The 144,179-nt window shown below is 43.7% G+C and overlaps 2 protein-coding genes and 2 pseudogenes across 3 annotated transcripts; 1 reads left to right on the top strand and 3 right to left on the bottom strand.

Moving 5' to 3' along the window:
* Positions 1 to 34,830: 34,830 nt before the first annotated feature.
* LOC142596466 (secretory carrier-associated membrane protein 1-like) lies at positions 34,831 to 93,094 on the top strand. 2 transcript variants are annotated; one of them, XM_075725586.1, is made up of 9 exons: positions 34,831 to 34,887; positions 56,259 to 56,336; positions 66,467 to 66,565; positions 66,840 to 66,951; positions 72,926 to 73,054; positions 83,607 to 83,766; positions 88,661 to 88,762; positions 91,788 to 91,905; positions 92,930 to 93,094. In XM_075725586.1, exons 1-9 carry the CDS (start codon positions 34,831 to 34,833, stop codon positions 93,092 to 93,094), a joined length of 1,020 nt encoding a protein of 339 aa, XP_075581701.1. The 2 variants fall into 2 exon arrangements, with proteins under 2 accessions (XP_075581701.1, XP_075581702.1); XM_075725587.1 differs by lacking the exon at positions 56,259 to 56,336.
* A 10,155-nt stretch (positions 93,095 to 103,249) lies between these two features.
* On the bottom strand, positions 103,250 to 103,871 carry LOC142596565 (uncharacterized; annotated as a pseudogene).
* Positions 103,872 to 104,087: 216 nt separating this feature from the next.
* Positions 104,088 to 105,491, bottom strand: LOC142596564 (uncharacterized; annotated as a pseudogene).
* A 50-nt stretch (positions 105,492 to 105,541) lies between these two features.
* LOC142596541 (LHFPL tetraspan subfamily member 2 protein-like) lies at positions 105,542 to 124,708 on the bottom strand. The gene is given in 3 exon segments (XM_075725697.1): positions 105,542 to 105,798; positions 124,278 to 124,569; positions 124,571 to 124,708. Coding segments are annotated over 3 exon segments (687 nt in total).
* Between the last annotated feature and the right edge of the window lie 19,471 nt (positions 124,709 to 144,179).

Here is a 144,179-nt window from a genome sequence, read left to right as displayed (position 1 = left end):
ATACATACTCCTGTAGAACTAGAAAATTTCTTGTATCTCAGAGGATTTATCTTAACTAGGAGAAGAAATTCAGGGTGTAGTGGGTTCACTCAAATATCCCAGACAACCACAACTTTCTAATGCAGTTGGAAGTTACAGATTCTCTCTTGATCTACCTTGTTCATGTCAATTCTAGGTTTCCCCCTAGATCTATTGGCATATCAACTGTAGGCATGGGTTTGCCAACTTATCTTCTGCTTTTCTTAATCTAGACAAATACAGGGTCTAGCTAAGTTAGAAGAAAATATTTTATGTAGCTGTTTTAAGTAATGCAGATTAAATAACTTTTTAAAACCTTGTACCTATATAAACAATTTATACTGTAACATATCTGGCTGGATAAGGTTACTGGGTTGAGGTCAGCTCCAGACTTCTTTAGGGGTTTGCCTTAATTGACAGATTAAAACAGAGGGTTTCCTGCCTTTATTATTATTTCAGAGTTTGCTAGTTAAAGTTTGTAAGCTAGCAAATTTACTTAAAGACTTTTTTAAGCTAGTTTGGAATAAAGGCTTTAAGAAGGAGGTACATGTACATGATTTGTGTGTTTATTATGTTTCTCCTTCTTTATTGTGCTGTCTCCTAGCCATTATCTAGAAACTCCACTGAGTTACGCTGCCTTTGAAATACATGCCTTGACAGTTGGAAATAGGTCTTACTGGGTTCTGAGTTTGAAAAAAAAATCAAGTTGCACTTACTAAGGACTTCAACCTTCACGTTTTTTGTATACCTGGACATCCTCCATGTTTTATCTTCAAACTGTACTAGAACATCTAATCCACATTTGTGTTTGTGTTTGCTTTCTACTAGTACTGCAAGTGAGTTGTTTGGCAGAAATAAATGGATGAATAATCATAGAAGGAATGGCAGGACAATTAGAACTTCTTGGAGTGTGCTCCAGTCAGAATCCAGAAATATACATCTGTCCTAAAGAACTTTCTATTCAGTTCTTGAGTTTTGAATTCATTTTACTTCTAAGTAAACAACAATTACAATACGTGCAACAATAAAAAGAGAAATTAGGCAATTTTGAGCAACTGGTCCAAAAGCAGGGAGAAGGCTAGATGTAAGCACATTGTGATTTAACCTAACATTACCAAGTCCACCACTAAACCAATTAAGGGTAGAGTAGCAATTTCATGTTTCCTGGCTTGGTGGCTGGATTATTTTTTAATGAAAGAAAAACTAGGGATCATTAAGATTGGAAAGGACCTCTAAGATCATCAGTCCAAGCATCAACCCAACACCACCATGCCCACTAAACCATGTCCCCGAGTGCCACGTCTACCCATTTTTTGAACACTTCCAGGGATGGTGACTCCACCACCTCTCTGGGCAGCCTGTTCCAATTCTTGACCACCCTTTCCGTGAAGAAATTCTTCTTAATATCCAATCTAAACCTCCCCTGACGCAGCTTGAGCCCATACTTTCCACTGTCTGCATAGCTGGAGCACTATTTCCTTCAAACATACCACCTTCTTACTTCTGTGGCATTCAGGATGTATCTGGTCCCATGGGGTAAGAAAAGATAGCATACTACAAAAAGTTCCTGTCCAGGGACATTCAACTTCTTTTCTAGTATTTTTGTGCAATTTGAGTACCCAAACTAATCAGACTGTAGTAGAATCAGAACCATAATGTAAAAATAAAATATAAAGTGGAGCCTGGAATTAAATAACAGAGAAAAGGAGAAAGTCCTTTTTAGAAGTGAGAATGAGCAAAAATGAGAAATGAAGGCTCAGAAAAACACCATGGCTCTTTCAGGTGGTAGTGATTACAGAAGATAAAATTCTTCAAGAGAATGTAATATGATTTGGGGGAGTCTTTTACTGAAGGAGTAACAAAGTGAGAAAAGAAAGGCACGATGCCAAGAAACAGTTACTCCTCACATTTTCCTAAGGGTGAAACGCATTACTTATCCTGCTGGATTTTTTTAATGTATGATAATTTATAAATGGTTTCTGGAAAAACATGAACTGGCTGGGAATCAGGTCTGTAAGCTATTGCTATGCTCAAGTGCACTTGTATATGAAAGGGGTGAAAAGGCCAATAAATTATTTTCCTGGCAGATCAAGAATGAGGAATTTTAAAGATTTATCTTGGAAATAACACTGGGTAGACAGAAGGTAGTTTCAGACAAGGAAAGAAAAAACGGACTTTTTTTGTCACAATCTCTGTATTTAGTGTTGGTGCAGCCTCACCTTGAGTACTGTGTGCAGTTCTGGGCCCCACGCACCTTGAATGGATCCAGAGGAGGGCAACAAAGCTGGTGAAAGGGCTGGAAGGCAAGTCCTGTGAGGATGAGTGGCTAAGGACTCTGGGGTTGTCTAGTTTGGAGAAAAGGAGGCTGAGGGGCGACCTCATTGCTCTCTCCAGCTTCCTGAGGGGATGGGAAGTGGAGAGGGAGGGGCTGACCTCTTCTCCCTGGTATCCAGTGACAGGATGCATGGGAATGGTTCAAGGCTGCACCAGGGGAGGTTTGGACTGGACATTAGGAAGCATTTCTTTACCGAGAGGGTGGTCAAACAGTGGAACAGGCTTCCTAGAGAGGTGGTCGATGCCCCAAGCCTGTCAGTGTTTAAGAGGCATTTGGACAATGCCCTTAACAACAGGCTTTAACTTTTGGTCATCCCTGAAGTGGTCAGGCAGTTGGACTAGATGATCGTTGTAGGTCCCTTCCAACTGAAAATATTCTATTCTGTTCTATTCTATTCTATTTAATATAAAAATGTGATAAAATTTACAATTATGATAATATAATTATATTAAAATTAAAATTATGAATTTATAAATTTAAAATTTGAAAAAAAGAAATGTACATTAATTTTTTGTGAAAATATCAGTGTGTCTGATATTATTCTTTTTACTGATTAGGCACCTTATACGGCTTATTCAGTGCTACTGGATCATTGTAATATATGACATTTTTTCACACGGCTAAGAAGGAACATTCTTAAAAGTTAATGTGAAGAAAAGTAGATTTCTCACATTTATAATTTTAAAGACTAAAATAAAGGAAATATAGTGCATATTTATAAACTCTTACTGTTAAAGCTATTTTGCATGTGAATTCACAACCCTTTTTTATAATGTAGGCTGCATTTAAATACAGAAGTTTTGTAGTCAGTCCTGGTCAGTACATATGATGTGCATAACAAAATTTGAAATGATACAGAGAGATCGAGATAAAGAATGACTTACAAATGAGAGAAAATAACTAAATAGACTTGAACTCTGCAGCCTGGAAAAGAGACATTTGATAGAGATCTATCTGTTTTATGTTAGAGATCTATAAAATCATGAATCACACAGAGAACATGACTCATTTTCTCATCTGCTAGGAGGACTAGGAGGCATCAAATGAAACTGGTAGATTGTAGGTCCAAAACAAAAGGATTTTTTTTTCATACAACACAACTGAAATGTGGATTTTAATAGTTGCCATGGGATATTGCTGATGCCAAAAGTTTTTATGAGTTCAAAGACAAATTCATGGAAGAAAAGGTTATTAAATACAAAGATAACATATCTGGCTCAGGAAGTTCCTGAACCACAGGTTTATTACAGAGAAGTATCATTATGTACTCTCCTTGTTCTGATACTGTTCCATAAGAACCCAGCATTAGTCAAACTTATATTTAAGTATTTGGGGCTAGATGGACCTTTGCAGGTGCAACTGTTTTTATGTGATATATTTCAGTTCACTATTTCTATTGCAGCTATGTAAATGTGTGGATATCCCACTGTCTTATAACACAGTTCAGCAGCTGAAAAATGAGAAAATGCAAGTGATAAGCCAAGTTTGTACAAATCACTCAGAAGTCCTCTATGGAGCACCAACAGCCCATACACCATAACTAGGAATTTCAATGCAATGTGAAAGAAATAATAAGAATAATGAAATAAATTAGCACATATTATCTAATGGCATGGTTCAACTACTACCAAAGACTTGTAGTCCATTAGAATGGGAACTGAAGTCATGCTACCTTTCTGTTTCTCAGTTTCCTCTTCTAAGAAATGGGAACATACCATTCTACCACATCTGTAGCTGAAGAATGCCACATATGAGGCAAGTCAGGCTACACATCCCATTCTGATCACAAAAGCTGAAACTTTAGTGAGGCTTCCTGTTTTATTTGAGAGGAAAAGAGAAACATCCTTTGTTTTCAGTCTTATTTATCCCCTCAGGTCTTGTTTGCCATTTTGCCTTTGAAGTCATGAAAGAAAATTTGTGTTCACCCCTACCAAACCACTGTGATAGGTCTTATTAAATGTTAAATGTTTATAGGGCTATTATGACTATCTTTAAAATGTACTTGAGATGTTACATCTAGGATGACCCATCTGTTCTGCTCTCAGGGACACCAAGTCCCAGCTTGCTGGTTGTCTACTCCTTCAATTGTAAGGCTTTGGTGCTGCACGGTTATTAGATCCAGCGCTCCATGAAGGAGTTCACTCCTCATCACTTCAGTCAAAACAGCCAATGAGACTTACACAGAAATTCTTTTTTCTCTGTAGCAGTAAACTATGATCTAGATTTTTGTTTCTAGATTCCAGGCTACTTTAGTCATTCATTTTCCTATGAAAGAAATATGAAATAAGCTGGTGATGTTGAAGAGGCAAAATCCTATTTTGCCTTTTATACCTCTTTGTTCCATAATTGAACTCAAAAGAGAAAAGCTTTCTCACAAAAGTTCATTGGAAATGAAACAGTATCTTTGGAGATATTACTCGAACATCAGACAAGCAGCTAGCAGCTAAGAAAAGCAGAGGTCCTAGACATAATGTACTTCCTTTCAAACCTTGATAAAGTGTTTAAACATTTGCCAATATGTCATGCAAACCTTCTGACACCATTCTCATCAGAAAATTTTGCTTCTATAGCCTTTGATGTCTGCATATGCATTTCTTCCTTCTTTTGATCATTAGTGACTGGTTCATGAAATGCTAATGAAAGAAGACAGCTGCATTTCTATTACCTCTTTTTACTGGGTGTTCATCAGGGAAAGATAGTTGCTTGTTACTGGTCTGAGTTGCTACCCAATAATCAAGGCTTTTCATGCTTATTTTTTTTAGAAGAAGAAATTGATGGGATAAGCAAAGTCAAAGTAATGGCCAGTGTTGTACAAAAGGAGCAGCTCTACAGGGACACACAGAAGGAGCGTCAGCTATTCTGAAACTGCAAAACTGAGCATGCAGCATAGATGAACCTGGCACACTAGTTCGCATAGTGGCAGTATGGGAGTGGGATGAGGAATTGAGTTGGGACAACAGGGAATACAACACCTACAAAATGGCCAGGGTGGTCTGCATCTGGTTCTCCTCAGCAGAGCTTTGTGCACTGGGCTTTGCTTCTGGGGCAGAAGATAACACAGAGCATTGGAGAGCACTACTCCACCCATGCACATGTTCACTTAGATGTGAGGTTGGGGGAGCAGGGAAGAAGATGAAAGCACCAGAGGTTTCACCCTTGATACCAAACAGCCTTCTTTCTGCCTTGAGAAAAGCATTTCTTTGATGCAGCTTTGTATACAATGTCCTATTCCCTGAAAATAGAAAGACAAAGACCAAACAGCAGTTTCCTTCTGCACAGTTTCCAAGCCACTTTTTCAGCAAATCTGGGGCCCTAGAAGTCCTCTTTCTATATTCACTCAGGCTCCCATTCACACTTGCTTCTTCTGATGGTTGATGGCTTTCTGCCTCTTATCCACATTTTACCAATCTAGTTAAGTGGTTGATTTTCAAAAAAGAGGAGGATCTTTTTCAGCAAAAATTAATTTAAGCAGAATTAGTACCTTTATAAGCAGGCTACTTTTACACAACCATTTGCTAATTAATCATAGAATCATATAACCATAGAATGCTTTGGGTTGGAAGGGACCTTTAAAGATCATCTAGTCCAACCCCCCCTGCAGTGACCAGGGACATCTTCAACTAGATCAGGTTGCTCAGAACCCTGTCCAACCTAACCTTGAATGTTTCCACGGATGGGGCATCTACAACCTCTCTGGGCCACCTGTTCCAGTATTTCACCATCCTCATCGTAAAAATTTTTTTCCTTATATCTAGTCTGAATCTACCCTCTTTTAGTTTAAAACCATTACCCCTTGTCCTATTGCTACAGGCCCTGATAAAAAGTCTGTCCCCATCTTTCTTATAAGCCCCCTTTAAGTATTGAAAGGAATCATAGCATCGTTTAGGTTGGAAAAGACCTTTAAGATCATCCAGTCCAACCATTAACCTACACTACCAAGTCCACACTAAAACAATCAAGGGTAGACTAGACTAAACCATGTCCCGGAGTGCCACATCTACCCGTTTTTTGAACACTTCCAGGGATGGTGACTCCACCACCTCTCTGGGCAGCCTGTTCCAATGCTTGACCACCCTTTCCATTAAGAAATTTCTCCTAATATCCAACCTAAACCTCCCCAGCGCAGCTTGAGCCCATTTCCTCTCATCCTATCGCTAACTACTTGGGAGAAGAGACCAACACCCACCTCACTACAACCTCCTTTCAGGTAGTTGTAGAGAGCGATAAGGTCTCCCCTGAGCCTCCTCTTCTCCAGGCTAAACAACCCCAGTTCCCTCAGCCGCTCCCCGTCAGCCCTGTGCTCCAGACCCTTCACCAGCTTCGTTGCCCTTCTCTGGACACGCTCCAGCACCTCAATGTCTTTCTTGTACTGAGGGGCCCAAAACTAGACACAGGATTCCAGGTGTGGCCTCACCAGCGCCGAGTACAGGGGGACAATCACCTCCCTGCTCCTGCTGGCCACACTATTCCTGATACAGGCCAGGATGCTGTTGGCCTTCTTGGCCACCTGGGCACACTGCTGGCTCATGTTCAGCCGGCTGTCAACCAACACCCCCAGGTCCTTTTCAGCCAGGCAGCTTCCCAGCCACTCTTCCCCAAGCCTGGAGCGTTGCATGGGGTTGTTGTGACCCAAGTGCAGGACCCGGCACTTGGCCTTGTTGAACCTCATACAGTTGGCCTCGGCCCATCAGTCCAGCCTGTGCAGGTCCTGCTGTAGAGCCTTTCTACCCTCGAGCAGATCAACACTCCCACCCAGTTTGGTGTCATCTGCAAACTTACTGAGGGTGCACTCAATCCCCTCATCCAGATCATCGATAAAGATAATAAACAAGGCTGGCCCCAAAACAGAGCCCTGGGGAACACCGCTCGTGACCGGCCACCAACTGGACCTAACTCCATTCACCACTACTCTCTGGGCTCGGCCACCCAGCCAGTTTTTTACCCAGCGAAGACTACGCCCGTCGAAGCCATGAGCTGCCAGCTTCCCAAGGAGAATATTTTGGGAGACGGTGTCAAAATGAAATGAAATGAATGAAAATGAAAGTGTCTAAATTCAGGTACTGTCATTTTAAGGAGTAGGCAGTTACAAACACCAGAACAGAGTATACTAGCAAAGCACTTCTAAGTAGAGAAGAACTTTCAGGCTTCCTGAAACAGCAATAGGTTTAAACTTTAAGCTACATAGAAACTTAATAGTTTGGCTGCCTGAAGGACATCCCTTCTCCCATACTTTAGCCTTTCATCAATACGGTTCTTAACTTATTTCTATTAAATGTTTGCTCTTTTTTAGTCTCTCTCAGTGGCACTCAACTTCCCATATGACAGAAATGCAGAGAAAATTTGTCACCAAACACTGGGAAAGTCTGGGAGAGCTCTCAAAAGTATTATATATTTTTGCTCTACTTTTACTCTCCTTTGGAGAAAGGAGACTAGGAGATGACCTCTTGTTCTGACCCACTATGGCCTTTCTTATGTTTTCGTAATTGAGCCCGTGACATAGAAGTAGTACATGAAAATCTCTTCTACAGCAGTAAGGGGGAAAAGTGTATGAATTTTGCATGGAACAGAAAATGGGAAGTCAGAAATAATAGGCTTTAAACATAGACATACTTTTTCACAGATCTGTGTTACACAGACTCACAGTATCCAATGTAAAAGCTAATCTTTTTCTTTCTACATCTTGGGAGCAATTGGCTAGGGAGCTGAGATGATAAATATAGTGGGGTCTGGCTTTGTGTGTATGTTCATTAGCAGACCCATTAACTTCAATGTAGTTATTTATGTGAGTGAGAACTGCTTGCGCAAATAAAAGTTTCAGAAGGGGAACTTACTTTATCATATGTTGTGGCCTGGAAAACTTTTGCAGGAACTGCAGTCAATGACAGACTTCACATTTTTTCAAGTCTCCATTTCTACATGTTATCTGAAGGTTATATTTCTGTTGTCAGTAAGAAAATTATTGTATGGAGGATAATATTTACTTCAAAGGAGTCTGAAATTTTAAGTAATTACCTGTCATTAATTTTCTGAAATCCTATAGAGAAGTTCCTTTGTTCTGTTTCATTTATGTGACAAACCTAACTTTCCTGTGATGGACACTTCCAATATTTAGAGCATCAGCTTATGCAGTTATTTTGTGATAATCTGTGTTCACTGTGAAAATTGATCAATGCAGATTCCTGTATCCACTATACTGACTTTTTCAGGTGTCTTGGTACTGAATTGTATCAGTTCAGTTTTGCTCACAGGTTTGATGCTGTGTGTAATCCCTGCCACAGCAAATGATCTGTAATTGCAGTCTCACACAGTGCAAAATACCAAACAAAATAAAATTAGCCTTTTGTTGGTCCTTGTACCATTCATTGGCTCGTCAGCCATTCACTGTATTCCAACAGGTGTTCAGGTCGTTATAGCTGAAAGTGAAGAAGCATTGATTTGAAGTAGTGTATTTGACAATACTCTCAGAAATCTCTGAGATTTTATCCTACTATTTCACATCAGTAAGAGCATTAAGACAGTACGTAATAAAAGTGCAAATTCTGCATGAGGAAGATAGCATTAGTTCAGGTTTTATATTTGGATTTGCTTGAAAATTTTCACTGCATACATTACAACACTAGGTATTTAGGTTATGTTAATTTAATAACTTTCTTCACACTCATATAGCACTTTCCATATAAAAGATTCACATTTTCTCATAAATATTAAATCATTTGTGGAACAATAACTGAAGAAAAACCCAGCTAATGCAGTTTTGTACTTCCAAATTCACTTCTTTCTTAAGAAAACCCTTAAGATGAACAATATAGATAGATTCTATTAATACAATTTTAATAATTCAGGAATTCAAACAGAAAGAAGAGAATGAGACAGGCTTGGGCAGTTAAGCGCTGTCACTGATTTCCTTGGGGTGAGTTTCTAGAAACTTCAGTCAGCACAGACTGATTACAGACTTGGTAGGTAAAGAGTCTGTACTAAGGAAAACCAGTCCAGCCTGCAGGAGCTGAATGTGACTTCAAATGAACTGCCTTTTTTATCAGCCAAAAATGGCTGTTTCATGCAGAGAGACCACAGATATACCCTATCCTGTCACCCAGGCAGAGAGAAGCCACAAGCAGTGGGTCTGCAGTGCTACAGTGATACGTATTTCAGGTCACAGGCTTCTTCTGTGAGCACAGATCAGCTACCACAAACCAGTTTTGCAGCAGTTCCTTTTTTTTGGCTTTGCATCCTGACTGACCCACTTGACACATTTTTAGTAACAAGGTTCTGAGCTCAGCTTGCATCTCAGTTCTTTACTACATAGAGCAAGAGCAGCCTAAAGGAAGGCTGAGTCATATTGCATAATACAGTAGTACATAGAGCAATACATAAACTACAGCTTATGAATATATGTTTGCCTATGATGTGTGATTAGTTTTTGTGAAGCAAATAATCGCAATATACTTATGCAATAAATGCAAAATATGAGTTACAGCAGGAAACTGAAGCACAAAGAAGTTACAAAACCAGGTGAGTTTGGACTTCTGAGTTGGATTTGGTTTCCTGTTTGAGTACCCAAAATGTACCAGACAAGAAGGTAAATGAAGCTTGCAGAATCAGTGGGAAATAATGGGATGATGAATTGTGATTGCTACTTCAAACTCAACATCTGCTACCTTAAAATAAGGTGCATGATATTTAATGCTATGCACTTTATAGTTTTTAATGCCTTAGAATAACAATGTATGAAAAAAGCTAAACATAGCAGAACTTATTTGAGGCATTGGGCATTGTTTGACAAATATTACAGAACAGTGCTAACCTTGAAAAATAAATCCAACTATAGTAAAATGTGAATTTTTTCCAAACTTACTTTTGAACTATATTCTTTATATTTTTCAGAAATTTAATCTCATTAAGTGAGGGTTTAAAATAGGACATTAGCAGTGAAAATATAATTTAATACTGGAGTACTGCTAACAGTAGCTCTCCAGTGACTATCTAGACAGCTGTGAAAACTTAATAAAACTGTATTTCCTCATATATATATTGCTATTTTAGCACCATGTAGACTCAGATGTTTAATTAAGATAGTTGCTTATATGGCCCCAGTTAGTCTTTTTACCATGAAATGGAGATTTGATATGGCCTTCTATCTACTCCTTATTTTAGTTAAGCTGAGCTGTAAATCTCTTTTTTTTTTTTTCATTGTTGGCTCCATTTAAGCTATTCTCCTTTCTCCCCTCCACAGTAATTGATCCCCTTCATAGACCAAGTTATAGAATATACATTGACTCCTATTTCAAATGAAAACTATTCTGTACTGTGACTATTATTTAGAACATTGTATCTTCACTGTATTGACAAACAATCCATTAATTTGAAACAGTATCTGATTACTCTTGTTAAAATTCAGTGTATTTGAACCTGAATTCATACCAATTCAGCCTTAGTCTCCATTTTTCTATCTTTATTTGATACATTTAGCAATCGTGTTCCCTGTGCATGTATTATTAAGGATAGGTTTAGGACTAGAGTTTGTCATAGTTTTTCAATTTTCTTAAAGAAGCCTATGTAGGCAGCATGGAATAAGTAACATTTTATGCCTCATAAATACATCTGGATATATACATCTTTATTTGAATTTTGTACTTTCCAAGATTTTCAAGAGAAGTACTAGTAACAGGATGGTCTACTCCACTGAGAGGCAGAGGGCCTGAAAACCTGGTTTTGTTCTTATCAGATCCAACTGGGAAGTGCCCAAGGCTTTCTATATAGAACTGGAGGGTATTAATTAAACTGGAGCTTTAATTTGAGGAAAGGTGATGGATACTGGGATACAGGAAAAATACCAATAGAATAATTTAGGCCATTTTGCACAGGGAGAGTCAAACTGTGGTCAAAATAGGGATTGTAAAGATTTTTGGTCAACAACCCCAACTGCTAATAGTGTGGGTAATTCTGTGCAGTCCTAAGCTTCCAGAAATTTCTTATAAATTATTGGACACCTCTTTTGGATATTAAAATGGTAACTAAATAGAAATTATAACTAATGAACCTACAGTGAAAAGAAACCTCTTCTCTCGGCTAATAGCACAGATTTAGATTATCCCAGAAACATGATTATGAAAGTGTGGAATAAACTAGCTAAACTATTTTAGCAGCTTTAGCTGGAAGAGTAAAAATCACTCAGAAGTTTTGGTTATTGATTTTAATGCCCAGCCTCCAACCATATGACTGAAATGAACATTTGTTCTCTTTGCTGTCACAAAATGTGAAATTCAAGGAGGTTATATTTTGCAAGAACTTAAGTGGCCCATATGCCACATATTTAAATTTGCCTGTCTCTTCCATCCTACCATGTGACTTGCACTAATGTAAAATTTTCTGATGTGTTTCCTGGAGGATGAAGCTCATTGCTGCTCTTCCAGTACTGCCCTTCTGCAATTCACTTCTGCCAAATTATGTTTAAGCAGAATTTTGTCCTACTTAAAAAAAGGTGAAAGTTAAATCCTGTTGTCCAAGCTTTTACAACTAATTATACACGTTATACAAGGTTCAATAACTGGCAGGATCCCATTTAGGCTGTTGCCTAAAAGGAGCAATAGGAGGATATTTTGATCTTCTTACTTAATTGAATAATTCTGTTGTGCAGATTCTGTAGTAAATTGTTTCTTCGTTTCTTGTTTTAATTTATCTTAAAATTACCAGAGATACTGTAGTGATTTGCTTCATATAAATGCATGTAATAACAATGACTAATCTTTTTATAAACAAAAGTTAGCTTTGGAAAAATAAATTTCTATTTAATAAGGAGAATATTGATACTTCTACCACCCTAACTTAATATCTCCCTATTGCAAGACCTGAAAAACAGGAGGCACTATATAATTCAGAAATTAAAAATCCATGAATGCTTTCACTGATTAGACTATATGAACATAATTTTCATATTTGTATTTGAATAGCAAGGGACTAAACAAACAGATATTCTTTGCTCAGCCTGGTTAAACTTTTGGAAATATACTACCTAATTGGAAAATACCCTCCAGAAAGATGCTCAATGCACAGAAGTGTGTGCCAAATGATGATGCTTTTGAGAAACCATTTTCATGAGTTTTGCTGAAAATCATACAGCTACCAAATAACAAAATATTAAAAAGAAAAGCTATTTCTGAGACAGTAGTAATTTTGGGTTTAGTGGTTATGGAACAGACCTCAGCACCAGCAAAAGGACACAAAAATTGGAGAGCGATATTATTCTTAAAATTAAGGCAGATTTTCAGATTTCCATTGTTACTACTGTTCTAGAAAAACCCTAGCAATCATAATCAATTATTTCTTATTAGGAAGAATGGCAGAGAAAGCAAAGGTATCAATGACCATTGAACAAAAATGCAAGGAATAGGATTTATTACTGGAGACCAAAGAATTTCATTCTAAAGTAGACATCTATGCTTTGTCAGATGTATCACACCCTATTTCTATTTCTATTTCTTGCTATTAACTATAAATGGTGTTTTGGATAAGTAGTTCAGATGTGCAGGGATAAATTGCAGACAGGTTCATTTAGTCAAATGAATCACATCCAAAAAGGAATTAAAAATTGGGCAAGGTTTTGGAGCTATAAGGCAAGTTTCTGCTTATGATATGTATTTGACCATCTGTCTGAGGACCTGTTGGAATATGCAAGTCATTGTAGACTTCAGGAACCCTGAAAAGAAGAGAAAGAAAGGCATGTAAATTTACTGGAAAGCATTCTAGTCCCATGATCAAGGGAAAACAGAGAATAGAGAAGGCAAACGATTTGTTACATAACTAGAATGAAATTGAAAACTTCTGTGGAGCCCTAGGCCACTTTCCAAGAAAGTAGTTAAAAGAAGTGATAGTAGTTACGGGACTACAATGTTCAGTATCATTATAAAAAAATATTGATTAACAAGAAAGGGCATGAAAGAGACCCAAAAAACATTTTTTTTTTAGAACTTGAAAAACAGAAAGCCTTACAGAAAAAAACTTTATCAGTTCAGTTTGACTGGTTTATCAAAAGAAAGATGAAAAATGTACTTGCATCTCATAGGGGGAAAATAAAAATTAACAAAGAATGAAGTCATCCAAGAAAAGCACAATAGCAATGACTTGAAATTAAAAACATAAAAATAGAAAATATGCTACTTATCCATAAAAATTAACGTGGCTAGTCATTGGAACAACCAAGTATATTCAGATGAGGACTAAATGTTTATTTCCTTCAACAGACTCAACTTGTTTGGCTCAAACTTCGGTTAAACAGATAAAACTTTACAGCCCATGTTACATGGGAGATCTAAATCAATGATCTCATGATTATACATGACCTTTAACATCTGCGATTCTGTGATTTTCAGTTTTTAGAAAACCCACATTTAGTATAAGTGACATAGAATAATTTGAAGAAACCATCATATGCTTTTTGTCCTATTCTCCCTGTTCTCCGTCCCAAAACAAACACTGCAAAATAAAATTAATCTGAATCTAACTTAAATCTGAAGCTGAATATGGATCTTGTAGACCTATATCCAAGATGAGTAAAGCAGTTGTATATGTAAATCTCCATTGTAATAACCTAACATTTTATTACTGTACCAGCCAAGTAACTACCTTTGTCCTTCATAACACTGAAAGTTACCTACCCTGGGATTTTTGAGTACAGTTATCACTATCCTCTCCCTCCTACCCAGCATCAGCAGCTACTGTATGTAAAGGACTCAACCCTAGTCCTGGAAAGGAGTCACTCTATGGTGTGCCTGAGCAATTAATGCGGGTGGTTAATATGTAATAATGAAAATACTGAAAGACAATTTAGTAAGCTGATGAGTCTGATGGACAGCTACTTAATTGCACAGGAGAAAGTTAATTCACTACTGAAGCGTCATTATTTAAGTAATGCTTGTCTGTTCAACAGGCATCTACTTAATAGAGATGTTATTAAAGCTAAATTACAACAAAGCTGTGAGACATCCATCTAAACAAGACAGGCAAGTCAAAATGAGTGATGAGATATTAATTTTAGTAATTTTCAATTTAGCCATTTATTGTAATTACTGTTGGATGCCATATCTTTCATTGCTTCATCTGTCACTTCATGTTTGGAGCCACCTCATTTGTATTTTTGTTGTTCTAAGTACATGAGTAATATAGAACTTTTTTATTATTATTATTATTTAAACAGTTATTCAGTTGCAGAAGTGATATGAAAACAGGATGAGATATGAAGCAACTGAAATTAGGTTTTAATATGAACTAAAATAACCTCAACTGCTAGATGAACATGGGCATGTGGGAATCTCAACTAAATTTTCAGTCTCTTGTGGTTGCAACAGAAAAGCTTTAAAATGTAATAAAAGTGTTACCTGCAAGATATAAAATTAGAATAGATATTTTTAAAGCTCTGTTGCTATTATTTAAATCTGATTGGTTTTAAAACAAGCTTTTGTTCTGGACCAGAGAGAGGAGTTAAATATTAATATAAATAATAGACTGCAGTAATATAGATCTTGATTATTAAAGTTATATCAAAACAATACCTAATCCACCCAAAGCACTAAAAACATGGACCAAAGAAATTTAGGGGAAAGACAATTCCTCTAATGCACTCTTGTGCATTTCTTTCTATCTTCATATTTTTAATATCCTCCAAAATATCAATAACACAATTTAATGTTCCCAAAGGTTTTCATTGCCAATCAGCAACAGAAACTAAATGCAACATGTACCCACATTTCCACAATATGAGGTGGGTGTTGGTCTCTTCTCCCAAGTAGTTAGCGATAGGACAAGAGGAAACGGCCAGGGAAGGTTTAGATTGGATATTAGGAAAAATTTCTTCACGGAAAGGGTAGTCAAGCATTGGAACAGGCTGCCCAGAGAGGTGGGGGAGTCACCATCCCTGGAAGTGTTCAAAAAATGGGTAGACGTGGCACTCGGGGACATGGTTTAGTGGGCATGGTGGTGTTGGGTTGATGATTGGACTGATGATCTTAGAGGTCCTTTCCAACCTTAATGATTCCTAGTTTTTCTTTCATTATAAATAATCCAGCCACCAAGCCAGGAAACATGAAATTGCTACTCTACCCTTAACTGGTTTAGTGGTGGACTTGGTAGTGTTAGGTTAATGGTTGGACTGGATGATCTTAAAGGTCTTTTCCAACCTAAACGATTCTATGATTCTATGATTCTATATTTGGATGGTAATACAAAATTGAAACTCCTTTCTTTCCTACTTTTATGTCCATTATATCAAGAGATCAATATATGGGGGCAGCCTCACAAATTTTGTTATTGTCAGAATTTATCCTGCACTAACATAGATGAGGATACAATCCAAGAATAGACTCTTCAAATTTCATAAAGGGATAATAAGCTCGGCCACCCAGCCAGTTTTTTACCCAGCGAAGACTATGCCCGTCCAAGCCATGAGCTGCCAGCTTCCTAAGGAGAATTCTGTGGGAGACGGTGTCAAAGGCTTTGCTGAAGTCCAGGTAGATGACATCAACAGCCTTTCCCTCATCCACCAGGCGGGTCACCAGGTCATAGAAGGAGATCAGGTTGGTCAAGCAGGACCTACCTTTCATGAACCCATGCTGGCTGGGCCTGATCCCCTGGTTGACCTGCACATGCCTGTTGAGCGTACTCAAGATGAACCACTCCATAATCTTTCCCAGCACCGAGGTCAGGCTGACAGGCCTGTTGTTCCCCGGGTCCTCTTTCTGGCCCTTCTTGTAGATGGGCGCCACATTGGCAAGCCTCCAGTCATCAGGGACCTCCCCTGTTAACCAGGACTGCTGACAGATGATGGAAAGTGGCTTGGTGAGCTCCTCTGCCAGCTCCCTCAGTACTCTCGGGTGGATCCCATCCGGCCCCATAGACTTGTGAGCGTCCAGGTGCCGTAGCAGGTCATTAACTGCTTCCTCCTGGATTATGGGGGCTCCATTCTGCTCCCCGTCCCTGTCTTCCAGCTCAGGGGGCTGAAAACCCTGGGGATGACTGGTCTGGCTATTAAAGACAGAGGCAAAGAAGGCATTAAGTACCTCAGCCTTTTCCTCAGCCTTGGTGGCAATGTTCCCCTCCGCATCCAGCAAAGGATGGAGATTCTCCTTGGCTCTCTTCTTGTTGTTGATGTACTTGTAAAAACATTTTTTATTATCTCTTACAACAGTGGCCAGATTGAGTTCTAGCTGGGCTTTTGCCTTTCTAGTTTCCTCCCTGCATGACCTAACAAGATCCCTGTACTCTTCCTGAGTTGCCTGCCCCTTCTTCCAAAGGTGGTAGACTCTCCTTTTTTCCCTGAGTCCCCTCAAAAGCTCCCTATCCAGCCAGGCCGGTCGTCTTCCCCGACGGTTCCTCTTACGGCACATGGGGACAGCCCGCTCCGGCACCCTTAAGACTTCCTTCTTGAAGAAGGCCCAGCCTTCCTGGACCCTTTTGCCCTTCAGGACTGCCTCCCAAGGGACTTTCCCAACCAGCGTACTGAACAGGCCAAAGTCTGCCCTCTGGAAGTCCATGGTAACAGTTTTGCTGCCCCTCCTCTTTACGTCACCAAGAATCAAAAACTGTACCATATCATGGTCGCTAAGCCCAAGATGGCCTCCGACCATGACATCTCCCACGAGTCCTTCTCTGTTTGTAAACAGCAGGTCAAGCAAGGCACCTCCCCTGGTAGGCTCACTTACCAGCTGCGTCAGGAAGTTATCCTACACACAGTCCAGGAACTTCCGAGACTGTTTCCTCTCTGCTGTGTTTATTTCCAGCAGATGTCTGGCAAGTTCAAGTCCCCCACGAGAACAAGGGCTAGCGATTGCGAGACTTCTGCCAGCCGCTTACAGAAGGCTTCATCTATCTCTACATCCTGGTTGGGTGGTCTATAGCAGAGTCCCAGCAGGACGTCTGCCTTGTTGGCCTTCCCCCTCATCCTTACCCAGAAGCACTCGACCTTGTCATCACCACTGTCGAGCTCTATACAGTCAAAACACTCCCTGACATACAGAGCCACCCCACCACCTCTCCTTCCATGCCTATCCCTTCTGAAGAGCTTATAGCCATCCAGTGCAGCACTCCAGTCATGAGAGTCGTCCCACCACGTTTCTGTGATGGCGACTATGTCATAGCCATCCTGCTGCACAAGGGCTTCCAGCTCCTCCTGTTTGTTGCCCATGCTGCGTGCATTGGTGTAGATGCACTTGAGCTGGGCTATCAATTTCACCCCCAATGTTGCCATGCGGCCCTTGGGTTCCTCACTAGCGAGCCTGGTTATATCCCCTTCCCCCCTTCAAACCTAGTTTAAAGCCCTCTCAATGAGTCCCGCCAACTCATGGGCGAGAATCCTTTTCCCCTTTGGAGATAGCTGAACTCCATCTGCTGCCTGCAGGCCCGGTGCCGTGTAAACCTCCCCATGATTAAAAAAACCAGAATTCCACTGGCAGTACCAGCCTCTGAGCCACTTGTTAATCAGGTGAGTTTTCCTGTTCCTTTCAGCATTCTTCCCTGCCACTGACGGGATAGAGGAAAACACTACCTGTGCTCCCGATCCTGCAACCAATCATCCCAGTCCGCTGAAGTCCCTTTTGATGGCTTTAGGACTTCTCTCTGTAATCTCATCACTGCCAACCTGTACAACCAGCAGCGGGTAATAATCGGAGGGCCTTACCAGATCAGGGAGTTTCTTAGTAATGTCCCTAACCGGGCCCCAGGGAGGCAGCAGACTTCCCTGTGGGATGGGTCCGGATGGCAGATTGGGCCCTCTGTTCCCTGCAGGAGGGAATCGCCTACCACAATTACCCTCCTTTTTTTCTTAACAGGGGCAGTCGTAATCTATGGGATTGACTGACTGGCCCTCAGCAACCCCCTGGCTGGACCTTCGCCTGCACCTCCCTCCCCGCTTGCCTGGCCCTCAACTTCCAGAGCCCCGTATCTGTTGTGTAGGGGCAGCTGGGAAGGTGAGGGAGGCTGAGAGGGGATTCGCCTGCCACCCCGGGCAGGGACCTGTTTCCATTCCCCCCTGTCTCTTAGGTCCCCTCCTTCTGCTTGCCGGCAAGAGGGCAGGGGATCCTCCGCTCCTTGTGGGGCCTCCGCCTGCTGCCTTGGCCCCAGGGACGGTAGGGTGCGGCGCCACCAATCTATCTCCCTCTCACACTCCCTGATACTCCTCAGCCTTTCCACCTCCTCCTTCAGCTCTGCCACCAGGCTGAGCAGATCATCTACCTGGTCTCACCGAAGACATTTGCTTTCTGGGCTGCCCTCTGGTATGAGTGACAGGCTCAGGCACTCCCTGCAGCCAGACCTGGATGGCTGCATGTTTGTGCGGGAGCTCCGACTGGGTCGCCGCATTCCTTCTGGCGGCGGCTTTCGGGCAAGTGGTAACCATAGCTGGCAGGTATTCTCCTGGGAGGACGATGACCACTGCCTGACTTTCCCTTTGGAGCTAGGAGGGGGACTTCGCCTTCCCCGCATGCCCTGCTCGCGCAAACTGCTGCGCCACGCTCTCCTGACATGCCACTCCCTGTTTGCCCGTCCTGTTTGCCGCGTTTCTGGTCACTCGTGCTCCCTGGGGGCTGCTTTTATAGGTGGGGGTTTGGCCGCCGTCACTCCGGGCCCCACCCACGCTGCGTCAGAGCTGCCCCACGTCAGCAGCTCGCCCTTTCCTGCTCTTTCCCACTCTAGGCAGGGGGCTGGGGTGCCCTCTCTCTCCCTGCGCTTTTGCCGCCTTAGCAAGGGTGCCCCGGCACCAGCATCCGCTCCGGAGCCCTTTGCCTCGGTGACTGCGCTCAAGTGGCAGTTACACGGGGTTTTAAACTGCCGTCGTCACTCCTGTTCCTGCCCACGCTGTGTCAGAGCCGGCGCACGTCAGCAGCTTGCCCTTTCCCGCTTTTTCCCACTCTAGGCAGGGGGCTGGGGTGCCCTCTCTCTCCCTGCCCTTTTGCCGCCTTAGCAAGGGTACCCTGGCATGAGCGTCTGCTCCGGAGCCCTTCGCCTCGGTGACTGCAGTAACTTCTCCAGCAGTTATTAACAATAAAGACCACTTGTGGCAACCGTATATCCCAGTTGTGGTGTGAGACGTCAGCATGTCTTTTAATCAAGCCATTGGTTCGTTCAACTATGCTGCTGGCCTGAGGGTAATATGGTGTGTGGAACACCTATTTAATGCCTTCCCCTCATGCCCAGTCCTGTACCACTGTGGCCATAAAATGAGACCCATTATCACTTTGGATATATTCAGGAATGGGTAAAACACCAAACCACCCTTGCAATGCTTGGACCGTCTGATCTCTGGTGGCAGTGCTAACAGCTGTAGCCGTTGACAGTCCTGATACTACCTCTACTCCTACTAAAATATATCTCTTCCCATGGGATGGCCTCAAGGGCCCGACATAGTCAATCTGCCAGGTGCTCCAAAGAGCCTTGCCTTGTCTAATATGCTGGGCCGGAGCTTGATTCGGGTGATCAGCCTTGAGCCTTATTTGGCATTGTGGGCAAGTGGTGAGGATTGCCTCACGGGTTTTCATAGGCACTGGCCAACCTCTAAATTGGCATTCATAATAGAGATCTGCTTTCCCTGAGTGGCTTCGCTTAATGTGCAGCCATTCAGCTAGTTGATCTCAATCTTCCTTTTCACTAGTGACCGCCCTGATCCAAGCTAGATGGTCTACTCGGTGGTTCTATTTTGCAGCGGGTGTTCCATCCCGCGCATGGCCTTTTACCCATCCCACCTTCAAAGGTCAGGATCTCCCTATTGCCAGAAGACGTTGCCAGTCCTCTGTTCTCCACACCTTCATGTGACCCATTTCCCATTTACTAGATACCCATTGACATATCCATTCCATAGCGCCCTTGTAGGTCACGTAGGAATCAGTGTAAATGACGGTAGCGCCATTTTCTGTGGCCAATAGGAGAGCTTGCAATTCTCCCACTTGTGCGCTGCCTTCACCCTCTTCTTTGACTGTCTTCCCGGTGCCAGTTTCTAACACTACTGCCTTATATTGCCACCTGGATCCCACTCAACGAGCAGATGCATCAGCAAACCATACTCCCTGCACGTCTAAGTTTGCCACGAACTCGGGCACTTCTTTAATTGGAGAGGGCTTATAAGGTTGACCTAACAAGGTTGGGTCTGAGTTTACAGGTTATTGTAACTTGGAAGCCTTGGTCAGGCCTTCCTTCAATGGAAGCAATTGGCTAACCCCTTCTATGCATACCATTTCCGAACTGTGGCCTTCTGAGCTACTCTCTTGGGAAGGTGTGATCCATTAAGGATCGAGTTTAAGAGGGGAAAAGGGCCCTGTACTATGACATCTTGTAGGGTGCGCAACTTCTCAGTCTTTTTAACTGCTCTAGTGAGGAAAAGGACCCCCTTTTCCCAAACTGAGTACCATTGTTCAGTCTCCTTGAATGAGGTGGAGGAGAACAACAAAGGCCTTGCCAGTCCCTGTGGTCCCTTTTGGAACACACCACAGTATGAGGCATGGGTGGCAAATCCCCACTCCACTCTTAATGGATCTCGTGGGTGCAGTGGGCCTAGCCTCTGGTAGGCCTTGAGTTCATCCTTCAGGATATTAAGGGCTTCTGTGTGTTGCGGAGTCCAATCCCATTCCCTATTCTTTTGAAGCAAGTCATATAGAGGGTGGGGCACACCCACCAACACTAGTGAGAATCTTAATTCTTTCCTTTGCTATTTATTTCTGTGGATGGAATTGGAAGGAAGAGGGGGAATAAATACTCGCTGAGAAAAGTGTTGAAGACAGATTTCTAAGGCTAAGTAGCATTTGACGGGCATGTTGGAATAACTACTTGGATAAAAACTGAAAGAACATTTGCTTACTTACAAAAAATACACAGAACTACTCCATGTGTGAAACTGCTTATTAACCAGTTCTTCTTTAACATAACATATGCAAAGGCCATTTTTCTCAGTGAAAGGAAGCTATTATGAAATGAGTCTCATCTATACTGTTAAATTACTGTCCAGCATATAACCATACTTTTTCCTTGGAGTCAAGGTGTTAGGAATTCAGCTCTCACCTGCTATTTTTTAAACAATATTTCCTTTCAGGCATTTGATGAACCCCTAAGGGGTTTGTTGCTTACATATTTAGGTCTTAATTCCATAATATTTCCCAACAGTAGTTTCCAGCTGATGATTAATATCTTCTTTCTCTGATTCCTACAGTTATTGTACTATGAAAACCAGAAAAATGAGGGTCTTTTTGAGGAAAAAAAAACACACACAAAAACTGCTTGGGGGAACTAAGGAAATTCAATAAATAGAGATTACAATTATTAAACTGTGAAAACCAGGTGTCAAGGTTGTCTGCTATCAGGCTTCCTTTCCTAAAACATTCCTGAGCCCAAGATAGCTCAAAACATACTGCTACAAGACCTGATGTCTATTCTGGGTCCTATTTGCTCCTTCTTTGGAAGATATTTCAACAATTTTAAATGTGCCTCAAATGACCTGACAAGTTCTAGCTGTGCTGACAGTATGACACCAATACCTTATACTGGAAGCAAAGATGCCAGGCCACCTGGGATAGTGCTGGAAGCCAGGGCTACGCGAAGGCTGATCAACTACTGAACTGCCCCCGAGTTTTATCAGGGGGGCTGGGGACAGGGACAGCTAGTTATTCCACTCCAGAGGGGATCCTGGTGCTCAGGCAGCATGTAGGACCCTGGGGTGGAAAAAGGATGACCCAAAGCAACAGTAATAGGTGTCCCCATTGTCATTTGAATAGAATAGAATAGAATAGAATAGAATAGAATAGAATAGAATAGAATAGAATAGAATAGAATAGAATAGAATAGAATAGGCTATATCAGTTGGAAGGGACCTACAACGATCATCTAGTCCAACTGCCTGACCACTTCAGGGATGACCAAAAGTTAAAGCCTGTTGTTAAGGGCATTGTCCAAATGCCTCTTAAACACTGACAGGCTTGGGGCATCGACCACCTCTCTAGGAAGCCTGTTCCACTGTTTGACCACCTTCTCAGTAAAGAAATGCTTCCTAATGTCCAGTCCAAACCTCCCCTGGTGCAGCCTTGAACCATTCCCATGCATCCTGTCACTGGATACCAGGGAGAAGAGGTCAGCCCCTCCCTCTCCACTTCCCATCCCCTCAGGAAGCTGGAGAGAGCAATGAGGTCGCCCCTCAGCCTCCTTTTCTCCAAACTAGACAACCCCAGAGTCCTTAGCCACTCATCCTCACAGGACTTGCCTTCCAGCCCTTTCACCAGCTTTGTTGCCCTCCTCTGGATCCATTCAAGGACCTTCACATCCTCCTTTAAATTGTGGGGCCCAGAACTGCACAAAATACTCAAGGTGAGGCCGCACCAACGCTGAATACAGCGGGATAATGACCTCTCTTGACTGGCTGGTTATACTGTGTTTGATGCACCCCAGGATGCACTTTGCCCTCCTGGCTGCCAGGGCACACTGCTGACTCCTGTTGAGCCTGCTGTTGACCAGCACCCCCAGATCCCTTTCTGCAGGGCTGCTCTCCAGCCACTCCTCTCCCAATTTATACTTGTGCCCGGCACTATTCTGTCCCAGGTGCAGATTCTGGCATTTGGACTTGTTAAATTTCATGCCAATGACGATTGCCCAGTGCTCCAATGTATCTAGATCCCTCTGCAAGGCCTTCTGTACCTCAAGGGTGTCAACAGCACCTCCTAGTTTAGTATCGTCAGCAACTTGCCAATGGTGCATGAAACTCGTGCATACAGATCACTGATAAATATATTTGTCCTGGTTTTGGCTGGGACAGAGTTAATTTTCTTCCCAGTAGCAGGCATAGTGCTGTGGTTTGGATTTAGGATGAGAAGAATGTTGATAACACGCTGATGGTTTAGTTGTTGCTAAGTACTGCTTATGCTAGTCAAGGACTTTTCAGCTTCCCATGCTCTGCCAGGCGCACAAGAAACTGGGAGGGGGCACAGCCAGAACAGTTGATCCAAACTGACCAAAGGGCTATTCCATACCATATGACGTCATGCTCAGTATATAAACTGGGGGGGGCTTGGCCGGGGAGCAGCGACCACTGCTCGGGAGCTGTCTGGGTATCGGTCAGTGTGTGGTGAGCAATAGCATTGTGCATCACTTCCTTTGTATATTATTATTTTGTTGTTGTTGTTATTATGATTACTATTTTACTTTATTTCAATTATTAAACTGTTCTTATCTCAACCCAGGAGTGTTTCTCACTCTTACTCCTCCGATTCTCTCCCCCATCCCATCGGGGCAGGGGGAGTGAGCGAGCGGCTGCGTGGTGCTTAGTTGCTGGCTGGGGCTAAACCACGACAGTCCTTTCTGGCACCCAATGTGGGGCACGAAGGGTTTGAGATAATAACAGATTAACAAGAGTGTATTAAGGAGTCTGTTAGCAGTTACCGGTCATGATATTAGTTCATCTGATCTGCTCCATGTTCTTTTCTTTGCAGTACATGTTAAAGCTTGGTGTTGGTTTGTGCAGTGTGCTATGCACTGCAGTGATTCATGACCTTTTGCTTGGGAGTTTCCTTATCAAAACCCTGACCTTAAGCATTGTTTGGTATCTCGGTTTCATACACAAATCATTACTGTACTTCGGGTACCACCTCATGGAGAGAGTTAGTAATTATACCTCTTCCTCGGAGAGGTTTGTTGTGGAGGAAATACAGAATGGCACCTTCACTACCTTCTTCTATAATGCTTCCTCCCTCATTACAATAACTCTTCAGTATCTTGAACATCCCTGGGCAGTTAACATACTTCTATTGATACTTCTTGGGAATATTGTTTCTGTTTTGACAAAGGTTAATAAGCAATTTAAGAATATCATCCAGAGATCTGCCCCAAGGCTGGAGAGTTATGAGTGGCAGGGTGTGTGGGATCGTATGCGCAAGTACCTAGGGCAGTGGGCACCTCCAGTGTTTTGGAACTTCACCCCTGAAGAAGTGCAGAATCCTGAAGAATTAGTAAAGTATTTGGAAAAAGTATGCTGTCACCCTGGCAACTCCAGAGAGACACAAATCTTTGCAACATGCTGGGGACTGGCCCATGCTTATAGAGCCCTGTTCAACACTATTCAGAACCCTCAAGGGAAAGAGAAGGTCTCTGGATCTGATGACAAAACGACAGGCACTGTGACTACTCCAACCACATCCACAAGCACTGTGGCTACTCCAACCACAGCTACAGGCACTGTGGCTACTCCAACACCCACCACAGGTACTGCAGCGACTCCAACCCCGGTCACAGGCACCGTGGCTAAACCAGAGAACCAACCCGTGCCAGTATCAGTTGCCCCTATACAGAAGAAAAAATACACAAGAAAATCAGCTCGTTTAGTAAGGGATGAAGATGAACCAGGGCCATCACGAGAACCAGAGGAGGAAGAACCCATAAATGAGATGGTAACCACTCGATCCCTATCCCTGGGTGAGCTGCCAGATATGCGAAAAGATTTCAGTCATCATCCAGGTGAGCACATCATCACCTGGCTGCTCCGATGCTGGAATAATGGGGCCAGTAGCCTGCATTTAGAGGGTAAGGAAGCCAAGCAGCTAGGAACCGTTTCTAGGGAAGGGGGCATTGACACAGTGATTGGAAAAGGGGCAAAAACCCTCAGCCTCTGGAGGTGACTTCTGTCAAGTGTGAAGGAAAGGTATCCCTTCAAGGAGGATGTTATATACCAGCCAGGCAAATGGACCACCGCAGAGAAGGGTATCCAGTACCTGAGGGAATTAGGGGTGCTGGAGGTGATTTATAGTGACCTGAATGATGAGCAGCAACCCAAAGATCCAGATGAAGTCAGGTGCACACAATCCATGTGGCGGAAGGTGGTACAGAACGCACCAGCATCGTATGCCAAGTCGTTGGCAATAATGGCCTGGAAAGATGAAGAGGCATGAAAGGTGGACGAAGTGGCTGGCCGACTCCGGGAATACGAAGAAAGTGTCTCTTCCTCCCTATGGGCCTGCGTCTTGGCTGTGGAAAAACTGTCCCGAGAGTTGCAGCAACTCAGACGGGATATGTCCTAGTCCCCACCTGTACGGAGCAGTATCTCAGATATTAGGAGTCAACGTCCTTATGCTCAAGAGAGAGGATGGAGAGGATACACACCACAGGGCACCCAGTGGTTTTTCCTGCGTGACCACGGAGAGGACATGAGGAAGTGGGATGGAAAACCCACCTCGACCCTAGAGGCACGGGGGCATGAGTTGCAAGGAAGAACTAATACAAAAGGCGGTTCTCCCAGGAAAATTGCAGCTCCAGTTTCCAGTGTTGCAGTTTCCCAGACAAAGAGGGCTAATTTCACTTCCGATCTTAATCAAGGGACTTTTGATTAACATTTACAAGAAGTGAACAATGAAAACTATGACCAGGATTAGAGGGGCCCTGCCTCCAGCCAGGTGGAGGAAAGGGACAATCGGGTTTCCTGGACTGTGTGGATTCGATGGCCTGGAACGTCAGACCCACAGGAGTAGAAGGCTCTAGTGGACACTGGTGCACAGTGTACCCTAATGCCATCAAGCTATAGAGGGGCAGAACCCATCTGTATTTCTGGAGTGACAGGGGGATCCCAACAGCTCACTGTACTGGAGGCTGAAGTGAGCCTAACTGGGAATGAGTGGCAGAAGCACCCCATTGTGACTGGCCCAGATGCTCCGTGCATCCTTGGCATAGACTACCTCAGGAGAGGGTATTTCAAGGACCCAAAAGGGTACCGGTGGGCTTTTGGTATAGCTGCCTTGGAGACGGAGGAAATTAAAAAGCTGTCCACCTTGCCCAGTCTCTCGGAGGACCCTTCTGTTGTGGGGTTGCTGAGGGTTAAGGAACAACAGGTGCCAATCGCTACCCCAACAGCGCACCGGCGGCAATATCGCACCAACCAAGACTCCGTGATTCCCATCCATAACCTGATTCGTCGACTGGAGAGCCAGGGAGTGATCAGCAAGACTCGCTCACCCTTTAACAGTCCCATATGGCCAGTGCGAAAGTCTAATGGGGAGCAGAGACTAACAGTGGACTATCGTGGCCTGAACAAAGTCACACCGCCACTGAGTGCTGCCGTGCCAGACATGCTAGAACTTCAATACGAACTGGAGTCAAAGGCAGCCAAGTGGTGTGCCACAATTGACATTGCTAAAGCGTTTTTCTCCATCCCTTTGGCAGCAGAGTGCAGGCCCCAGTTTGCTTTTACCTGGAGGGGTGTTCAGTACAACTGGAACCGACTGCCCCAGGGGTGGAAGCACAGCCCCACCATTTGCCATGGACTGATCCAGACAGCACTGGAACAGGGTGAAGCTCCAGAACATCTGCAGTACATTGATGACATCATTGTGTGGGGCAATACAGCAGAAGAAGTTTTTGAGAAGGGAAAGAAAATAGTCCAAACCCTTCTGAAGGCTGGTTTTGCCATTAAACAAAGTAAGGTCAAGGGACCTGCACAGGAGTCCCAATTTTTAGGAATAAAATGGCAAGATGGACGTCATCAGATCCCAATGGATGTGATCAACAAAATAACAGCTATGTCCCCACCAACTAGCAAAAAGGAAACACAAGCTTTCTTAGGCGTTGTGGGTTTTTGTAGAATGCATATTCCAAATTACAGCCAGATCGTAAGCCCTCTCTACCAAGTGACCCGGAAGAAGAACGATTTCAAATGGGGCCCTGAGCAACAACAAGCCTTTGAACAAATTAAATGGGAGATAGTTCATGCAGTAGCCCTTGGGCCAGTCCAAACAGGAAAAGATATGAAAAACATGCTTTATAGCTCTGCCAGGGAGAATGGTTTTGGAGTCGGGGATACAGAGGATCCGAAGCCCGCTATACTCCAACTGAGAAAGAGATATTGGCAGCATATGAAGGGGTTCGAGCTGCTTCGGAAGTGGTTGGTACTGAAGCCCAGCTCCTGCTGGCACCCCGACTGCCGGTGCTGGGCTGGATGTTCAAAGGGAGGGTCCCCTCTACACATCATGCAACTGATGCTACGTGGAGTAAGTGGGTTGCACTGATTACACAGTGGACTCGAACAGGAAACCCCAGTCACCCAGGAATCTTGGAAGTGATCATGGACTGGCCAGAAGGCAAAGATGTTGGAATATCACCAGAGGAGGCAGGGACACGTGCTGAAGAGGCCCCACTGTATAATAAATTGCCAGAAAATGAAAAGCAATATGCCCTGTTCACTGATGGGTCCTGTCATCTTGTGGGAAAGCATCGGAGGTGGAAAGCTGCTGTATGGAGTCCTATACGACAAGTCGCAGAAACTGCTGAAGGAGAAGGGGAGTCGAGTCAGTTTGCAGAGGTGAAGGCCATCCAGCTGGCTTTAGATATTGCTGAACGAGAAAAGTGGCCAGTCCTTTATCTCTGTACTGACTCATGGATGGTGGCAAATGCCCTGTGGGGGCGGTTGCAGCAATGGAAGCAGAGCAACTGGCAGCGCGGAGGCAAACCCATCTGGGCTGCCGCATTGTGGCAAGATATTGCTGCCCGGTGAACCTGGTGGTAAAAGTTCTTCAAGTAGATGCTCATGTACCCAGGAGTTGGGCCACTGAAGAACATCCAAACAACCAGCAGGTGGATCAGGCTGCTAAGATGGAAGTGGCTCAGGTAGATCTGGACTGGCAACATAAGGGTGAATTATTTATAGCCTGGTGGGCCCATGACGCCTCAGGCCATCAAGGAAGAGATGCAACATATAGATGGGCTCGTGATCGAGGGGCGGACTTGCCCATGGACAGTATTGCACAGGTTATTCATGAATGTGAAACATGCGCTGCAATCCAGCAAGCCAAGCGGTTTAAGCCCCTCGGGTATAGTGAACGATGGCTGAAATATAAATATGGGGAGGCCTGGCAGATTGATTACATCACACTCCCACACACCCGCCAAGGCAAGCGCTATGTGCTCACCATGGTGGAAGCAACCACCGGATGGCTGGAAACATATCCCGTGCCCCATGCCACTGCCCGGAACACCATCCTGGGCCTTGAAAAGCAAGTCCTGTGGCGACATGGCACCCCAGAAAGAATCGAGTCAGACAACGGGACTCATTTCTGAAACAACCTCATAGACACCTGGGCCAAAGAGCACGGCATTGAGTGGGTATATCACATCCCTTACCATGCACCAGCCTCGGGGAAAATCGAACGATACAATGGACTGCTAAAACTACCCTGAGAGCAATGGGTGGTGGGACATTCAAACATTGGGATACACATTTAGCAAAAGCCACCTGGTTAGTCAACACCAGGGGATCTGCCAATCGAGCTGGCCCTGCCCAATCAAAACTTTTACGTACTGTAGAAGGAGATAAAGTCCCTGTCAGGCACAGGAAAAATATGCTGGGGAAGACAGTCTGGGTTACTTCCCCCTCTGGCAAAGGCAGGCCCATTTGTGGGATTGCTTTTGCTCAAGGACCTGGGTGCACTTGGTGGGTGATGTGAAAGGATGGGGAAGTCCGATGTGTACCTCAAGGGGATTTGATTTTGGGTGAAAATAGCCAATGAAATGTCCTGTATGATGTTAGTTTCTATATAATACTGTATGTTATCTCTTTTAAGGTTGCTATATGCCACATCAGTGGTATTACAGTAAGAATCACCCAGCTTAATGAAGAATGAACTTTGATGAAACTGAGCAAAGTGCAGTAGTGTTGGAACGAGAACTGGCTTCAGCATGCAACAATCCAACACCACAAAGCATCTCTCCTGCCCTGAAATGTCATCTGTGATGACAGATGGAATGATGTCATCTGTGATGACATATGGAACCCAAAGTCATGGACTAAATGAACTCAATGGACATTTTAGAGGGAGGGCCCACAGACAAAGGGAATGATATCTGTGTGCATATATCAAGACAAGGAAAGTGGTGGTGTTTAATTGGAATGCATTGGAAAAGGTAGGACCTGGGCATGACGTAGATGGTATAGAATAAGGGGTGGATACTGTCCTTGTTTTGACTAGGATAGAGTTAATTTTCTTCCTAGTAGCAGGCACAGTGCTGTGGTTTGGATTTAGGATGAGAAGAATGTTGATAACACACTGATGGTTTAGTTGTTGCTAAGTACTGCTCATGCTAGTCAAGGACTTTTCAGCTTCCCATGCTCTGCCAGGGGCACAAGAAACTGGGAGGGGGCACAGCCAGAATAGTTGATCCAAACTGCCCAAAGGGCTATTCCACACCATATGACGTCATGCTCAGTATATAAACTGGGGGGGGGGTTGGCCGGGGAGCAGCAATCGCTGCTCGGGAACTGTCTGGGTATCGGTCGGCGGGTGGTGAGCAATTGCATTGTGCATCACTTACTTTGTATATTATTATTACTATTACTATTATATTGTTATTATTACTAGTTCTATTTTACTTTATTTCAATTATTAAACTGTTCTTATCTCAACCCAGGAGTGTTTCTCACTCTTACTCCTCTGATTCTCTCCACCATCCCACCAGGGCAGGGGGAGTGAGCGAGCAGCTCACTCCACAGGTGTCACAACTCTTTAGACAAGAGTGGGAAATTGCTACTGTTCTGTCTCCAGCTAGACACATAAATAAGTCTTTTTTCAGCAGGAATAACTCTTCTTCCATGATTACATCCTGCTGTCTTGGCCAGTGCTTTGTAACTGTGCTCATGCTTATCTCTGCTGCCTGTGGGATGGGAAACAGGCAGACAAGTTCAGCCTGGGAAAAAAATGAATACGGCTTGCTGGTGATAGCTATGCTGTGCCTGCACATTCCTAAGATACAGGCATCCCCTGCTGTGGGAGAAATAAGGGCTCTACTCCTTGGATGAGGACTCGCAACTGGTCCACAGGGAAAAGAAGCAGAGGGAAGGATGGTTTGCTGATGATCTGCTCTACAGAGTGTCCCAGAACAGATGGAGCAGAATAGGACTAAGGGAAATATGAAGAGCAGCAGAGACTGACTCCACACGGGTCAGCTTTTACTTTTCATATGTAACCTTCATTTTGAATGACATGACATTGAGTAATGTCATTCTAGGTCAGCAAAAATGATTCTTTGCTCAAGCCAAGAATGACTCAATTTTGTTATTACACAGCATACCCTTAGAGCACCTGGACAATAGTGAAATCAGTTACTCAAAGTAACAAGTATGAGATTTTGTTTCTCTGTTATGAACTAAAGTTCAGTTCTGATGCCCCTGAGGCACTGCGTGAGAAACAGTGGCTGGATGCACATGTCCTTGTCAGTGCAGGTCTGGGGTATAACATACAGGGCATGTTCAGTCAGAGCAACAGAGTGGGACAGAGCGTGGAAATGCAGGGCATGAGATCACTAGCAGTATTAGACTGATCTTTGGCAAAATGACCACAACCTGGCTATGTATCAGTTACCCGTTCCCTGCTACAAATCAGCTATTGCCCCGGGAATCCTTCTCCTACCTCTGAAAAGGTGAACTGTCCACAGAGAAGAATTCCAAATATCCTGCTACGGTTCTGGAACACAATGGGAAAATCTAAGTGTGCAGCTTCAGAAAGTGATCAGGGTTTGCATAAAAAGGGCAAGACACTCACCAGCCTGTGAGTATTGACTGTTGCACTTGTTAGGTGACCCCAGATGTTTGGCTTGGTCACGTACCACCCCCTGTGAGCTGGCTAAGCCAGTTCTACTCAGAAAAGGGTGCAAGTGCGCTACAGCAGAACTGGCAAAGCTGCCTTGCTCCCAGAAAAAGACTAAATCTACCTCTTCACGCTATTTTAAACAAGTTTACAGTGGCTCAACACTTTGCATAATGGAAACACAGAGATTTTGATTCAGCAATCAGCACACTGAAACTGGATTTATTATCCTGCAGAACCAGGGCTTCATTGATTGTAAGAAAGAGAGAGGTTAAATGGGAGTCCGCATGTAGCAGATTTTGAGAGTTCTGAATGCTGCTGTTATTTCTGCCATTTCTCCTCTTTTCTCCACACTTTTTTCTTTTAAACTGAGGCAAAAGATTTTGGGGAATATTGCAGCTCATGACCTTCAAGTATTATATTGAAATGCCCGCTTATCACACTTCTCTTTTTTCTCTCCTAAGCTAAAATCTTTCCAGCATTTTCTAAGTAAATCTTTCTGCTGTAAAACCTAGAAAAATGTTCTCGCTATTTTAAATTCTTCCAAGAGCTGTTATCAAATAACTCTTCAGGTAAAGTTTTAGACTAGGTGTCTTCTCCCTAAACTTTCAGCAAGACTTTAAAACTAGTATCTGCATATGATCTAATTTGAAGCTGTACTTTGCACTTATACTACCACAGAGTTCTCTTGCTTGTTTCTTCTACATGAGTTTCTAGCAGTCGGTCAATCTTCCATGCCAGTCATTTTGCCTAACTTCTATAGCAGAGCCTTAGCTAAATGCTCATGTAGCACACTGACATTCTCCATCCCTGTTTTTTTTCTAACAATTATGCTTGCATTTGATGCTGCATAGACTTCTCCATTCTATGAAAGGAAACACTTCTTTAGAAGTGTTACTAGGGCTTACTTGTTACAGCTTGGTTTTATTTTTTGAAGGTCCATCCTCCGTAAAACTGATCTACTTTATTGGGACAGAGAGCTGATCAAGACACATCACTTGGTTGCCTACTCAGCATTCAAGCATTTTGGATTGAGAAAAACCTGATGGATTTTCTTCTCAGCTGATCCAAGCACTCCTCACCACCATTTGAGGTTGGCATAAACATTGTAAATTCCACAAGTGATAGAAAATTGAGAGAACCAGGACTTGAAGAAATAATATCAAGTCAGTTTCCTTACACAAGATTTCTTAAATGCAAGTATACAAGTACCGTACTCACACAAGCACTTCAAATCTACTGTTTGTTGAAGTTTAAACTCTTCTTTCTGAGAAAATGGCCAATTCAGATTAAGATAATTTTGTTTGCTAAGAAGGCAACTATTTTAGAATTATTGAAAACCACTGAATGAAACCAGTTCTGTGAGGCTGGGGAATTTTTAGTTGAGAGAAATTTTTATCTAATGTCACCCATTCTCTACTAGAACTTATTTTTCAATGAACTTACTTATTAGCATATTAAAAATCAGATTGATGTATTTATGAGCTATATCTTGTACCAGAAATAGAAACAGGTAATTCCTACCTAGCACAAAAAAATAAATTCTACTATTTGGAAAGCAAGGTGTAGAGAGGACTTGGCCATTTATATTGCCCATGTTGTATATGTATAGTATAAACTACTCGATTAGCTGGAAGCATATATTAATTCTCATTTTCTATTAGCTGGCAGTCAGTTGGTATCTCCCAAAGTTAACATTTTTAGTAGCAAGCAATGATGCACTGTCAAAGTTCTATCATTTAATTGTAAAATACTTATCCTTTCCAAAAATGCCCTAATGCAGTTTCATTATTGCCTTGAAAGTCATAAGATGACAGATTATTCCCCTTTAACTGTGCACAAACAAAATATTATCAAAGAAATGTTGCAATGGCCATGATTTGAAGCACCAGCAGCCACACAGGAAAAAATATTCTTTTCAGCCAAACATTCATTCATTCATGCATGCATTCATTTATACATGTTTAGTTGAAAAAAGAGCAAATATAGTTGCCAATGCACACAGCTTTTGAACTATCAACACGTATAATTGAGCTATGATATATTGAGCCATGGGCGAATATTGAAAAACAACATGATTTAATTTGCTGTCACCGTGAGCTATATGAATGACTGTGACTAATACTGTAACGTACTTTTGTTGATCGTACAACAGCTGCCTTTGTGTTTTTTGAAGTATGAAGTACTTTACACTTCATAGCAACAAAAAAGCTGAAAGTGTTTTGTTCTTTAGAAGCTATGCTTTTATGATTTGTTTCATTTGCATACCAACTTATATCTGACAGTCTTTCACAAATAATTGAGAAACTTCTGCATAAATTAGAGCAAGCCTTGAGGCAATTATTGCTTTCTTTACTGATCCATGCAAAATCAATTCTCTTGTACATGTAGGATTTTTCCTGACTTGATGGAACACCACCATCGCAATGACTGCCAGCGTCAGGATCAGAGTAATGATTTATGTAGAACCATTAAAATACATAAAAGTGTTAACATTCTGAGTCAGCCTTCAATAAACCCTAGATAGTGTGCCTCAAAGTTAGTCTATGAGTATTACATGGGAAAAAAAAATCACATTTGAATACCAAAAAGTTAAAAGGCCAATTTTACTCTCATAGCAATTTCTTTTAGGTAGACTACAGGCTAACCTGTCTCAAACCTCTCTTTTTGCATTTAAATAAAAGTTTAAATAATTTCTTTAGAAAGCATGTAAAAAAAAATCCAGAATTCACTGGTTTTAAAAGTGTTGCATCAATGTAGACTGTTACTGTTTGATATCAAATATACAGGATTTCAGATTTCAATGATAGCTCTGAACCAAAGGTTCTTCAGTGCTTCAAACAGCTGTTCCCATTTATTTGTATCATTCAGACCAGGTTCTTCAAACTGCAGTGTCAGCATTTCTGAGGAAGTATTTGAAAAGTCTTTTGAACAGTTCAAAATGATTGAACATTTCCAAGAAGCCCTTTCAATGTGTCCACCCAATTAAGCAGGATTTTGTGACCATGGTTCAAAGCCATACCCCACCTACAGCCCTCGATGAACCTTTGTACAAGACATATGAGAAGTCATACGTTTGGCACGCTATTTATCATGCCAACAGGAGAAGGGAATAAGGGAGTAAATTTGTGTTTTACCAAGTAAGCCTCAAATATGAAGTCTTTCTCTTTACCTTCGCATGTGCATTTCACTTTCCAGACAAGACAGGTTGTCCTGACCCATTCTGAAGGGCAGCGATGGAAGAAAGGAGAGGCCCCCCACCTCCTCCCTTTGTGTACCATCTGCACGGTACCGAGTAGCCCCGAGAGAGGGTTACCAAATGGGGGCTACCCTGGCCGAGCCGGCAGCTCGGAGCTGCCCGGCCGGGTGCCGCTCTCTGAGGGGAGGCACCCTGCTCCTGCCATAGCCGTTGGCAACGTACACACGCGCTTCCCCAGCTGCCGCACTGGGCCTGCCATAGGCGGGAAGCCCCAGGCCTCCTTCTCCCCCGGCTCCGGGGCGGTGCTGACAAGCGAGGGCGGCGAGACAGAGCCCCCCGTTACCCCCCATCAACTCAGGCGGAGCGGCGACGAGCGCCCAACAGCCCTCACCACAGCAGATCTCCAACCCTCACAGCCCACTCCCCCGGGAATGGGCTCTTCCAGCTCTCCTCCCTGCCCGCCCCAGGAATGGGCTCTTCCTAAACCCTGCTCCCTCCCTGCCCGCCCCGGGAGCGGGTGCTTCCTCTCCCTTCTAGGGCCGTTCCGCTTCGCAAGCTCACTTCCGGGGCAGCCATTTTGGGAGGTCGGTGCTCTGTGGCTGGTTGGGTTTGGGCTGCGGCTGCTAGTAGCCGGTGAGTGTGGGAGGTGCTGCAGGGGAAAAGTCGGTGCCCAGTGATCGTAGTGCCCGCCTGCTCCTGTTATGTCGGACTTTGACAGTAACCCCTTCGCCGACCCGGACCTCAGCAACCCCTTCAAGGTGAGGCTGCGGGCGGCAGCCGGTGGGGGGCCGCGAGCCTTCCTCGGTGCTGCCGGGGAGGGGGGGGGGGCAGAGCGGGCTGCGTGGAGCCGCGGGCGTCCCGTGAGGGGAGGGAGGGGCACTGGCCTCGCTGCGTGCGGGGGGGGGCCTCTCCTAGCTGCGGGAGGGGGGGAAGGGCCAGCGCTGTGGGGTAGCGCTGGCCTTGGGGGGGATGGTGGGCTGGGGGGCGCCGATCGGCAGTGCTGGAGGCGCCTGCCTTCCGCGGGGCTTGGGGCACGACTGCTCTGAGGGGCTTGTAGGATAAGCAGCGCTTTTGGAAGCCCTAGAAACGGGCACAGCTGTTTCACAAGTTCAGGTTTCTGTGTTTCGTCTTGCCTTCTGTTGTTAAAATAACACATGGCATTTCGGGTGCATTATTTTGAAGCAAAGAAAGTTTCTTGATTTTGGCAGTAACTTAGTGTGTGTGTGCGCGCATAATGCTGCAACATTTTTTCTTCCATTTGACTGACCTAGATAGTTAAGTTTAGTGAGTTTACCCCCTTTTTCCTTTCTTGCATCATCCCAGCTCCCGTCAAGGTTACCTGCTGCTTTACATTATTTCTGAAGCACGCAGGATACTGATGGTTAGGCATAAGTTCTATCCTGCACCTCAAAATGCTGTGTTGTAATGTATTCTAAAGCTTTTAGTCTTTGCACTACTGGCCTGTCATGCAGCTGACACTTGTTTCTTTATCTGCTGTTCTGGCTTCAGCTGTCAAGATGAGCTGACCTCCTTGGATGCTTCCCCTCCTTATCTGTTCTTTCTTTGCTATTTGAATCCAGTTCAACTAATTTCTTGAGCTACTTACTTTAATAATCTTACCAAACTTTTTTGTGCCTCGCTTTTATTTCATGCTGACACTTTAAAACACACACGTACTATATGGCAGTGAGTTTAGGATGTCAGCTGGAATAACTAAGCCTTTTAAAAATTGAGCTGTCACATTTCAAGTATACTTTTGTGCAGGTAGCTGTTGGAAGCATAGTGTTACTAACATTCATTGGAGTCTGAATCATTAGTTTTTATGGTCATAAAATTTAGTAAAGTGTATTCTTTAGGCTAGTCACTGTGTTTTTTCTTCATGTTTTCTTCATTGCATACACAGTGCAATGACCTTCTAAGATGAACAGCAGCCCTGGCGTTGAGGTTGCCACCAACAATAGTTTGGACTGGCACCAATGGCAGTGAGCACTGTTCTTTTAAATACCTTTTGGCACCAAGTACTGAAAAGGTGTCATTGTTCTAGAATATGTCTTCAGCAACAAAAGTATGTGATGCTTTTCTTTGCTTTTTGTGATAATGATGAAAATAACATATAGCAAAATTTATTGTGTATGGATACCCAGAGTGGTTGGGGTACTGGAAGCAGTATAGTTGCCCCTGCATGGCTCATCAGTCCAAGTAACTTGTCCTATGTAGTGTTTCTGTGACCTAAGCTAGGGACCTACCTCAACCATACTTACAGTTTGAAGACGTTGCTTAAAGTGCAATAGTTTATTCCAATTTCTCATCAGGGAAAGACTTCTGTTGTACCTGTCAGGCCAAATCCATGCTCTGCTTCTCATCTGCAATGCATCATGATAAAAGGACTCTATAACAACTCTTCTGTAACTTGAAGCTCAGTTAGACATGGTTCTGGATTTCTTTTACTTGTAGAAGTTGTTTTAGGGAAGTTGTTTTAGGAAAGCTGTATGCTTTTCCTTTTTTTGGAGGCCTTTTTTTGCTTCTTTCAATCTCTGCTGACTTCTGTCTCATCCCACTGCCCACAAAAGGTAATCTTGCATGCCTTTACTAATCCGCATATTTACTTGAAGGGGCAGAAGGCCTAGTGTATAAGCCAAACCTTGATTGTCATGCTGTTGGCATAACAACTTTGAAATTAGTGGGTATTAACGTGTGTCTGCATTTCAGTTTTGTTTGACTATGTGTTATAAAATACTTTATACATAGAACCAGTATTTCCAGATGGACCCTGATAACCTAAGTCATGTTGTCTGAACACCTTATTCAAATGTATTCATATTTTAATTTGTGCTTGATAATTCTGCGTACAATGAGATTAGTTATTTTCCTTACCTTTGATGCCACTTCCTGTGTTTGTGTAAAATCACAAACTAGTATGGCAGAGAAAGGAGAGGGGGGCATCATGTGGAAGAGTTATTGCTAAGGTCTAAAGATAGATCCTGCTTTTTCTTAAATGTTTTGGTTTTACTGATTGTTTGATCTACTTGTGAGGTTTCCTGTGACTATTCTCATGCCTTTTAATAAAAAGACTACAGCAGAGATTCTTACTTGATGATGAATCAAAAATATGTTTTCTGGGAAGATAAAGTTAAAGCAGAAACATCTAGTTTGCTCAGTATTTTGGGTAGTTATTTAATTTTAGGTTTCTAAAAGTATTTATATTTCTGTTTTGCTATCTCCTGGAAGTAAAGGAATTTAGTTTGTAAAATAGGATTTCTTTTTTCAAGTATTTGCTTGCTTGGATTGATCATAAAACGTTGTTGATTTCGAGACAGTGGCTATTTAACCTCTGCTTTTTTTATGTGGTACTCCTTTTTTTCTTTATTATTATTAAGAAAAAAAAAAAACACCAAACAAACACCAAAAAAACCCCAACAAACCACCCTGAACTGAACCCAAAGGCTGATATGCTTTTGAAGTCATAGTATTCCTCTGTAAATAGCTGTCCTCTGGATGGTGTACCAACCAAACCAAGATGTGTTTTGGTTTGAAAGACAAGGTAATGAAATAAACGGGTAAGTAAAGTTAAAAAGCTTTTGATCACATTAAAGTTGTGCAGAAGAAAATGCATCTATGTACCATTCAAATGAAGACGTGATAATCCTACTATAATTTGATGTAGTAGCATTGTGAGGAAATACACATTTGGTGTAACCTCAAGTATCATAGATGGAAGTGGGCTAATAATGAAAGTTTTTTTTTTTATTCCTTTCACTGAGAAACACTTGTCATAGCTTGTGAGCATGAATTCTCACTTGGTAAAGTTCTCACTTCCCACAGCACTCAAGCAGGATTAGCAGAGCAGGTCCAGTGATGGTAACTGCATTTGGCCAAGAGTCCAGAGTATTAGACAAGTCCATAGTGAGGAGGCAGATCCAAGCCCAAGTTAGAAAGTCAAGTGGGGGTCAGGATTAGGCCTAGCAAAAGTAACCAGGGTCGGCCAACAGTCCCATGATGACCAGGCAAGTCCTTAGTGATGAAGTGGATCTGACCACCTAGGAGGGGTTTGAGCATCCTTAAGGCCCTGACAGTTTATTCTTGAATAGACTAAAACAGTATGAAATAAATTTACAAAGCTGAATTTCTAAAATCAGCTTAAACCTTTTCTTATGTAGCTGTCTCCTTGGTGTGTTTGTGGTGGTGTGGGTGGTTTTTGTTTGGTTTTTCTTCTTTAAGTCATAGGACGGGATAGTTGTAGTCTTCCATCTTGGGAGATGATACAGATACAAAGGTTCTGAAACTGCAGTCTCTTGAAATCCAATGTAAGTTTCACTTACTCTGAAACAATTCAGCAATTCATCTACTCTAAAAATGTGTTGGTTTTTTTTCTAAGTGAATGATACTACTACTAAGAGAAGAAATTATTCTTTTAAGTAGAGTTATGAATTTCACAGGCCTTTGTGGCTTGGCTGACAAGACTGTAAAAGTTTTGGAAGGCTGGTTGTTACAGTCATCCAAACATATGAAATGGTTGCTTCTGAGTGACTGTGGAATCGGGACTTTAAAAAGTGGGCTCTGTGATGAATTCTGTTGGGTCAGTTCCTCTGATGTGATTAGAGCTCTGAGAAGGTGCAGGTATCTGATACTATAGAAATTATGGTAGGACTGAAAATTAAATAGACTTGTGTTTAAATGTGAATGGTGACCTTCAAGTAAAAAACAAACCACTAAGTGATATAACTGAAGATTTGAACAGAATGCCCTATGTCTGTCTTGTTCAGTTACAGTGTGGAAGGACACGATCATGGAAACCCTCAAATGTATGTAATGTTAATTATATGAGTAGTTTCTTTGGGTGGGATTAGGTATCCAAACAGTGGTTAGCTTCAAGTTGTTGCTCCAAAAAAGACATTGGTCTTCTGTAGTTCTGTTATGACTGCCATTCTTGTGTGAATGTCTGAGATGCTTGTAAGATATCTAAAAATGGCATTAGGCACCTGAATTACTCACACTGAGGTCACAGGATTACTTGAGTCACTAGAGCTAAGTATATGTGTCCTGGTTTCGGCTGGGATAGAGTTAATTTTCTTCCTAGCAGCAGGCATAGTGCTGTGTTTTGGATTTAGTAGGAGAAGAATGTTGATAACATGCTGATGTTTTTAGTTGTTGCTGAGTACTGCTTATGCTAGTCAAGGACTTTTTCAGCTTCCCATGCTCTGCCAGGCGCACAAGGAACTGGGAGGGGGCACAGCCAGAATAGTTGATCCAAACTGACCAAAGGGCTATTCCATACCATATGATGTCATGCTCAGTATATAAACTGGGTGGGGGGGGTGGCCAGGGAGCAGCGATCGCTGCTTGGGAACTGTCTGGGTATCGGTCGGCGGGTGGTGAGCAATTGCATTGTGCATCACTTGCTTCGTGTATCATTATTGTTATTATCATTATTATACTGTTACTATTAGCATTACTATTTTACTTTATTTCAATTATTAAACTGTTCTTATCTCAACCCAGGAGTGTTTCTCACTCTTACTCCTCCGATTCTCTCCCCCATCCCATCGGGGTAGGGGGAGTGAGCGAGCGGCTGCGTGGTGCTTAGTTGCTGCCTGGGGCTAAACCACGACAGTCCTTTTTGGCGACCGTGGCAGGACACGAAGGGTTTGAGATAACAACAGATTAACCAGAGTGTATTAAGGAGTCTGTTAGCAGTTGCCGGTCACGATATTAGTTCATCTGATCTGCACCATGTTCTTTTTTTTGCAGCACGCGTTAAAGCTTGTTGTCAGTTTGTGTAGTGTGCTATGCTCTGCAGTGATTCATGATCTTTTGCTTGGGAGGCTCCTTATCAAAGCCCTGACCTTGAGCATTCTTTGGTATTTGGGTTTCATACAGAAGTCACTACTGTACTTCGGGTACTACCTCATAGAGAGAGTTAGCAATTATAAATCTTACTCTGAGAGGCTTGTTGTGGAGGAAATACAGAATGGCACCTTTGCTGCTTTCTTCTATGATGTTTCCTCCTTCATTACAACAACTTTCCTGTACCTTGAACACCCCTGGGCAGTTAAGATACTTCTATTGATAATTCTTGGGAATGTAGTTTCCGTTTTGATAAAGGTCAGTAAGCAATTTAAGAATATCATCCAGAGATCTGCCCCAAGGCTGGATAGTTATGAGTGGCAGGGTGTGTGGGATCGTATGCGCAAGTACCTAGGGCAGTGGGCACCTCCCATGTTTTGGAACTTCACCCCTGAACAAGTGCAGAATCCTGAAGAATTAGTAAAGTATTTGGAAAAAGTATGTTCTCACCCTGGCAACTCCAGAGAAACACAAATCATTGCAACCTCCTGGGGACTGGCCCATGCCTATCGAGCCCTGTTCAACACTATTCAGAACCCTCAAGGGAAAGAGAAGGTCTCTGGATCTGATGACAAAACAACAAGCACTGTGGCTACTCAAACCCCCACTACAGGCCCTGCGGCTACTCCAACCCCCACTACAGGCCTTGCAGCTACTCAAACCCCAGTGACAGACACTGTGGCTACTCCAGCCACAGCCATGGGCACTGCGGCTACTCAAACCCCAGTGACAGACACTGTGGCTAAACCAGAGAACCAACCTGCGCCGGTATCAGTTGCCCCTATACAGAAGAAAAAATACACGAGGAAATCAGTTCGTTTAGTAAGGGATGAAGATGAACCAGGGCCATCACGAGAACCAGAGGAGGAAGAACCCATAAATGAGATGGTGACCACCCGATCCCTATCCCTGAGTGAGCTGCGAGATATGCGAAAAGATTTCAGTCATCATCCAGGTGAGCACATCATCACCTGGCTGCTCCGATGCTGGGATAATGGGGCCAGTAGCCTGGATTTAGTGGGTAAGGAAGCCAAGCAGCTGGGATCCCTTTCCAACGAAGGGGGCATTGACAAAGCAATTGGAAAAGGGGCAAAACCGCTCAGCCTCTGGAGGCGACTTCTGTCAAGCGTGAAGGAAAGGTATCCCTTCAAGGAGGATGTTTTATACCGCCCAAGCAAATGGACCACCGTAGAGAAGGGTATCCAGTACCTGAGGGAATTAGGCATGCTGGAGGTGATTTATAGTGACCTGAACAATGAGCAGTAACCCAAAGACCCAGATGAAGTCAGGTGCACACAATCCATGTGGCGGAAGGTGGTACGGAGCGCACCAGCATCGTATGCCAACTTGTTGGCAATAATGGCCTGGAAAGACGACGAGGCACCAACGGTGGACGAAGTGGCTAGACGACTCCGCGAATACGAAGAAAGTCTCTCTTCCTCCCTATGGGCCTGTGTCTCAGCTGTGGAAAAACTGTTTGAAAAAATATGCCCGAGAGTTCCAACAACTCAGAGAGGGTCTGTCCTACTCCCCACCTGCACGGACCAGTGTCTCAGCCATTAGGAGTCAACGTCCCTATGCTCAAGAGAGGATATAGAGGATACACACCACGGGGCACCCTGTGGTTTTACCTGTGTGATTATGGAGAGGACATGAGAAAGTGGGATGGAAAACCCACCTCAACCCTAGAGGCACGGGTGCGTGAGTTGCAAGGAAAAACTATTAGAAAAGGCGGCTCTCCCAGGAAAATTGCAGCTCCAGTTTCCAGTGAGCAGTTCCCCAGACAGAGTAAGAGGGCTAATTTTACTTCTGACCTTGATCAGGGGACTTTTGATTCACATTTACAGGAAGTGAACAGCGAATACTGTGACCAGTGTTAGAGGGGCCCTGCCTCCAGCCAGGTGGAGGAAAGGGACAACCAGGTTTCCTGGACTTTGTGGATTCGATGGCCTGGAACGTCAGACCCACAGGAGTAGAAGGCTCTAGTGGACACTGGTGCACAGTGCACGCTAATGCCATCAAACTATAGAGGGGCAGAACCCATCTGTATTTCTGGAGTGACAGGGGGATCCCAACAGCTCACTGTACTGGAGGCCGAAGTGAGCCTAACTGGGAATGAGTGGCAGAAGCACCCCATTGTGACTGGCCCAGATGCTCCGTGCATCCTTGGCATAGACTACCTCAGGAGAGGGCATTTCAAGGACCCAAAAGGGTACCGGTGGGCTTTTGGTATAGCTGCTTTGGAGACGGAGGAAATTAAAAAGCTGTCCACCTTGCCCAGTCTCTCAGAGGACCCTTCGATTGTAGGGTTGCTGAAGGTTGAGGAACAACAGGTGCCGATCGCTACCACAACTGTGCACAGGCGGCAATATCGCACCAACCGAGACTCCCTGATTCCCATCCATAACCTGATTCGTCGCCTGGAGAGCCAGGGAGTGATCAGCAAGACTCGCTCACCCTTTAACAGTCCCATATGGCCAGTGCGAAAGTCTAATGGGGAGTGGAGACTAACAGTGGACTATCGTGGCCTGAACGAAGTTACACCGCCGCTGAGTGCTGCCGTGCCAGACATGCTAGAACTTCAATACGAACTGGAGTCAAAGGCAGCCAAGTGGTGTGCCACAATTGATATTGCTAATGCGTTTTTCTCCATCCCTTTGGCAGCAGAGTGCAGGCCCCAGTTTTCTTTTACCTGGAGGGGTGTTCAGTACACCTGGAACCACTGCCCCAGGGGTGGAAGCACAGCCCCACCATTTGCCATGGACTGATCCAGACAGCACTGGAACAGGGTGAAGCTCCAGAACATCTGCAGTACATTGATGACATCATTGTGTGGGGCAACACAGCAGAAGTTTTTGAGAAGGGAAAGAAAATAGTCCAAATCCTTCTGAAGGCTGGTTTTGCCATAAAACAGAGTAAGGTCAAGGGACCTGCACAGGAGATCCAATTTTTAGGAATAAAATGGCAAGATGGATGTCGTCAGATCCCAATGGATGTGATCAACAAAATAACAGCTATGTCCCCACCAACTAGCAAAAAGGAAACACAAGCTTTCTTAGGCGTTGTGGGGTTTTGTAGAATGCATATTCCAAATTACAGCCAGATCGTAAGCCCTCTCTATCCAGTGACCCGGAAGAAGAACGAATTCAAATGGGGCCCTGAGCAACAACAAGCCTTTGAACAAATTAAACGGGAGATAGTTCATGCAGTACCCCTTGGGCCAGTCCAGGCAGGACAACATGTAAAAAATGTGCTCTACACTGCAGCCGGGGGGAATGGCCCTACCTGGAGCCTCTGGCAGAAAGCACCAGGGGAGACTCGAGGTCGACCCCTAGGGTTTTGGAGTCGGGGATACAGAGGATCCAAAGCCCGCTATCCTCCAACTGAGAAAGAGATACTGGCAGCATATGAAGGGGTTCGAGCTGCTTCAGAAGTGGTTGGTACTGAAACACAGCTCCTGCTGGCACCCCGACTGCCGGTGTTGGGCTGGATGTTCAAAGGGAGGGTCCCCTCTACACATCATGCAACTGATGCTACATGGAGTAAGTGGGTTGCACTGATCACACAACGGGCTCGAATAGGAAACCCCAGTCGCCCAGGAATCTTGGAAGTGATCATGGACTGGCCAGAAGGAAAAAACCTTAGAATATCACCAGAGGAGGAGGTGACACGTGCTGAAGAGGCCCCAATGTATAATAAATTGCCAGAAAATGAAAAGCAATATGCCCTGTTCACTGATGGGTCCTGTCATCTTGTGGGAAAGCATCGGAGGTGGAAAGCTGCTGTATGGAGTCCTATACGACAAGTCGCAGAAACTGCTGAAGGAGAAGGGGAGTCGAGTCAGTTTGCAGAGGTGAAAGCCATCCAGCTGGCTTTAGATATTGCTGAAAGAGAAAAGTGGCCAGGCCTTTATCTCTGTACTGACTCATGGATGGTGGCAAATGCCCTGTGGGGGTGGCTGCAGCAATGGAAGCAGAGCAACTGGCAGCGCAAAGGGAAACCCATCTGGGCTGCCGCACTGTGGCAAGATATTGCTGCCCGGGTAGAGAACCTGGTTGTAAAAGTTCATCATGTAGATGCTCACGTACCCAGGAGTTGGGCCACTGAAGAACATCCAAACAACCAGCAGGTGGATCAGGCTGCTAAGATGGAAGTGGCTTAGGTGGATTTGGACTGGCAACATAAGGGTGAATTATTTATAGCCTGGTGGGCCCATGACACCTCAGGCCATCAAGGAAGGGATGCAACCTATAGATGGGCTCGTGATCGAGGGGTGGACTTAACTATGGACAGTATTGCACAGGTTATTTATGAATGTGAAAAATGCGCTGCAATGCAGCAAGCCAAGCGTTTCAAGCCCCTCTGGTATAGTGAACGATGGCTGAAATATAAATATGGGGAGGCCTGGCAGATTGATTACATCACACTCCCACAGACCCGCCAAGGCAAGTGCTATGTGCTCACCATTGTGGAAGCAACCACTGGATGGCTGGAAACATATCCCGTGCCCCATGCCACCGCCCGGAACACCATCCTGGGCCTTGAAAAGCAAGTCCTGTGGCGACATGGCACCCCAGAAAGAATCGAGTCAGACAACGGGACTCATTTCTGAAACAACCTCATAGATACCTGGGCCAAAGAGCACGGCATTGAGTGGGTATATCACATCCCTTACCATGCACCAGCCTCCGGGAAAATTGAGCGATCCAATGGACTGTTAAAGACTACCCTGAGAGCAATGGGTGCTGGGACATTCAAACATTGGGATACACATTTAGCAAAAGCCACCTGGTTAGTCAACACCAGGGGATCTGCCAATCGAGCTGGCCCTGCCCAATCAACACTTTTACGTACTGTAGAAGGAGATAAAGTTCCTGTAGTGCACATAAAAAATATGCTGGGGAAGACAGTCTGGGTTACTTCCCCCTCGGGCAAAGGCAAACCCATTCGTGGGATTGCTTTTGCTCAAGGACCTGGGTGCACTTGGTGGGTGATGCGAAAGGATGGGGAAGCCCAATGTGTACCTCAAGGGAATTTGATTTTGGGTGAAAATAGCCAATGAACTGAACTGTATGATATTAATTGCTTTATAATACTGTATGTTATCTCTTAACTGCATGTTAATATAATAATATAGTAGGTTAATATTAAGTATATAATACTGTATGTTATGATTGCTATATGCCACATCAATGGTATTACAGTAAGAATTGCCCAGCTTAATGAAAATGAACTTTGATGAAACCATGTTGGAATGAGAACTGACTTCAGCATGCAACAGTCCAACACTGCACACCACCTCTCCTGTTCTGAAAGACTGTGATGACAGATGGAACTCAAAGTCATGGGCTAGATGAACTCAATGGACATTTTAGAGGGATGGGCCATAGACAAAGGGAATGATATCTGTGTGTATATCAAGATAGGGAAAGCGGTGGTGATTAATTGGAACACATTGGAAAGGGGAGGGCCTGTGCATGACGTAGATGGTATAGAATAAGGGGTGGATACTGTCCTGGTTTCGGCTGGGATAGAGTTAATTTTCTTCCTAGCAGCAGGCACAGTGCTGTGGTTTGGATTTAGTAGGAGAAGAATGTTGATAATACACTGATGGTTTAGTTGTTGCTCAGTACTGCTTATGCTAGTCAAGGACTTTTTCAGCTTCCCATGCTCTGCCAGGCGCACAAGAAACTGGGAGGGGGCACAGCCAGAATAGTTGATCCAAACTGCCCAAAGGGCTATTCCATACCATATGACGTCATGCTCAGTATATAAATGGGGGGGGGGTTGGCCAGGGAGCAGCGATCGCTGCTCGGGAACTGTCTGGGTATCGGTCGGCGGGTGGTGAGCAATTGCATTGGGCATCACTTGCTTCGTGTATCATTATTGTTATTATCATTATTATACTGTTACTATTAGCATTACTATTTTACTTTATTTCAATTATTAAACTGTTCTTATCTCAACCCAGGAGTGTTTCTCACTCTTACTCCTCCGATTCTCTCCCCCATCCCATCGGGGTAGGGGGAGTGAGCGAGCGGCTGCGTGGTGCTTAGTTGCTGGCTGGGGCTAAACCACGACAGGCATGAACAAGGAGGAAGTCTTTGGGGAGTTTAGCTGTTTGATTTATACTAAATGTTTACTGAACATGTGTAAAATGCAATCTCAGAGGCTTAATCTGGCTGAATGTAGACAGTGTTATGGGACTGCAGGCTATCTTTTCTAAGTGTCAGGTCCTAATTTAAAAGCTGAGACCCAACAGTTAACACAGGAGGGAAAAAAAGCTTTGATGTCCATTGCTGGTCAAATAGGGGTTTTTCTACCAATTTTGTTCTCGAAAGCTAAACTTTGTCAGAAATCTATCTCCAAAAATGTTCATGAGGACATATTGAAAGCAAAGTATATCATATGGAGAGTTTCAACTGAAATAGCAATAGCTTTTACTCTCCAGAACTCATTCCTTTTGTGAAGAGTGGGATGGATAGTGTTCTCCTTGATCAAGAAAAAAAACCTCAGGCCAACAAACATAGTTTCAGGCATTTTTTTTGTTGCATTTTTGCTTGATTTTCCGAGTCAGCCATGTTATCTTGGGAAGTACAACTGTTACCATCAAATAACACCCGGGATGAATTCTTACCAGAAAGTGTACAATTAGTATTATTCACATTTAGAAAAGGGCAATATGAAGTGAGAGACAATTGGAAGAGTAAGAGTGAGAAAATTCCTGGGTTGAGATAAGAACAGTTTTTATTACTATTATTATTATTTTAAGTTATTAAAATTGTAATGAAAACAAAAAATGAGAGAGGAACAAAACCCAGGAAAAAACAAGTGATGCAACTGCTCATCGACCGATGCCCAGCCTGTCCCCGAGCAGCGATTGCCGCCCCCCGGCCAACTCCCTGCAGCTTTATATGCTGAGCATGATGTCATATGGTATAGAATAGCCCTTTGGCCAATTTGGCTAAGCTGTCCTGGCTGTGCCCCCTCCCAGTTTCTTGTGCCCCTGGCAGAGCATGGGAAGCTGAGAAGTCCTTGACTGGCATAAGCAGTACTTAGCAACAACTAAAACATCAGTGTGTTATCACATTATTCTCATACTAAATCCAAAACACAGCACTGTGCCAGCTACTAGGAAGAAAATTAACTCTATCCCAGCCAAAACCAGGACAGCATTTTTCCCTGTTTTTGTTTCCTGCAATTTTTTTGTTCTACTTAAGTTATGCAATTTTTATTTGAAATTCTTGTTTTCAATTGCTGATGTGTTGTAAAACCATTATAATCCCTGTCCAAATCAGTGTTTAAAATGAGTGTTTATAAACCCTGTTTCTTGACCTCTGCAATAAGATGTTGCTTTTACTTCCTTGCTAGTCCTTGGAAGCAAACCATACTGAACTAAATTAACTGTTCTGTGCAGAGCACTGTTTCTTAACATCATTGATATCAGTTATTTAGTTCCATTTGGGGGTGGGGGGGAAGGCAACGCAAGCACATATTATCATTGTTATATTTTTAGCCTGTGTTTTGTGTGTGTGTGTGTGTGGTGGGGGTTTTTTGGTTTGTTTTTTTTTTATGTGAAATTATTTGTGTTTATATGCTTTGGCCTTTTTTGGTAGAAGAATGTGTGTACTTCAAAAGTGAAAACTTTTTTTAACAATCTGAAGGACAGTTTGGAGGGGAGGATACATATTTTTGTGTTATGTATGCTATCAAAGCATCTTACTCATGGTGGAACAATGCTGGAACCATTCCCAGTGAACAGTAATACAAAGAATCATTATAGATGTATCTACTTCTTCTGTCTTTAATTTGTTAGTCTGTTTTGCATTAATGAAACCTGGTAGCTGATGACTAGTTTTGGCCTCCTAGACAAGAGAGGTCTCTGTTCCCTTTGATTTTTTTTTTTTTTAAAGCTGTAAAAATTGCATAGAATGGATTATTCTGCTCCATTTTAAACATTCTCACTTGTAATTATTTGAGCTTGTACACCCTCCAGTCTCCTGAACTAATTCAGATCTTTAAAATGTCATCTGAAATGACTGCGTGTGACTTCAGTGCACCAATTGTTACAGTGTCTGGATATGAAAAATGGCCTATTCTTAAATTCTATTCCCTAGTTGGTATGACTAATAGTTAAATAAAAAGACCAGAAACTCAAGGTGCTGAACTGGCAGGAGCTTGGGTGAGATAAGGCTGGAGAAGGAAGTGTGAACTGGAAAGAGGGAACAAGGAGTTGGGTGAGCAATATGAGAATTACTGAGATCAGCACTCTGAGGAGCAGGGACTGGGACTGGCTGGGTGGCTGAAGACAATCAGGTTGTGGCAAGGAGTTAGTGCAAGGGCAGGTCCATTTCGGGCAGAAGTACTGGTCCACCAGGGCATAGCCTTCTCAGTCTGAGATTGGACCAGGCATTTTACAGTTGCTGCGTTCAGCAGCTGACATCAGATCACAGAATGGTTGGGGTTGGAAGGGACCTCTGGAGATCATCTAGTCCAACCCCCCTGATAAAGCAGGTTCACCTAGAGCAGGTTGCACAGGATCGCGTCCAGGCAGGTTTTGAATATTTCCAGAGAAGGAGACTCTACAACCTCTCAGGGCAGCCTATTCCAGTGCTCTGTCACCCTCAAAGTAAAGAAGTTTTTCCTCATATTCAGGTGGAACTTCCTGTGTTTCAGTTTGTGCCCCTTGTCCCTTATCCTGTTGCTGGACACCACTGAAAAGAGTCTGGCCCCATCCTTGACACCTGCCCTTAAGATATTTGTAAGTGTTGATAAGATCCTCTCTCAGTCTCCTCCAGGCTAAACAGAACCCAGCTCTCAGCCTTTCCTCATAAGAGAGATGCTCCAGTCCCCTAATCATCTTCGTAGCCCTCCACTGGACTCTCCAGTAGTTCCTTGTCTTTCTTGAACCAGGGAGCCCAGAACTGGATACAGTACTCCAGATGTGATCTCACCAGGGCAGAGTAGAAGGGGAGGATAACCTCCCTTGAACTGTTGCCCGCACTCTTCCTAAGGATACCATTGGCCATACACCCCAGGATACCATTGGCCTTATTGGCTGCAAGGGCACATTGCTGGCTCATGGTTAACTTGTCCACCAGGACTCCCAGGTCCTTCTTTGCAGGGCTGCTTTCCAGCAGCTCAACCCCTAACCTGTACTGGTGCATGGGGTTATTCCTCTCTAGGTGCAGGACCCTACACTTGCCTTTGTTGAACTTCATTAGGTTCCTCTCTGCCCAACTCTCTAGCCTGTCCAGGTCTCGCTGAATGGCAGCACAGCCTTCTGGTGTACCAGCCACTTCTCCCAGTTTTGTATCATCAGCAAACTTGCTGAGGGTATACTCTGTCCATACATCCAGGTCATTGATGAATAAGTTGAAGAAGACTGGACCCAGCACTGACCCCTGGGGAACACCGCTAGCTACAGGCCTCCAACTAGACTCTGTACTGCTGATTGCAACCCTCTGAGCTCTGCCATTCAGCCAGTTCTCAATCCATCTCACTGTCTGCTCATGTAACCCACACTTCCTGAGCTTACCTATGAGGATGTTATGGGGGAGGGTGTCAAAAACCTTGCTGAAGTCAAGGTAGACAATATCCACTGCTCTCCCCTCATCTACCCAGCCAGTCATGCCATCATAGAAGGCTATCAGATTGGTCAAGCGTGATTTCCCCTTGGTGAATCCATATTGACTACTCCTGACAACCTTCTTTTCCTCCACATGCTTAGAGATGACATCCAGAATGAGCTGTTCCATCACCTTTCCAGGGATGGAGGTGAGGCTGACTGGCCTGTAGTTTCCTAGGTCCTCCTTCTTGCCCTTTTTGAAGACTGGAGTGACATTGGCTTTCCTCCAGTCCTCAGGCACCTCTCCTGTTCTCCATGACCTTTCAAAGATGATGGAGAGTGGCTTAGCAATAACATCTGCCAGCTCCCTCAGCACTCGTGGGTGCATCCCATTGTGACCCATGGATTTGTGGGTGTCCAGTTTGCCTAAATGTTCTCTAACCTGATCCTCCTCGACCAAGGGAAAGTCTTCCTTTCTCCAGACTTTCTCTCCTACCTCCAGGGTCTGGGATTCCTGAGGGCCAGCCTTAGCAGTAAAGACTGAAGCAAAGAAGGCATTCAGTAACTCTGCCTTTTCTGTATCCTCTGTCACCAGGGCACCCACCTTGTTCAGCATTGGGCCCACGTTTTCCCTAGTCTTCCTTTTGCTACTGATGTACTTGAAGCCCTTCTTGTTGTCCTTGACATCCCTTGCCAGATTTAATTCCAAGTGGACCTTAGCCTTCCTCACCGCATCCCTGCATACTCTGACAACCTTCCCATATTCCTCCCAAGTGGCCTGTCCCTTTTTCCGCATTCTGTAAACTTCCTTCTTTCATTTGAGTTTTGCCAGAAGCTCCTTGCTCATCCATGCAGGTCTCCTGCCCCCTTTGCTTGATTTCTTACTCATAGGGATGCATCGATCTTGAGCTTGGAGGAAGTGATGCTTGAATATTAACCAGCTCTCTTGGACCCCCCTGCCTTCCAGAGCCCTAACCCATGGGATTCCTCCAAGTAGGTCCTTGAAGAGGCCAAAGTTAGCTCTCTTGAAGTCTGGGGTTGTAATCCTACTTACTGCCCTGCTTCCTCCATGCAGGATCCTGAACTCCACCATCTCATGGTCACTGCAGCCACGGCTGCCCCCAGCCAGTCCTCCTTTGTTTGTTAGTACAAGGTCCAGTAGCACACCTCTCCTCATTGGCTTCTCCACCATCTGTGTAAAAAAAGTTATCAGTGCTCTGCACGAACCTCCTGGACTCTGTGTGCCTAGCTGTGTTCTCTTTCCAGCAGATATCAGGGTGGTTGAAGGCCCCCCATGAGAACCAGGGCCTGTGATCGTGAGGCTACTTTCAGCTGTCTGTAGAAGGCCTCATCTACTTCCTCTTCCTGATCATGTGGCCTGTAGTAAACGCCCACAACAGTGTCACCCATATTAGTCTGCCCCTTAATTCTTACCCATAAGCTCTTGACTTCTTCATCCACCCCTAGGCAGAGCTCGATACGTTCCAGTTGCTCTCTCACATAAACAGCAACTCCATGACCTTGCCTTGCTGGCCTGTCTTTCTGTCCTGGTTTTGGCTGGGATAGAGTTAATTTTCTTCCTAGTAGCAGGCATAGTGCTGTGGTTTGGATTTAGGATGAGAAGAATGCTGATAACACGCTGATGTTTTAGTTGTTGCTAAGTACTGCTTATGCCAGTCAAGGACTTTTCAGCTTCCCATGCTCTGCCAGGGGCACAAGAAACTGGGAGGGGCACAGCCAGAATAGATGATCCAAACTGCCCCAAGGGCTATTCCATACCATATGATGTCATGCTCAGTATATAAACTGGGGGGGGTTGGCTGGGGGGCAGTGATCACTGCTTGGGGACCGTCTGGTTATCAGTCAGTGGGTGGTGAGCAGTTGCATCACTTGTTTTTTTTTTCCTGGGTTTTGTTTCTATCTCTCTCATTGTTCTCCTTTTCATTACAATTGTTATTACTATTGTTATTTCAGTTATTAAACTGTTCTTAACTCAACCTACAAGTTGTCTTACTTGTGCCCTTCCGATTCTCTCCCCCATCCTACTGGGGGGGGGGAGGATGAGCGACTGGCTGTGTGGTGCTTAGTTGCCAACAGGGGCTTAATCCATGACAGTCCTTTTCGGTGCCAAACATAGGGCATGAAGGGTCTGAGATAATAACAGATTAACCAGAGCTTATTGAGGAATTTCTCTCTGTTAATAGTTGCAGTTAATAGCGATCAGCTGCGTGGTGCTTAGTTGCTGGCTGGGGTTAAACTATGACAGTCCTTCTTGTTTGCCCAACATGGGGCTCGAAGGGTTTGAGATAATAACAGATTAACAAGAGTGTATTAAGGGGTCTGTTAGCAGTTGCCGGTCATGATATTAGTTCATCTGATCTGCGCCATGTTCTTTTTTTTGCTGTACATGTTAAAGCTTGGTGTTGGTTTGTGCAGTGTGCTATGCTGTGCAGTGTGCTATGCACTGCAGTGATTCATGACCTTTTGCTTGGGAGGCTCCTATTCAAAACCCTGACCTTGAGCATTGTTTGGTATCTGGGTTTCATACACAAGTCATTAATGTACTTTGGGTACCACCTCATGGAGAGAGTTAGCAATTATACCTCTTCCTCGGAGAGGTTTGTTGTGGAGGAAATACAGAATGGCACCTTCACGACCTTCTTCTATGATGTTTCTTCCTTCATTACAATAACTTTCCAGTATCTTGAACATCCCTGGGCAGTTAAGATACTTCTATTGATACTTCTTGGGAATATTGTTTCTGTTTTGACAAAGGTTAATAAGCAATTTAAGAATATCATCCAGAGATCTGCCCCAAGGCTGGAGAGTTATGAGTGGCAGGGTGTGTGGGATAGTATGGGCACGTACCTAGGGCAGTGGGGACCTCCAGTGTTTTGGAACTTCACCCCTGAACAAGTGCAGAATCCTGAAGAACTAGTAAAGTATTTGGAAAAAGTATGTTGTCACCCTGGCAACTCCAGAGAGACACAAATCATTGCAACATGCTGGGGACTGGCCCATGCCTATCGAGCCGTGGTCAGCACTATTCAGAACCCTCAAAAGAAAGAGAAGGTCTCTGGATCTGATGACAAAATGACAGGCACTGCAGCCTCTTCAACCCCAGTGACAGGCACTGTGGCTAAACCAGAGAACCAACCTGTGTGTCCTGGTTTCGGCTGGGATAGAGTTAATTTTCTTCCTAGTAGCAGGCACAGTGCTGTGTTTTGGATTTAGTAGAAGAATGCTGATGTTTTAGTTGTTGCTAAGTACTGCTTATGCCAGTCAAGGACTTTTCAGCTTCCCATGCTCTGCCAGGGGCACAAGAAACTGGGAGGGGGCACAGCCAGAATAGTTGATCCAAACTGCCCAAAGGGCTATTCCATACCATATGACGTCATGCTCGGTATATAAACTGGGGGGGGTTGGCCGGGGAGCAGCAATCGCTGCTTGGGGACTGTCTGGGTATCGGTTGGCAGGTGGTGAGCAATTGCATTGTGCATCACTTGCTTTGGATATTATTATTACTATTATTATTATATTGTTATTATCATCATTACTATTTTACTTTATTTCAATTATTAAACTGTTCTTATCTCAACCCAGGAGTGTTTCTCACTCTTACTCCTCTGATTCTCTCCCCCATCCCATTGGGGTAGGGGGAGTGAGCGAGCGGCTGCGTGGTGCTTAGTTGCTGGCTGGGGCTAAACCACAACAGCACTTTCCCTTATTTTTACTGTTCATCTGCACAATATTTTGTGCTAGTCATTTAATGAAAGGACATAGAATCCTAGAATCGTTTAGGTTGGAAAAGACCTTTAAGATCATCCAGTCCAACCATTAACCTAACATTACCATGTCCACCACTAAAACAATTAGGGTAAAGTAGCAATTTCATGTTTCCTGGCTTGGTGGCTGGATTATTTATAATGAAAGTAAAAACTAGGAATCATTAAGATTCGAAAAGATCTCTAAGATCATCAGTCCAACCATCAACCCAACACCACCATGCCCACTAAACCTTGTCCCCAAGTGCCACGTCTACCCGTTTTTTGAACACTTCCAGGGATGGGGACTCCACCACCTCTCTGGGCAGCCTGTTCCAATGCTTGACTACCCTTTCTGTGAAGAAATTTCTCCTAATATCCAACCTAAACCTCCCCTGGCGCAGCTTGAGCCCATTTCCTCTCGTCCTATCGCTAACTACATGGGAGAAGAGACCAACACCCACCTCACTACAACCTCCTTTCAGGTAGTTGTGGAGAGCGATAAGGTCTCCCCTCAGCCTCCTCTTCTCCAGGCTAAACAACCCCAGTTCCCTCAGCCGCTCCCCATCAGCCCTGTGCTCCAGACCCTTCACCAGCCTTGTTGCCCTTCTCTGGACACGCTCCAGCACCTCAATGTCCTTCTTGTACTGAGGGGCCCAAAACTGGACACAGCATTCCAGGTGCGGCCTCACCAGCGCCGAGTACAGGGGGACAATCACCTCCCTGCTCCTGCTGGCCACACTATTCCTGACACAAGCCAGGATGCTGTTGGCCTTCTTGGCCACCTGGGCACACTGCTGGCTCATGTTCAGCTGGCTGTCGACCAACACCCCCAGGTCCTTTTCGGCCATGCAGCTTCCCAGCCACTCTTCCCCAAGCCTGGAGCGCTGCATGGGGTTGTTGTGACCCAAGTGCAGGACCCGGCACTTGGCCTTGTTGAACCTCACACAGTTGGCCTCAGCCCATCAGTCCAGCCTGTGCAGGTCCCTCTGCAGGGCCATCCTACCCTCGAGCAGATCGACACTCCCACCCAGCTTGGTGTCATCTGCAAACTTACTGAGGGCGCACTCGATCCCCTCATCCAGATCATTGATAAAGGCTGGCCCCAAAACGGAGCCCTGGGAAACACCGCTGATGACCGGCTGCCAACTGGACAAGTTGTTAGTTACAAGAAGTTAGTCTGTCAATTTATGCAAGACCTGATGAGATTTTAGTTGGAACAGTGCTTTGAAGTCTAGGATGGTAACTAAAAATATGGCACACTTGTGGGGGAGCCTGTCATCAGGATGGCTTTATTGTAATCACTAAGTATGGTGTAAGTCAAATGCAGGAAAGCTGATTTTTAAATTGTAACATATTGTATTCATTTAGAGAAAGGTTGTTTCTTGTTCAGTCACCGTTAAAATAGTGCTTTGTAGCTAAATGTGTGCTTTAGCCAAAAGTGGTAGCATTTTATGTGAAGTATTGTTTTTATGTACATGTATGCACATGAATTTGATTAAAATATGCAACATATTGCTTCAAAAATTATGCTTTTCTTGTCTTAAACTTTTTTTAGGGCCAAAGTTCTTTTAATTTCCTCATTTTAATACATTTGTGACTATAGCTAGTGAAAGAACACTTGTTCTCGTTTGCTGTATCCTTCAGGATTTTAGAGTGGATAGACGTTCCCTATTTTTTTTCTCTAGCTATAAACAAGTTGACTGCAGCCATTAAGAAAAATAGTATTCCTGCACTTGTAGATTAAGCTACTGCTCTCAAGACTAAGATAATGCTGTAATAGATGCTGATTCTAAGAATCTAGATTTTATTTTTCAGTAGCTTAATAGTTTTTGTATTTATTTAAGTGTAGATTAAGTCACTTGCTGGTTTTTAAATTAGACAAATACTGAGTTTTTAAATTTATCAGTTTTAAGAAGAAATGTAAATGTATATAAATGTAAATACTTATCTTTGTCCCAGTCTTCATCAGCTCTAGTTTGTTTTCTAATGTTGAACTAGACTGTTGAAATTAAGAAAATATGTGTGTATATATATACATAAGTTATAAATGAATAGTATATTTATAGCTATTTTGTATGTTTGATATACATATGGAATATTGTGCACTTGTTTTGTGTATTTATGTAAATATAAATGTAACTAACCATATCAAATAAGTGGATTTCTTAATTGTCAAGAAAACCCTCCTTTCATCCATTCTTATGTTCTGAAGATGCAAAAACCTTTAATTAAGCCACAGAAAGAACATAGTGGAACCAGGCATCATACCAAATATGTACAATTTTTTTTCATATGAAGTTAGTGTGGTCTATGATAGCGGGCACTTCTGCTCTTCTGCAGAATCAAGCCTGCCTGCCTCTAGCACGGAGAAATGTTTCATTCCTGAAGTCGCTTTCTCAAGCTAAACCTTAAGCAGTCTTTTTTTACTGTGGAGTTCATTGGAGGAAAAAAATTATACCTTTTTCTTAATTTTACCAGTTCAGGTAGAAGCTGAACCAGAGGTGCTTTTGGCATTATGGGACACTGTTTCCTCAGCTTTGTTTTTCTGAAATGCTTTTCCTATTCCTGAAGGTGTTGGAGGTACTTCTGGGTAGGGAAAACCAAGAGTTTACAGAAAGCTCTTTTCTTCTGTCATGCTCTTTGGGTGTATAGTTGTGGAGTCCAGTGGTCAACATAGCAGGATACAGTTTTCTTCCCTATTGAGAGCTTTTTCCCCTTACGAATCAAACGCATGACAGATGGAGTTTCTTTTAGACTGTGTTAATCTAGTTTTGTAAGAAGCTCAGGATGGAATAATGTCACTTTGGGGACAGAGAAAGAGGTGGATATTTACAGGCTTTTTTAGTGAAAAAAACCTTTTTTTTTTTGAGTTTTACATGATAAAATTATAAGTGTTGACTCATTGCTTGTATACATATGCATACATTTACAGAACTGTTTTCTCTTCTAGGATCCTTCTGTTACACAAGTGACAAGAAATGTTCCTCCAGGGCTAGATGAGTACAATCCTTTCTCTGATTCAAGAACAGTAAGCACATTTATTTATTAATAATGCTGTTAATCTTTTTAGGTAAGATTTGTGGGGTATTGTTTTCAGAGTTTGGGACTGATGTAAAACACACAAATTGGGGGATGAGAGGCTGGATAGCAGCCCTGCGGAAAGAGATCTGGGGGTTTGGGTTAATGACAAGTTGAATATGAGTCAACAGTGTGCCCTGGCAGCCAAAAGGGCCAACCGGGTCCTGGGGTGCATCAAGCACAGCATAGCTAGCTGGTCGAGGGAGGTGATTGTCCCCCTCTACACTGCACTGGTGTGGCCCCACCTCGAGCACTGTGTGCAGTTTTGGGTGCCTCAATATAAGAGGGACATCAAACTATTAGAGTGTGTGCAGAGGAGGGTGACCAAGGTGGTGAAAGGTCTCGAGGGCAAGACTTATGAGGAGCAGCTGAGGTCACTTGGTTTGTTCAGCTTGGAGAAGAGAAGGCTGAGGGGTGACCTCATCGCAGTCTACAGCTTCCTCTAGGGGGGCAGCAGAGGGGGAGGTGCTGATCTCCTCTCTCTGGTGACCAGCGATAGGACACGAGGAAATGGAATGAAGCTGCGTCAGGGGAAGTTCAGATTGGACCTTAGGAAAAGGTTCTTCACTGAGAGGGTGGTCGGTCACTGGAACAGGCTCCCCAGGGAAGTGGTCATGGCACCAAGCCTGTCAGAGTTCAAGGAGTGTCTGGATGATGCTCTTAGTCATATGGTTTAGTGTTAGGTAGTCCTGCAAGGAGCAGGGAGTTGGACTCAATAATCCTTATGGGTTCCTTCCAACTTGAGATATTCTATGTTAAGGGCTAGCTAGAGGTAATGGAAGGTGTGTAAGGATAGATAGTCCCATAAAGTATTTGGAGGATTTAGTGGGTAGGTTGACTTAAGTGAGATTTGACCCCTTAAGGGGGCCAAAACAGAACTGAGTCTTTCCTCTGTTCAGTAAGACTTCTGGTAGTCTGTCTTTATGCTTTTCTAAATTTTACTTGCTTTAAAGTGTGTGGATGTGGTATGCTTCCTCAGTGTCTTGCTTTTGATTTCCATTGCACTTATGAAAGTGCTGTTCAGAACTAAGAAAAACATTGCATTTAAGTAACAGTCCACAGGCTATGAATAGTTGTGCTGTACTAAAAGGAATAATTTATGTCTGAGAAACACAGTTGTGTTTTGCCTCTAACTTGTGTAGTTTTAATTTACCTTGTGCTTATTTTCACCTGGGGGGGGGAAATACAAGGAATGGGGTAGTAGATTCATACTGTAACAGCATTTCTCAGCGGTTACTTTTGGTAGTGAAGATCTTGTGCAAGATCTGAAAAATGTATGGATGATTACTGTCTGTTAGTATAACTTATAGACATTGAAATTCTATATTTTTCAAACGTATGCTTATATTTCCTATGGCAAATCTGGTAGTGCTGATAGGGAATGTTGGTATTTGAGTCTTTGCAATGCAACAGTAAGGTTTCATATGGTGTTAAAATGCTAGACTGGAAGAAGCTGCTTTTTTTTTTTTTTTTTTTTAGCTAGCAGCAATATTAAATAATTCTCCAGAATTTTTTTCTCCCAACTCACAATACCACAAATTGTATTTGATTTATCTTGAAGAGTTTCAAAATTACTTTGTACAGACAATAAGTTATAAATGTCAGGTAGGTCTGTTTTAAAAACAGTAGGTCTTGTTTAAAAAAAAAAAAAATTCTAGAACTACTCTAACTTATCTACTTATTTTAACATGTAGCTCTGTGGGAAAAGTAAAACTGAAGTATATGGCTAAGGTTATCTGGCTTCTAACAGTCAGCTGTGCATATATAAAAAAATTCTAATCGCTCATTACAGATGTCACTCATACAAAAAAAATTGGGAGGATGGGGGAAATCTTGAAGTCAGTGTTCAGATCTTCTGAATATGTGCTATGTTCATGCACTGTGATTTCAATTAATAATCTATTGGATGTTACCAAACTCATAAAAAATGTCTATTGAATGAGCAGCTCTTTCTGCAGAGGAAAAAATGGAACTTGTGCAGGCTTTTTTTCAGTAAAGTATATATTCAGCTAAGAGTGCAGTAATAATCAACCTTTAGATTATACTCCCCTTCCTCTTTCTGTATCTTGTGGATGCTGAATATGTAAGGAAGTATTCCATAATTATATGCATTTGCAGGAATGTGCTTAGATACCTGAGGATGTGCTCACCTCTTTTCCTACCAGCTTTGTGTGCAAGAGAAGGGCATACTATACATGTATAAATGTATGCAACAGGAGTAAAGGAAGATAAAGTGAAATTGAATGCCTTTAAGGATTGGATGAACAGAGGTAGAAAGCAGGGTCTATGAATATTGGACTTGGAGGATTACAATGCCCATCAAGGTAGGGATAGAAATTACTCTGTACTTTGTGTGCTGCTCAGAGCAAAAACATCCAGATGTTTTCCAGGGGCTTGGATTTGCTGCTCTTCTTTGTTCTACCTTTGGGAAGCAGAGCCATCTTAAACAGTTTTGTGCAGGTAATCCCACTTCTAACATTTGAAAACTATAATGGCACCAGCGAGCAGAAAGGATATGCTGGTGGTAGCAAAATATGTCCTGGAGATTTGTGCTCTTCAGTTGGAGAATCACTGGCCCATAAGACTTTAAATGATGTTTGTATTTCATTACAAGTAACAGTGTGTAGTTGTAGTTTTTAAGGAAGCTGAGAATGGTATGCTTCAATTAGAAATCCAAATTTTTCCTGTTTATACATCTTAGCTAATGCTAAGATGGTATCTGACAGTCTATAGCAGTAACACAGCATTAACCTTCTCCCCCCCTTCCCTCCAAATTCAAGTTAATAAAACATTCTGGACTGCACAAATATTTCTCCATTGCAAATCCAGGCAGGTATATGTTTCTTCTGTGAGAAAGTGACTTCAAACTCTGAATACTGACATTGATTATCTTAGCTCAGTTGTGTTCTCCCTTTGCCAAGGGAGATGCTGCCTATCAATTCTTTCTTGGTTATCAGGATAGGACAGAAAAAAAGTGAATTGTATTTCCCCCACCCAATTTTTTTTTTTAAATTATTTCAGTGCATTCACCTTTTCTCTGTCAACTTACATCATTCACATCTGCAGTGGGAAATTTGGCAGGAAAATAACATGTAAGACATAATGAGGAAAATGAATGGGCATAGGAGACTTTAGGTCTCAAGTGTTACCACCTTGATATCTAACATGAGAAATCAGGAGTCTTTCTTTTTTGGTTTCTTATCAAATTTCAAAGCTTATCTTATTTTTGATTGTTAAACCAAACAAAGTTTTCAGTGAATGGTATGAATGTCAGACTAAATATCGTTGCTTGCATCTTCAGTGGTTTTGTCTCCAGCTCTAAGTTGCCATGAAGAGGACTTTTTGTCTTTTTTCATGTTTCTGAAAACAAGGAACAGATGAGATTAGACAGTTAGTATTTCTGCTTCATCATTTAATGAAACTACTGTTAAAGAAGGCTTTTAAACTCTTCCAGCTTCTACAAATATTGCTAATGCAGGTTGAACCCCTCTGAGCACTGTGTGTATATATGTATAACATGTATAGACACAATAATGCATATAGCATGCACTTTCAAACTGATACATTAAAATTTTGAAAAAATTCATTACTAGAGGTGTTTCTTTGTTGCTGGTTTTAAGAGGCATATTTCAGTGGATTTTTTTTTTCCAGTAAATTCCTGGACAGCTCCTCTCCTTCTATCTTGCATCCACACACAGTGAAGTGTTTATAGGAAATCAGATCGATCAGCTTCACCTGGCTTTTTTTGAAGTCTTGATCATTGATAAAGATATTAAACAAGGCTGGCCCCAAAACAGAGCCCTGGGGAACACTGCTCGTGACCGGCCGCCAACTGGACTTAACTCCATTTACAACTACTCTCTGGGCTCGGCCACCCAACCAGCTTTTTACCCAGCGAAGACTACGCCCGTCGAAGCCATGAGCTGCCAGCTTCCTAAGGAGAATTCTGTGGGAGACGGTGTCAAAGGCTTTGCTGAAGTCCAGGTAGATGACATCAACAGCCTTTCCCTCATCCACCAGGCAGGTCACCAGGTCATAAAAGGAGATCAGGTTGTTCAAGCAGGACCTGCCTTTCATGAACCCATGCTGGCTGGGCCTGATCCCCTGGTTGACCTGCACATGCCTGTTGAGCGCACTCAATATGAACCACTCCATAATCTTTCCCAGCACCGAGGTCAGGCTGACAGGCCTGTAGTTCCCCGGATCCTCTTTCTGGCCCTTCTTGTAGATGGGCGTCACATTGGCAAGCCTCCAGTCATCAGGGACCTCCCCTGTTAACCAGGACTGCTGATAGATGATGGAAAGTGGCTTGGCAAGCTCCTCCACCAGCTCCCTCAGTACTCTTGGGTGGATCCCATCCAGCCCCATAGACTTGTGAGCATCCAGGTGGCATAGCAGGTCATTAACTGCTTCCTCCTGGACTATGAGGGCTCCATTCTGCTCCCCATCCCTATCCTCTAGCTCAGGGGCCTGAATACCCTGGGGATGACTGGTCTGGCTGTTAAACACAGAGGCAAAGAAGGCGTTAGGTACCTCAGCCTTTTCCTTGTCCTTGGTGACAATGTTCCCCCCCACATCCAGCAAAGGATGGAGATCCTCCTTGGCTCTCCTTTTATTGCTGATGTACTTATAAAAGCATTTTTTATTATCTTTTACAGCATTGGCCAGATTGACTTCTTGCTGGGCTTTTGCTTTTCTGATTTCCTCCCTGCATGACCTAACAAGATCCCTGTACTCCTCCTGAGTTGCCCGCCCCTTCTTCCAAAGGTGGTAGACTCTCCTTTTTTCCCCGAGTCCCCGCAAAAGCTCCCTATTCAGCCAGGCATATCAGCCAGGTTATAGCCATATCATTCAGCCAGGTTATCCCAGAGGCGCTACCACCATCGCTGATTGGCTCAGGCTTGGCCAGCAGCGGGTCCATCTTGGAGCCAGCTGGCACTGGCTCTGTCAGACATAGGGGAAGCTTCTAGCAGCTTCTCACAGAAGCCACCCCTGTAGCCCCCCCCCCGCTCCCAAAACCTTGCCACACAAACCTAATACATTCCTGCATTAAGTAATAGACTGCAGTGCACAGAACTGACATGAGACTCAGGGCAGCTGCTTCCTTGCACTGCAGTGCTTGAAGAAATAAGCCTGGAGTGTTCTCCTTTGTGTTACTATAGTGATATCGCTGTATTGTTTTTGGGGGGCTGAGTCCTGAAGGAAAATCATAATCCCAGTCATATCATTACAGAGTATCCAAAATTCCTAATCACGTACTATCCTTGAAAAAGTCATGGTAGCCTTTCAGTTGCAATCCTCCGTGATGGTCATGACTGTCCAAATACTCAAGGCAGTCATACTAGTTACTGTAAGGATATGTGGAATGTGAGAGCATCTGTTTCGTTAAGGTTACAGTCCTTTTCAGTTTAAAGGGATTAATAAATAACAGGGAAAGTGATAAACAAAACCAGACAGAAACACAAACCAGATAGATAAGTGATAATGGAGACATAAAGTAAGAGTAAAAAACTCTTCAGCCGCTAACTGATAGGCCATTAAAAAACAGCAGGTGTAGCTTTGAAGAGGTTCAACCTGGACTTTGTAACTGATAAGAAGGGAGAAAGGAGATAAGCATTAATATTATGGATAGTTGAGGGGAGCCTGTGGGACTATGCAAAAATTATTAAAGAATATTTAGGGGAATAGTCGAAGGTGTGGAACAAGGAGGAGACTAGCAAAGAGGATGGATAATAGGGGCTGGTTGCATGTAAGTTGCTACCAGTCAGTACACTTGCCTGACAGAGCTATGCGTCTAATCACTGCAGTTATTGTTAAATCCTTTCTTAACTATCTTTCTGTGAAATTTCACTCTACACCATCTGTGAGTGCTGCAAGGTCTAGGTGCCAGCAACTGGAGAGACTAGAGTGAGTGAATTAGGTACCAGCAATCCGGTCATACCCCAGGTAGTAGTGGTCTGTATGTTTGCAGTGTCAACAACCGAGCATCTTGGTGTCAGCAGCTGGAGGGACCATGGGTCGTAGGGCCTATGTGTTTGGGGTGCCAGCAACTGGAGGGACCAGTGTGTTTTCCTCTGTGTGTATATGTGTAATTTTTATATATATGTATGTGTTTTCCTCTCTGTGTATATGTGTAATTCATTAGCAAACTTCAAGCTGGACTAGCTGGCAAATAGGAGGAAAACCTGTCTCTGGGAAGATTCAAAGTCTGAGTCAAAAGTGAGTAAGGGAGTCCAGGGTCTGGGCCTAGATATATGGCAAGCTGAGAGCCCGTGCTGGTGTTTGAGGGAGCTGCGAAGGTGGGGGATGCTTGCGAGACTAGTGTTTGAGTGCATGAATCTGCTAGTGAACATCAAGCTGGACTAACTGGCAAACAGGAGGAAACCCATATACCAGGTAAGAGGGCCCCAGATCCAGGCAGGTATATCAGACAGGCTGAGGGCCCATGCTCATATCTGAGGGATCTGCAGTTGTTGGTGTGCTTGTAAATCTGGAGAGTGAGGCATGTGTTTTTCAATAGTGAACTTCAGTGTTGATCAGCTGGAGAGGAGGAATGGGACATGACTCTGTGTACCTATATTTTATGTAGTTCTGATAGTGTTATGTGGGGGTGGTGTTAAAGGCAGCGCCCTGCCTGTTGCAGCTTGTGTAGCTGGCTGTGCTAGTGTCCTTGGTATGTGCGGTTGTGTGTGTATTTGTGTGCATCTCTGGGATACGCACTCAGTCTTGCTACTAGCCAAACCTGGAAACAGGAAAGCAGCAGTTGTATCTGTCAGCCTGGGATGGAGAGCCCTCAGAAGGTCTGAAGGTGTGCTGGACTAGGCTGCAGCAGTTGGAAAGGAGGAGTCCCCAGGTCTCAGAGCCTGCTGGAAGAGGTAGCTTTTATAACATCTCTTAACAGCTTTTGTCCCCCAGCCCCTCTTGACTTTCTTAGGACTCCGGGATGCACAGGCCCTGTTACAAATCACTGGTTTAGTCTCTCTTCTTCCAGGGAGCACAGGCTCTTATCTAAGCATATGTGTAGTGGGCAGCAATTCTAACACTGTATAGGTGGCCAGCTAGCATACAGTGGAACCTAAACAATGCAGAAATCTGAATCCAAAGAATCTTGTGCATAATTAGTTCCTTATATTCCTATCATATATGCTGTTGGCTAGCATCTTTGATTATGTATCTCTAATGAGCTTTCTGGTCGGTTCCTTTATTCATAAGCATATATACATGTTCCAGTCATTAGCAGCACTGCAGGCTGTTTGGACAAAGTGTCTTTCAAGGATAAGTATCTTTGAATTAATTGTTCAAATATTTTCTAGTCTGCCAATCCGCCTTTAAACACTGTTACAGGTGTCTGTGAAGGGCTACTGGAGTCCTTACTGAAGATTGTGGGCAGTCTTGCTCATTAGACTAGCAAGCAGCTGCTTAGCAGTTATGCTTTCAAAGCTATTTTTACTTTAGCCATAGAGCTACAATAATCAGACTTTTTTGGGGCTTTTGTAGCATTGCTCTGGCCTACAATACATAACGCTTTTGTTCAGTAGCTATTTGTTACTCTGGTGTAGGGTTTATATCTTATGTTTGAAGCAGATGATAAGACTCTTGATGGTTGTCTAGTTTTTGTAGGAGTTCTCGTACAAGAGACCTTTGTCCTTATCGCAGAACACTCCGACATAAGGAATAGCAGTATTAACTGTCTTTAACCAACTTCGGCTGTCTTCATCCTAGAACACTGAGTAATATTTCTTATGATTAAAAGCTTAAATCACTGAGTATTTCTGAGAAATGAGACCTCTCTGATATATCAGTATTCTGTTAGGAGCTGATGTATAGGGTGGAAAGATAATTTTGAAATGCTAAAATCAGCTGATGTTGCTGAGATATGCTGCAGTATTACACACAGAGGTGGAGTTTACTCAGGCATGATGTTTTCTCCTCACTGTATTGCATTTGTACATTTCAAAAGATGGTTGGTGTATTGGGTTTCCGTGGCAAGGTTTTAGTAGCAGGGGGGCTACAGGGGTGGCTTCTGTGAGAAGATGCCAGAAGCTTCCCCTGTGTCTTATAGAGCCAATGCCAGCCGGCTGCAAGACGGACCCGCTGCTGGCCAAAGCTGAGCCAATCAGTAACGGTGGTAGCACCTCTGGGATAACATATTTAAGAAGGGGAAAACACTGCTGTGCAACAGCAGCTGGGAGAGAGGAGTGAGAATATGTGAGAGGAACAACTCTGCAGACACCAAGGTCAGTGAAGAAGGAGGGGGAGGAGGTGCTCTAGGCACCAGAGCAGAGATTCCCCTGCAGCCCATGGTGAAGACCATGGTGAGGCAGGCTGTCCCCCTGCAGCCCATGGAGGTCCACGGTGGAGCAGATATCCACCTGCAGCCCACGGAGGACCCCACACCGGAGCAGATGGATGTGCCCAAAGGAGGCTGTGACCCATGGGAAGCCCACGCTGGAGCAGGCTCCTGGCAGGACCTGTGGACCCATGGAGAGAGAGGAGCCCACGCTGGAGCAGGTTTGCTGGCAGGACTTGTGACCCCGTGGGGGACCCACGCTGGAGCAGTTCGTGGAGGACTGTCTCCCGTGGGAGGAACCCCACACTGGAGCAGGGGAAGAGTGTGAGGAGTCCTCCCCCTGAGGAGGAAGGAGCAGCAGAGACAACGCGTGATGAACTGACCACAACCCCCATTCCCCATCCCCCTGTGCCACTCGGAGGGGAGGAGGTAGAGAAAATCAGGAGTGAAGTTGAGCCCAGGAAGAAGGGAGGGGTGGGGGGAAGGTATTTTAAGATTTGGTTTTATTTCTCATTACCCTACTCTGATTTTGATTGGCAGTAAATTAAATTAGTTTCCCCAAGTTGAGTTTGTTTTGTCTGTGACTCTAATTGCTGAGTGATCTCCCTGTCCTTATCTCAACCCACGAGCCTTTCGTTATATTTTCTCTCCCCTGTCCAGCTGAGGAGGGGGAGTGATAGAGTCGCTTGGTGGGCACCTGGCATCCAGCCAGGGTCAACCCACCACAGTTGGAAAAGATACAGATAAGCTGGGCCAAGTCATAATTTGCCAAGTTAGTGGTATTCAGTTGATTCCTACTTTGTTTTAAGGTGCTTTTGCATTTAAAACATCACGCTTCTCACCATATTGTTCTTGATTTCAGTCTTATTAGGAAGAAGTGGTTCTCTGTCTTAAAAGATCACAGAACAGGGAAGTCTTTCACGTTGCAAGCTCTACACAAAGATAGATGTGAATTGTAGTTTTCTCCCAAGCATATTTAAGAATAAAATAACATCATAGTAGGGCTATACTGGTCTGCTTTGGTAACGTTCAGTTGAGAACTTTAATCTAGGCAGTAGTAATTTACTTGGTTTGATAGTTAACATTGTGTATGATAGAGAGATGTGGAGAAAGTCAGAGGAGATGGCAAACAGGAATAAGCAGGAAAGGATTAAGAAAAAAACAAAACAAAAAACCAAAACATGAAATTGTAAAAACCTGAGCTACTAAAAGCTTCTTGTAAGATGTGTTCTTATAGGTAATAACCAAGTGACCGAATTGCTAGCAGTACTTGAAACTAGATACTTTAGTACGTACTGGTGGAATAGTTAAGCAATAGATTGTGGATCCTGAATTGGAAAATTTAATATGGTACATTGCTTCTCTAGTTAACCAGGTGATATAATCCTTTAAGTAGAAAGCTCTGGAAGACATTACTAATAAATGGCATCATATTTGAGAATATGAATAGATCCCTGTTAAGTCCTGCAATTCTCTTAAACAATAACTGTCCTTATTCATATTCATGTCTGAACAAAATTAAAATTCTGTTTACTTTCTACTGATCCACAAAATTCCATGTGTGTTTATGGCAAGTAGTGCAGTGTAAAAACAAACAAGCAGAACACTGCACCACAGAATATAGTTATCTCCTTTTTCCTAAAGGTTATAAATATTGCAGGCAGCATATCAGATTTTCAGTTTATCAGTAACACTTCCTTTAAAACAACTGGATTAGTTCTTACAGAGTTAATGAAAAGATGTTTATTAGAATAGGAGATTGTTTCCCTTTAATTCTCTTGTTTTCTTAGCCTCCTCCAGGAAATGTGAAAATGTCTAATGTACCCAGTACCCAGCCAGCAATAATGAAACCAACAGAAGAACCACCTGCTTACACACAAATTGCAAAGGTTTGTCTATAACTTTGAGGCACTAGGTTCCTTTCAATTATAATCATATAAATACACTTCTGGAATAGTGTCTTTTATAAATAAGCATTGCTTTCCTGATGATTTATGAAAATTAATACTGCCTTTAAGTAATCAGTTACTGCATGAATTCGTGTAATATTACGTCAGTCTTCATCCATAACTGGAGATGCTTAATTATGGAAAATAGACTTGGAATATTTATTTTGTGTTTGTATTTTTTTTATCAATATCTAATGATGCTTGTTTTGTTCAGGAGCATGCCTTGGCCCAGGCAGAACTGCTAAAGCGTCAAGAAGAACTGGAAAGAAAAGCAGCTGAACTAGATCGCAGAGAAAGGGAAATGCACAGTCTCAATCAGCAGGGGGGTATGCATGAAAAAAATACTTTTTTAAATTGCAGAAATTTCACTTTTTCTTAGAAACTGTTTTAGTTTTACAGTTTTACAGTGACATTGTGAAACAGATCAAAGAGGGGTTTTATAATCTCTTCAGGAAAAGAAAATTTATCTCCTTTGGGACAATGCATACAGGGAATAAAAACTGGCCTGGCCTGTGCAGATTTTCACAGCAAAAATTTTAAATGTGGCCTATGTTACATGTTATTCTCTGCTATCAGCTATTTTTATTCTAGGTTAATATCCAAGTAATACTGTTGAATAGAAATTGAGCCATTTCAGAAGTAAAAGTAACTTCATAAGTAACATCTCTTTGATTTCTCTTCTGTCAGTATTTATAGCTGTAGGAGAACTTTCCTGTTTTGAAACATTTTCTTATCTTTTGCTGTGTTACAGACACAATATTCTATGCAAATAGCAGAAAGACGTATTCTGTTATTAATCTATTATTAAATTTTCATATGACACTTAGGAACCCAGAGTCAAGATCCGTATCATTTTGCCACAAACTGTAAGTGTGCTGTGTGAAACCATCAGTTTTTGTACTGCAATTTCACAAATGCGAAGATTTACATCCTCTTAACTGAAGATACTTTGCTAGAAGTAGATCTATGGGAATATTCCTTTTCAAAAGGAAGAACTTCAGACTGAAGTTAGGAAAAAAAACACAAATAAAAAAACCCAAAACACTGTGCAAGGTTGACTTTGTGTGATCTTTTCACTTGTATCTAGAATTCTGACTATTGTATTTCCACATGTGCTGGGTTTTTTGCTCCTGTGGAAATTGGAATATACAGCAGTACAATTCCAGATTGCATAATCGCTTAGTAATTTGAATTCTCAGGGAACTTTATGCCAGTCATATGCTAGGATCTGGGAATGGGGAATTGCTATTCTTCTAAGGAAAAGAATCATGGTGATATTGTCTCTACATTTAACCATTTTTATTTTCTCAGTATTTATTCTTTTCAATCTCTTTATTAAATCTCTGTACCTCCTCTCCCAGATAATGATTTTTTTTGGTTGTTTTTTCATTTCCTTCTCCATATATTGCTCTTCATCTAATTTCAATAACTTATGTTGATGGTCTGGATTGATTACTTGTCTCTTCCAGGCTTCAGGGACAGTTTTGTTCATCTATACTGTAGGGAACATAACTCTGATACCCCATGCATGTTTCAGGATATTCCTAAAATGGGTATTTACTGTGTTATTAGGTTGCAGTTGTTCACATCAAAGTGCTTGAAGAGGCCATGAAGAATCTAAAGGATTCTTTAGGAAGGCTGAATAGAGAAGAGAGTGCTCTTAAAGCTTTAAAGAGGATATTGGGTTTTTACCAAATGACTGTGTGCCATAAGACCAACTGGCGGGGAAAACGACCGGCCTGGCTGAATAGGGAGCTTTTGCGGGGACTCGGGGAAAAAAGGAGAGTCTACCACCTTTGGAAGAAGGGGCGGGCAACTCAGGAGGAGTACAGGGATCTTGTTAGGTCATGCAGGGAGGAAATTAGAAAGGCAAAAGCCCAGCTAGAACTCAATCTGGCCAATGCTGTAAAAGATAATAAAAAATGCTTTTATAAGTACATCAGCAATAAAAGGAGAGCCAAGGAGGATCTCCATCCTTTGCTGGATGTGGGGGGGAACATTGTCACCAAGGACAAGGAAAAGGCTGAGGTACTTAACGCCTTCTTTGCCTCTGTGTTTAATAGCCAGACCAGTCATCCCCAGGGTATTCAGGCCCCTGAGCTGGAAGACAGGGATGGGGAGCAGAATGGAGCCCTCGTAGTCCAGGAGGAAGCAGTTAATGACCTGCTATGCCACCTGGATGCTCACAAGTCTATGGGGCCAGATGGGAACCACCCAAGAGTACTGAGGGAGCTGGCAGAGGAGCTTGCCAAGCCACTTTCCATCATCTATCAGCAGTCCTGGTTAACAGGGGAGGTCCCTGATGACTGGAGGCTTGCCAATGTGACGCCCATCTACAAGAAGGGCCGGAAGGAGGATCCGGGGAACTACAGGCCTGTCAGCATGACTTCGGTGCTGGGAAAGATTATGGAGCGGTTCATATTGAGTGAACTCAACAGGCATGTGCAGGTCAACCAGGGGATCAGGCCCAGCCAGCATGGGTTCATGAAAGGCAGGTCCTGCTTGACCAACCTGATCTCCTTCTATGACCTGGTGACCCGCATGGGGGATGATGGAAAGGCTGTGGATGTCATTTACCTGGACTTCAGCAAAGCTTTTGACACCGTCTCCCACAATATTCTCCTTGGGAAGCTGGCAGCTCATGGCTTGGACGGGCGTACTCTTCGCTGGGTAAAAAGCTGGTTGGGTGGCTGAGCCCAGAGAGTAGTTGTAAATGGAGTTAAGTCCAGTTGGCGGCCGGTCACGAGTGGTGTTCCCCAGGGCTCTGTTTTGGGGCAAGCCTTGTTTAATGTCTTTATCAATGATCTGGATGAGGGGATTGAGTGCACCCTCAGTAAGTTTGCAGATGACACCAAGCTGGGTGGGAGTGTCGATCTGCTCGAGGGTAGGATGGCCCTGCAGAGGGACCTGGACAGGCTGGACTGATGGGCCGAGGCCAACTGTATGAGGTTCAACAAGGCCAAGTGCCAGGTCCTGCACTTGGGTCACAACAACCCCATGCAACGCTACAGGCTTGGGGAAGAGTGGCTGGGAAGCTGCCTGGCTGAAAAGGACCTGGGGGTGTTGGTTGACAGCCGGCTGAACATGAGCCAGCAGTGTGCCCAGGTGGCCAAGAAGGCCAACAGCATCCTGGCCTGTATCAGGAATAGTGTGGCCAGCAGGAGCAGGGAGGTGATTGTTCCCCTGTACTCGGCGCTGGTGAGGCCGCACCTGGAATGCTGTGTCCAGTTTTGGGCCCCTCAGTACAAGAAGGACATTGAGGTGCTGGAGCGTGTCCAGAGAAGGGCAACAAAGCTGGTGAAGGGTCTGGAGCGAGGGGCTGATGGGGAGCGGCTAAGGGAACTGGGGTTGTTTAGTCTGGAGAAGAGGAGGCTGAGGGGAGACTTTATCGCTCTCTACAACTCCCTGAAAGGAGGTTGTAGTGAGGTGGCTGTTGGGCTGTTCTCCCACGTAGTTAGCGATAGGACGAGAGGAAATGGGCTCAAGCTGCGCCAGGGGAGGTTTAGGTTGGAAATTAGGAAAAATTTCTTCACGGAAGGGGTAGTCAAGCATTGGAACAGGCTGCCCAGAGAGGTGGTGGAGTCCCCATCCCTGGAAGCGTTCAGAAAACGGGCAGAGGTGGCACTTCGGGACATGGTTTAGTCTAGTCTACCCTTGATTGGTTTAGAGTGGACTTGGTAGTGTAGGTTAATGGTTGGACTGGATGATCCTAAAGGTCTTTTCCAACCTAAACGATTCTATGACTGCATAAAAGATGCTGCAAATCAGAAATTGTATGTTGTGACTGAGGAGAACAATATTATTTTCCTTTTGATTTTTTTTTTTTTCTTTTGCACACTTATTCAAACTTCTTTGGAAACACTGTAGAGATGTTTTGATTGGAGGGCAAGGTCTTTTGCAACAGTACTCTAGCTATTTGCATTCAATTTAAGATGCTGGCTGCACATCTAGGACACTGTCGTCATATGCAGTTGTCTACAGTGCAAAGATCTTCAAGCTGGTAGGTCTGCTCAGCCCGATGCCTTCGGTCTTCTCTGCTCAGGTCTTGTGCAGTATTGTACTTGAGCTTATTAAAGTGTGCTGCTTCCTATTTTAGCTAGTTCATTTGGGCATGCCTGAAAATCCCTTTCTGGGCTTTTACGAAGCTAGTTTGGGGGTGTCTGCATTCATAGTGTAGGCATGCCACTGAAGTTATGTTAATAGGCCTTGAGATGGTAACTTGTTGTATTGAATGAAATAACTCTGAGCTAGCTCTTTGCTTAGCAAGATACAGTCTTGGAACATGAGTATTCAAAGTGTATTTAGACAAAGGCCACTTGTTTTTTGATCTCAAACCATCTCACCAAGCTGTTTTTCAATCTTAGTTGAAAATTTTGAAACCGGTGCCACAGGGGTGGGAAAGCACATCAAATAAAATTCTTAAAAAGAACTTGAACTATTATAAGATATCTGATTTTTTTTCCCTGTGACTCTGTCTTGAAACTGTCAGTCCTGAAAGAAATAACCATATGTTGTGGTTTAGTCCCAGCCAGCAACTAAGTACCATGTAGCCGCTCGCTCACTCCCCCTGCCCCGATGGGATGGGGGAGAGAATCGGAGAAGTAAGAGTGAGAAACACTCCTGGGCTGAGATAAGAACAGTTTAATAATTGGAAGAAAGTAAAATAGTAATGATAATAGTAACAATAAAATAATAATAATAACCAAAGCAAGTGATGCACAATGCAATTGCTCACCACCCACTGACCGATACCCAGACAGCTCCCGAGCAGCGATTGCTGCTCCCCGGCCAACCCCCCCCAGTTTATATACTGAGCATGACATCATATGGTATGGAATAGCCCTTGGGGCAGTTTGGGTCAGCTGTCCTGGCTGTGCCCCCTCCCAGTTTCTTGTGCGCCTGGCAGAGCATGGGAAGCTGAAAAGTCCTCGACTAGCATAAGCAGTACTCAGCAACAACTAAAAACATCAGGGTGTTATCAGCATTCTTCTCATCCTAAATCCAAAACACAGCACTATGCCAGCTACTAGGAAGAAAATTAACTCTATCCCAGCCAAAACCAGGACACCATATACTGCAGAATGAAGATCTGAATTATTATCAGATATTTTTCATATTAAAATCTACTTTGGGATTTCTTATATGGATGGGAATATTACTTGATTACCTTCTGTATGCTCTCTCTGTAAATCCCCTGCTCTGAAAGGCTTGATAAAAAATGTTCAGTGGAAGAGGCAGAAAATTTAACAGATACTTAGTGCATTGGACCTGTTTGGACAGAACTGTCAGCTTCGTCTTGTCTAAGTGGGGAAAGAAATAAGAAATAATGCAAGTGTGTAAGCTTTGCAAGTTTTCTGTTCTTACCGGATGAACTGCTACTAAAGATATGGTTGAAGATAGAAATTGCAATCAAAACCTTGTCAGAATTTCAAATCAAGGTGCCTTTAGGTTAGTCTCTAGTTCAGCTCCACTTTAGGAATATGGCGATTAATGTATCTCTTGCATCCGGAATTTGAAATGCTGTGGTAAAGGTTTGTTGTAGTTATCTCAGTTGAATCTCTGAGTCTGTGCTTGGTATGAGTTGTGTTCAGCAGAATGTATACTCTAGTCTGTGAGCAGATCATCATACAGGAAATCCAAGTGTCTGGTACTGTGTTGTCCTTTGTGGTGTCCTCACTCTTTCACACAACTGTATCAAAATATATTGATGCTGTAGGCATTTTCTTGTAACAAAAAAGTAGTTTCGTCCATTTTAATAGCAGCATTTCTTCAGGCTTATGGGCTTTTAGGTAAAGTTTTGACTGTAAACAGTATTGGGAACTAGTTCAAAGTGTTAGAGATATCCAGATGTTACAAATATCAGGATTCTGAGAATGGAGAATGCTTTTCAGTCCCCAGTCTTTGTGTTCCACAGAGTATGAGAGTATGGTGGGACTTAGGGAAATGTGCATTTAAAAGTCAAGGAACTCTGAGAAATTGTTTTGTGAAGAATTCTCTTTTCTCATTACTTTATAGGAACTGTCAGATGCCTACTTAGTCTTTTACATAGATTAAAATATTGTATTTTCCTTGATCTGTCTGCACTTCATTGTATTTTATTTCTGAAGTTTATTTTCAGTATTGTGTGAGGATTGCTAATAAAACTCTTGGGTTTTGGTAGCCCAAGTTATCCATATGCTTGTGAAACTTGTGCATAAAACAATTTGAACAAGTCCTAATGCATATGTCTTTCTAGTATACAGAGATTAAAACTATTATAGAGTACTTTTTTTTTCTTCTTTTTTTTTTTCTGATTTGCAGGTAGAAAAAATAACTGGCCACCTCTTCCTGAGAATTTCCCAGTGGGTCCATGTTTCTACCAGGACTTTTCTGTAGACATTCCTGTAGAATTCCAGAAGACAGTAAAGATTATGTACTATTTGTGGATGTGTAAGTATTTTTTTTAAAGAAAAAAAAAGTGCCTATTCAAACTTGATGATACATATCTGCTACTTTGGCTTTTGCAACATCTGTAATGAGAAATTGTTTTAAATCCAGAAGTCAGATGTGGAAGTGAAATCTTTTTGTTAGCTTCAAATTTAAAAGTATTGGATTATTTAATAGAAACTTCTGTAAAAAAAAAGGGGGAGGATTACCCTAAGGCAGTTTGGCTATAGTATACTGCAGTTTTCTGTTTTAAATATCTCTGTTGTAAAATGAGCTTTGACCATTTATTACCTTAGAAATAATTTTACTGTTTTTAAAATCAGCTTATATATTAAGAAATATAATTCACAATCAGTGTTAATAGACTTGTGAGTTTAAGAAGTGTGTCATGGTTTAACCCCAGCCAGCAACTAAGCACCACACAGCTGCTCGCTCACTCCCCCCGTGGGATGGGGGAGAGTATCCAAAGAGTAAAAGTGAGAAAACTCACTTCGGACCAGACCATGGGGTTTAACATTGCAATGAACTCCTCCCCTTGCCCCTGCTCCAGCTTGCACTTATCCACAGACTGCAGTCCCTTAGGGGTGTACCTGCTCCAAGTGGAGCCTTATCTATGAGCCACAGTCTCTCCAGGGGTATACCTGCTGCGGCATAGACTTATCCACAGCCACAGTTGCTTTGAGGTGCACCTGTTCCAGCATGGCCTTCTCCATGGGCCACAATGCCTTCAGAGATAGACCTGCTCCAATGTGGCCTTACCCATGGCTGCAGTCCCTCCAGGGGTGTACCTGCTCTGTCAAGGGCTTATCCATGGCCACATGCTTTGAGGCACTCCAGCATGACCTCATGCACAGCCACAGATGCTTCAAGATGTACCTTCTCCAGCGAGGACTTATCCTTGGGCCACAGTCCCTTCGGAGGTACACCTGCTGTGGCACAGACATAACCACAGCCACAGACGCTTTGAGATGTACCTGCTCTGGTGTGGACTTATCCACAGCCACAGATGTTTCAGGGTGTCCTGCTCCCACGTGGACTCATCCACAGGTCACAGTCCCTTTGACTCGAGTTCACACTGGAGTTCCAGCCTGTCTAGTGCAGCAGCACAGAAACAGCAGTGATGCCCTGGCCGTCTGCCAGCCCAGGTGCATGTATCTGAGGAAACTTTTTTACCTCCTTCACATCTATATTCTCTTTATCTCATAAGCATACAAGTCTGCTTGTTAACCCTATTCTGTGAATTCATCCATCTTTTCTCTATTTGTATCTGAAGTCAGAGTTTTCTGATTCCTTGATGTGGTTTTACTCTTTGCACAGATTTCTTCCCCCCCCCCCCCCCCCCCGAGAGCTTTTTTTATTTTAACTGACTGACTGCTCCCATGTTTTTGTGATCTACAGCAATCAATTAGCAATGGCTTCTGTCAGCTGCCAGTGGAGCTTTTCTATATCATCTTGTTTTTGTGACCATTGCTGTTCTAGTGGCTTGCAGATAGAATGGCACTTTTCTTGGCTCTGTAGCACCGGGCACTACTTTTTAGATCTTTGTATGTTGTTACTAGTGAAATGTCCCATGTCTCTTGACTGTTATCTGACACCAAATATTTTTTGGCTCAAAAGCCTGTGTTTTCCAGCTACTTTCCCCACAGGCTGATAGCATGTGTAAAATGAGCAGTAGTGATTTTCAAAGAATATTTCTTATTTGAAGTTACAGACTGAAGAGCTGCTTAATCTCATAGAAAGCTTTTGTAGCATTTGAGTTTGTTACTTTATATAGGCTGTGAATGTTTCCTTTTTCTATGAACAAGACTTTTAAAGGTTTTTCAAAGACAAATGACTTAAACTATAGATTCTGGTGGAAATATACCGAGGTGCCAACTTTCATGGTGTTTTTTCCATTTAGGAGAGTTTCGTCTCATCCATCCTTCCTTCTGTCTGAGGATACAATCAATAGTGCATATAACAATCTGTACTGATGTTTGTTTTGCCTGTTCCTGAGAACCTCCAAGGACGGACACTTCATAAACTCCCCCCGAGCTTGTTCTAGTGTGTTGCTGTCTTGATCCTTAGAAGGTGTTTCCAAGTATATATTATAATTCTCCCTTCCTGTGATTGTTCTTCCCTGTTCTGTCCACTGTTGTTATGGAGAACACATTTATCCCCATTAGTCATCTTCTTTTGGCTAAATTAGCATAGTTCACTTGGCCTTTCTTTATAGGTCAATGTTTTCTAGACATCTGATTCTTTTGTTGCTCTCTTACAGATTCGCCACTTGGTCTACTCCATATTATTATGGGATTTTTAGTGTGTAGCATCAAGAATTGGACAGTGTGGACTGTGTCCAATATTTTAGCTGAAGTCCTAATGTATTGTGTAGAGGAAAAAAATCACCTTCACATTTTTGGTAGTATGTGTTTGTGTTCTGTGCTGATCTAAGCCTGTTTTAGAATATATTTTTTCCTATGAAAAATACTTGTCATTTATAAGGTGTGTTTGCAAATGTCTCGCCCTCCCCACAAAGAGCAGAACAGACAAGGAACAAAAGCCTAAACTACATTTGAAACCACTCTGATGTGCTCCAAGGATTTGTGCGATGAAACTTCATCAGCTTTGTCCTCACTTGCCAGTTGCCTTGTGGCTTCAAAGCCCTCCATTTTGCAGGTATCCCATTCCCTTTGAGGCACTCCATTACAGGGTGACAATCCAGCTTCTTCCTGGGAAGAAGCATGTTCTTTTGTCATGTACCCTAGTGAGGACTTTGGTTTCCTGAGAATACCATCAATAAAACATTACTGAAATGAAACTTATTACAAAAATCTATTTTCATACAGTCCCAAATGGGACTGCAAAATAATCATCTCAGTAATGTAGATGCCAGATAGAATCATAGAATGCTTTAGGTTGGAAGGGACCTTGAGAGATCATCGAGCCCAACCCCCCTGCAGTAAGCAGGGATTGAACCTGTGAACTTGGTGTTATTAGCACCATGTTCTAACCAACTGAGCTAACCCGGCTGGTCTCAGTGCAACTTGTGGTCTTTATCTACGATTCACTTTCAAACATTAATGGATGATAAAGTGTAGTTAATTAAGACAGGGAATGTATATCTAAGTAGGGTTCTTCTATACAAGGAAGTTTACACTAATAAAAATTAAGTTGAGTCTGAATATTTATTAAACTAATATAATTTCCCATTGTTTACTCTTATTCTGGCATGAGTGGCCTTTTTTTTTTTTTCTTTTTTTAAACCTCACCTGCTTCCACAGCTAAACTAGGAGAAGGCTTTCTTAGATCACTTCACACTAAGTACTGTATTGGTGTAGCTGTGAAGTTATTGTCATATAGACATTGCATGATGCAGACCTCTGCCAAAGCCTTAGGCAATTTCAGCTCTCAGGTGGTCATTATCTTCTAATAACTTGTATCATGGTTGAATTTGAAGAGGCAAGTAGGTGAAAGGTACTTAAAACCATTACCCTGAACATGGAAACACCTGTCTATTCATACAACAGCAAAGCTTATCTAAGGTCACTTATTGAAGGCATTGGCTCAAAGAACAAATGCCTCTCTGTAGCTTGCAGCAGGCAGAGAGAAGGGTGAGTGGAGTGAAGGGAGAATTGTTATTGAAGTCCCATGTTTTCATCTGTAGCTTGCTGATACTCAGTTTTTACGGCTGAGATTCTCTGTGACAGTAGTGAAATAGACCCCTATGTTGCCAGTTTTATTGTGCTAGTAAGTATCGGTAGTGTGTGATGTTGTTTCAACCCTCTTCTGCAGTGATGGTATTCTTGTCCTGTTATCATAACTGCAATTACAAAAAAAAAAAAAAGAGTAATTTTGGGAAGCTCAAACTCCACCAGAATGTGGACTTTTCTAGTAAACTAGGACGTCTCCCTGTTTTCCAGTATTGACTAGAAAAAGAAAGAATACCCCTTAGTAAGATTTCTCATATTCATCAAAGGAAGGTAGGAATTTGGATTTGTATCCTTTGTTGTGCTTTATGAGGCATACACGTACAAATTCTGAAATGAGTTGCTTTGTTAACCTCTTGGAACAGTGCTAAGATATGTAGATGCATTAAATGCTCTTTATTTAAAAATATGAAGTTTTCTGTTTCTGGTGACTCTTGGAGGAAAATATGATTTGTCTGAGGGAAATGTGTTTTGAGTTCCTTCAGCATTGACGTGGGCATTTTGCTTTAAGATTTTTTTCCACTAAGTTGATTTAGGGCTTATTTAAATACTAGTTAAGGGGGAAGCAAAGATCTTGAAGAATCTTTTTTCAGTATCTTTATTATCTTGCCAGTTCTTTACAGTCAAAGCCAAGGTGAGCTGCTCCGGAGCCAAGGCAGATCTTGGTGTACAGGGGGGTTTCCTGAGGCAGGGAAACACTAGGGCAGCAGAGAGACCCACCAGGAGCCATGAGAGATGCTGATGAGGCCTGGGCATTGCCAGGGCAAATGTGGCCACCCCCACACCTATAAAAAGCAGCCTAGGGAGCACTAGCGACCAGGGTATGGCACGGCAGTTTGCATGGCAGTTTACATGGAAGGGCATGCAGGAAGGGCATCATCACCCTACCAGCTCAAAAGGTCACTTCAATCAGTGGTCATCACCCTCCCACAAGGAGCTTACTATGGTATCCACCCAACAGAAAGCTATGTCCTCTGCATTCACCAGAACTGATGTGGCTACCCAGACAGAGCTCCCACAAAAACATGCAGCCACCCAGGTCTCAGGCTGCAGGGCATGCCAGAGCCTTTCACTTGTATCTGATGGCAGTAGTGAGAACACCTGTGTAAGGTGTGACCAAGTAGATGATCTGCTCAGCCTGGTGGTAGAGCTATGAGAGGAAGTGGACAGGTTAAGGAGCATCAGGGAGTCTGAGAAAGAGATAGACTGGTGGAACCATGCTCTGCCCTCTCTGAAACAGAAACAGGAACAGCCACCAGAAAAAACCCAAGATCAAGGGGATCCTGTATCCTCCCCCCACCAGGCTGAAGGCAGTAGCTTAAAGGAAAGGAGTGAATGGAGGCAAGTCTACACTCAGGGAGACAGGTGAGACCCCTCCCTGCCTACCTTGCCTTCCCAGGTGCCTCTATACAACAGGTATGAGGCTCTGGATCTGGAAGGTCGGTCAGTTGATGATGTGGATGATGGTCCATCTACACCAGAGGTGTTGCCAAGGTCAGAAAGGCCTACCCCCTGTATCACGACCACCTCCACAAGGAAGAAAAGACACCTTACAGTTACAGGTGACTCCCTTTTGAGGGGAACAGAGGGTCCAATATGCTGGACAGACCTTCCTCTTAGGGAAGTCTGCTGCCTCCCTGGGGTCCGGGTTAAGGACATCACTAGGAAACTTCCTAGCCTGGTATGGCCCTTGGACTATTGCCCATTATTGCTCTTCCATGTGAGTGACGATGAAGCTGCAACATGTAGTCCAAGGGCAATCAAAAGAGACTTCAGGGCCTTGGGATGGTTGGTAAGGGAATCCGGAGCCCAAGTAATCTTCTCTTCTATCCTTCTAGTTGCGGGCAGTGATATTGGAAGAAACAGACGGACCCAGTCTATTGACACATGGCTTTGTGGCTGGTGTCACCACCAGAATTTGGAGGTTTTTGATAATGGGATGGCCTACATGGCACCAGGCCTGCTGGCATCAGATGGGATTCATCTTTCTCAAAGGGGGAAGAGGGTCTTTGCTCACAAGCTAGCGGGGCTGGTTGACAGAGCTTTAAACTAGACTTGAAGGGGGAAGGGGACAGCATCAGGCTTGCCCATGACAAACCATGGGACAACACACCAAGGTTAGAGGGACGGGATACTAGCGAGGGCCCTCAGCCTGTTGCTCTGAGACGTGCTGGGTACACTGCAGCACACTTGAAGTCTTACGGAAATGAGCCAAGGGCTCCTGAGGTAATAGGAGCAAACAGGGGAACACCGGCGAAATACCTCAAAGGAATTAAGGGGTGTTCCTCTAAGAAGGTGACCTGGCTGACAGCCCAGCTGAAGTGCCTCTACACCAATGCACACAGCATGGGCAACAAACAGGAGGAGTTGGAAGCCACCGTGCTGCAAGAAGGCTATGACCTAGTTGCCGTTACTGAAACTTGGTGGGACGAATCCCATGACTAGAGCACTGCTATCAATGGCTGCAAGCTGTTCAGAAGGGACAGGCGAGGAAGGAGGGGCAGAGGGTTGCCCTCTGCGTCAAGAAATGGATAGACTGTGAAGAGCTGTCTCTGAAGAATAGCCACGAGCAGGCTGAAAGCTTATGGGTAAGAATCAGAGGCCGCCCAATTAAGGGGAGTCTATTGATGAAGCCGCCTTACTCCAGCTACAGGAGGCATCACGCTTGCAGGCTCTCATCCTGCTGGGGGACTTCAGTCACCCTGACATCGGCTGGAAAAGTAACACGGCGAGCTGCAGGCAATCCAGGAGATTCCTGGAGTGCATCGAGGATAACTTCTTAAGCCAGGTAATAGACAGCCCTACCAGAGGGGATGTGATACTGGACCTGATGGTCACCAATGCAAGTGAGCTCATCGCTGATGTCAAGACTGGAGGCAGCCTGGGCTGCAGTGATCATGCACTGGTGGAGTTTGCAGTCCTGAGGGATATGGGTCAGGCAAAGAGTAAAGTCAGGACCCTGAATTTTAGGAAAACAAACTTCCAGCTGTTCAAGGAGTTAGTCAGTAGGGCCCCCTGGGAAACTGCCCTCAGGGACAAAGGAACAGAACAGAACTGGCAGATCTTGAAGGATGCTTTCCAGAGAGCGCAAGAGCTCTCGGTCCCCAAGTGTAAGAAATCAGGAAAGGAAGGCAAGAGACCAGCACGGCTGAGTCAAGAGCTGCTGGTCAAACTAAAGGGCAAGAAGGAAATGCGCAGGCAGTGGAAGTAGGGACAGGTATCCTGGGAAGAGTACAGGGACGCTGCCCAGTTGCATAGGGATGGGGTCAGGAAGGCCAAGGCGCAGTTGGAGCTGAACTTGGCAAGGGATGCAAAGAATAATAAGAAGGGCTTCTACAGGCATTTCAGCCAGAAAAGGAAGGTCAAAGAAAGCGTGCCCCCTGGATGAACACGACTGGCAAACTGGTATCAATGGATGAGGAGAAGGCTGAGGTACTCAACGACTTTTTTGCTTCAGTCATCACTGGCAATCTCTCTTCCCACACCTCTAGAGTGGATGGAACTCAAAGCAGGGACTGGGGAAGCAAGGTCCCTCCCACTGTAAGAGAAGATGATCAGGTTCGAGACCACTTGAGGAACCTGAACATACATAAGCCTATGGGGCCTGATGAGATGCATCCCAGAGTCCTGAGGGAATTGGCTAATGTAGTTGCCAAACCACTCTCCATGATATTGGAAAAGTCATGGTAGTCAGTCACTCCAGCAACTGGAAAAAGGGAAACATTGCACCCATTTTTAAAAAGGGTAGAAAGGAGGACCCTCCAAACTACCGACCTGTCAGCCTCACCTCTGTGCCTGGGAAGATCATGGAACAGATCCTCCTAGAAGCTATGTTAAGGCACATGGAGGACAGGGAGGTGATTCGAGCCAGCCAGCATGGTTTCACCAAGGGCAAGTCTTGCCTGACCAACCTAGTGGCCTTCTATGATGGAGTGACTGCATCAGTGGACAAGGAAAGAGCTACGGATGTCATCTATCTGGACTTCTGTAAGGCCTTCAACACAGTCCCCCACAACATCCTTCTCTCTAAATTGGAGAGAGATGGATTTGATGGATGGATTATTTGGTGGATAAGTATTTGGCTGGATGGTCGCATCCAGAGGGTAGTGGTCAATGGCTCAATGTCTGGATGGAGATCAGTGATGAGTGGTGTCCCTCAGGGGTCCATATTGGGACCAGTACTGTTTAATATCTTCATCAACAACATAGTGGGATTGAGTGCACCCTCAGCAAATTTACAGATGACACCAAGCTGAGTGGTGCCGTTGACACGCCTGAGGGATGGGATGCCATGCAGAGGGACCTGGACAAGCTGGAGAAGTGGGCCCATGTGAAAATCATGAGGTTCAACAAGGCCAAGTGCAAGGTCCTGCACCTGGGTGGGGGCAGTCCCTGGTATCAGTGCAGGCTGGGGGATGAAGGGATTGAGAGCAGTCCTGCAGAGAAAGACTTGGGGGTACTGGTGGACGAAAAGCTGGACATGAGCCAACAATGTGCGCTCGCAGCCCAGAAAGCCAACCGTATCCTGGGCTGCATCAAAAGAAGCGTGGCCAGCAGGTCAAGGGAGGTGATTCTGTCCCTATACTCTACTCTGCTGAGACCCCACCTGGAGCCCTGCGTCCAGCTCTGGGGCCCTCAGCACAAGAAGGACATGGACCTGTTGGAGTGGGTCCAGAGGAGGGCCACGAAGATGATCAGGGGGCTGGAGCCCCTCTCCTATGAGGCCAGGCTGAGAGAGTTGGGGTTGTTCAGCTTGGAGAAGAGAAGGCTGCGAGGAGACCTTATTGCGACCTTCCAGTACTTAAAGGGGGCCTGTAGGAAAGATGGGGACAGACTTTTTAGTAGGGCCTGTAGCGATAGGACAAGGGGTAATGGTTTTAAACTAAAAGAAGGTAGATTCAGACTGGATATAAGGAAGAAATATATATATAAGAATATATAAGAAATTTAATGTGAGGGTGGTGAAACACTGGCACAGGTTGCCGAGAGAGGTGGTAGATGCCCCATCCCTGGAAACATTCAAGGTCAGGCTGGACAGGGTTCTGAGCAACCTGATCTAGTTGAAGATGTCCCTGCTCACTGCAGGGGGGTTGGACTAGATGACCTTTAAGGGTCCCTTCCAACCCAAACCATTCTATGAATTTTCTGTTAACCTTACCTTCCAGTAGAATGACTAGAATGTTTCTCTGTACTTGTCCTGGTTTCGGCTGGGATAGAGTTAATTTTCTTCCTAGTAGCAGGCACAGTGCTGTGGTTTGGATTTAGGATGAGAAGAATGCTGATAACACACTGATGGTTTAGTTGTTGCTCAGTACTGCTTATGCCAGTCAAGGACTTTTCAGCTTCCCATGCTCTGCCAGGGGCACAAGAAGCTGGGAGGGGGCACAGCCAGAAGAGTTGATCCCAACTGCCCCAAGGGCTATTCCATACCATACGGCGTCATGGGCAGTATAGAAACTGGGGGGGTTGGCTGGGGAGCAGCGATCGCTGTTCGGGAACTGTCTGGGTATCGGTTGGCGGGTGGTGAGCAATTGCATTGTGCATCACTTGCTTTGGATATTATTATTGTTATTATCATTATTATATTGTTATTATTATGATTACTATTTTACTTTATTTCAATTATTAAACTGTTCTTATCTCACCCCAGGAGTGTTTCTCACTCTTACTCCTCCGATTCTCTCCCCCATCCCATCGGGGTTGGGGGAGTGAGCGAGCCTGCGTGGTGCTTAGTTGCTGGCTGGGGCTAAACCACGACAGTCCTTAAATAAAAAAGTTATTGCTGTAAGGAGCTGCTTGTGCACTCTCAGTTATAAATACTCTACTTTATCCTGGTCCACAAGGATAGAAACTGTCCTCTGAGATAGTAAAATCACTTCTGAATCACTGGGTATTGCTGAAGACAGACAGAAACTCATGTTCATCTCTTAAGTCTGGCAGAACTGACTTCTGTGCCAGATAGCATGAAAGTAGTAGTTGTAATGTTTCTTACTACTGCTGTATCTTTTTCTGTTCCAAGAACTAAATATATTTGAAATAAACTGTGAAGTTGTAATACCAATGCATTTTCTTTAGTAGAAATTCAGTAGTTAATCTCTGACAAGGTCTGCCAATGAGATAATTCCAGTATTGAGCTAAGAACTGAGCCCCAAAAAGGCAGATGTTTAAGACCAATGTTATAAGAAATATTTAAATATGCAATATGTATTAAAGGATCTAGAACAGCTTCTTGCAGATCTTGTTTTACCAAGAAACTTTTTTACTAATTAGGTTTTTTTTGCTTTATTACATGTAAGACAAAGAGCTTTCCATTAGAAGATTTTTTGAAAATTTTCTTTTCAAATTAGAATGTGTACAGTGTTAAATTTATTATGTATTTTATATAATTTATAAGCTTTTCTCTAAAAAAAAAAATCCAGTAGTTTTGTATTGTAATATTAAGGCTGAAAGTCCTGCACTCGTTTACTTGCCTGATTGTATTGTAAGTGAGGATAAATAACGGGCATGTTAAAGTGCAAATATCTGTATGCAGTAAATATTGTAGAAGTAACAATTATTGCAGCTGTAGAAACCTCTTTTTTTCATCATTTTAGGTTTGAAAATATTTTATAATGGAATTTTTTTTCTTCACTATACACCTGATACTACTTGAATTTTCATGTTCAGTACTTTGTTGTGAATACTGGCTTTAACCCGAAAGTTAGAAAACTATAAAAATCAGCTTATTGCTGAGAGAAGATATTGATTTATTGTCAGCATGCTTATGTTTTGTTTAAAAATGCACAGTTATGGTATTATTTTAACAGTTGTAATAATTTACTATATGAACATAATTTAATTTAGACTTTTTTGCTTTGCTTCTGCAGTCCATACAGTGACACTGTTTCTTAATATCTTTGGATGTTTGGCCTGGTTTTACATTGATGCTACGCGAGGGGTTGATTTTGGATTGAGTATCCTATGGTTCTTGCTTTTTACCCCTTGTTCTTTTGTTTGCTGGTACAGACCACTTTATGGAGCTTTCAGGTAAGAACTTCAGCTTGATTTAAGATATTTTAAAAAAATACTACACTTGAAATGCATTAACATTCCACAATTTGCTTGTTTATCATGATAATCCTTTAATATGATTTCATTAGAAACAAGTAGAATGATTGCATTAATTCATTTGCTCTATCTGAAATGTTGATGGCAACAGTTAAGAATGTCATTGAATATCCATTAAAATATTTTTAAAATATTTGCTCCTGGGAGCACAGAGGGCTCAGGAGCACATCTGAAATCCTTGTACACCAACACATGCAGTATGAGAAACAAACAGGATGAACTGGAAGCGTTCATCAGTTCCCAGAGTTATGATATCATTGGTATTAGCGAGACTTGGTGGAATGAGTGCTGGGATGGAAGGCTACAGGCTGTTCAGGAGGGATAGGCAGGGCAGGTGAGGGGGAGGTGTTGCACTGTATGTAAGGGAGAGGTTTGATTGTACAGCCCTTACAGTTAGCAATGATGTGGTTGAGAGCCTCTGGGTGAGGATTAGGGGGATGGAAAACAAACGAGATGTTGTAGTGGGTGTCTACTACTGATTGTCTAGCCAGGATGTTAGCACTGATGAGTTATTCTATATGCAATTAGGAGAAAAATCTCTGGATCAGTAGCCCTTGTCCTTATGGGAGATTTCAACTTCCCAGACATCACCTGGGAATACCATACTGCTGTGACGAGTAAGCCTGGGAAATTCCTGAAGTTTGTGGAAGATAGATAACTTCTTGTCACAGGTACTCAGTGAGCCAACTAGGAAAGATGCCCTCCTAGGCTTGCTATTTATGAACAGAGAAGGACTCGTGGGGGATGTGATGACAGGTGGCTGTCTTGGCCACAGTGATTATGAAATGGTTGAGTTTAAAATTTTCGGTGTAATGAGGAAAAAGGTCAGCAGAGTTGCTACCCTGGACTTCAGGAGAGCAAACTTTAAGCTATGCAGGGAGCTACTTAGCAGAGTACCCTGGGAATCTGCTTTTGGGGGCTTAGGAGTCCACGAGTGCTGGTCAGTTTTTAAGAACCACCTTTTAGAAGTGCAGGAGCAGGCAATCCCTTTGTGTCCTCTAAGTCAAGCAAGCGGGGCAGAAGACCAGCTTGTCTGAACAGGGAACTCCTCGTGGAGCTGGAGGAAAAAGAAATTGTATGACCTCTGGAAGCAAGATCAGGCTTTGCAGGAAGATTACAGAGCTATGGTTTGTATATGCAGGGAGAAGACATGAAAGGCCAAAGCTCAGTTTTGGCCAACTGGCCAGTGTTGTGTCAGACAACAAGAAAGGCTTTTTTTAAGTATGTTAATAGCAAGAGGAGGTCTAAAGAAAACATTGGACTGATACTTGATGATGGTCACCTGACTAATAGGGATAAAGAAGCGGAGGCATTCAATGCTTTTTTTGCCTTGGTCTTTAATAATGCTGATAGACCTTGGGCTGCCCGGTCCCCTGAGTCGGAGGACCACGAGTGTGGGAACAGTGACTTTCCATTTGTGGACACTGAAATTGTAAGGGACCAGCTGTATCAGCTGAGTGTTCACAAGTCCATGGGGCCTGATGGGATTCATCCCAGAGCACTGAAGTAGCCAGTGCATGTTACGGCAAGACCCCTCTCAATCATCTACCAAAGGTCTTGGGAGTCTGGGGGAGGTCCCTGCTGACTGGAAGCTAGCCAACGTTATTCCAATTTGCAGGAAGGGTGTGAGGGAAGACCCAGGGAGCTACAGATCTGTTAGTCTAACCTCAGTACCTGGTAAAAAATTATGGAGATCATACTGGGTGCTATTGAAAGGCATTTAAAGAACAATGCAATCATCAGGCACAGTAAACATGGGTTCACAAAGGGAAAGTCCTGTTTAACTAATTAGATGTCCTTCTGTGATAAGGTCACCTGCCTAGTGGGTGAAGGGAAGGCAGTGGATGTGGTTTTTCTGGATTTTACTAAGGCTCAAAAGCCAAAAAATATCAAAATACCGTCCCTCACAGCATCTTTCTGGACAAGTTGTCCAACTGTGGGATGAGCGGGTTCATGGTGTGCTGGGTGAGGAATTGGCTGAAGGGCAGGGCTCAAAGGGTTGTAGTGAATGGGGCTACATCTGGCTGGTGACCATTCACGAGTGGTGTTCCTCAGGGTTCAATTCTAGGGCCAGTTCTGTTCAATATATTTATCAGTGATCTGGATGGAGGAGTTGAATGCACCATTAGCAAGTTTGCTGATGATACTAAACTGGGAGGTGCTGTTGACTCTCTTGAGGGACAGGAGGCATTGCAGGGGGATCTAGATAGATCAGAGCATTGGGTAATGATTAATGGGATGAAATTTAACAAGTCCACATGCCAGAATCTGCACCTAGGATGGAGTAATGCCAGGTACAAGTATAAATTGGGAGAGGAGTGGCTGGAGAGCAGCCCTGCAGAAAGGGATCTGGGGGTGCTGGTCAACAGCAGGCTCAACAGGAGTCAGCAGTGTGCCCTGGCAGCCAGGAGGGCAAAGTGCATCCTGGGGTGCATCAAACACAGTATGACCAGCCAGTCAAGAGAGGTCATTATCCCGCTGTATTCAGCGTTGGTGCGGCCTCACCTTGAGTTTGGGCATTTGTGGGCCCCACAATTTAAGAAGGATGTGAAGGTCCTTGAATGCATCCAAAGGAGGGCAACAAAGCTGGTGAAAGGGCTGGAAGGCAAGTCCTGTGAGGATGAGTGGCTAAGGACTCTGGGGTTGTCTAGTTTGGAGAAAAGGAGGCTGAGGGGCGACCTCATTGCTCTCTCCAGCTTCCTGAGGGGATGGGAAGTGGAGAGGGAGGGGCTGACCTCTTCTCCCTGGTATCCAGTGACAGGACGCGTGGGAATGGTTCAAGGCTGCACCAGGGGAGGTTTGGACTGGACATTAGGAAGCATTTCTTTACCGAGAGGGTGGTCAAACAGTGGAACAGGCTTCCTAGAGAGGTGGTCGATGCCCCAAGCCTGTCAGTGTTTAAGAGGCATTTGGACAATGCCCTTAATAACATGCTTTAACTTTTGGTCATCCCTGAAGTGGTCAGGCAGTTGGACTAGATGATCGTTGTAGGTCCCTTCCAACTGAAAATATTCTATTCTGTTCTGTTCTACTTATAGCTTCTACCATTGGCATAATAGTTGTAGAAAATATTTAACTTTCTGTTGGGCTGATAACAGTTTTAAGGAAACCTCTCATTAAATCTCTATCCCTTCACAAGGAGGTTAATAGTTAACAGTGTCTTCAATTTTTGGCTTCCTGAATGATTTTCATAAAACTCTATACTTAAAACATCTTATGTTTTTAAGTGACCTGTAATTGAAGTAGACTGAGATTCTTAAGAATGAATAGACCAGGTATATAGTAATCAAACTCCAGTATTTTTCCTGGCTTTTAGCAATCTGGGTTTTGCAGACTTCATGAGCTTGAGGTGTGGTATCTTAGTCTTTAAAAATAGAATGGTTGGTTTGCATGCAAAATTGAACTTTTTTTGTGAAAATCGACATGTAGAGATTCTAAATTCCTGTACTCTTACAGTATTTCTTGGTAATTATTTTTTATATCGACATGAATCAGGATGTTCTCAGTTTAAATGCACTACTATTTGTAGAGAAAGATTGATATCCATAAACTGCAGTTGAGCATAACCTTTAGACTAAATAAGATGCTTCTTTTTGCTAACCAAGGAGATATTGCTGTACCCACACATGTTTGAGGAATCATATAGTTTAACTTACATTTGCTCATACACTAAATTCTTACATCCTTAAGGCTAAAAAATGAGAAGAGTATTTTTCATTTACTAGTCTAACTTTTGGTCATGACTTGGGTTACAATGTGGGTACAAATTGAGATAAATTAAAAATACAGAGAATTGCCAGTATTTTAAAATGGTACCTTTCATTAACTAATTATAAATCTTACATACTCTCTCTTAGTAGTGTTGTTTTACATTAAATTATTATTCCTGATTTGGTGGAGTTCAGTGTCATGTTATCTTTCAGGGTTTTAGTTCTAGTAAATCCTTAGCAGTTCTTAGTGAATATTTATTGTTTGGAAAAGGAAAACTACTACTTGCATATGCAACTTTCAGTCATTTGTTCAGCTGAAAATGAAATAGTTATTGAACTGAACTGGTTGAATAAATAGAAATGAACAAATTCCCTTCTGCAGAAAGAGTTATTACTGGCAAAATCTGGTTCTGTGACTTAAGTGATTTTTACTTCCTTTAGAAATTTGGTAGGAAGCATATCATGTGATCATTAGTTTTGATAGTAATACATTGAGGTCTTTGTTGAGATTTTGCCTCCATGCTTATATTTGGGTTTTTTTGACAGACTTTTAATACTTTTGGTCTTTGTCAGGCTGACATTTTAGTAATTTAAACAGCAAACATATTTTGTGTATTTTGTTTTTAAACAACAGCTGCTTCAGTATTCTGATCTGCATTATGTTTGAGTAATTCCATATTAGATTTTATGTCCTCTTACAAGTAAAATATTTTCTTCCCATCCTGCCAGGGCTGTGAATTTCAGTCTGAAAGTGGAGCAGACTTCTGTTCTTCATGCATTGTAGCAAAAGTTGTATGTTTAGTCTAAGAGGCCCTGCTGTTTGCTGAACAGAACACTAAGGAATAGTATCTTGCTGCTATTCTCACCTCTGACAGAGGTGCAAGTGGCAAAAATACTATAGTAAAGAAGAAGCAGCAGCTCTTGTAAATGAACACTCTACAAAACCACAGAATTACTGGTATTTCAAGTCACCATCAATAAATCGAGGCACTTTTCCTCTAGTTAATGCAGAAAAAATTTTTACATTGGTACTACAATATTTTGTAAAAAGTCATAAATTTCCTGGCTGCTTTAATTTTTCCCCCCCCCCCCCCCTCTTTCAGGAGTGACAGTTCATTCAGGTTCTTTGTGTTCTTCTTTGTATATATCTGTCAGTTTGCTGTACATGTACTTCAAGCTGCAGGATTTCAAAGATGGGGAAACTGGTGAGTATTCTGTTTTCTGTAGCATTGTACTGTCTGTAAGACAAACACTCATATTTGATATAGCAACTGCAATATAGTTGTGTGTTTTTTCAAAAAAAAAAAAAAACAACTTGTGTTCACTGGAATTGTTACATTTAGCACTCAAAAAAGCATTTTTGGAGTGCTCTTAACTAGGAAAAGTGTGTGAAACATATCCCAAGAGTGTGAGGTATTTCTGTTATTAGGCTGGTCAAAATTTTATCTTTCAGTGTAAGCCACTTTGAACTACTCTTTTATATGTTACCTCCCCTATTTTAGTGGTGTCTAGAGATGTTATTTGCTCTATGTCTAGGACAAAGAAATAAGCAAAACTTAGAGAAAATGAGAATAATTTAGGCTGTAATAATATACTGTTTGAATATTATTTTGTATCATTTGTTATTTCTAATTGTATTAATATACTTACTAATTAAATTTATGGCTAAAATTTGAAGAATCAGTCAACATTGTATTGGGGTGCATATAGTTGTATATCTTTGATATTATTTGAAAAGCTCATTTGTCCGAGTCAGCTTCTCATTCTGTAATAGTTGATTTTTCATTTTGATGCTTATAAGCTTTTACTTGAAGCTTTTATGTATATACAGCTTTTATTTGAAGCTTCGAGGTCTAATATTTAGATTTTACAAGGAAAAGCTATTGGGAATCAGTCACCCTTCTTGGAAAAAAAGCCCAACAAACTTGAATTAACAAAAAGCATGGTTGTAGTAGCCAGCTGATAGCATGGAGAGCTATGACTGGCAATAATGTACCTGGGTAATGATACTTCTGTGTATCAGTGGTTTGGTGCTAACCTCCAAATGTGCGTAAGTGTATTGGCTTTGCGTGGCAAGGTTTTGATAGCAGGGGCGGTGTCTATAGGGGTGGCTTCTGTGAGAAGCTGCTGGAAGCTTCCCCTATGTCCGATAGAGCCAATGCCAGCCGGCTCCAAGACGGACCCGCCGCTGGGCAAGGTCAAGCCAATCAGCAATGGTGGTAGTGCCTCTGGGATAACATATTTAAGAAGGGGGGGGAACTGTGCAACTGCAGCCACAGAGAGGAGTGAGAATATGTGAGAGGAACAACTGCAGATAACAAGGTCAGTGAAGGAGGAGGGGGAGGAGGTGCTCCAGGCACCAGAGCAGAGATTCCCCTGCAGCCCCTGGTGAAGACCATGGTGAGGCAGCTGTCCCCCTGCACCCATGGAGGTCCACGGTGGAGCAGATATCCACCTGCAGCCCGTGGAGGACCCCATGCTGGAGCAGGTGGATGCGCTCTGAAGGAGGCTGTGACCCATGGGAAGCCCACGCTGGAGCAGGCTCCTGGCAGGACCTGTGGACCCATGGAGAGAGAGGAGCCCACGTTGGAGCAGGTTTGCTGGCAGGACTTGTGACCCCGTGGGGGACCCACACTGGAGCAGTCTGCTCCTGAAGGACTGCAACCCATGGAAAGGACCCACGCTGGAGCAGTTTGTGAAGAACTGCAGCCCATGGGAAGGACCCACGTTGGAGAAGACTGTGGAGGACTGTCTCCCGTGGGAGGGACCCCACCCTGGAGCAAGGGAAGAGAGTGAGGAGGAAGGAGCAGCAGAGACAACATGTGATGAACTGATCGCAACCCCCATTTCCCATCCCCCTGTGCTGCTTGGAGGGGAGGAGGTAGAGAAAATGGGGAGTGAAGTTGAGCCCGGGAAGAAGGGAGGGGTGGGGAGAAGGTGTTTTTTAAGATTTGGATTTATTTCCCATTACCCTACTCTGATTTGATTGGCAATAAATTAAACTGATTTTCCCCAAGTCGAGTCTGTTTTGCCCGTGACTGTAATTGCTGAGTGATGTCTCCCTGTCCTTATCTCAACCCACGAGCCTTTCGTTATATTTTCTCCCCCCTGTCCAGCTGAGGAGGGGGTGTGATAGAGCGGCTTTGGTGGGCACCTGGCATCCAGCCAGGGTCAACCCACCACTGTAAGGCAGGCAAAACATCATTGCTTTAGAACTGGAGTGTAAGGAAAAGTCCTGGTTTATTATTTTTGCTTTCAAATCCAATATTTTGCTTTTTCATAGGTACCTTGATTGATATGAACAAAGTAAAAAAGTAATTTTAGAGTGCCAACTCTCCAAGTATGTGGAGTGTTCTTTTAAGGATACTTGGGGAAGGGGTATGAAACGTAGCCAGATCATCAGAAGATGCGAATTACAGTTTGGATTTTGGAGTTCTGTGGTAGAGTCCAGTTGGACATAAGGGATATGAAAGCAATTTGAAACAAGTAGAGGAAAGTTTTAAGGCTGTTTGGGTTTACAGAATTTTTTTTCTCTTTTCAATGGAAGAATCTTTTCCATCTTAATGTTTTATTTTTCTTAAGGCAACCTGCTTTTTGTGGCTTCAAGTTTGATATTGTACTTTTATGTTGGTGTTTCAATTTTGAAGAATGGGGAAATGTTTGAAGTAGATACTGATATAGCAATCTTTTCTCTTAATTAATCTGACACTATCTACTTAAAAAAAAAAAATATGTTGACCCCAATTGAGAAAGCATCACTGTGTGGATACGACTAAATGAGTTTTCCCACAAAGAAGCTCTGTGTGTGTGGCATGTTTTTGTTTTATTTTTGAAGAAGTTAGAAGCTATCTTTTTAGGGACATTTTCTCTTCCATGAAGTCATGTAGTCTTAAAGTATTCTGAAATGACAGTATGACCACAAAACCCCAAAAAGTTGATGAGCAACTCTCTAATGTCTCTCTCAATTTCTTCACAAATCTCCTCAAGGATAATAATCTTTACTAAAATTTTCCTTATAGTTTCACTGCATGGATTGGGAAAATGGCAACTAAGCTGTAAAAGCTTATTATAGAACAGAAATATGCTCATGTATAATTTCCATGACTTTTTCTTCAAAAATATTCAGTTGATCAGAACCAGGAGGTTATAAAGCTTCCCTTGATGTGGATACCTGTGATTGAATGGTTCATGTGCTGTGCTAGTAAAGTTTGTCTTTTCTTTTTCCTTCAGTGGGTGGATTTCATCTCTTACTGGTCTTAATAAGAGTATCCCTGTTGGCATTATGATGATAATCATAGCTGCACTTTTCACAGCATCTGCTGTTATTTCATTAGTTATGTTTAAAAAGGTACGTTACTTATTATTCCCCTCTTCTGTTTCCTATGTTTGGTCTGCATTTTGCTTTCCTGCTTGAGAGAGGTACTCTCTCACAAAGTAATGGGGATTAAATTATATTCTTGGGGGTGTGCCTTACCTTTTAACAACTGTGCTTCTATAGTACTTTTTTACTTATACTGTCATGGAGTTATGAAATGCTGTTTTTACAATGCACTTATTTCTGCAAACTAAAATGGGGAAGGATAGCTTTGAATAAGAGAAGTTGGGAGGTAAGCCCACAATGAAAGGGTAGGTGAATGCACTGTATACTAAGGTGTAGGACCTGTAGATGCCAGGATGCAATTTTCAAATCTGGTGATTCATCAGGCTGAGTGAAGCGTGATTCAAATGATTGCTAAGTTTCAGCTCTTGTTAAAATCATTCCCATTAAAACCAATAGAAGAGGGAGATGCATGGCACCTCAGAAAAGGATTTTTATTTCTCTGCTTATATTATTTTAACATTTTGTTGTCAATTAATGATTGTGTAGCATAAAAGCTCAAAGATAGATGCTTTTCTCCCTTGGTTCCTTTTTGTGAATTTCCATCCAGAAGGCCTAAGTTTAGATACTAATGTGCTAGTAAGTTTTTTATGTTGTTTTGATTAAATGTAACTGAGAATTCTGCTGATGATGTGCTGGCAATTCTAATAATTCAACCTCAGTTACAGTTACGCTTAAAGGTTTTCACATACCCAAACTATTCTGGCCTATTTACAGTAAGCTAGAAATTTTAAGCATAGCCTGGAGTTGTCCCTTCTCCTTATTTGTTTTCTGCATAAATACTCAGGTACAGGAGAAAGAAACAAACAAGAAAAATGTATGGTGAGCATTTTTTACACTCTTTCTACCACATGCATCTGGGTTCTTTTCAAAAAACGTGCATATTCAGATATGACCTGGTGTATCTCTGTTTCGTGTTTGAGACTTTGCTATTACTCTACCAAGAAATAGAAGGCTCAGCACACTTTTTTTTACTGCTTTTCCACCTCCCTAGGTGCATGGTCTCTACCGCACAACTGGTGCTAGTTTTGAGAAAGCGCAGCAGGAGTTTGCAACAGGAGTGATGTCCAACAAAACTGTACAAACTGCTGCAGCTAACGCCGCATCAACAGCAGCAACCAGTGCAGCTCAGAATGCGTTCAAGGGTAACCGAATGTAGAGAAATATAAAAAGTCATGACGGTTCTCTTTGTACTTTATTTTCCAGTCACTTATTATATTCCCTAAAAACATAGATCAAAATACACACAGCATGTTATTATAAATGTATTTATTTTAAAAAGATAACCATTCTCTGCCCTTCTTTAAAATGTTGCATTCTAGAATATAAAGCCTTTCATATTTTATGGAGGATAAATAATTTCAACAATTGGCCTGAGAATGAATTGTGGTATATAATGATCAAATAAATATATTAAGAATTTGGAGGGTTTTTTAGTGGTTCACTCTGGTATTTTTTTTAACCTCAGGAAAGCACTTTGGATCATTTTTTTTTTCTTTGTAAGAACTGTTTTCCCTATTTCTGCTAGAAGAAGTGGGGTAGACTGAGAGATGTAGAAAGTTAGGTTGGGCTACTGGTTTTGCAATTTCAGCAGCTGCCAGAGGACAAATACAAGTAGGATAGATAGTATAAATTCTTCTCTTGGGTTTGGGGTTTTTTTAGGATAAGTCTTTTGATATAAACCTGTAAGTTTGCATGAATACTGTTGAGTTATCTGAACTTGTTTAAATAGTGTTTTGGTCCACAATTTACCTGTGTCACTTTATAATTATAGCATTTGTTTGTATCTATTTTCATGCAGTGTTCTCTACCTGTGAGAAATTACTATGGTGCAGAAGCATTCTCTGTAATAGAATGTGTAATGCAGTGTACAGTTTAAGGAAGTTAACTGATGGTTTCAATCACAGAGCTAAATGATTATATATTTGCTATATTTAATTTCAGTATTCATGTCTTGGGGTAATCATTTTGCTGGAAAAGAAACAAATATTGACCTTTAGAACACTAGTTTCATGCCCCCCTTCCCTCTTACATGCAGTGGTATTTTTGTTGTGTTTGGGGGTTTTTTTTAATTTTTTTTTTTTAGTGTAGATTTGTGTTTAACAGTGGTACTAAATCTCTAGCCTTTTCAGTCACTCTGTTTACTGCTTGTCCAAAAATCTATATATACAGTATTTAATTTTCTACCAGGAATATTGTCTAAAATCAAGCTTTTTAAGCAATGGCATTTAACATGATTTCATTTTAACCTAACTCGGCCATCTCTGTGATTTGATTTAAGCTGGGAACAAAAGCTTTTAAACTATTTTGAGTTGGAAAAGTGAGAAATCTATATCTTTCACAAAGTTAAAATTTAACTCATTGAACTGGAGGCCTAAGAGATTAAATTGGTGCTGTGGAACTGAACAATCCATAATGGTATGTACCATCAAAATATTCTAGAATTTAGTCAGGTCTTACTATAAAGTGATGTTTCTCTCCTTTGAAGGCTATTTGATATTCTTGGATTGCCTCATGAGTCTTATGCACAATACTTAGGCTTTTTTTTTTTAAACTCTGTTTTAGAAAATTAAAACAGGAAGGGACCACATCCCACAACCTGTATAAGTACACACTGTAGCGGAAATGAATTCAGCTCTTAAGGTGAATTACCTTTAGTAAGACTGAGCATAAAATTGTGAGGCTCCTCCATGTTCTGAATGTGGACAGACTTTCATAGAATAATTCTTTTTCACTGCAGTGTATTCATAATAACATAAGAGCATTACAAAAAATAAAACCCTTAGCTTAATCCCTGGATCAGTATTGTGCTGTTAGCATGAAGTCCTTATTAGTCTCCTTTATTTTACTAATTTCTTTAAATCCAACTTGAATTTGGATAAATGTAGTAGTTTCACCTATGCTGAAGTTCATATTAATGAATATACTTGCTTCTAAATATTCTCTGCATCATGAAGTTAAAAGTAATTTAAATATTCTGTCTCATAGGGGCTCTAAAATTCTATACTAGTGGACATGCTAGCACTGAACTTAAATTTGTGTGGAATGTTATTAAAAGCTTTCCAGACAAAAGCCACAATTTTCTGTTGAGATCAGGCATCACACTTCTAGCAGCTGTATATCAAGATTGTTCTTTTCATAATATTTTTAATTTAACTTGAGGGTTGTATCTAGGAACTCTACTATGGGTTACTTTTAAATCTAAATTTAAGCAATTCTCTTGGATAGATCTTGGATATGAATCCTAGGGACATCATATTTGAAATTTAATTTAAGTTTTAAGATTGCATAACAACATACATTACCGGAATATATTATGGAAAAAACATTAGGAGTAAAACCTGAATTTGGCAGGTAGAGTTTTTTTTTTTTCCCCAAATGTTTAACTGCTCTTTGAGAAAACATATTTAATGTTCTGTGTATAGGGATCACTGATTTGTAATGTCATGGGTTGAATGTACAGATTTAAACCTCCTAAGTGAAATTCAAGGTTCAGTTACACATGAATTGTTTAAACCAGAAATCTCTGACACTTTGCAGCCCAAAAGGGAGGGAGAAGTTTGAGTTTAGCTTTGACAACAGAAAGCTGATATTTGTTAAAATATTTTGTACCTAACTAAAACTAGATTTTTACAGTCTCTTATTAATTAATCAGAGTATGGCGCCCACTTAAGTTGTCATTTTGTAGTATTGTAGCAAATTGAGTACAAAGTATGAAGTTTAAACACTGGAATGTCTGTAGTCATAGATCTGTAATTTAGGACTTGGTTTTATTTATCTGGGGTATGTTTGTATATTTTGTAAATTTCTAACAGTGCTCTGCCATCCTGGTGAATGTCGTGGTTCTTTACAAATGCACTTCTTCTGTCCCCCTGTTGCATGTCTGAGTAGTTCAGAAGTTTTGTATATTTATTGTATTAACACAGTGTCATAGAATAAAAAAAAGACTTTTTTTTCCTGGATGTTTGCAATATATAGTTTTAAACAATATAGGGGTTTTTCTTTTACAGGTCAGGATATCATGCAGGGTGGCTGATCTATGTAAAACTCTCATGTGGTTTTTATAATTCTGTATATTAAATGCTGTAATTGTGCTGAAACGGGGAAGCAAAATGTCCACTATCAAAATAATACATTAGGGTAATGAGAATTAGTCTACTCGATTGTTATGACGAAAATTCTTAAATACTTGCAGCCCACTTTCTTGTGCAGTAAACTTAAGAGGGTTAAAATCTAAACATGTTCTGTTATTACTGAATGAAATTCTACAGGTATTAAGTGAATCCTAAAACATTACTGAAAGTAAAATGAAGTTGCTGAAAACAGCATTGCTTTGGTACTGTTTGTTTTCCTAATTTCTGTCTATGAATTGACACTTCTGTATCACAGCTGTGTCTTGCTTTTTTTTTTTTTTTAAGGCACTATCACAATCTGCAGTTTTTTTATTATTATTTTAATTTGGTTTTTTCATATCATATTGTTGTGGGTTAACCCAGTAGGCAGCTAAACACCACACAGCCGTTTTGCTCACTCCCCCACTCCCCAGTGGGATGGGGGAGAGAATTGGTAAAAAAAAAAAAAAAAAAAAAAAAAAAAAAAAAAAAAGGAAAATCCATGGGTTAAGATAAATACACTTTAATAGGACAGAAAAGGAAGGGAAAATAATAACAATAATAATGATATACAAAGCAAGTGATGCACAGCACTATGTCAGCTACTAGGAAGAAAATTAACCCTATCCCAGCCAAAACCAGGACAGTATCCACCCCTTATTTTATACCGTCTACCTCACACACAGGTCCTACCCTTTCCAATAAATTCCAATTAATCACTACCACTTTCCCTGTCTTGATATATGCACACAGATATCATTCCCTTTATCTATGGGCCATCCCTCCAAAACATCCATTGAGTTCATTTAGTCCATGACTTTGGGTTCCATCTGTCATCACAGTCTTTCAGGGCAGGAGAGATGGTGTGCAGTGTTGGACTGTTGCATGCGGAAGCCAGTCCTGGTTCCATCACCGCTGCGCTTGTCTGGTTCTGTCATCGCTGCAGTTTGCTTAGTTTCATCAAAATTCATTCTTCATTAAGCTGGGTGATTCTTACTGTAATACCATTGATATGACATACAGAATTATATAGCAATTAACATCATACAATTCAGTTCATTGGCTACTTTCACCCAAAATCAAATCCCCTTGAGGTACACATTGGACTTCCCCATCCTTTTGCATCACCCACCAAGTGCACCCAGGTCCTTGAGCAAAAGCAATCCCACAAATGGGTCTGCCTTTGCCAGAGGGGGAGGTCACCCAGACTGTCTTCCCCAGCATATTTTTTATGTGCACTACAGGGACTTTATCTCCTTCTACAGTACATAGAAGTGTTGATTGGGCAGGGCCAGCTCGATTGGCAGATCCCCTGGTGTTGACTAACCAGGTGGCTTTTGCTAAGTGTGTATCCCAATGTTTGAATGTCCCAACACCCATTGCTCTCAGGGTAAGCTTTAACAGTCCATTGGATCGCTCGATTTTCCCGGAGGCTGGTGCATGGTAAGGGATGTGATATACCCACTCAATGCTGTGCTCTTTGGCCCAGGTGTCTATGAGGTTGTTTCGGAAATGAGTCCCGTTGTCTGACTCGACTCTTTCTGGGGTGCCATGTCGCCACAGGACTTGCTTTTCAAGGCCCAGGACGGTGTTCCGGGCGGTGGCATGGGGCACGGGATATGTTTCCAGCCATCCGGTGGTTGCTTCCACCATGGTGAGCACATAGCACTTGCCTTGGCGGGTGTGTGGGAGTGTGATATAATCAGTCTGCCAGGCTTCCCCATATAAATATTTCAGCCATCCTTCACTATACCCGAGGGGCTTGAACCGCTTGGCTTGCTTGATTGCAGCGCATGTTTCACATTCATGGATAACCTGTGCAATACTGTCCATGGTCAAGTCCACCCCTCGATCACGAGCCCATCTATATGTTGCATCTCTTCCTTGATGGCCTGAGGCATCATGGGCCCACCAAGCTATAAATAATTCACCCTTATGTTGCCAGTCCAGATCCACCTGAGCCACTTCAATCTTAGCAGCCTGATCCACCTGCTGGCTGTTTGGATGTTCTTCAGTGGCCTGACTCTTGGGCATGTGAGTATCTACGTGACGAACTTTTACATCCAGGTTCTCTACCTGGGCAGCGATATCTTGCCACAGTGCGGCAGCCCAGGATGGGTTTGCCTCTGCGCTGCCAGTTGCTCTGCTTCCATTGCTACAACCACCCCCACAGGGCATTTGCCACCATCCATGAGTCAGTACAGAGATAAAGGACTGGCCACTTTTCTCTTTCAGCAATATCTAAAGCCAGCTGGATGGCTTTCACCTCTGCAAACTGACTCGACTCCCCTTCTCCTTCAGCAGTTTCTGCGACTTGTCGTATAGGGCTCCATACAGCAGCTTTCCACCTCCGATGCTTTCCCACAAGACGACAGGACCCATCAGTGAACAGGGCATATTGCTTCTCATTTTCTGGCAATTTATTATACAGTGGGGCCTCTTTACCAGAGGAGGAGGTGACACATGCTGATATTCTGAAGTTTTTCCCTTCTGGCCAGTCCATGATCACTTCCAAGATTCCTGGGCAACTGGGGTTTCCTATTCGAGCCCGTTGTGTGATCAGTGCAACCCACTTACTCCATGTAGCATCAGTTGCATGATGTGTAGAGGGGACCCTCCCTTTGAACATCCAGCCCAGCACCGGCAGTCGGGGTGCCAGCAGGAGCTGTGCTTCAGTACCAACCACTTCTGAAGCAGCTTGCAACCCCTTCATAGGCTGCCAATATCTCTTTCTCAGTTGGAGTAGAGCGGGCTTCGGATCCTCTGTATCCCCGACTCCAAAACCCTCGGGGTGGACCTTGAGTCTCCCCTGGTGCTTTCTGCCAGAGGCTCCAGGTAGGGCCATTCTCCCCAGCTGTGGTGTAGAGCACATTTTTTACATGTTGTCCTGCCTGGACTGGCCCAAGGGGTACTGCATGAACTATCTCCCGTTTAATTTGTTCAAAGGCTTGTTGTTGCTCAGGGCCCCATTTGAAATCGTTCTTCTTCCGGGTCACTTGACAGAGAGGGCTTACGATCTGGCTGTAATTTGGAATATGCATTCTCCAAAAACTCACAACGCCTAAGAAAGCTTGTGTTTCCTTTTTGCTAGTTGGTGGGGACATAGCTGTTATTTTGTTGATCACATCCATTGGGATCTGATGACATCCATCTTCCCATTTTATTCCTAAAAATTGGGTCTCCTGTGCCGGTCCCTTGACCTTACTCTGTTTTATGGCAAAACCGGCCTTCAGAAGGATTTGGACTATTTTCTTTCCCTTCTCAAAAACTTCTTCTGCTGTGTTGCCCCACACAATGATGTCATCAATGTACCGCAGATGTTCTGGAGCTTCACCCTGTTCCAGTGCTGTCTGGATCAGTCCATGGCAAATGGTGGGGCTGTGCTTCCACCCCTGGGGCAGTCGGTTCCAGGTGTACTGAACACCCCTCCAGGTAAAAGCAAACTGGGGCCTGCACTCTGCTGCCAAAGGGATGGAGAAAAATGCATTAGCGATGTCAATTGTGGCACACCACTTGGCTGCCTTTGACTCCAGTTCATATTGAAGTTCTAGCATGTCTGGCACGGCAGCGCTCAGTGGCGGTGTAACTTCGTTCAGGCCACGATAGTCCACTGTTAGTCTCCACTCCCCATTAGACTTTCACACTGGCCATATGGGACTGTTAAAGGGTGAGCGAGTCTTGCTGATCACTCCCTGGCTCTCCAGTCAACGAATCAGGTTATGGATGGGAATCAGGGAGTCTCGGTTGGTGCGATATTGCCACCGGTGCACTGCTGTGGTAGCGATCGGCCCCTGTTGTTCTTCGACCCTCAGCAACCCCATAACAGAAGGGTCCTCTGAGGGACCAGGCAAGGTGGACAGCTGTTTAATTTCCTCTGTCTCCAAGGCAGTTTGGGTCAGCTGTCCTGGCTGTGCTCCCTCCCAGTTTCTTGTGCCCCTGGCAGAGCATGGGAAGCTGAAAAGTCCTTGACTGGCATAAGCAGCACTGAGCAACAACTAAAACATCAGTGTGTTATCAGCATTCTTCTCCTACTAAATCCAAAACACAGCACTGTGCCTCCTACTAGGAAGAAAATTAACTCTATCCCAGCCGAAACCAGGACATATTTCAACTGTAACACCTGCTCTCTAGTACTGAATTTATTACTAGGTTTTCTTTGAAGGGCAAAAGGAGTTTATCTAGACCACTGTGACGTAGTTATATTTGCAAGTACACAGTACAGAGTGCTCTGAGGTATAGTCAGCATTATTTTGGGAGATAACAGATTTTAGTTTTTGAAGACGCCTGCGCATGCATGCATCATTTCTTAGTGAAATTCTTCATCAACTTGATCTGTTGCTTTGTAATTTACAAATCTAGGGTGGCAGTGGCAGCAGAGGAAACAGTTTGTGAACTTTCTTGTAACTGGTAAGCACAGTTGTGCAGCATGATACAGTCATTTTTTATGATTAGAATTATTGCACAATTTAAGTGCTGTTGTGGGGAGATAATTCCCCTCATTTGCACAGGCGAGTTGTAAGCACTAAGTTGGGAAAGCAAGCACGCACACAGAAGACAGCACAGGGAATAGAACTGTGATTTAAAAATACTTACATTTTAATTGACATTTATATTAAAAATAGCACATTAGGTACATCATTTGTGCTAACACATGTACATAGTGGTGACTTAAGAGCAGAATAACAGTACCACAAATAAACCATGGCTCAAAATCTACTCTAGCTGGATTGCCACAGCCTCTCTTCCTGTACAAGGTGGCTGTAGTGCATACATTGCTGCTATGCTCTGCTTTTGTTGGGCTCTGTCCATTCCTTGTGGTAGGCACCAGTGTCCACTGCTTTCAAGGAAGACTTGAACTCTTCTCCGTTTACCACTAGGACGTGAGATACTTGATGTGGGATAACAATGCAAAATGGAAATGATTTGGCTGAAAAAATATCTCAGAATCCAGAGAACTTTATTGAGTAAAATATATACAAAGGTGATATAGACAACCCAGAAATAGCTCAATGGGAATGTTTTTTGCAGTGCCACATTATAAATAAAGCACATTAAGAAAACTTGCTGAGCCTTTTCAGCTTTTAGATTGTATATTGCCAGAGATGGTTACAGCTTCACATTTTGATTGTCTGCATTATATAGATCTGAGTATTTCAAATCAATCTAGAAGAGGTTTTTGTTTAAATGTTTAAGCTACTGTTACTACTGTTATATTCATCTTCATCTTCGTAGTCTTCGCTGGGTAAAAAACTGGTTGGGTGGCCGAGCCCAGAGAGTAGTGCTGAATGGAGTTAGGTCCAGTTAGTGGCTGGTCACGAGCAGTGTTCCCCAGGGCTCTGTTTTGGGGCCAATCTTGTTTAATATCTTTATCAATGATCTGGATGAGGGGATTGAGTGCACCCTCAGTAAGTTTGCAGATGACACCAAGCTGGGTGGGAGGGTCGATCTGCTGGAGGGTAGGCTGGCCCTGCAGAGGGACCTGGACAGGCTGGACCGATGGGCCGAGGCCAACTGTATGAGGTTCAACAAGGCCAAGTGCCGGGTCCTGCACTTGGGTCACAACAACCCCATGCAACGCTACAGGCTTGGGGAAGAGTGGCTGGAAAGCTGCCTGGCCGAAAAGGACCTGGGGGTGTTGGTAGACAGCCGGCTGACCATGAGCCAGCAGTGTGCCCAGGTGGCCAAGAAGGCCAACAGCATCCTGGCCTGTATCAGGAATAGTGTGGCCAGCAGGAGCAGGGAGGTGATTGTCCCCCTGTACTCGGCAATGGTGAGGCTGCACCTGGAATGCTGTGTCCAGTTTTGGGCCCCTCAGTACAAGAAGGACATTGAGGTGCTGGAGCGTGTCCAGAGAAGGGCAACAAGGCTGGTGAAGGGTCTGGAGCACAGGGCTGATGGGGAGCGGCTGAGGGAACTGGGGTTGTTTAGCCTAGAGAAGAGGAGGCTGAGGGGAGACCTTATCTCTCTCTACAACTACCTGAAAGGAGGTTGTAGTGAGGTGGGTGTTGGTCTCTTCTCCCAAGTAGTTAGCGATAGGACGAGAGGAAATGGGCTCAAGCTGCGCCAGGGGAGGTTTAGGTTGGAAATTAGGAAAAATTTCTTCACGGAAAGGGTGGTCAAGCATTGGAACAGGCTGCCCAGAGAGGTGGTGGAGTCACCATCCCTGGAAGTGTTCAAAAAACGGGTAGATGTGGCACTCCGGGACATGGTTTAGTCTAGTCTACCCTTGATTGTTTTAGTGTGGACTTGGTAGTGTAGGTTAATGGTTGGACTGGATGATCTTAAAGGTCTTTTCCAACGTAAATGATTCTATGATTCTGTGAAAATCAGTGATTTTGTTGCATTACTCTATGCTTAGTTTGTCCACACCATCAAAACTCCAGCCACTTCTTCCCTGGGAAGTTACTTTTCAAATATCTTGTTTAAAACCAAAACCATAAAAAATAAACACACCCCCCTCAACAATCAAAAAACCACAAACCCAAAACCCATTCCTGTTATTGCACATCTCACACAAGTGGGGTTTTTAAAATATATATATATATAAAAAAATGCTACAATTTTTAAAAAAAGGTCTATGGCACTTTAGAGAATATAAGTTTACAAAGTTGATCAAACCATAGATGTTTGAAGAATTCTTCAATACCACAAAAACAAAGTTAAACTGAACTAATTGGCATACAGGTTTTAAAGAATCCACAGCAAGTTCTTCTAGATCTTATGCAGTGCATGTACATTAAGAAGTAGTTATACTCTGCAGCCCCCTCATGAAATTAATTAAATTAGCTTTAAGCTGATTTTTCTCTCTTTTTTTTTTTTTTTTTCTTCAAAACATCTTTGAAAGCTATTGTTGAGGTGAAATTCAGGAACAACTTTAAACAGCTGTCAAATTTAATGAGTGCACCCTACACCTGAATCTGCAATATATACTATCTTATCTCTTGCTAGAAAAACAGAACCCTGAGAAAAAGAAATGTTGATTATTTTTTTTCTGTATTTTTCCCCAGTCTTCTATCATCTGTGCTATGTGATGAACATGGATATTTTTGCCAGTTAGTTGATTATGCTGTTGCAGAGCAAGTTGATAGTGTACCAGCAACAAGCAGAAAAGCTGGTTCTTCTTGGTTACAAATGCAAACAAAAGCAAAACATGCCACTGAAAATACCTCCTTTGTACTTAAAACCCCCACTATTAAATTTTTCTAAGCTCTCTGTAGATCACAGCAGAGGTTGGCTAGTAATGTATATGAAGGTTGGTTGTTTACTTCTAAGCCAAAGCACAGCTGAGCTAGTGCCCCAGCCTCTGTAGCACACATTCCAGTAGGGGGCTCAGGAGGAACATCAGAAGGACGGTTTAAATCACCTTGCAGCTGTGCTGGACAAGCCAAGTGCATGCTCTTCAGATGGTATGCTTGTGTGTTATAGGAAAAAAAACAAGAAGAAAAACACAGGTGTGGACAGGACATGCTGGCTGTGATTTTTGTCCTCAGACACTGCTTTGTGCTAGTAATTTTGATTTGTTAAAATCTTGCTTTGTGCAGGCAGTTGGTATAAATGGTTCCAGTCCATAATTTGTTTTTTTTAATTAAATATTTAAAAGTTAATTACCCATTTTAAACTAGAATATGGTGGAAGTGGGCTGCAGAAGCAGGTGAATGCAAGAAGAGGCTAGATTAAAACAATCTCTTTTTAATATCGGCAGAAGTTGACCTTGGTTTTTGCACAGTGGCTCAGAGATCACCTCCATATCCATCCAGCACGTGGCTTGAATGCACACTGGGCACAGATGTGCACAAGCTGGGAGCTGGGCCTGGTTTGCTCCATAGCTTGGCTGGGCCGAGGCGGTGTCTGTGCTGCACAGCAGGCACTGAAGGGGTGCTCAAACACTGCGACTGCTAGTGTTCGCCCATGCTCAAGGCTAGCCCTGGGCTTGCGGTTATAACTGCTGAATAAGTCTTGTATTGTGAATGGCTTGAGCAGTGTATTGAAATTAGCTATCTACCTGTACAGTAACAACAGTTTTTTAATATCTATAAATAACTAATGGCACACTTTAATGGACTGACCAGACGTAAACAAGAATCTCTGCTCCATATTATACAGTGAAGTGATGGAGAACAACACTGGCATTGGATGATGTTAAACATTACCAAGAAGTAAGAAGAGGAATCTAAAATTCACTTAATATTTCATTAGAATTACTTCTCAGATTAATTCTTCCCAATGCTCCTAAGCCACAGTTGCATAATTCCTTTTTTTTAAAAATACCTTTTAAATTTGTTTTCAGAAATAGTTCTAGTAAGTGATGCGACACCACAATACAACCAACTGCCTTTGAGAAAGGAATGTCTTTTGTGGCAAGGTCTGTTTTATTTCTGCTGATTTAGTTGGAAAAGGATCCATACTACATGTGGTTAAAAAAAGGGGAAAAGATCTTCCCAGCCATTTAGAATTTGGCATGACTTCCTGAAAAAATGTAAATTTCTTAAGGACTCAGCTGGCTCTGGGACATGAAACATACTGATCTGTGGACTAGGAATGAGGTTTCACTGGCAAGAGAAAGAATAATACTGTTAAAGTCCAATGTGTGATCTACATTTGTAGGAGAAGCTAAAGCCCAGGCCAGGCTGTTGGCATTCACAACATAATGCCCAGCTGTGCCGTGGGGAGTGGGCATCTGCTTGGGATTTCAGGAGTTTCTAATAAAGGCTGTAGAAATATTTCTAACAATGAGATTTCTAACAATTTTATCAGAATCAGGTGAAAGCCAGTATAACAACAGCTTCTTTGCCCAGTCAATGAAACCAGAATAATTTACCTGCTAAGTAACAAGTGGTACACACCTTGCACTGTAGGTTTCAAGACAAAGAAACCTGGCAGGGAGTCAACTTTAACTGCTTGAAGATTGGTGTAAATGGTGTCACGTCAACTTTGCTCTCTCCATCATATACTTACTATCCAAGAAGGCACTGTACTTTAAGGAAGTTCAGTATCAAAAAGCACCTCAATGAAAAGTATTTTACCAAATCAGGTGGTGGTGAAATATTCACGGTGAGGAGAGCCCTTGGAAACAAAGCCTAATTAAAATAGGCTTCTCCTTTGTATAAGAAAAAAATATGCTTTTATTATTTTAAATCCAAATTCTTCAAAGTGACAAAGGTAGGTAAGGCAATCCAATCAATAAGAATTTGTCAGTTATAACAACAACATTCCTGCTATATACACATGATTCCGCACCTCCCCAATCGGATTAATAAATTCCACTGTGTCCTGATAATAGAATGAAACTAAAAAGTTTCCAAGTATTTACATTCTGCTTTCCTGGGATCCTTTGATCCTCATTGCACAGCAAGGAAGAAAGACCATTTCAGTAGTTCAGGGCTGGAATGCATGGGGCTCAATCACACAAATGGTGGAAACAGGTAAGCGGATCTGCTTGTCCAGTCAATGGAAAGCAAATTAAGATCCACGTGCTGGTGTTTTTCCCACTGGAGTTAAAGGAGGCAGATAAGGTTTTTTCCTTCTTCTATTTCTTCTTGCACTTTGTCACTGGATGTGGCTATTTCAGCTTGCGCTGAGAAAATTGCACAGATAAACGTCAGAATAGTGCAACCAATAGCTGTGTAGAAAGCCCAGCCCAAGGAGCAGTCTCCTAGTTTGTAAGCAGAAGCATAAGGTCCACAATAGCTTATTACTTTCTGGCATCCCCAACCTGCAGGGTAAAGTATCAAGCCTAAGATAAGGAAGAGGCCTAGAAATAAAAACAGAAAGAAAAGAGAGAAGTTTAACAAATGATCGGTTTAACACCAAACACAGCACATGTAGTAATGGTTATCATGGTGACTACTCACTCATAAGTACCAGGACTGGGAGAAGATGACTCTTCCCCACACATTATTGCTAGGTATACAGAGCTTGCAAAACATTTGAACATCTCTACCTACTGTTTATACTTGCACTTTTCAAATACTTAGGAATGTTTGCATCCACTTTTGAATTCATATTTAGCTAGCCCTCTTTCAGCTTAATTTAGTCATTCATCATAAACATTTTTGCCTTTTTCCTCTGGATTTTTCCCACCTTGATTTTCTTGCCTGGAAAAAATAAAATATCAAACTGCATCTGCTTATTTGGCCACAGTGGAACATCGTAGACAAATAATGCAGCCAGTTCAATAAGCTGCTTTCGCAATGAAGGGATTCTGGAGTCAGCCACAAACTAACGGATCTAAGTACCCACTGCCAGTGCATGGGTAACACTGGGATCCTCTAAACAGGTGATCAGCTGCTGCAGAAGGAAAACACATTTCTAGTGATGCATGAGCAAAAGCCTCAACTCCTGATCTTGCTAAACTACCTGAACACCCTGCTGTGCCTCAGCCTGGAAGTAAAAAGCTCAAACTAGATATTTTGCCCATCTGATTGTCTCTTGTACTGATAGTTTTCTCTCCTATGAGGACCAGTCTGTATCTAGGCAGTGAAGGGCTTCATTAAGAAAATGAAAAGTCACGTTAGAGTCCCTGTACACATGATGTGTCTTTGTACAAAGGTGAGAGATTTAATCAAAATGCCTGATATGCTAGTGGCTACAATGGTCTCATATGAGCCCTGTGTTATTGGGTTTGCGTGGCAAGGTTTTGGTAGCGGGGGGGCTACAGGGGTGGCTTCTGTGAGACAATGAGTTAAAACCAGATCTCCTTCATACAAGGTATGTAACTAAACATCAGGACAGCTCATAGGTATCAAAATTTGCTTTCTGTTTTCTTTAAAATTTTGGTTATAAGAGGAGGAATAATTATGCAAAATAGTTTTTGCTTAAACACAACCAGTTTATCCAGAAAATGCATACAGCCTTCCAGATCCCATAAACATTACAGATTTAGTTGTCCTGCACTGTAAAACCCTTTATTCAACCTGGCACCTTAAGGAAAATAACTGGTAAAGGTGTTATCATCTTCTAGAAGTGGGCTGAAAGTTGTGCTTTTCATGTATGGCGCTGGTTCCATAGAAATTCATAGAAATCCATAGATTTCAGCCAATCCCAAAAATTTCTACTAACAAAATAGAAAACAGTGGTCTTTTCTACCCTATACTAACAGATTACCAAGAACAGCTGTAAAGACTTGTTTGCATCTTCTTCAATTCAGTTAGACTAGCCCATTCTGCAGTATGTTAGGTTTTCTTAATTGTTTGCTTAAGGAAATTCAGCCAGATGCAAAAAAAACTTCCTCATTGAGAAAGAAAAACTGGGTCCTAGCTAGTAAGCAGTTAATATACACAAAGTGCAAAAAACCATCATCCAACTGTCTAAAATTAATGTCTATGAATGCCAGACAATTCACAAAAGAAAGTACTTCCTCCAGCATTTTGTAATGATGACACAACACCATGGGCATGAATGAACTAAATGTCATTATTTGTGGCAGCAAAATCCATTAGTGAGTGATATCCGTTCTCTGTGAAGGGATTTCATCACTGCTAACATTTAAGAACCAATGACAAATTTTATGCAGTGTTTCCTGGCTGATTGGCCAAACTACATTAAGTATAAAGTATTGCTTTATCTTGGACAGACCTGGATAAGCTGTGCTTTCATCCTGCTGAGCCCAGCAGCTGTTTCAGACTAAAAGCCAGCAGTTCCTTCTCCTCTATTCATCACTAGTTTCCTGTTCTGTGTAACCAGCATGACTACACGATGTATTTTTCTGACTGTACATTGGTATGGTCCAGTTGCCATTTTTCTCTAATGATCACAAGTTAGTTAAAAATCACCATCACAGAAGTAAGAAACCAAATCTGAAATGTCAATGTAGCTGCTGCCACCAAGGAAGTTTTTAAAGTTTACCCCCCCATCACTAACAAACCCAGAGAGCCTATGTTTAACTGCAAACCTGGCTTATGGCTGAGTCACAAGCAGGACTGAGAAGTTACATCCACCTCTTTTTACCAAAAACTGAACAACTCCTGAAAGCTACTGGTTCATGGTATGTATGCCCCAAGCTGAAAAGCCATTACCCAAAACTCAGCCCACCTAAAAGGTTGCAGCACTGTCAAGTGTATTCATCAGGACTTTACTGAATTAATTTTTTTTTTTTAAGAGTATAGAAAATTCCTGGAGAAATATAGACTGCAGCCCACAATTTGATAAACTACAGCTGTTTTCTCACAGGCAAAAAAAAAATTTTGGAGAAAAGTCTTAATTATGGGCTGTGAATATGGTCAGATTCTCACCTGTTGTTTTTTCCTTTAGATAGCTAACTTTGTGAATCCTATACTGTCCTAGCATAATAAAAGAAAAAAAAACCAGTAATGTTTTCACTACCGAATCTACCCTCTACTCCATTTCAGTGCAGACAGAAAGCTCAGGACATGCACCTCTTCTCACTATCACTAATACTTATCATCATTTTTCGTTTCATTAATACTTGGTTCCTACTTGCTAGGAAAAGTGAATAAAGATGGTTCAATTAAGCCACTTCAACATACTCACAACAGAAACGACACTCTTTGGTTTTCATGCTGACTCACAGCAAGTGGAGAGGCACAGACTCCTCTTCACATATTCAGCTCAAAGCTCCAGTACCCGGCACAATGGCTGAGCTGCGCAGGGTACAAACATCCCTTCCTGACTCTCCCTCCCTGCCCATAAAGGGGTGCTCGTATAAAAAGACCAAGAGGAGCTTTGCCTCATGCTTCCTAGTAACTACAAAAGAGATAGTCACAGGCTACAGAGCTCATTTCAGTGACTCCTGCAGCTTAAACAAAATACACACAAGATGCTTTACCACTCACTAACAGAGCAAACCTGCTAAAGCAGAAGCCAGCAATCCAAAGCACTTAACTGTCCAACTACCTGTAAACAGAGCAGCAGCTTCCGGACACCCAAAAAAAGAACCACCTCTGTGCTCCTGGGAACATGGATGCAGAGGGAAGGAAAAATGCCTGTGTGGAAAGAGCAAGGTAAGATATATATTCTATATAGCAGGGGTAGCAAGGGCAGGAGAGGTTATGATGCTGCTTGGAAAGGCAAGGTCTGCTTTTAAACAGGCAAAATGGTTAAATGTGATACAAGTAGCTTGGCAGTCTCTGTGCTCTTCCACCTTTGACCTAAGGAGCACCGCACAACCATTTTATGCAACACAAAAAAGCCAGAGGGCTATTTCTATGGCTAACACTGTAGCCTTGATCTACACCTAACACACATCCAAGCAGCTGCAGTTGAGCAAAAACCACTTACAGGCCAGTATGTGGCTAGATGGTCCACAAGGGGAAAAAGCATGTTAAGTCCTCAGCACTGATTTCTCATACCAGTGTCCACAGGGCAGAGCCTGGCCAGGTCCCTTACATCTCTGCTTCTCTGATAGAAGTTTATGCTCAATTGCCTATATCCCTGCCTTTCTGTAGCCACTGCTCAGTCCCTGGGGCTTGCCTGCCTGCAGCGCTCTCATTTTGGTTATTTATTTGCATTACCACAGAGCCTGGCAGCTCTGCTCACAGTTTCTGCCTCCAATAGCCGACAACCTACTTTTCAGACAAGACACACAGAGACAGAGTGCAAGGCAGAAGCAAGGTAACCCCAACCAGCACACTGGCAATAGTTTCATCACGTCCATACCCCAACAATTACCAAGTTATTCTTTTACAGCCTTTGCAACAAGACAAGAAAAATGTCTGTATTGGGTTTACGTGGCAAGGTTTTGGTAGTGGGGGGTGTCTACAGGGGTGGCTTCTGTGAGAAGCTGCTGGAAGCTTCCCCTATGTCCGATAGAGCCAATGCCAGCCGGCTCCAAGACGGACCTGCCGCTGGCCAAGGCCCAGCCCATCAGTGATGGTGGTAGCACCTCTGGGATAACATATTTAAGAAGGGGGGAAAAACTGCTGCGCAACAGCAGCCGGAAGAGAGGAGTGGGAATATGTGAGAGGAACAACTCTGTAGACACCAAGGTCAGTGAAGAAGGAGGGGGAGGAGGTGCTCCGGGCACTGGAGCAGAGATTCCCCTGCAGCCCGTGGTGAAGACCATGGTGAGGCAGCTGTGCCCCTGCAGAACATGGAAGTTAACGGTGGAGCAGATATCCATCTCCAGCCCGGGGAGGACCACATGCCGGAGCAGGTGGATGTGCCCGAAGGAGGCTGGTACCGTGTGGAAAGCCTGTGCTGGAGCAGGCTCCTGGCAGGACCTGTGGAGAGAGAGGAGCCCACGCTGGAGCAGGTTTGCTGGCAGGACTTGTGACCCCGTGGGGGACCCACGCTGGAGCAGTCTGCTCCTGAAGGACTGCAACCCATGGGCAGGACAAGTGAAAAGGACCCACGCTGGAGTAGTTTGGGAAGAACTGCAGCCCATGGGAAGGACTCATGCTGGAGAAGTTTGTAGAGGACTGTCTCCCGTGGGAGGGACCCCATGCTGGAGCAGGGGAAGAGTGAGGAGGAAGGAGCGGCAGAGACAACGTGTGATGAACTGACCGCAACCCCCATTCCCCCTCCCCCTGCGCCGCTCGGGGGTCAAGGAGGTAGAGGAATCGGGAGTGAAGTTGAGCCCAGGAAGAAGGGAGGGGTGGGGGGAAGGTGTTTTAAGATTTGGTTTTATTTCTCATTGCCCTACTCTGATTTTGATTGGCAATAAATTAAATTAATTTCCCCCGAGTCGAGTCTGTTTTGCCCATGACGGTAATTGGTGACTGATCTCCCTGTCCTTATCTCGACCCACGAGCCTTTTATCGTATTTTTCTCCCCCTGTCCAGCTGAGGAGGAGGAATGATAGAGTGGCTTGGTGGGCACCTAAGTATCTTGCTAATGAATGAAATCTGTCAGAGAGCATGGACTGGAGCTCACAAGGGGCTGGAAAGGGGAGCCAAGTGCCTTATCCTTGGCATTTATTTATACTCACGGTGCACAGGAACACAAGACCAGCTCCTAGCACAATCTACCAATTTGTATATAAAAGTTGCTTTCTGGATCAATTAACTATTACAACTCTCAGGTTTCTTGAATTTGACTCAGTTATTCTTACACTTGACTCATTCAAATATTACTTCTGTATTTAATCTGCATTGTGCTGCTTTCTAAGCCATTTAATGCTGTAAGTTAAGATTAAAGCACTTAAGCTTTTGTTAGTCATAGAAGTACAAAGCTCAGTTTTGTGTTGTATAATTTTATGTCTGCATAATCTGATGAAGCAACAATTATCTCCTGTCGATGGTTTGCCTTGAGACAGATCTGACAGGAGGACAGTAAATATTAATGATACAGATTTTTTTTTCTTAATAAATCAGTTCTTGCTCTTGTCCCGGTGTCTTTGAACAGAAGCCAATCTTCAAGAGAAAGAACAGAGAACAAAAATCTGGTGCTCTGTCTGAAGAAAAGTTTTCTGCAAGGAATCCTTCCAGTTCCTCATGCTAACGTACAGTAAATGAGAGTTTTAATTCATAATCTACCTGTGGATTAATTACTATTTACTATTACTATTTAATTACTATTTGTTCCACCTGCTTGGAGGAACAAATTCATTTTGAAAACATTACAGGCTGTTTTCCACTGTGCTCCTGTACAGGCTCGCAGAGCTCAGGCTTGTTCTGTTCTAGATTTAACCCCCTCTCTGAGCACAGCTGCACTGCTGGGGCATGCAGCTTCTGCTGTATGCATACTCTTGTTCCTACTTCTTAATTAGTTCTATCCCACTTCTTTAAATCACTATGATAATTTTTCATAATTACATTTTCCTTCTTGTTAGTTGTTGCCAGCTCTCAGTTACCTTTTCTCTTAGGATTCCTTAAAACAGAGGTCTGAAAGACTGCTACATAATGCCACCAGATGCCTAGGAATGACAACAGAAAACTATTTAAATGACTTTTTTTATCCAGAGACCTCATCTAAAACTCTTTGGTATAAGTCTGTCAGCAGAGAACATTTTCACATGTTTCACTGAAGGCAATTTGCCCACATAACATTTTATTATCAATCCCTAATTACCTGCTTTCAAAAAGAAATAGAAAATTTAGATGAGCTTTTGTGGAGTGATTGCTGGAGGTAACTTAGACACCAGACGTAGATTTACGATTACAAGAAAGGTACAGCATTGAAGAAGCTTTCTGGATGGAATGCAGCTGGATGCAAGGAATCTATCCCACAGAAGTTCCTAAGCCTGTAACCTTGGATGTTGCAACCCAGGGGAGCCTGGTGTGCTGATTCTGAGAGGAGCTGCCCAGGGGGTGGAGTGGTGTGGAGACATCACGGCCAAGCCCTGTGATAAGGGAACTCGAAGGGGCACCATGGTCCTGATAAGCTGCATAAGTGATACCCTGCGTCAGCAAACTATCATGATGTTGACAAAAATGCTGTCCTTTAGTAACTTTTACTCATTATAATGTCATTATAATACTAGAACACACTCCCATCTCAAAACCCACCCGCCTCCAAGGTAAGACCCCCCCCTCACTGAGCCTGCGCTCTGAATTTTTCTGAGCCTGTACCTTTAAAACGAAGCGAGAAAGTTTTACACCAATCATAACAAAAGTATGTATGACTAGAGTCCCTCAAGCTCCACCTAATGTGTAAAATACTATAAAATTGGCCTAAGGGAAAGGGGATGTTAGGGAAGACATCACCGTGTACTACTTTGACCTCTGGGATCAGTCGACGGGCTGAGCCTCTCTTCCCCCCCATCGGGACGCCTTTGGGTAAGAATCTAACACTTGGTTATACCAAGTGCCTCCGCGGGAAACTTAGAAACCTCTATAGAGTCACTTTATGTCTTTTGATACATCTGTGTTATTCTAACCTTTGGCAATCGTAGGTGCCTTGCAGTCAGTGAATTTATCGCCGGTAATCCAAAGAACCTGTGTGTCTGTTGCTTTAATAAATTGCTTTGATTCATTGGTCTAGCCGTGATAGTGGTCATTGAACGCGACCACACACTTTAAGTGTGGCCGTGATAGTTCATGCAGCACGACTAGACGAAAGGTGCCTGTGTTATTTGTGAATCCGGAATCGTGATAGTTCAGTGTGCTGAACGCGACCGGACTTATAACGATAAATTGGGTACCTTCCAAAGCCGAAAGGTGCCTGCGTTATTTGTGAATCCGGAATCGTGATAGTTCAGTGTGCTGAACGCGACCGGACTTATAACGATAAATTGGGTACCTTCCAAAGCCGAAAGGTGCCTGCGTTATTTGTGAATCCGGAATCGTGATAGTTCAGTGTGCTGAACGCGACCGGACTTATAACGATAAATTGGGTACCTTCCAAAGCCTCTCTTCGCGCAACAGCTTTAGATTTTATTTGGATTATTAGACTAAAATTATTAATTAGACTTCCTGATTACAACATAGACAACCTATTAAACATCAGCCCTTCTATATTCAAATGATGTAAAAGCAACTCCTTTCTCCTAAAACACCAAAGAAAAACAATGCAGCATACTGTGAAATAACAATATGAATATGGCAGAATGCACTGCTGTGCGACGATGTTTCTGAAGACAGTTCAGTAATGCTTTTTGTATAGGAGAATCCTTTTTGTACACCAAGAACTTTTTCCCTTCTAAGGGCCTGGAACTGCAGGAAGTGATTGCTCCTCGTTTTTATACACTGCAGTAGCGCTACTAGGCTAACATCATGGAAAACCAACAGACTGATCTATCGTTGTGGGTGTTTGTATGTCACATTATAGGCTGGTCAGTGCTGGGGTCAGATCTGAGTAAAAGCTTTTTCATTCATTCCTTGGAAATAACGCTAGAGACAGGGGTTAGGCAGATGTTTGTTTAGCTAAGTGAAGGCATGCTATTTAGTTTTGACAGTCTCCTGTGCAGCTGTTGTGCCATATTAAACAACAGTGTATACTAACAAAGCCAATTTCCATTGCAAAGCCTGAAACTATCTTCTCATTTCCTAGCAAAATAGCAAAAAACTTTTAAATGCTGCTGAAGAAACAAGAAATTAAGCAGCTGCGATCAATGAGGAGGCAATGCAACAGGCTCCCATGGAGCAGCACAACCAAGCAACAACATTTTAAGAGAGGAAGAGAAAAAAGGGTAAAGGCGGGGAGGGATTAGCCTTGCCCAACACCACGCAGGCAGCGCAGGCAGGTCACTTCCTCAGTGGCAGCTATCTTGATCATTCTCATCTTCTGCACAACCACAAGACATTAATTCTTCAGCCCAAGGGCATTGCACCAGCTAGGCAAAATAAACCTGCCTTTATTGCTGATATTTCCAAATGTGTCAATATGCTACCTGAATAATTTCATGCTTAAAATATTTGTACAAATTCACTATGCTAGCTTAACCCAAGGAGGCTTTCACATATGCAAACTTTCCCTGACAAATCCCTACCCAGCAGGAATACCACCAGGTCACCATTCATGTGCTTTTGACTGCTTCATCCACCGACAGATAACCAAAGCAATGGCCTCCTACTCAGCAGCTGCATAACAGATGCCTTCAGCCCTGTGAAATGATTCAGTAATCCCATTTTAATCAGATCAGAGCTAATGAGGCAGGCTCAGGCCAGCTGATGTGGTAATCACAACATTCCACAGTGGCTATAGGAAAAGGGGTGAGGGTAGTGCCAAGGTGCTGAAGGGAGCACTGGTTACGGTACCCACAGCGTGGTGCCCAAGATCTGCCTCCGCAGATGCTCTACATCCACCTGGATGACTGTAGGGCCCCACCGAACACAAGCAGCTGACCAGAGGCAAGGTCTTTGCACAAAAAGAAAGGGGAGACTGCAAGCCTGAGCACCTTGGAGATCACCTCTGGCCCGCTTGGAAATGCTGCAAAACAAACAGAAGAAAAATTCCTAACAATAAGAAGATCAATGCTCAAAAAAGCCTACTCAGACACCACACTCAATGCAGGTTCACACAAGCAGAGGGGATTTGAGATAAGTTGGAAGCATGGCTGTTGATGTTGGGAAGGGTTGCTCATGGGCAATGCACCAAGGCAAAGTCCATACCTCCATACCTGCAGTCACTGCAAAGGACTGCAGCCATATGCAGATTTTGATGTACCTGGGATACCCGAAGCTGAGGCAGGAAAATTAATTTTTTTAAATTATAACCAGATGATCTCTCAAAACCTGCACAGATTTTTTTTTTCCCTTTAAAATTGTCTTAGGGTCATATAAGGGGAAGCAGTTACCAGAAGAGGTTACCACTGCCTACCCCAAGCTGAGGAAGAGGATAAGATCCCTACTCTTTTCAACAGTAAATTAACTACACCATTTGCTCATGCATTTTTTCCCATTTATTAAGCCAAAGCTGCTCGTTCATAACCAAACCTATGTAAAAATAATACTTCTGATGGCATTACTGATGTTATGGTGTGGAAATAGGGACAGGAATACAGTGCAGGGGATCTGTGTGAGGAGGTAGAAGGGAAGGCTACTGATGGGAGACTCAGACTATTAAGTATATTTTGCTACCCACAGAAAAAGCCAAAAATAAGTCAGTTTATAAAGCCTTGATGTGGGTTGCTTTGGAAGAATGACAGCATATGGGGGATTTGTGATTTGTTTTTTTGATATTGATGTGATCTTACTGCTTGGACTTCTCTTTAACAAAGCATGAGCCTGCAGACTTCTGTTTTTAGGAGAGGGGAGGGCAAATTCCCCATTAGCTTTTAACAAATTTTATATATGTGGTGAGAGTCCCCATTAGTTGGGAGGGAAGGAAATGCGGAGACTCAAAGTAAGATCAGTCCCAAGCCCTGAAATGACACCAAAGCCCCTTTGCTGGCCATCAGCCACATGGAGTCATGTCACTGCACTTCATGGGGGCTCCCGTGCAGCAGACACTAGCCCTGCAATTAAGTCAAGATCAAGCACCATATAGGGGAAAAGCCAAATGCTTATGAGCTTTCAGCAACGCAGAGGTAACTGAAGACCTCTCTGCTTTCTGGGGCCACCGCTCAGGTGCAGCCGTGAGGGCTGGTAACCACCCATGTTTGGCCTCAAAAGCCAATGAAGCATCAAGTGGATTTAATCTAGGACAGCCCAATAACAGGCTTGAAACTGCTAAATGAGTAACTAAATTGTGGATGGTAAATTCAAGAGGTTCCTGAGTTAGGGAAGGAAATACCAGGCCATGTCAATTATTCCGTCCCTGAAAGAAGCAGAGGAGAAGACCCGGCATGTTTCACAACACTTGCCATAACCTTTTCTACTGCTGTCCGACTGGTGAGAATCAGTGCCTTCCAAACCATCATTTGCTTATGCTGAATCAGCAGAAAAGGAAAGAAACCCACCACCTTGCAACCACGGCTCTATAAAGGAGGCTGAAGCAACAACCTGCCTTGGCTTAAACAAAGGTAAAAAAGCTGCAGGCCATTTTTTTTTTTCATGGCATTACATTCCCTTGATACTGATCCTGCAGCACAAAGAAGACCTTGGGGCAGGCTGCAGAGGAGCTAAGGCTCAGCAAGAAGGAAAAGGCAAAGGGGGACACAGGAAGGGAAGAATTTTGGGTGGCTTGGCGGGCAGTACAGCAGCAGAGTGCAGGCTGCCTGTGTTGGGGAAGGAAGCACAGTTCAAACCCACCAATTGCCTTCACCACCATGCCAGGTGCACCGAAGAGAGGAGCTAAGCATCAGTTAGCCCCCCCATCTTGAAAAAGCCACTTTCATCTTTTTTCTTGTATTTGAGTGAAAACAAAGCCTTTGTTGAATTTAAATATTCTCCTAGTGTTTGTAACCTATATATAACAGCATCATCAGTCTTGGCTCTGAGGCCTGGAAGCAAAAATCAAACCAAAAGGGAGTCCCGCTACTCTCCCACTATCCCCCCCACACTCTCAGGGGGCAGCCAGCGCTCTCTTACCCTGCATTGCCAGGGCGGGGGGGATGTAAAGAAGTTCTCAGCATCTCACCTACACCAGTAGAGGTAAGGGACCTTGGCATGCCCATGTGCCACAGTAAAACATTTCTCAGTGGGTAGTACGAGAGTCTCACACGAAGCACTGTTTGATGGAAGAAATTTATGCTTGCTGAGAACATCAGCTGCCAAACTTGATCAGTGAAAACCTGAATTTTTGTCTATTTTTCTATTCTGTTTACAATCTGCTGGGTGTCTATAGGTTCCCATATGCCCATCTTGGTACCGCAGGAGATGAGCCGACCACCAAATCTAACCAAACACTGAAACCTTCACTTTATTTCTTTGAAGTTACTAATACTCTCCCTCAGGCTCAATGGCAATTTAGCACTTGAACTCATTTTCCTTCCCTAGCATATTCCAACACAGCAGTCCCCTTAGCTTGAACTTTCAGCAGCCAAGTGTGTATTAGATGTTGTGCTGGCATTTGGCCATATAGCTTACAGGAAGCATTATACCACAGAAAGCGGTTCAGACTGTCAGGATTTCCATCAGAAATTCCCTACCCCGCCCTTTTTCTTTCTTCCCACCCCAAGAACTCAGAATTCTGGCATCAGAAAAGAAAAACTCTAAGCTGCATCCAAGAGGAAATATACTATTTGAAAAATGCATGCTCTGTGTTTTAGAAAGACAAACAAGAAGCTTCCTTGCCTTTGAAGGCAAAACTGCTCTTGCTCTGCTCTCCTACTTCCTGGGCTCCCCAGCTGAGAAACAGCTTCTGTTGCCAGCTTGGCCCTTTCTCAGAAAAAATAATGCATCTTTACAGCATGCCACTGCCTACAACCAAATATCCTAAACTACTCTGCAACTATCATAACCTTTTGTGTCATGCTCCGAGTATCAGAGAGCTCTAGCAGCCTCGTTCCCCCTCTGCAGGAGCTTGCTCTCCTGCATTGTCCTGGTTTCAGCTGGGATAGAGTTAATTTTCTTCCTAGTAGCAGACACAGTGCTGTGGTTTGGATTTAATAGGAGAAGAATGTTGATAACACACTGATGGTTTAGTTGTGGCTAAGTACTGCTTATGCTAGTCGAGGACTTTTCAGCTTCCCATGCTCTGCCAGGGGCACAAGAAACTGGGAGGGGGCACAGCCAGGACAGTTGACCCAAACTGCCCCAAGGGCTATTCCATACCATATGGTGTCATGGGCAGTATAGAAACTGGGGGGGGTTGGCCGGGGGGCAGCGATTGCTGCTCGGGAACTGTCTGGGTATCGGTCGGCGGGTGGTGAGCAATTGCATTGTGCATCACTTGCTTTGGATATTATTATTATTATTATATTGTTATTATTATCATTACTATTTTACTTTATTTCAATTATTAAACTGTTCTTATCTCAACCCAGGAGTGTTTCTCACTCTTACTCCTCCGATTCTCTCCCCCATCCCATCGGGGTAGGGGGAGTGAGTGAGCGGCTGCGTGGTGCTTAGTTGCTGGCTGGGGCTAAACCACGACATGCATTTTCTCCCTACTCCAAAGAAAGTCCTGGCCAACTTCTCGCTTCCTCCTCAGCTTCCTCTGCAACTCCCAATGACCTCCTTACCTCCCAGCAGCCAGGAGTGCGCAGACGCACGGCCCCACACACCGCGAGTCCTCAGAAATTGCCCAGCCCCACTGCGCAGCCGGATCCTACTTTGTACTCCTCCACAAACAGCTCCAGATCTTCTTCCCCTTCAGATGGTTCCCATCACACTCTGCTCAGGTCATCTTGTAATCACCCAACCTCCCAAATGGAAATGATGACCAATAAGTATAACACACCAAACTATTTCTTAGTGCAAGAGATGTAAAACAAACCCTTCCAGCAGCAAAGATGGACTGTTACAGACACAGCTGGCTTCAAACTGGGTTTCATCTCTTCATATTAAAAAATTGTCAAGAAGTTTCCTTGCATTTGAGGGTAAAGCTGTACTCCTGTAACTGAAGTATTGCCCAGGTACTGCAGTAGTTTCTGATCAAGGAACCCCCCTCAAGGTACCACAGCAGGGAACAGGAGAAGGCATGAACAGTAATACAAAGGAAAAATAAGAAATCATGGAGAGGACAGAAGAATGAATCCAGGAGAGCTTGTGATGATACCTGAAAAGAGAAAGTACCACAGAAGAGACTTCACTGCTTGGGGCTGAGCAGGACAAGTGCCGGGGAAAAAAAAACAAGCCAGCCTCGCAGAGCAAAGCAGGGGTACAAGAGGAAATGCTGGGCAGGAATAAAGTAGGGTGAAATGTTAAGGAAACCTCAGTGCTGGAAGATGAGAGGAGAATACTAAAGTGGGACCCAACAAAGGTTTCTTGTGGGAAGAAGCTGAGTCATCTTCCCAGCAATGCTGGAGGAGAAACTGCTGGGGCGAGGGAGGGAATCCCAAACCTTCAGCGTTCGGCCCAAGCCAAAAGCAGCTGGGGGAACCTAACACTCCCAGCCCGCCTGCAGCGGCCTTTGAAGACAAAAGACTCTGCCTCGTCTGACTGAACATACATCCGTTAAAGGCGTAACTGCCAGTAGCTCAGTCTGCTAAGCCACACGACAGCAAAATGTAGCCATGCATTCACCTGACCAAACTGGAGACACCCCTTGGCACGTGGCCGGCATGCAGCTGGTCTCCCGACTGATGTAATGTGATTTTTACATACTTTTTTTTTTTTCATGCTTCTGTCAGAAACCCTTTTAGTCAAGCCCCGTTTGAACTAGGAGACTGTAGATTGTGAACAGAGAAAGTGGTGACAGGGGGGTGACCTGTGAGAGGCCTCCCAGATGAAGCCATCAACACTCTGGAAAGACTTCAGATAACAGGAGCTATTTTATCCCCTTTTTGGTAAACCTGCCTGGCAATACAGCCCTGCTCTGGCATGGAAAAGCAAGAATAAAGGAAACTGAGTTCCCAAAATGAGACACCAGCACCCTTTCCCTTCTGCTCTCTCAAAGCTTTCTCAGGCACAGGGTGGTGTAGTTCCCCACAAGGAAACTGTCATGGTATAACCCCAGCCAGCAACTAAGTATCACACCCTGCTCACTCACTCCCCCCTGGTGGGATGGGAGAGAGAATCAGAAGAGTAAGAGTGAGAAACACTCCTGGGTTGAGGTAAGAACAGTTTAATAATTGAAATAAAGTAAAATAGTAGTAGTAATAGTAACAATATAATAATAATAGTAATAATAATATACAAAGCAAGTGATGCACAATGCAATTGCTCACCACCCGCCGACTGATACCCAGACAGTTCCCGGGCAGCGATCGCTGCTCCCCGGCCAACCCCCCCCAGTTTATATACTGAGCATGACATCACATGGTATGGAATAGCCCTTGGGGCAGTTTGGATCAACTCTTCTGGCTGTGCTCCCTCCCAGTTTCTTGTGCACCTGGCAGAGCATGGGAAGCTGAAAAGTCCTTGACTGGCATAAGCAGTACTGAGCAACAACTAAAACATCAGTGTGTTATCAACATTCTTCTCATCTTAAATCCAAAACACAGCACTATGCCTGCTACTAGGAAGAAAATTAACTTTATCCCAGCCAAAACCAGGACAAAACACAGGGGCCTGCTCAAGTTTTGAGGTCGAGATAATATATCTGCTGGTAATTTAGCTTCTGCTTCCTGACATGCAGTCAGGATGTCGCTGGCAGGTCGTGGCTCACTTGCACATCAGTCAGCCACCGGCCACGCTTCCGGCTGTGGGGAAGGGGCTGTGTCTGCCCAGCCACAAAACCAGGGGCCAGCTCTGCCGAGCTGTGCCCTTAGAGGTTAAAAAAAAAAAGCACCAAGAGAAGTTGTTGATAGATGAACTTCAGAAAGGAAATTGTGTCAGAGACAGAAGGCTGAACCTGTTTTAGGCTCTGCCCTAAGCTCCCACCTACCCTCCTTTTGAGGCCAGGATATGTTTAGATTTATTACAGTGAAGTACCAAAGCCCAAATAAGGCTTGTAAACATATATGCAACTATCCTATATCCATACCAAAATATGTCAATAGGGGATCATCAATTATTTACTTCCTATAACTAGACAATTATTGTGAAAATTTACTTTGAATTGGTTCTTACCAGCTACCATATAATAACTTATTGCCTCTTCTAGCCTCTGCATTTCAAGTGATTCACAGACTGTAAAAATAGAATACTTTCCCCAAAAAGACATTCAAATGAAAGTCTGCCTGGCCTTCTTGCTGCTGGGTAATAATTATCTATTTAGTTACATGGCTCCATCCCTGCACTCTCTATTGCAGAAAAAAGATGCTTTTCCAGATGAAACAATCCTCAAACATTTCCAAAACCAGGGCCACTCCACTGATTACTATTTCTACAGCTCCAGAATGGAAGACCCTGCAGTCTGAAAAAAAGTGGTAGAAAGTCTTGCTCTATAACAAAGTAGCTACAGGAGTTTAAACAAGAGCCATATTTTCTTCCTTTATAGCTTTGTATTTCTGATTTTCTGCCACACACAAAAAAACCCCCCTCTGTGGACCAGATATGTGTATGGCTCCTTCCTGTTGACCTAAATGAGAGTTTGTATGTTTCTCCAAGGGCTGTAACAGAAGAGATATGGCTCTGTGTTCTGTAATTTCACCATAGGCATCATCCAGGTCACAACCAATGTTGCTAGACTGAAAAGATATATCCGGTATCTGGGTTTTTTTTTTATTATTATGAATTCCAGGATTAAATTAACTTGCTGTATGTTTTTAATTATATTAAATCTCCACAGCAAAGATATAGAGAATTTAAATGAGATTAAGTCTGCAAGATCCTGAGTTCCTGTAGATGACTCTACTGTGGGTGCATCTCATCTTTGAAAATGAGATGTTTGACATACTTGCAAATATTGGACTGATATAGGCTGATAAACAAAATGATTTTGTGAATTCTTCTCCTACGCTTATTAAACCCCATAATTGTTCACATTTGAAAGAATGATCTTATGCTTAAGACAATTAAGGCAGGGTTGTATCTTGTTCTCCAGTCAGGGCATTAGTCTAGCTATCATAATCCTTGTATGGATTAACCATGCCAACAACTGTCATTTCGAACAAATTGCTTAAGCATTTTCCAAAACTCAAGAACTGAGAAAGTTGAAATTAACAACTGTGATAAGTCATAAGGAAAATACTTTCAACTAAGTAAGCAGATGCTGTAATGCTATTAGCACAAAAGTAGCAGTGGACCCAATAAAATTAATCTCGAGAAAATGAGTCGCTAGCCACAAAATGACTGGCTGCAAATAATGGCAGGCGTACTTCTCATAGCAATGGTTTCAGTAATGTGACCTTTCAATTACCTAGTTTCATGCTGTGTCATTATTTATCTGAATTATAAGAAGGGAAGTGCTTCTATCCTCAGTACAGCTCAAAAAAGGACTGATCTATCCCCTAACATGTAAGAAATGCTTTGTCTACCATATTGTTCAAGTCTTGAGGCCACGAGTCCCTTTACAGGTACATATGGTTTTTGATAGGGATTGGACTAGATGACCTTTAAAGGTCCCTTCCAACCCAAACTGTTCTATGATTCTATGATAATAAAACATAAAACTGCCTTTGCACATATTTACTCACAAATATGTGGTCTCCAGAACAGTTTTCTAAGATACAAGAATCTACTTCCTGCTATTCTTGATGTTTGACTAGATATTTTGAGATGGTATTAGAGTTGTAAGGAAGGTTATTTTTTCAATAGACCCAAGTCTGACGTGCCAAACATCTACTTATGCTGCTATCCAATCTCTCCCATACAAATACACTTCCAACAGAAAAGTAGTAATATCATCTCTTGAAAATCAGGTTTCATGGATTATTTCTGAAGTACGGGGTAAGAAAGCAAGGAGATAAAACCTTCTCCTGGCTCTAATCTGCACTGCAGAGCTGCTTACTTGTCGCACTGGTGCTGGCAAATCCTGTAAACCAGGAGTGACTACAGCAAAACCTGTAATTTTTATCTAAAGGATAAATCAGATAAAGCAGATAATTAATCTGTTAATTGTATGCCATCATCTGAACATAAGCATCTTGAGCCAACTTAGGGATCTAATTCTGCCCCAGAAGCACAAACCTTACATTGTGGGTGATGCAAAATAAGCAGTATGCTTTTATACTGAAATTGCACAAAATAGAGGATGGTGAGAGTCACTGCGCTAGTGCTTTAGGAGCCAGCGCTGGCCGGTCCATGGCCCGTACCGCTGGCTCCGGAGGGCTGCAGCGGGCACCAAGTTCAGTTTTTGCCTATTTCCCCATGTGTGTTTAGAATAAGATTAATTTAGGCCTCAACTAAGCAAATTAAACCAACCAGCTTCATAAAGGTTTGAACACCTACCATTACACCTCCTGTCTAGGTATGGCCACCGCAGACGTGTTTGGCCGCCTCAGTAGAGATGAGGAGGGGGGAAGCCAGATTCTTATTTTGAGCAAACAAGTTAAAACTCCTAATTTTTATTGTAATGAAACCATTTTATGAATTGAAAACATCTGCTTAAGAGCATCACCAAGAGGGAAAGAGGAGGCGGTCCTGTTCATTCCTTCCCTCCTTGCAGGTCTCTGAGGGCTGCCAGAGGTAGGGCAGAAGACCACCCTCCTCCTCCAGACAACCACACTCACACAGCACAAAAGACAAAAACCCGCATACAGGACAGGTTCTCCCCATGGCTTTCTGGTGAGTAGAGAAAGCCAAATACTGCTCTAACTAGGGCTGTCCAGTGTTGGTTTACATAACAGTCAATCTCTGTAAAATCCATGGGTTTAAGCAGAAACACTAAATCTCTAGAACCAATTCATCTTTTCAGGCAAAGCACAGCTGAGACTTGGATGGTGAAGAGATAAGCTCACCAGGCTGTGTAATTGCAGCTGAACAATAAGCTGGCTAAAGGAAGGGTTTATTGTAAGGTATCGCTTGTCAAGCTCACAGCTTTGAAGGAGGCTGCTTAGTATGAAACCGTGGGTGTGCAACTCTGCAGGCTGTTCTTATTCCTGGGGTGGTATTTGCTCTCACCACAGTCATGAAGTGTCTGAGACACTGAGAGAACTGCCTTCAGTCCATGGAAAAATTACTAAAGTAATGAGAGATAGACTGCCTTAACAAGAGAACTTTGCTCTCTGCTGGTAACAAAAGAAGTTTTTGTTACTGAAAGAAATTCAGAGGGGAAAAAACTGAACAGCAAACAAAAGCAACACTGGTCAGTTCATTTTGTCACACACCAGGCTGCAATCCTGCTGCCAATGTCAATGTATTACATGCTGTGTAGCTATAAATTTCAGTTGTGTTTGAATAAACACCAGCATATAGAACTGCTTTGGGTCTGCCTAATGCAGTCAGGACAGGACAGAATCGCTATGTTTCTTCAGCTGAATGGCACAAAAATTAAAATCTTTAGTTCCTCTCAAAGTACACGTACCTGCAATCCCTTGTAGCAGCCCACAGACATTAAAAATGCTTTTCTTCATAATACTCTGCACACACATAGTAAAGACAGACACAAACACTATGGCGCAGAGAATCATGATTCCCAAGGCTAGGAAAATAGCGGTTGCCTGCCAGAACCCACTGGCAATCTCATTGAAGTTTTCGGCATAAGGACCACAAAGTGTGTCTTGTCTGGAAAGCTGCATGTGGGAGATTCTGGTGCAGCGCCTGTAGATGCCCAGCATCAGATGGTAAGGCTCCTGCAACCCCCCCCATTCTGTTGTCCATGTCCTTGGAGCTCAAAGGCTTCATTTTGCCAATCAGCCAGTCTGCACTCATGAAAGCAATGAGTTCTGTGAAAGCCACAACAATACTCAGGAGAGTCCATAGCATTGACCGACATGTTACAATGACATGACACATACTGATGTCCAGTGCTTGTGATCAGTGCAGCTGACAGTCTTAAAATCCAAGCACGAGGGGGAAAAAAAAAATAAGGAAAAAAAAAAAAAAAAAAGACCCTAAGAAAATCACTGTGGCTGCTCTGCTTGCTCTTTCAGCTCTCTCACAACGGCCAAGATTAAATTTCTCAGGAGAAAAAGTTAATGGCCCCAAGTTTTGCAAGCAGTACAGTAATTTGTTCTCTCCGTTTAGTTCCTCCTTTTTTCTTTCTGGGATACTGATCTCTGAAGTATGCTTTTCTTTCTTAACATTCATACTGGCACATGATGCCGCAGGCTGGTGGGGGAGGCTGCAAGGACTTCCCACTGTTTGACATCACACACCTACAAGAAAAAAAAAAAAGAAAAAACACATCAGCAGTGAGAAAAAAGTTTTCATTTCCATCCCCACAACGAGCCAAGATCTTGCGCAGATCCACATCAACATGCAAAAGCTCTAATGAGGGCCTGTCAAACAGAGCCTGCTGGAAACCTCCCAGGTTCATCCCAAGGGAGTGATTAATCTCCCTCTGCCTAGCAATACTTACAGTATCTGCTCTTCCCCAATCTATTGCGGGTGTTTGTCCAAGTGCTTTGCAAGCAAAGGGCTCAGTAACACCCAGCGGTCCCACCCACTCCTACTACCACACCCCCGTCATCTTCCTCTGATCAAAATTACCAAGGCTGCTGGCAGTTACCCAGCAAAATGTTCGTACATGTTTAAGCAGTTTCACAGGCATGCAGCTCAGCAGGCTTGCTGCCCTGCCTTCGGTACGGGGAGGCAGCAGGGCACACCTTCGGAAAGGAAGCCGGGCACAGCTCCATATGCCACAGGCACCTGGGCGCGAGGGGCAATGAAGGAACCACCTTCCAACCTGCGGTGCAAGGAACTTCTGCAACCTTCTGGGCTTCTCCTGACTGCAGCTGACCCAGCCCCAGCCTCGAGAGGAGGCAAACAGTATTACAGCCCACCCTGCAACATGGTGACATAGCTCATCCCTTTGAAGCTTGGGTTTTTCAGAACCAGTGCTTCCCTGGGTTCTGTATCCAGCTTTATGCCAGTGTTTCAGAAAAGTGATCTGCCTGCAGGTATGTCACACCTTGTCTCGAAATGATGCTGACACCAGCAGCCTCTGGGTGACCTATGCCACTGTAAATAGGAATCTGTGGAAAAACGTCCCGGTCACTGCCAAGCAGCCAAGAACCCCGGTGAGAGGGGTTGCCAGTCAGCTATGAGCTTCCTCACTCCCCTCAACCCCCCCCCCCCCCCTTCTACAGCCCTCTGCAAGCTGGGACTGCAGCAAAATATTCCCCAGGGCTTTCCCCAAGCCTTTATGCTGCCTTTGAACAGTAGCTGATGAAATTCCCAGAGTTACACTTATCTTAGTACAAGAGGCAATCAGAGATCGCTATACTTCTAACTCATATCCAAGTATTGGCCTTAAAATAACAAACAGGTCATCGCACACACCTCTGCACTTGAACTGAAACCATGTCACTTGGAAGCGGGGGGAGGGAAGCAGGAAATGCCCTCACATTCCCCCTTCAGTGATGAGAATGTAGCACTTCCAAGTTTTCCTCACAAAAAAAGATACCAACATTCAACTGGAGGCAAAAGAGTCAAGAACCAGATCTGGACCTCACCGCTGCACTGCTGCCAAACACAAAGGGGTCAGCAGATGCCAGAAAAACAGACATCACTGTTCATGTCTCATTTTGTTTGGTCATGGAGCTGGTATTTAATTTCTTAGGAGTTTTGAGCCCAGTGGTTGAATCCTAGTCCCACTGAATGCAAAACGAAAAACACACCCGCATCTTCAACACATTCAGAATTTCATCCATCAATTTCTACTCTCTCCTATACAAGTTGTAGTGAATCATCCACAAGATTTTATCCGTATTACTCTTCTTCCTCGTCTAGATCTGCAGACTCCTCTGGGACTGACAGATACACGGACTTAAGCTGCCATGCCAACAACTGAATTTTGTCTCCCTTAGTTCGATGTCACAGCATTGCCTTAAGAAAAGGCAAAACATATTAAGTTGTGCTTTTAGCCGTACAGAGACAATAGTTCAGCTCATTTTCCATTTTTTTGGAAAAAGCTGGGAAAAGCATGATGTTTTCAAGCAACCTGACATGCTGATGACTTGAATATACCCTCTGTAATAACAGAGAGCTGAAGTGTCAGTGAAGAAAAGACTGCACCATGGGGTTCTTTTCCATTTGAAATACAAGTGCAAGAATAAATCGTGGTGATGTTTTAAAACACAGTATCTCCAGAAAAGTCACTGCATAAGCAAAATAGCCTGGTCCAAAGATGATATGGAGGTAGTGTCAAATCTCAGAACTTCACTGGAATGTATACTTCCCCATTTTGCAACATAGTGAAACTTCACAGCACCTAAAAGTTAATAAATGTCACCAATAACTACAGTTCAATAGAACATATTTAGCTTTCCCACTTCACGCAGCTCCCATCCTTAGGTGTGACTGGACAAGTAAGCTGGTCCACTGCTGGCTCACCCTGCCTCACAGGGCAAGGCAGCCACCAAACCATGGAGGCAGGAGGGATGACACAGGAGAGACAATGTGGGATGAGCATTAGAGATTATTCATTTTCTGGGTGAGTGATAAATGTGAGTAAAACTCCTCCCACTTGGTCCCCTTGCAGGTGGTGCATTCTTCCAGGAGTTGCTGCTCAGAAGGAGAGGGCAGGCTCCTGCTGACTTCCACTCAGTCTTCAAAGTAGTGGACCAGACACCAAGCAGGTATCTCAGGAGATACCACCATGAACACCGCCCCACCTTGCTAAAGGTGCACCTCTGCATTTCTATCCCCACACACTTATACATGACTTGCAAGTGTAAGAAGAGGTATGTTCATCACATTCCCCAGTCACAAGAGAACAGGAACGAGGATTAATACTTAGGAAAGACAAGTTGTCCCAAAAGGTTAGGAGTAAGCTTTCTCTGCAGACCACAAGAAGCTCTGCTGGCACTGGTTTCTGTCAAGCATTGCATAATCACCATGGGAAGCACCTGGACCAAGAAGAGGGAAGGACATTTGGTTTACTTCAGTGTATCTTTGTTTTGTTTTCTAAATGCAACGCATTTCAGAGTCATCAAAACTCTTTGGAGTCAGATAACAAAACAGGAGAAGGCACTTTAAAGCTGAAGTGGTTGCACAGCTTCAGACAAAAAGCAGAGAATAAGCAAAGGATTCCCTTCCCCTCCATCCACCTTCATATTTTCATCAAATTATTGCCTACTAAAACAACACTCCAGAGCAGAGCTTTTTACTTGAAGAACAGAAAGCAAAGCTTTGATTAGTCATCACTTGTGAATTACAGAAAGAGAGCAAACATTTGCATATCTCATAATTATTTAACTGTTATAAACCTGCACATGCATATTAATGAGTGCATTATTGTGACAGGCTGTTGAAAACATGCCATACTCTGTTCATAGACAGATGCATTTCACTGGTAATAGAAGGAACGTAGACTTACAATGCATCATGTCTTGATCCTGTTGGCACAATGTAAGATGTGAAATATAACTAAAATATTTTGCAAAGTAGTTAAAACTCACTGAAGTATCCCGATCAATTCTCCATTTCCTTGTCTTTCATTTGAATTATGCTGTTTATTTCAGCCTTTTCCTACCAAAAGTGGAGCTTGTAGATGTGAAATCTTAAATTAAACTATCCCTCATGTGTCCAAATTCTATGTATGCCAACAGGTAAAAAATAAATAAAAAAACAAACAAAAAAATGCTGACAGTGACTGTTGTTGTCCTGAGGCAGTGCGAGATAGTTATTCCATCCCATCTTCTTCCTATCATGCTATGGAAAATGCTAGCTAATTACAAGTGAATTTGTTTCTAGAATACAACACTGTAAAAGAAATGAATATAAAACTTTTTTCCAACTTTAAAAAAAGCAGTTGAAATGTAGTATTCTCTTTCTGACCTCATTAAAAGCCATGGCAAAACTCTCATTGACTTTAACTGGGCCAATACATCACTGAAAAATTACCAGAAGAATGAGAGTTTTCAAATTTTCAGACCAACTGCAGGGGAGGTTTAAACACAGGATTCATTTCCCTCTTCCTTCATACAGACAAAACTTTGCTTAGTGTCCTCCCCAAGAGGAGATCAAGCTAACTTGGATTTCCAACATCTCTGAACTGCAAATTCTCAAGCAGGAGATTTGTTCCATTGCTTTGTATTTATTGACTTACAGAATTCCTTAAACCTACAGCCATTACATTGTGTTTTGAAAACTTACTCGAGATCTTTTGTAATTCCAAAATCTATTAAAACTTAAGAGGCAAAAAAAAGGTAATGTGTAGTATTTCTATTGTTGCCATCTCAAGAGAAAATTACACATCACATCAAAAATCATTACTAAGAGAGCAATCTTGGCTACAATTAGTGATAGCCTAACTGTTCAGGAATTTACCAACTGGGAGTGGAATCATGATTTTCCTTTCCTACTTTGATTACCCACTAGCTCACTGAAGTCTCAATCTTCAAGAGTCTCATCTGAATACCTACAATATTACATCTGTCAAGCGGACTCAAATATTCATTGTGTTGCGATTACTTCTTGCAACAACTCTTAACTACAGCTTCTAAAGGACTTTGGGGGAGGGGGGAGAAAGGGTGGTTAGGAGGAAAATGGGAAGTCAAAAGGAAAGTACTACTAATATTTGGTAGCAAATTCTTGCTATTTTTCTACTTTATTTTTACCTTAAAAGGAAGCTAGGCTTTGGCTATTTAAATACTGTGTGCATGAGCTAGAGCATCAGCCCCAAAAAACTTGGAATCTGTGCTTGTCATACAAAGCAATTCATTCCCATGAGTTCATCATGAAAGATTTAGAACTGTTCTTAATAATTTATGAATATTGTATTAAGATATTTATTATACAAAATATTGGTTATTGTTTAATACGAGGCTGGTGAGAAAAACAGGCAAGAAAGGAAAGAATGACTCAATTATGCCACTTCTCAGCAAACTGGAGAACTGCTTACTAAAAAGACAATACTAAGAGAGGAAAAGCCTCGTGAACGCAGCAGATCAAAGATGTGAGGACTGTTTAGGATGGAACAGTCTCTCAAAATGAAGGGAAGAGAAGCTGTTTTGGACAAACAAGCTTAAGAAAAAGGCACCTATTGGAGGTGCCTGTTGAAGTTAGGCCAACATGGGACACCATATTGGGACCCTCATTTGCCTTTAGGCAAAGCAGACACCCCTGCAAACAGCCTTGGTTTCCTTGCATGAAGGAAACACCACTTCAGTTAATTCTCAAAAGGAAACCAGCGCCATATTTCCTTTCACAGTTGTGGCTGTGTTAGCAGAGTGACCACAAAGGTTATGGATCTCCAGCCTGTCCAAACACCCTGATGTCACAACCCGAACTGGACTGTCCAGAGAGGATTGTGGAGGTTCTGTGATTCCCTTGGGCTAAATTAAGGTGAAATGACACCAAATGATCAATTAAAGACTTTAGTGACAGTAAACACCAACCTGAACTTGGAAAGACCACGATATGCAGGGGATAAGGGGGACCCTCCTGCTGAGTCACGAGGTTCAGAATGGACCCCCTCGCTTTCTAAACTCCTTTCCAGAGAGGAGTCTAGGTGCAGCTAGGTCTAATCTTAGTCTCCGACTCGGTCAACGGTTTATGTGAATAAGGAGGCAACCCGAACCAGGAAAGCACCACGATAAGCAACGTGGGCTCTAATCCAAATACTTATAAAAAGAAAGTAAGAAAGAGGAGAGAGAGAGATATCACCACCCTTGGATCCCGCGATGTCGATGACAAACGTGGCAGTCCTCAGGCGGTGGGCGCGCTGCTCCCAGAGCGCAGGGCCTCCGGCTGTGCTGGCACCGGGTGGGGGAAGGCCAGTCCAAAGCAGGGGCGGCAGCAGCGTGGGGTCCTCCGATGGTGGGGGTGCACCACGTGGCTCCTCAAAGTTGTGTCTTTGATAGGCCAGTCCCCGCCTCTAGTCTCGCCCCTCTTGAGGCTTGTTCCAGAATGTTCTCCATCTTCTGCGCAGGCACCACTGGGGGGGGGGGTTGTCGAGAGGGGTCTTTCGGGTGGTGGTGAGCCCCTTCCTCAAATGAACTCTGCATGACCTTTGGCCATCAGAGGGCAGAACTGCAAGTCCTCCGACACGCCTCCCTGCTCCGTGCCAACTCTGCACCAATCGGCTTCTCACCTGTGCTGCTATGCAGACCTTAACTTGCCTCACCACAATGTTTGAGACAACTCTTTCAGTCCCTGACACCTGGGGTGGGTCATTCTTTTGCTGAGATAAGACCTAAGGCTGTAGACCCAAGGGCTGCCATTTGCGAGTAGGAAGAACTCAGAGATGTTTTTACTGTTACTCACTGCATATGCCCCAGCTTCACAATGCATAACATTCCCACAGCGTGGAAAGGACGCACTTTTGGCAGAACAGGATGAACTTTGGATCCAGGCGATACAGTTCAGCAAACTACCTGGCTAAGATACCAGTAACAGATAAGATGGAGAACCTATCACGTTTTAAAATGTATGTATTCATTTATTTTCTTCTTAATTCAAACTGAGAGTGAAACGTCCTTCAAAAATAATCAATACAGACAAGCATCTCAGCACAGTAACATGTACAAACTGGTGTATATGACAGGAACACCTTCCTTAAGCAAACACTGACTTTTCATTGTACTGGAGCTGAGGAGAACCAGTAGTGTCTCAAAGTAACTGAAAGGGGTTGTGATGGATCAGAGCTGCCATGTTTCCATACTGAAAAGGCATGTAGACATCTGAAATATCTGGGCGCCACATACAACAGTAAAACTGAAAAAAGTGCATGTAAATCCTTTTATCTAATCTGGAAAAAGGCAATGTACTCAGAGACATATATCTCTCTGAACATCTACTGAACATGAGCTTTAACCATTGTTAATGGCTAACCATTTAACCACAGCCAAGAGAGAACTGAAATGAGATGTTTCTGATCCTGCATATTTCATTAATTAATAATTACAAGAATGCTATGTTCAGTTGGGATCTCTAAACTTTAAAATGGAAGCTCACTGCAGAGAACTCGGAAAAATCTAGACTAATAATTCGAATTCTGGAAAACCCATTTTAGAGCAAGAAACAAAAAGAAACAGATGATTTATTTTAGCAACTGGATTCATTTCTAAAGCCAGGATTGGACATACTTCTAAAACCTGAGCCATGTACAAAATTCTGGTTTGTTTTATGTATCTTGACTTGTTAGACTAGGTAATCGCAACAGTCCTTCCCTGTCCTTAAAATGTATACAACTGTGAAAATTAATAACTAATAAAAATTTTTAAAAGCTAAAAAGGGCTAGAGGAAAAAAAACATCTGCATCTTTCTCAGCTTCACTTTCTCTGAAAATGCTCTATCACTGCTCTGCCACTGATGTCCTGCTGTTTGTGTCACAGTGGCACTTAATGGAGCAAACTAAAACTGGACCCGCATGGGGATAGGCATGTACATAAGGTGGTGCTACACCTTCCTGCCATCTAGGTACACAGAAAAAATGAAAGGAAGAAGGCATTATTATCTTCCCAGTTTTCCAGATGAGATGTTCCTCAGACATATAATGAAGTCTGTAGCAACACTGGGAAGTGAACCCAAATACTGCCATTACAAACTCTAAATCTTTGGGAGTTTGATATATTCCTCAGTGTCATGCACTGTGCCAACAGCTTTTCTTGCCATCCTTCAAACACAATCCTCAGCTATTCCTCTCTCACTTTGAATCTCCAGCCCTGACTCACTGCTTGCAAAGGTACTCCTCATTCTCCACCAATTATTACCATGGACAAATGATTGCAAATGAAATTATCATATCTCCAACAGTAACTTTAATCTTCCTAGTCACTGAGAAACAGGTTTTTTATTAAACTGTGATTTTTTTTTTCCTACATTATTCACTGTTGAAATAGATAATTCCCATAGCAACATGCCACAACAGCTTGTCCATTGTATCAGGAAATACAAATTCACCTGCAAAGAAACAAACTTACCTCTACAACTAGCCTTCTCTACTTGTACTACAGAGTAGAATATAACTTCAGTCATAACACCCATAAGGGATGTTTCTGCCCACATGCATACCTTGATCTGGATGCAGGAGTTGAATGCAAGTTTGCTGATGATACTAAACTGGGAGATGCTGTTGACTCTCTTGAGGGATGAGAGGCCTTGCAGAGGGATATAGATAGACTGGAGCACTGGGCAATCGTCACTGGCATGAAATTTAACAAGGCTGGAAGGCAAGTCCTATGAGGAGGAGTGGCTAAGGACTCTGGGGTTGTCTAGTTTGGAGAAAAGGAGGCTGAGGGGCGACCTCATTGCTCTCTCCAGCTTCCTGAGGGGATGGGAAGTGGAGAGGGAGGGGCTGGTTCTCCTGGGTATCCAGTGACAGGACGCGTGGGAATGGTTCAAAGCTGCGCCAGGGGAGGTTCAGACTGGACATTAGGAAGCATTTCTTTACCGAGAGGGTGGTCAAACAGTGGAACAGGCTTCCTAGAGAGTTGTTGAATGCCCCATGCCTTTCAGTGTTTAAGAGGCATTTGGACAATGCTTTAACTTTTGGTCATCCCTGAAGTGGTCAGGCAGTTGGACTAGATGGACTTTAGCAAATCTTTTGACACCGTCTCCCATAATATTCTCCTTGGGAAGCTGGCAGCTCATGGCTTGGACGGGCGTAGTCTTCGCTGGGTAAAAAACTGGTTGGGTGGCTGAGCCCAGAGAGTAGTGCTGAATGGAGTTAGGTCCAGTTGGCAGCCGGTCATGAGCGGTGTTCCCCAGGGCTCTGTTTTGGGGCAAGCCTTGTTTAATGTCTTTATCAATGATCTGGATGAGGGGATTGAGTGCACCCTCAGTAAGTTTGCAGATGACACCAAATTGGGTGGGAGTGTCGATCTGCTCGAGGGTAGGATGGCCCTGCAGAGGGACCTGGACAGGCTGGACCGATGGGCCGAGGCCAACTGCATGAGGTTCAACAAGGCCAAGTGCCGGGTCCTGCACTTGGGTCACAACAACCCCATGCAACGCTACAGGCTTGGGGAAGAGTGGCTGGGAAGCTGCCTGGTCGAAAAGGACCTGGGGGTGCTGGACTACAGCCAGCTGAACATGAGCCAGCAGTGTGCCCAGGTGGCCAAGAAGGCCAACAGCATCCTGGCTTGTATCAGGAATAGTGTGGCCAGCAGGAGCAGGGAGGTGATTGTGCCCCTGTACTCAGTACTGGTGAGGCCTCACCTGGAATACTGTGTCCAGTTTTGGGCCCCTCACTACAAGAAAGACATTGAGGTGCTGGAGCGTGTCCAGAGAAGGGCAACAAAGCTGGTGAAGGGTCTGGAGCACAGGGCTGATGGGGAGCAGCTGAGGGAACTGGGGTTGTTTAGCCTGGAGAAGAGGAGGCTGAGGGGAGACCTTATCGCTCTCTACAACTACCTGAAAGGAGGTTGTAGTGAGGTGGGTGTTAGTCTCTTCTCCCAAGTAGTTAGTGATAGGAGGAGAGGAAATGGGCTCAAGCTGCGCCAGGGGAGGTTTAGGTTGGATATTAGGAGAAATTTCTTCACAGAAAGGCTGCCCAGAGAGGTGGTGGAGTCACCATCCCTGGAAGTGTTCAAAAAACGGGTAGATGTGGTACTTCGGGACATGGTTTAGTCTAGTCTACCCTTGATTGGTTTAGTGTGCACTTGGTAGTGTAGGTTAATGGTTGGACTGGATGATCTTAAAGGTCTTTTCCAACCTAAATGATTCTATGATTCTATTATATGATCAGCTGATCTGTCACAACAACAATCATAAGCAGGAGGCAAAGGCTTCAGAATTTCTCTACTCAGTAAATTTAACAATCCTGGATGAAGGTAGAAGGGCTACAGTCATGGCAAATATGGAGTGAATCACTCATTTGGAGTGGATCACTCATTCAAAGTGAAAACAGAGTTTTTGTATGATACATTAGCAAGTCAGCAATTTTTAGTTGGCTCCCACAAGGTGTAGTGGTTTGACCTTGGCTGGACACCAGGTGCCCACCAAGCCACTCTATCACTCCCCCTCCTCAGCTGGACAGCGGGGGGACAAAATAAGATGAAAAAGAACCCATGGGTCAAGATAAAGGCTGTTTAATAAATAAAAAGCAAAGGCCGCGCATGGAAGCAAAGGAAAACAGAAGTTTTATTCTTTACTTCCCATCAGCAGGTGATGTCCAGCCACTTCCTGGGAAGCAGGGCCTCAGTATGCGTAGCGGTTGCTCCAGAGTACAAACACTGTAATAACAAATGCCCCCCCTTCCTCCTCCTTTCTTTTAGCTTTTATTGCTCAGCATGATGTCATATGGTATGGAATATCCCTTTGGTCAGTTTGGGTCAGCTGTCCTGGCTATGTCCCCTCCCAAGATCTTGCCCACCCCCATCCTACTGGTGAGGGGGGGAAATGTTGGAGAGACAGCCTTGATGCTGTGGGAGCACTGCTCAGCAGTAGCCAAACCACTGGTGTGTTACCAACACCTTTCTAGCTACCAATACAAAGCACAGCACTATGAGGGCTGCTGTGGGGAAGATTAACTCCATCCCAGCCAGACCCAATACAACCTCCATCCCTTATTCCATACCATTTGCATCATGCTCAGGTCCCACATAATTTAATACATATACATATCTTCTAACCATCCCATTGTATTTCATTCTCATTACTGAAATCCCTTCTTACCAACACTTACAACTTGAACTACATACTTAAACCATCTTTATACCCAACATACAGATTTATACATTCTCATTAACTACTGTCCCCTGGGCTTCCTCCACTCCTCCAGATGTTCACAAACAGGCTTTGACTTCGGCCGCATCTGTCAGGATGGGTGTTCAGGACAGGAGAAGCATCATGTTCAATTGTTGGGCACCAACACCGGCTTGGTTTGAGTCATCATAGTTGTCTGGTTCCTTGTGAAACTTGCTCTCCATTGGTTCAGGTCATTCCTTCTACATTACTTCCTACAACATACAACTCACATCACAGATTATTTTTCCCCTAAGGTTAGATCTCCTTGAGGCACACACCAGGTCTCCCCATCCTTCCGCATTACCCACCAAGTACACCCAGGTCCTTGAGCGAAGACAATCCCACGAATGGGTTTGCCTTTTCCCATGGGAGGAGCAATCCACACTGCCTTCCCCAGCCACTTCCCCATGTGCACTATGGGGAACCTTATCTCCTCCCACAGTATGTAGGGGTTTTGTTTGGGCAGGACCAGGATAGTTAGCAGGTCCTCTGGTGTTAACCAGCCAAGTGGCTTCTGCTAAATTTGTATCCCAGTGTTTCCATGCCCCATTGCCCAATGCTCTCAACATAGTCTTTAACAGTCCATTGTACCTCTCAATCTTTCCAGAGGCTTGTGAGTGATAGGGAATGTGATACGCCCACTCAAAGCTGTATTTCTTTGCCTAGGAGTTTATGAGGTTATTTCGGAAATGAGTCCCATTGTCTGATTCAATTCTTTCTGGGGTACCATGTTGCCACAGAATTTGCCTTTCAAGGCCTAAGATGGTGTTTCAGGCGGTGGCATGGTTTACAGGGTATGTTTCTAGCCAACCAGGAGTTGCTTCCACCATGGTGAGTATGTAGCGCTTGCCTTGGCATGTTCATGGCAGTGGTCCAATATAGTCAGTTTGCCAGGCCTCGCCATATTGAAAAACCAGCCACCACCCTCTGTTCCAGGGAGATTTTACTCGTGTGGCTCGCTTGATTGCGGCACATGTTTCCCATTCATGAGAGACCTGTGTGATGGCCTCCGTGGTCAGGTCCACCCCTCAATCACAAGCCCATCTGTATGTTGCATCTCTCCCTAGATGTCCCGATGTTTCATGGGCCCATCGAGCTACAAATAGCTCACCCTTATGCTCCCAGTCCAGGTCCATATCAGCTACTTCAGTTTTGACAGCCTTGTCTACCTGTTCGTTGTTTTGATGTTCTTCAGTGGCGTGGCTTTTGGGCATGTGAGGATCTATATGACGTACCTTTAGAGCCATGTTATCTACCTGGGCAGCGATGTTCCGCCACAATGCAGCAGCCCAGATGGGTTTACCCCTGCACTGCCAATTTGTCTTCTTCCACTGCTATAGCCACCCCATAGGGCATTAGCCACCATCCAGGAGTCAGTATAGAGATAGAGCACTGGCCACTTTTCTTGTTCAGCAATCTTTAGGGCTAGTTGGATGGCTTTCACTTCTGCAAACTGACTTGACTCACCTTCTCCTTCAGTGGCCTCAACAACTTGTCGTGTGGGACTCCACACAGCAGCTTTCCACTTCTGACGGCTTCCTACCACACGACAGGATCCATCAGTAAACAAAACATAACGCCTTTCATCTTCTGATAACTCATTATATAGTGGTGCCTCTTGGGCATGAGCCACCTCCTCAGGCAATGCTCCAAAATGTCTGCCTTCTGGCCAGTCCATGATCTCTTCCAGGATTCCTGGGTGGTTGGGTTTACCCAGTCGAGCTCATTGCGTGATCAACGCTACCCACTTACTCCATGTAGCATTGGTTGCATGATGTGTAGAGGGAACGTTTCCTTTGAACATCCAGCGTAGCACAGGCAATCGCGGTGTCAAGAGGAGACATGATTCTGTACCAACAACTTCTGAAGCATCTCGAACCCCCTCATATGCTGCTAGTATCTCTTTTTCAGTCAGGGTATAGTGGGCATCTGATCCTCGATACCCCGGCTCCAGAACCCTAATGGTCGACCTCAGGTTTCTCCTGATGTTTTCTGCCAGAGGCTCCAGGTCAGACCATGTTCCCCAGCTGCAGTGTAGAGTACATTTTGTACAGCTGGTCCTGTCTGGACAGGCCCAAGAGCTACTGCACAAGCTATTTCTTGTTTGATATGTTCAAAGGCTTGTTGTTGCTCAAGGGCCCACACAAAATAGTTCTTCTTTTGGGTTACTCGATAGAGAGGGCTCACAAGCTGACTATAGCCTGGAAGATGCATTCTCCAGAACCCCACAAGGCCTAGGAAAGCTTGTGTTTCCTTCTTGTTAGCTGGTGGAGACATAGTTGCTATCTTGTTGACCACATCCATAGGCACATGACAGCGTCCATCCTGCCATTTTATTCCCAAGAACTGAATCTCCTGTGCAGGTCCCTTGGCTTTGCTTTTCTTTATGGCGAACCCAGCTTTCAGAAGAATCTGAATTACTCTTTTTCCCTTCTCAAACACTTCTTCTGCCTTGTTTCCCCACACAATAATGTCATCAATGTATTGTAGATGTTCAGGGGCATCACCCTTTTCCAGTGCAGTCTGGATCAGTCCATAGGAAGTGATGGGGCTGTGCTTCCACCCCTGGGGCAGTCGGTTCCAGGTGTACTGAACACCCCTCCACGAGAAAGCAAACTGTGGCCTGCACTCTGCTGCCAAAGGGATGGAGAAAAATGCATTAGCGATGTCAATTGTAGCATACCACTTGGCTGCCTTTGACTCCAGTTCATATTGGAGCTCTAACATGTCTGGTACAGCAGCACTCAGTGGTGGCGTCACTTCGTTCAGGCCACAATAGTCTACTGTCAACCTCCACCCTCTGTCAGACTTTTGCATTGGCCATATGGGACTATTAAAAGGTGAGTGAGTCTTGCTGATGACTCCTTGGCTCTCCAGTTGATGAATCAGCTCATGGCTGGGAACCAGGGATTCTCGGTTGGTGCGATATTGCCACCGGTGCACTGTCCTGGTAGCAATTGGCACCTGCTGTTCTTCAACTTGCAGTAATCCCACAATGAAGTGATCTTCCAAGAGGCCAGGCAGGGTAGATAGCTGTTTGACCTTCTCTGTGTTTACAGTGGCCACACCAAAAGCCCATCAGTACCCCTTTGGGTCCCTGAAATACCCTCTCCTGAGGTAGTCTATGCCAAGGATACAAGGGGCCTCTGGGCCGGTCACAATGGGATGCTTTTCCCACTTGTCCCCTGTTAAGCTCACCTCAGCCTCCAATACAGACAATTCTTGGCATCCCCCTGTCACTCCAGAAATACAGATGGGTTCTGTGCCCCTATACCCTGATGGCACCAATGTACACTGTGCACCAGTGTCTACCAAAGCCTTATACTTCTGTGGGTCTGATGTGCCAGGCCATCGAATCCACACAGTCCAGTAAACCCGGTCATCCCTTTCCTCCTCCTGGCCGAAGGCAGGGACCCTCTATTCCTGTTCCTGGTCAGAGTATTCACTGTCTGACCCTTGCAGTGCCAGACCCCTCCAGTGCCTCCCCTCACCAGGATCAAGACAGGTGATCTCAGTCCTTCTATGTCTGGGAAATCGCTGATTGCCTTCTTGTGTCTCTACAGCAACTAAGCTGACAGCCTCCTTGGGTGGCCCCTTCTTAACAGCTGTCTTCCCTCTCAGTTCGCGTACACGGGATTCTAGCTGTAAAGGTGGGTTCACCATCCCACTTCCTCATGTCCTCCCCCTGGTCACGCAGGAAGAACCATAGTGCACCACATGGCATGCACCTGGGGCTCCCTCTCTCTCTGACCAGGGCAGGAGGGGACTGACTTCTTCGGGTGCCCCTGACAGCCAAGGTGCTGGCCCGTAGGGATGAGGAGGGACAGAGATTTTCTTCAAAGTTTTGGAGCCAAGAAGACGCTTTTCTCCACAGTTGGTGTATCCATACCCAGGCAATACATCGTTGCCAAGATGTTAGAATATGATGCTGGGGCACTTTGAATCACCTTCCTCTACATGGCCCGTGTGCACAGGACATCCTCTGGATCTTTGGAGACCTCATCATTGTCTAGATCACTGTAGATTACTTCCAGCACTACTAATTCTCTCAGGTACTGGGTGCTGCCTTCTGCGGTAGTCCACTTTCCTCGGTAGTTCACAAGATCTTCCTTGAATGGATATCTTGCCCTCACACTTGAGAGGAGCTGTCTCCAGAGACTGCAAATTGCTGCCTTTTTTCCAATTCCTCTCTCAATTCCCCAGTTTCTAGCAAGGGATCCCAGCTGTTGGGCTTCCTTACCTTCCAATTGCTGACTGTTACCCCATTATCCCAGCACTGGAGCAGCCAGGCAGCAATCTGCTCACCTGGCTGGCGGCTATAATTTTTCCATATGTCTCAAAGTTCTGATGAGGTCAGGGACTGGATAGTTTCCACTTCCTGTTTGAATTCTCTCACTCCTTCCTCCAATTTCTGTGTCGAAGGACCGGCTTCTTGATCGAACCCTTCCTCTTCTTCCTCCTCCCTTACTAATCGATGGTATGGACCTGCTGACCTCCTTGTCCACCATTTCTTTTTCACTATTGGGACAATTACTGTAGTTGCTGTTTGGGTCCCTATCTCAACCATGGTGTCCTCAGATGCAGTTTGGGTCCCTGCCTCAACCACAGTCCTCTGAGAGTACTGAACTGTGGCTCGACTTCTGGTTGGTGTCTACTACAGGCCGCCTGATCAAGGGGAGCCTGCTGACGAAGCCTTCTTCCTCCAGCTCCGGGAGGCTTCGCGCTTGCAGACTCTCGTCCTGCTGGGGGACTTCAACCACCCCGACATTTGCTGGAAAAGCAACACGGCGAGCTGTAGGCAATCCAGGAGATTCCTGGAATGCATAGACGACAACTTCCTAAGCCAGGTAATAGACACCCCTACCCGAGGGGACGCGATACTGGATCTGATGGTCACCAATGCAAGTGAGCTCATCGCTGATGTCAAGACTGGAGGCAGCCTGGGCTGCAGTGATCATGCGTTGGTGGAGTTCACGCTCCTGAGGGACATGGGAAAAGTGAGGAGTACAGTCAGGACCCTAAATTTTAGCAAACTTCCAGCTCTTCAAGGAGTTAGTCAGAAGGCCCCCCTGGGAGATGGTCCTCAGGGACAGGGGAACGGAACAGAGCTGGCAGATCTTTAAGGACACCTTCCATAGAGCACAAGAGCTATCAGTCCCCAAGTGTAAAAAATCAGGCAAGGAAGGGAAGAGACCAGCATGGCTGAGTCGAGACCTGCTGGTCAAACTAAAGAGTAAGAGGGAACTGCACAGGCAGTGCAAGCAGGGACAGGTGTCCTGGGGGGAATACAGGGAAACGGCCCGGTTGTGTAGGGAGGAGGTCAGGAAGGCCAAGGCGAGGATGGAGCTGAATTTGGCAAGGGATGTAAAGAATAACAAGAAGGGCTTCTACAGGTATATCAACCAGAAAAGGAAGGTTAAAGAAAGCGCACCCCCCTTGATGAACAAGAAAGGCGAACTTGTATCAACGGATGAGGAGAAGGCTGAGGTACTCAACAACTTCTTTGCCTCGGTCTTCACCGGCAACTTCTCTCCTCACCCCTCCCGAATCGATGGACCAAAAGATGGGGACCAGAGGGGTAAAGCCCCTCCCACTGTAAGGGAAGATCAGGTTCGAGACCACCTGAGGAACCTCAATGTACACAAGTCTATGGGACCTGATGAGATGCACCCCAGAGTCCTGAGGGAATTGGCTGATGTAGTTGCCAAGCCACTCTCCATGATATTTGAAAAGTCATGGCAGTCCGGTGAAGTCCCTGCTGACTGGAAAAAGGGGAATGTTGTGCCCATTTTTAAAAAGGGAAGAAAGGAGGACCCTGGGAACTATCGACCTGCCAGCCTCACCTCTGTGCCTGGGAAGATCATGGAACAGATCCTCCTAGAAGCTGTGCTCAAGCACATGGAGGACAGGGAGGTGATTCGAGACAGCCAGCATGGCTTCACCAAGGGCAAGCCCTGCCTGACCAACCTAGTGGCCTTCTATGAAGGAGTGACTGCATCAGTGGACAAGGGAAAAGCAATGGATGTCATCTATTTCGACTTCTGTAAAGCCTTCGACACAGTCCCCCACAACATCCTTCTCTCTAAATTGGAGAGATATGGGTTTGATGGGTGGACTGTTCGGTGGATAAGGAATTGGCTGGATGGTCGCATCCAGAGGGTTGTGGTCAATGGCTCGATGTCCACATGGAGACCGGTGACAAGTGGGGTCCCTCAGGGGTCCGTACTGGGACCGGTGCTATTTAACATCTTCATCCGTGACATAGACAGTGGGATCGAGTGCACCCTCAGCAAGTTTGCAGATGACACCAAGCTGAGTGGTGCCGTTGACACACCAGGAGGACGAGATGTCATCCAGAGGGACCTGGACAAGCTGGAGAGGTGGGCCTGTGTGAACCTCATGAGGTTCAACAAGGCCAAGTGCAAGGTCCTGCACCTAGGTGGGGGCAACCCCCAATATCAATACAGGCTGGGGGATGAAGGGATTGAGAGCAGCCCTGCGGAGAAGGACTTGGGGGTACTGGTAGATGAAAAGCTGGACATGAGCCGGCAATGTGCGCTTGCAGCCCAGAAAGCCAACCGAATCCTGGGCTGCATCAAAAGAAGCGTAGCCAGCAGGTTGAGGGAGGGGATTCTGCCCCTCTGCTCTGCTCTGGTGAGAACTCACCTGCAGTACTGCGTCCAGCTCTGGGGCCCTCAGCACAAGAAGGACATGGACCTGTTGGAGTGGGTCCAGAAGAGGGCCACCAAAATGATCCGAGGGCTGGAGCACCTCTCCTACGAGGCCAGGCTGAGAGAGTTGGGGTTGTTCAGCCTGGAGAAGAGAAGGCTGCGGGGAGACCTTATTGCGACCTTCCAGTACTTAAAGGGGGCCTACAGGAAAGATGGGGAGAATCTTTTTAGCAAGGCCTGTTGTGACAGGACAAGGAATAATGGATTTAAACTAAAGGAGGGTACATTTAGACTGGATATAAGGAAGAAATTTTTTACAATGAGGGTGGTGAAGCACTGGAACAGGTTGCCCAGAGAGGTGGTAGAGGCCCCATCCCTGGAAAGATTCAAGGTCTGGTTGGATGGGGCTCTGAGCAACCTGATCTGGTTAAAGCTGTCCCTGCTCACTGCAGGGGGGTTGGGCTGGATGACCTCTAAAGGTCCCTTCCAACCCAAAGCACTCTATGATTCTGTGATTCTATGATTCTATACTAAGTCATCTGTGCTCAATTTCTGATGGAAACTGGCAAAGCCATTGAACATTTAATAATATGTCATCAAATGGTCATTTGAAAGACGTCCAGTGAAAACTGTCCCAGATTTGCTCCTTCTTAGTCCCAAATTCATTCAAAATTTTGCCACATTTCCTAAGGGTGTGGAAACTACAGGAATATGTTAGTGTCCTGGTTTCGGCTGGGATAGAGTTAATTTTCTTCCTAGTAGCTGGCATAGTGCTGTATTTTGGGAGGGGGCCCAGCCAGAATAGTTGATCCAAACTGGCCAAAGGGCTATTCCATACCATGTGATGTCATGCTCAGTATAGAAACTGGGGGGAGTTGGCCGGGGAGCAGCAATCACTGCTCGGGAACTGTCTGGGTATTGGTCGGCGGGTGGTGTGCAATTGCATTGTGCATCACTTCCTTTGGATATTATTACTACTATTATTATTATATTGTTATTATTGCTACTACTGTTTTAATTTATTTTATTTCAATTATTAAACTGTTCTTATCTCAACCCAGGAGTGTTTCTCACTCTTACTCCTCCGATTCTCTCCCCCATCCCATCGGGGCAGGGGGAGTGAGCGAGCGGCTGCGTGGTGCTTAGTTGCTGGCTGGGGCTAAACCACAGCAGTGAGGACCCAAGAGATCCCCCATATAGCACAGGTGAATTTATGATAATGTGGCCTCCTGGTCCTTCTACTCTGGGGCTTCTCAGTAAATTTCACTGGTTGCTTCATAGGAAGCTGCAAAAGAAAAGCAAACCAGAAACTACCTCCCTTACAGTTATGACTTGACCTTCTTCCAGGGTAGCGGGGTAAGCTGCCTTTCAAATAACTGTGTTTAGAGTTTGACTTACATCCTGAAACATCAAGGATTTTCTATAACACAGCATCAGGAAAGAAAAAGTGTGTTGTCAAACTAAATACAAACTGAGTGAACACTGCCAGCTGAGGGAAAACTACAAAACTGCCAAAAGATAGTTTATGTTTTCAGGGAAGGATGGAACTTGTGGTGGCTGTTCTCACACAGGCAGCCCTAGCCATGGGGATAAGCACCTCCTAAGCTTCCCTCCTGCCTTATTGTCAGCAACTGCTGCAGCGGTCACGGCTCCCTCTCCTATCTGCCCTTGTCTGCAGTACCCAAGGCTTCCAGGTAGGGCTGCTCCACCATGGAGAAGAGATGGTTTCATCAAGCAGTCTGTCCAGTGAGCAGGTAGCAGGAGTGTGAACAAGAAAACAAGGCAAAAAGAGACAAGAAAGGCAATGGCTAACCTTGGCCCAAGACCATGAAGGGCCACCTCTGTTTGCAGAACATCTCAGTATTCATCTTCCCAGCTTGATCTCCTCTCCGCCACTCTCCATCAGCGTGTCCATTCCTATGTTTGGGGCCATGATGTCAGGCATGAGGGTCATGACC

Source organism: Pelecanus crispus, chromosome W (assembly GCF_030463565.1).
Source record: "Pelecanus crispus isolate bPelCri1 chromosome W, bPelCri1.pri, whole genome shotgun sequence".
Classification (NCBI taxonomy): Eukaryota; Metazoa; Chordata; class Aves; order Pelecaniformes; family Pelecanidae; genus Pelecanus; species Pelecanus crispus.
This window is presented reverse-complemented; position numbering and strand designations above follow the sequence as displayed.

What these genes read in the sequence shown, in the direction of transcription:
- LOC142596466 (XM_075725586.1), top strand. Translation starts at nt 34,831, where the DNA reads ATGTCGGACTTTGACAGTAACCCCTTCGCCGACCCGGACCTCAGCAAC. An exon ending in TATGTACTATTTGTGGATGT is followed by an intron (nt 73,055 to 83,606) that starts GTAAGTATTTTT and finishes TTGCTTCTGCAG; the next exon opens with TCCATACAGTGACACTGTTT. An exon ending in CATTAGTTATGTTTAAAAAG is followed by an intron (nt 91,906 to 92,929) that starts GTACGTTACTTA and finishes CCACCTCCCTAG; the next exon opens with GTGCATGGTCTCTACCGCAC.